The 122,242-nt window shown below is 44.4% G+C and overlaps 1 protein-coding gene across 1 annotated transcript; it reads right to left on the reverse strand.

Annotated features, from left to right (window-relative positions):
• Positions 1–47,963: 47,963 nt before the first annotated feature.
• Positions 47,964–118,734, reverse strand: MIER2 (MIER family member 2). The gene is made up of 12 exons (XM_069964441.1): positions 118,652–118,734; positions 96,897–96,982; positions 96,699–96,824; positions 96,525–96,609; positions 93,223–93,263; positions 80,955–81,018; positions 51,771–51,919; positions 51,513–51,594; positions 51,069–51,163; positions 50,842–50,966; positions 50,666–50,742; positions 47,964–49,603 (listed from the first exon to the last, which is right to left on the reverse strand). Coding segments are annotated over exons 1-12 (1,215 nt in total). The 5' UTR covers positions 118,653–118,734; the 3' UTR covers positions 47,964–49,319.
• Positions 118,735–122,242: the final 3,508 nt, after the last annotated feature.

Consider the following 122,242-nt stretch of genomic DNA (forward strand, 5'->3'; position numbering starts at 1 on the left):
TATTCACATGCATTAATGTAAAGCTTCGCAATACATTTATTTTAGATTTATATTCTACTGTAGTACAGTCATACCATTTGGTAAAATATCTTTGAATGCACATTTACTATTGATGTCTAGTCCACACAGGACAGGTATCAAGCAAAATAGCCATGCCTATTTTTTCACACTAAAAAAAAATGAAGAAACAGTACCCTCTAGTGGTCATTGCTAGAATGTAGATTGGGATAAAGGATATCTAGCAAAGACAAACACAAGCATGTTTAAATTCAATTGTTCGGCATTTGAATACCATTGAATACCACTGTATCAGTCAGTGATTTGCTGATTCCTCTTTCACTAACGAGACGAGCTTGTCTCACAAGTAACAGCGGCTACAGACAGCGGGTTACACCGGCAACAACGCAACAGGACTCGGGGAGTGCGAAGAGGTAAGCATAAAATGTATGTTATGTTTTCTTCTATGGTAGCAACATGTCAAAAATGTGCTATCGCCAGATAGCCCCTTTAAGAGTACAGAATGTGCCCTTTACTGGTTATCTTGTCTGTTTGTTTCCTAGGGGTGCATTTACAGGTCAGGTTCTTCAATAATCCTTATTTTAAGACCACTGAAATGTGTTGCCTTCTAATTATTGTATTTACACGGATTTAATTTTTTTTAAAACAGATGCAGGAATTGCATATGGAAAATGTAATTGCCTAGTATGTCAGATGCAATATATTTTGGATATCCTGGAGGGGGAATAGGGAACTACTATTGATTATCTTGCCCCTCCCCTCGGTAGAGTAAATTAGCCCTTGGAAGACTGATCAGAGAAGATGTTACCTATAAGTTACTGGATGTAATTGCAATTACTTTTATGGCACGCAAATCATGTGTACAGCTGTTATGTATTATTATATGGGCACTATATGGAGGAATACTTGTCAGTTTACAGTGGTTTTAAGTAACAGTCTGGTGCATTAGTTACTGTGATGGAAACGTGTACGTATATTTCTGGTGTGACAGTATTATTATTATTATTATTGGTGATATTTCCAGTCACTGTGTGGTGGTAAGGGTACTGGTTATGTTGTAGGTATTGGAATTTGGTCCTTGTATGCTGCTTGGTAATTGGTAATATTGGTCTCGGTAAACTAGTTAGACAGTAACATTTTGATGGTAATAGGTATTACTATTATATAGTAGCTATATATAGTTATATAGCTACTGTGCTTCTCTGAAAATAAGACTGGGGGAGAGCACATACGTGCAGGACTCATGTCAGACGTGCACCACTGAGCTCCGTACTGCGCCGTCTGCCTGCAGCTATTTTAAGCGAGCACAAGGTCCTCACCCCGGTCCCAATAGTTGGTGGAAGGTGCCCTGGTACTAAATCGGGCAGCAAAGGTGACGTTTAGACCCGATGATGTCACAGAGGAGGACAGAGCAGAAGCGGGGACAGACAGCCACCGCCATCTCCAACCGTAATAGTCGTGTGACACAGCTCAGCTCCCCACAGCTACAAGGATCCAGCAGGTCTGCAGACATGACAACTCCTCACCCTAGAACACCCAGTCCACACTCTGACATGTTTGGGGAACATTCGCAGGCCTCCACAATAGACAAAGTCATGGCAGAATTGCCATTCAGCCAATCCAGTCCTGAAGTGCAGGAGGTTGATGATAAGGGGACCCTACAGAGTCTACTATTTATTCTGGAGATAAAGTTCTTATTGCCCATTTTTCTGTGCTATTAGAAACAGAGCTGAAAAAAACGTGTGCTAAAATTACATCTGAGGATTCCCTCAGCTGCTAAGTATTGTTTTCTCTTGACTGACAGTTGCATCTGCCTGTAAGGGTTTGTCTTGTCCCAAATAGACAGGCAGCGGATCAGACTAGACGAGTGATAGACTCAATTTCTCTTGTCCAATCACATTAGGCCTCGTCTTCTTTTAAACAAGCTTTGTGTTTGTCCTTGGACTTACATAGAGACTTTGACTTTTTCAATTGGCAACACCTCTTTTATATTCTTGAGCGCTGGGGGTTTGCTCCTAGGTTCACTGCAATTTGTGTGGACTTTATTCTTCTCCTTTTGCTCATTTTAACCCCTAGACGACCCTGGGCATACCCGTACGTCCTGGGTCGACTAGGGGACTTTAGAGCGGGGCCGTACGACACAGTCCGATTGGTCCAAAGTTGACAGCTGCATCTGACAGCTGCATCTGAATACTTCTTGCAGCCTGTCCCCTGGTGTCTAGTGGGGGGATCGCCCCCCCCCCCCGCAACGTTGTCGTGGAGGAGCGATCCCCGTGTCCTCACCCAGCCGAAAGCAATCGAGTGCCTATCTCATTGATCTATGCAGTATAACTATACTTCATAGATCTCAATGAGAGATCAGTGTATTCATGCTAAAAGTCCCCCCAGCTTCTAGTATAAGTGTAAAAAAAAAAAAAAAAAGTGTTGTTATTAATAAAAAGCCCCCTCCCCTAATAAAAGTTTGAATCACCCCCCTTTCCCCATGTTATAAATAAAAATAAATAAACATTTTTGGTATTGCCGTGTGCGTAATCGCCCAAAATATAAATTTATCACATTCTTGATCTTGCACGGTAAATGGCGTAGGTGCAAAAAAATCTCAAAGTGCATTTTTGCGCATTTTTGCTCGCATCAAATCCAGAAAAACTGTAATAAAAAGCGATAAAAAAAGTTGCATATGCGCAATCAAGGTACCGATGAAAAGTACACATTATGGCGCAAAAAATGACACCTGACACAGCCCCATAGACCAAAGGATGAAAGCGTTATAAGCCTGGCAATAGAGCGATTTTAAGGAACATATATTTGTTAACAATGGTTTGAATTTTTTAAAAGCCATCAAATAAAATAAAAGTTATACATGTTATATATTGTTGTAATTGTAACGACTTCAGGAACATATATAACAAGTCAGTTTTAGCCCAGGGCGAATGGCATAAAAAACGATCGAACCCCTGGCTCACCTAATCAGGTCTCATGGTAGCTTTAAAGGGATTGAGGTCCATGGGGTCCAACACAAATGTGCATTATAAGCGGATGATATTTTGCTGATGCTTACCTCCCCTTTGACCTCTCCCTAATGTCTACGATGTCCTAGATAAGTTCTCTCAAGTTTCTGGCCTTAGGGTTAATCACGGTAAATCAGAAATTCTAAATTGTAATATTCCGATAGAAGCTGCTAAATTAATTAAATTAAACTTTGATGTCCAATGGAGAGAGGATAAACAAATATCTAGGGATAATTTAAATCCCATGTCTGCCCTCCTTTTTTCTTGCTAATTTTGTGATGATACGACAGAAATTAAAAAATGAGCTATTGTCATGGCCAGCCTTGTCTTGGTTTGGCTGTATAGCCGCTATAAAAATGACTTTGTTACCAAAAATCTTATACCTGTTTAGAACGGTACAGATTCATGTTCCCTCCACATTTCTACACTCCTTCCAAAAGGAGATTCTGACCTTCGTATGGGGACCCAGTCATTGCCGGGTCGCGAGTAGGACTTTATATACTAGCAGGATGAATGGAGGGTTGGGACTGCCTAATGTAACAAAATATTACTACGCTGCCCACCTTGCATCAATTGTTGTATTGCATCGGAGATCTTCCCATCCACTGTGGGTTGATATTGAACAGCAAGCATGTCCGTAGGTACCTATTGATATATTACCATGGATGTCTATGCACAAAAGACCTCCTATTCTATGGATAATCACAGAAGTGCTAGTATGTATGCGGGCACTCCAGTCACTGAATCTGCAGGCACGGGCTAAGCACACAGGACCGGCTGTCCGTCACACTATCGGGGGTGCTCTGCTTATAGGCATAATTCATAAATCTTCCAAAGAAAGTCAGTAGTGGCACTCACCCATAGGTTCAAGACGCTTTATTTCGAAGCCAGGTAACAGACAAACTAGTGCAATCCACAGGAAAAGCTACTAATCGTTTCACGCTATACGCGAATCAACGTGCTCATACTCCCTTACGTCACAGGCGCAGCTTAAATACGTCAGCATGCGCTGATAATATACAATATAACATCTAATAATGTGCACAAAACAACAACACATATAAACATAACAAAGTTATAATTGTTAAAATCAAACGCACAAGAGAAATCTCCAAAAAACAGATATTTCATTCCTGTCATTTAGTCCCAGTGCGCCCATGGCTCCCGTCCGGCTGATCCATGACGCTTCTCTTTTTCCTAGGATTTTTCTACGGTCCCCTCCATCTGGATTATTATGGATATATATAATTGTTTATTTGTATAGCGCACACAGATTCCGCAGCACTTCACCTATCTTATGGATAAGTTCTAGACCTAAGAATTCAAGCACAGTAGGGTCACTATTATGTTTTTCCCTAACGTGTGCAATCAGTCTAGCTGCACCAACTCCTGTGGTGACTGATCTCATGTGTTCTCTAAAACGCACTTGCAGGCTATGTTCACACTACATAAAACAACGGCCGTAGTTTTCACCGCAAAACAACGGCCGTTGTTTTGAGGTTGATACGATATAGCAATTCGTACGAACTATGGTCGTACGATGCACACAGCGTATAAGACTACGGCCGTAGTTCGTACGGACCCGCGAAAAATGAACATGTCAAATGAACATGTGAATATTTGCAGCCGGTAATGTTACAACTACGGCCGTGGATTTCAATGCGGCCGCACACGTAAAATTTATTTCGGCCAAATTAAACTTGATTTTAATGTACAAAATTTACTGAGTGGTTTATTGGGCTAGTCGCAGTATTTCAATTAAATGACATGTTTCAGCCCGACTAAAAACATGCTAGGAGGCAATATTAAGCAACAGCCGCTGTTTCACGACCAGCCCGTATGCTCATAATTCTACGGCGGTTGTTTTGACCGCAAAATTCCAGCCGGTGAAAACAACGGCCGTTGTTTTACGTAGTGTAAACATAGCCGCAAACTGTGGATTGTTCTCCCTATGTAAAACATACCACAGGGACATACTATTGCATATATAACATAACCCGACCAACAGGTAATGAAATGCCTCACTTCCCAGCTCACTCCACCTAGACAGATGAATTTTGATTCCGCATTAAACTTGCAATGGGGACAATGACCACACTTAAAGTTACCCAAGGGTAAGCCTCTCTCTAGCCATGTGTGTTTTTTACTTTTTTCTGTGTGTATGGGTCTGGACAGCTGATCCCCAATTGTACGTGTTCTCCTATAGGCAAACAAGGGTTGTCTGTGTGCCACTTCACCTAACTTACTATCATGCTCGACTATGTGCCAATGTCTCCTGATTGTGGATTGTATCACTCTGTCCATAGATGTATGTGTAAATGTAAAAACAAAACGTTTCTCTTTTTTACTTTTATTTTTTATCATTCCTTCTCTTTTCTGTGTTCTTGCTCTCGCAAATGCTTCCAGCACAATGTTTGCAGGGTACCCCCTTTATCTAAGTCTATCCAATAACTCTTGAGACTGTTTAAGGAAGTTCTCTTCGGTGGAATTGAGACGTCTTAAATGGAGGAATTGACTATAAGGAATGGATCTCCTGACGTGAGGGGGGTGGTAACTGTTAAAATGCAACAAAGAATTGGTAGCTGTCTCCTTACGGAAACCTGACGTAACCAGTTTACTATCAGCAATTTCTACCCTCACGTCAAGGAAATCCAATTGTTTGTCCCCTAACACAGATGTAAATTTCATATTCATTTTCGACCTCTCATTAAGGTACTCCACAAATGATTCAAATTCATCTCTAGTCCCTGACCATACTATAAAAATATCGTCCATGAATCTTAAAAATGTGACGATATAACGCATGAACCAATTCTCCAGTGTGAAAATGTATTTTTTCTTAAAGATCACTAGAAAAAGATTAGCTAATGAGAAAGCTACAGGGGTCCCCATAGCTACTCTTGACACTTGTTGGAACCACTGTTCCCCAAATTTAAATGCATTATGTGATGAAACAAATGATAAGGCTTCACCCACGAACTGTATAAATTACTCTGGTTTGTCCGTAATGGAGGGATGTGGGTGTACAAGCTCTCCACATCCACAGAGGGAAAATCCAGGGAAAATCCATCCTGCCACACGATATCCTGGATAGCTTCTAAGAACTCACCGGTATCTTTCAGGTAAGTGGGGATGGTACACAATAGGGGACGCAATAACCAGTCCAGGTACTTAGAAAGGCATTCATTCACTGAGCCAATCCCCGCCACAATAGGGAGAAAGTAGGGAGAAAGTACCAAGATGGCTTCCTAGGGGTGGAGTGGGAGCAGTTTTTCCGCTGTCTTTTTAGATATGGTTCCCTGTTCAACATGCCGGAGTAACAAGGACTGGAGTTGGTTACTGAATTTGTTAGTGGGATCTTGTTTTAGACGCAGATAGACCTCAGTGTCACCAAGGAGCCTGTCAGCCTCCTCTAAATAGTATTTTCTTGACATCACAACAATATTACCACCCTTGTCCGCTTTTTTGCAAACAATTTGTGGGTGTCGACTTAACCATTTTAAGGCTGCAAGCTCTGTTGGAGACAAATTAGGTCTGTCTTTGGGGTAGATTAGGGCTTAAACTTCTTTTGTGACTAGTTTAGAAAACACATCTAATGCACCACCGCTTGGATAGGGGGACAGAAAGTGGATTTTACCCACCCTACAAACTCACTATCTCCCGCAGATGTAACACTCTGTACCTAAGTTTTATGCATTAGGCTGGACAGTAATAGAGCCCCTTCTATGACATCACTCAGGACATCCATCATTGCACTAAAACCGAGCAGACTAATGACCGCAGGAACCTCTCCTGAATGGTCAGGATAAGACTCACTCAACTTTTTTGTAAAGAACTTACGTAGGCTCATTTTCCGGATAGATTTAAATAGATCTGCTTCAAATTTAACCATTTCAAAATGTTCTACTAGGCAATAATTTAGTCCTTTAGACAATGCAGACAGACAATCAGGAGTTAGTATTATATCAGTTAGGTTAATAACATTGCACACAGATAATTTACCCTGGTTGTCTATTGTCTCCACGACACCTGCTTTCTCTTTCGGCCATATTGACCTCTCTGATTCTTTTTTCCGTCTCCCCCTTCTGGTCTTCCTAAAGGGGTTTGTGCCCGAGAGGCAGGTTCGGGATGCTGTTTAGAATTATTACCCATTTTATAAGTCTCATCAGAGCCACTGGAGTCTGACTCTGTAGTCCAGTAGTCCTGACTCCTTCCTTTTGGCTTCCCTCTTTTAAAGGATCAATTTGACTTACTACACTGGAAAACGCGATCAAGATCATAGTCTGAATTTGTCCCTTAAAAATTTGTCTTTATTATTTGGCTTTAACCTCTGACTGTAGGGTAATCAATCTTTTATCCACTTTTTCAAAGAAAGTAGAGGCTTGTTCATCTGTCAGTCTTGTCTTTAATTCCTTTTTGGCTTTACACAATTCCACAACAATTCTCTCAATTCTATTTCATTTCTTTTTAATACAATCCGCACTAGGTTTAAGGAATGTTCCAAATGTGCTTCTTTCCAGATTTGTAGGAACTCGTTATCATCTATGAGTTCTCTTGGAAAACGTTTGCACTCTGTGTAAGAACGTAGCGAGTTAATTGTCCAAAATGTATGGACTTCCTTTTCAGCCAAGTTCTGGACTCGCTGTTCCAATACTTTAGTGCTTAGTAATTGTGATTCCTCTTTCAAGTTACAGGACATAAAGAAGGCACATGCGTCTGTTCTGCCAGTGTCCAATGTGACAGTAGTCCCAGGTTCGGATGTTCCCATCTCCATTGTGCTATATTACGCCCTCTGTCCGATGCTTGCTAGACCAGGTGCTCCCGCTTAGAACAATCACAGGATAATCACAGAAGCGCTAGTATGTATGCTAAATCTGCAGGCACGGGCTAAGCACACAGGACTAAATGACAGGAATAAATGTCCGCTTTTTTGTAGATTCCTCTTGTGTGTTTGATTTTAACAATTATAACTTTGGTATGTTTATATGTGTTGTTGTTTTGTGCACATTATTAGATATTATATTGTATATTATCAGCACATGCTGACTTAATTAAGCTGCGCCTGTGACGTAAGGGAGTATAAGCCAGTTGATGCGCATATAGTGTAAAGCGATTCGTAGCTCTTCCTGTGGATTGCACTACTGTTTGTTACCTGCCTTCGAAATAAACTGTCTTGAACCTGTCTTGAATCTAGTGCCGCTACTGACTTTCTTTGGAAGATTTATGACCTCCTATTGTATGCCCACTCCCAATATGACGTCCAGGGACGTAATGAAAAGCAGTGCCAGAACGCATCATGACGTACCTGGACGTCATGCTTTTCCTGCCTCCCCCCACTGTCCCTAGATGAGATCGGGCAGCAGGAGGAGGCTATGTCGCACAGCCTCCTCCTGCTGCCACTGCCCAGAGGGGAGCCCCAGGCAGTGAACCCCATAAATGCCGAGGTCGATGCGACCAGACCCCAGATCAGCCCCCGCTAGTAGGGAATTACTAACCCTCCCCTCCCCTACTATATACCGCTGATCGCTTGTGCCATGTGATAATCAGCATTTTTATCCCCTGTCACCATAAATCATAGGTGACAGGGGATAAAAAGTGAAGTCGCCCCCCGCCCCCTCAGTCATCCCCCTTCTCCCAGTCACCCCCCCCCCCCCTACCCCATATACTCACCTGATCCAGGGAGGTCCTTCCTACTCAGGGGCGGGCTGGGCCGGGGGGCAGGGTGGCATCTGCCCCCCGGGCCGGTCTTCCCCTGTACATTAGAGGGCTGCGCTGAGGCTGCTTACCGCCCCAGCGCTCTCCTCTCTGACTCATAAAGAAGCTGCAGGGCCGGCCTGGGATGCGGGCTGAAGCTGCTCCCCCCCCAGCCGTTAAGCCCCGCCCCCTGTGGACGTGTACCATGTTCCTCCTGGCCCTGGACTTCCTGCCTCTTCCTGAAGGAGTAGAGGACAGCAGTGGCGGCAGGGCAGGGCAGCACAGCCTATTATTCACATCCAGTCACACTCACTGACTGTTGGCTGTGAGGGGACCATAGGTGCCCTCGCTCCAGCTGCCACCAGCAGGTCCTGTATGTGTCCTCAGCAGCTGCCTGTACTACTCCCTGTATGATACAGTGTGGTGAGGAGGAGGCTGGCTGCTAACCTCCAGCTACACAGCCTCCTCCAGCTACACAGCCTCCTCCAACTACACAGCCTCCTCCAGCTACACAGCCTCCTCCAGCTACACAGCCTCCTCCAGCTATAGGCTCCTGCTTCCTGTCAGGTACTGGGCTGTAGATAGGAGGGAGGTCGGGACAGAGAGAAGGGGGAGTCTGCAGAGCTGAGAGAAGCACACACAGTCTTCTAGCATTGTAGCCACTGCCCTGTTCCCCCCAATAGCTGCACCCTCTCCCCCAGGCTGCTTTGCCTCTCTCCACCTGTACCTGTCATGTACAGTGTGCTGCAGTGTGCCCCCCCCCCCCCAGACTGCTGTCTTCTCCCCCTCAGGGTGCTGGGCCCCCACACACTTCTGGCTGTTAGCATTAGCATTCGGATTCCTAATTGTACCAGAAGACGTCCAGTTATACTGCACAAAAGTAAGTGTGACTGTATGTACAGTATGACTGAACTATGTATGTATACGTGTCTGTAACATGTATGTGTATGTATGGCCAGGTTCACACTATGTATTTTTTGCACAACTACGGTCATTGTTATAAAATATGGCTGTTGTCTTTACATAGAGTGAACCTGGCCTATGTGAGTAATATCCACACACACATACACACTTGTGGTTTCTGCTCCTGATCACTAAAGGAGAAGAATGGAAAAAAAATGCAGATGCTGCAAAAATGCTCCAGATAGAATGATACGCACCCATACAGAACAATATACACCCATACAGAACAATATACACCCATACAGAACAATATACACCCATACAGAACAATATACACCCATACAGAACAATATACACCCATACAGAACCACACAGTACCATATACACCCATACAGAACCATACAGTACAATATACACCCATACAGTACAATATACACCCATACAGAACCATACAGTACAATATACACCCATACAGTACAATATACACCCATACAGAACCATACAGAACAATAAGCACCCATACAGAACAAAATACACCCATACAGAACCATACAGTACAATATACACCCATACAGTACAATATACACCCATACAGAACCATACAGTACAATATACACCCATACAGTACAATATACACCCATACAGTACAATATACACCCATACAGAACCATACAGTACAATATACACCCATACAGTACAATATACACCCATACAGAACCATACAGAACAAAATACACCCATACAGAACCATACAGTACAATATACACCCATACAGTACAATATACACCTATACAGTACAATATACACCCATACAGAACCATACAGTACAATATACACCCATACAGAACTATACTGTACAATATACACCCATACAGAACCATACAGTACAATATACACCCATACAGAACCATACAGAACAATAAGCACCCATACAGTACAATATACACCCATACAGTACAATATACACCCATACAGAACCATACAGAACAAAATACACCCATACAGAACCATACAGTACAATATACACCCATACAGTACAATATACACCTATACAGTACAATATACACCCATACAGAACCATACAGTACAATATACACCCATACAGAACCATACAGTACAATATACACCCATACAGTACAATATACAGTACACCCATACAGTACAATATACACCCATACAGTACAATATACAGTACACCCATACAGTACAATATACACCCATACAGTACAATATACACCCATACGGAACAATATACACTCATACAGAACCATACAGTGCAATATGCATCCATACAGAACAATATACACCCATACAGAGCCATTCAGTACAATATACACCCATACCGAACAATATACACTCATACAGAACCATACAGTACAATATACACCCATACAGAACCATACAGTACAATATACACCCATACAGTACAATATACACCCATACAGAACCATACAGTACAATATACACCCATACAGTACAATATACACCCATACAGAACCATACAGTACAATATACACCCATACAGAACAATATACACCCATACAGAGCCATTCAGTACAATATACACCCATACCGAACAATATACACTCATACAGAACCATACAGTACAATATACACCCATACAGAACCATACAGTACAATATACACCCATACAGAACCATACAGTACAATATACACCCATACAGTACAATATACACCCATACAGAACCATACAGTACAATATACACCCATACAGTACAATATACACCCATACAGAACCATACAGTACAATATACACCCATACAGAGCAATATACACCCATACAGAACCATACTGTACAATATACACTCATACAGAACCATACAGTACAATATACACCCATACAGTACAATATACACCCATACAGTACAATATACACCCATACGGAACAATATACACTCATACAGAACCATACAGTGCAATATGCATCCATACAGAACAATATACACCCATACAGAGCCATTCAGTACAATATACACCCATACCAAACAATATACACTCATACAGAACCATACAGTACAATATACACCCATACAGAACCATACAGTACAATATACACCCATACAGAACCATACAGTACAATATACACCCATACAGTACAATATACACCCATACAGAACCATACAGTACAATATACACCCATACAGTACAATATACACCCATACAGAACAATATACACCCATACAGAGCCATTCAGTACAATATACACCCATACCGAACAATATACACTCATACAGAACCATACAGTACAATATACACCCATACAGAACAATATACACCCATACAGTACCATACAGTACAATATACACCCATACAGAACCATACAGTACAATATACACCCATACAGAACCATACAGTACAATATACACCCATACAGTACAATATACACCCATACAGAACCATACAGTACAATATACACCCATACAGTACAATATACACCCATACAGAACCATACAGTACAATATACACCCATACAGAGCAATATACACCCATACAGAACCATACTGTACAATATACACTCATACAGAACCATACAGTACAATATACACCCATACAGAGCAATATACACCCATACAGAACCATACAGTACAATATACAATCATACAGAACCATACTGTACAATATACACCCATACAGAACCATACAGTACCATATACACCCATACAGAACGATACTGTACAATATACACCCATACAGAGCAATATACACCCATACAGAACCATACTGTACAATATACACCCATACAGAACCATACAGTACAATATACAACCATACAGTACAATATACACCCATACAGTACAATATACACCCATACAGAACCATACAGTACAATATACACCCATACAGCACAATATACACCTATACAGTACAATATACACCCATACAGAACCATACAGTACAATATACACCCATACAGAACCATACAGTACAATATACACCCATACAGAACAATATGCACCCATACAGAACCATACTGTACAATATACACTCATACAGAACCATACAGTACAATATACACCCATACAGAACCATATGCACCCATACAGAACCATACAGAACAATACGCACCCTTACAGAACTATATGGGCCCCATTGATATTAATAAGGCACATCTGGGTTCTGGCATGGTGTCATTTGAACAAATAGGAAACAAAAGGACAGAGGGGGCCTCCTGGTGCAATAACGTGGTGGGCTAGTGTGTCTATTCCAGTGGGAAATGGAGGCACTCACCTTGTGGAGTTGTGCAAATGATAGGCACAACTCTACTGTAGGTATATGATGTCAATCAGACAGGGACAGCGCTATCCCACAGGTTGCAGCCACCGAAGGTGGGTAGAAACATGCAGAGTTGTATCTCAGAAAAGATCACAGGAACCAAAGGAGAACCCGTAGGAGGGTCAGCACAGGTCGACGTCCAAGAGACCAGTGAAATCGCATTAGGAGCATCACACAAAGATGGGACTCAATTGTTCTGTTTAATAGCGCAAGGTGTTTCGGTCTGTCTATCACAGACCTTTGTCAAGGTCTAAGATACAACTCTGCACATTTGAACAAATAACAATAGTACTGCAGGCTGCACTATTTTGTTGGGTATTTTGGACATGAACTGCCAGAGCCTCACTCCCCTCCCTGTCCCCAAAGACTTCCATTATGTGACCATTACAGTCATGTGACACAGAGCTGAGGGAACTTACAGAGCATGGACTTCTCTCAGTTTGTTCTGATTAATTGCTGTCTAAACATTCACACTCTGACCAATAAAAAATATTTATATGTTTTTATGACATATGAAACATTTTTTTCTGGTGACATTGCCCAGGAAAACTCCAGTGATAATATAATTTTAGACTTCTAGCAAAAGTGATAAAAACTATAGTGAAAATACAGAAACCCCAGTTTCCCAGCATATTGTATTGTAGTCAGTATGATGTGGTCATCCAGCTTTCCCACTATCTTATATTTAGTATGATGAAGGTCACCCAGCTTTCCCAGCATCTTGTGCTCAGAATGATGGAGGTCACCCAGCTTTCCCAGCATCTTGTGCTCAGTAAGATGGAGGTCACCCAGCTTTCCCACCATCTTATACTCAGAATGATGGAGGTTACCCAGCTTTCCCACCATCTTATACTCAGTATAATATGGTCACCCAGCTTTCCCACCATCTTATACTCAGAATGATGGAGGTTACCCAGCTTTCCCAGCAACTTATACTCAGTATAATATGGTCACCCAGCTTTCCCACCATCTTATACTCAGTATAATGGAGGTCACCCAGTTTTACCAGGATCTTATACTCAGTATAATATGGTCACCCAGCTTTCCCACCATCTTATACTCAGTGGCTGGTAGCCTCAGGGAGCTGAACAGTAGCTCTATACTGTGCAGCTGAAAACCATATCAGCACAATTGTGCAAATTGGTTCCCTTTAAGGAGCACTCCAGCCCTTATTACCCTCCTCACATCACTGCAGGGAGGGTGGATGGCACCCCAGGCCTGTACTGCCCTGCTGGTCATTTGTGACCAGCAAGTTCCTACTGCTCTGTGTGAAGGGGCCAAAAGTCACTTTGTCAATGTAAGTCTATGGGACTATGGTTCCGTGTCAGTGCTGAGCTGTCCCATATACTTATACAGGAAAGTGACTTCTGACCTCTTCACAGCGAGCAGTAGGAAATCCCTGTTTACAAATGAATGGAAGGGTCGAATGTGTTATCCGAACTGTCAGAACAATTCCGCTGGAGGAAGTATTGGAGTGGCTGCCATCTACCTTCCTCGCACTGATGTGGGGAGCGTAATAATAAGTGAGGGCCAGAGTGGTCCTTCAGTGATGGGCCGCTAGCTGGCTTCTCATGGGCCACTGCTGTGTGCTTGCCCCCCAGGCTAAAATTTGCCAGCCAGCCCCTGTTCCTACTCGACGTCCAGACTGCTTCTAAAGTGCGCATGCGCTTCAGAAGCAGTCATCTCTGAAAATGTAAAGTGACAGGGACCAATTTGGTCCCTGTCACTGAACTATGATTACGGTGATAGAAAATTTTGCCTGTAATCACGCCTGATTACTTGTAACTACCGCACGTTGCCCATAACCACCGCACGTTGCCCGTAACCACCGCACGTTGACCGTAACCACCTCAAATTGCCAGTGACCCCATCACCCCAGATTGCCTGTAACTATGCCAAATTCCATATACAGTACCCACACCAGATTACTTATAAGCACTTCAGTTTATCCGTAACAATCTCAGATCTGAGACCCCCAGTCTGAGACCCCCAGGTTGCCCGTAACCACTGCAGGTTGCGCATAACCACCCCAGGTTGCCCGTAACCACCGCAGGTTGCGCATAACCACCCCAGGTTGCCCGTAATCAAGCCAGATTACATGTAACCCCCAAGATTGCACGTAACCACCGCGCGTTGCCTCTGACCACCGCGCGTTGCCTCTGACCACCGCAAGTTGCCTGTAACTACCCCAAATTGCCAATCACCCTCCAGATTGCCCGTAACCACGCCAGATTGCCGTAACCACCCCCAAATTACAGGTACCCACCCCAGATTACCTATAAGCACTTCAGTTTATCCGTAACCACCCCAGATTGTCCGTAACCACCCCATGTTGCCAGTAACCTCCCCAGGTTGCCTGTAACCACCCCACTATGCCTGTAACCACCCCAGGTTGCCCGTAATCACGCCAGATTACACCCCCAGATTGCACATAACCAACACACGTTGCCTCTAACCACCGCACATTGCCCATAACCACTTCAAATTGCCAGTGACCCTCTACAGATTGCCGTAACCACCCCAAGTTACATGTACCCATCCCAGATTACCTATAAACACTTCAGTTTATCCGTAACCACCCCAGATTGTCCATAACCACCCCAGATTGCCCATAACCACACCACGTTGCCTGTAACCAACCCACATTGCCTGTAACCACAGAAGGTTGCCTGTAACCACCCCAGATTGTCTGTAACCACAACAGGTCGTCCGTATCCATGCCAGGTTGCCCATAACCACCCCACATTGCCTGTAACCACTCCACGTTGCCCGGAACCACCCCACATTGCCCGTAACCACAGCAGTTTGCCCGTGACCACCCCAGATTGTCCATACCCACCCAATGTTGTCCGTAACCACCCCAGATTGCCCGTAACCACCTCCAGATTACCCGCAACCACCGCAGGTTGCCCCGTAACCACCCCACATTAGCTGTAATCTAATTTTTTTTATTTTATCTTAGTAACTGCGCTATTCTAATAACTATTACTAGCTGCGGTTTTGCTCCAGCAAATTGCCGCTCCCTTCCTTCTGAGCCCTGCTGTGTGCCCATACAGTGGTTTATGCCCACATATGGGGTACCGTTCTACTCAGAAGAACCTGCATTACAGATTTTGGGGTACATTTTTTCTCCTATTCCTCGTGAAATTTAGAAATTTCAAACTAAATGAACATATTATTGGAAAAAATTTGAGTTTTTCATTCTTACTGTCTAATTTTGAATACTTTCCTCTAATACCTGTGGGGTCAAAATGCTCACCTCACCACAAAATAAATTCTTTTAGGGGTGTACTTTCTAAAATGGGGTGACATATGAGTTTTTTTTTTTACTCCACTGACACTACAGGGGCACTGCAAACACACCTGGCGCTCAGAAACTTCTTCAGCAAAATCTGCACCGCAAATGCTAATTGGCGCTCCTTCCCTTCTGAGCCTTGCTGTGGGCCCATACAGTGGTTTATGCCCACATATGGGGTACCGTTGTACTCAATAGAACCTCCGTTACAAATTTTGGGGTACGTTTTCTCTCCTGGTTCTCTTGAAATTGAGAACTTTCAAACTAAACAAACATATTATTGGAAAAATGCGAGTTTTTAATTTTTACTGTCTAATTTTAAATACTTTCCTCTAATACCTGTGGGGTCAAAATGCTCACCACACCACAAGATGAATTCTTTGAGGGGTTTACTTTCTAAAATGGGGTGACTTATGGGGAGGTTCTATTCTGCTGACACTACAGGGGCACTGCAAACACACCTGGCGCTCAGAAACTTCTTCAGCAAAATCTGCACTGAAAATGCTAATTGGCGCTCCTTCCCTTCTGAGGCCTGCTGTGGGCCCATACAGTGGTTTATGCTCACATATGGGGTACGGTTGTATTCAGAAGAACCTGCGTTACAAATTTTGGGGTACTATTTTTCTCCTGTTCCTCGTGAAATTGAGAAATTTCAAACTAAACGAACATATTATTGGAAATTTTGGGTTTTTCATTTTTACTGTCTAATTTTGAATACTTTTCTCTAATACCTGTGGGGTCAAAATGCTCATTCTACCCCAAGATGAATTCTTTAAAGGGGCGTACTTTCGAAAATGGGGTGACTTTACTCCGCTATCACTATAGGGGCACTGCAAATGCACCTGGCGATCAGAAAATTCTTCAGCAAAATCTGCATTAACCCCTAAGGTCAAAGCCAATTTTCGTTTTTGCACTTTTGCTTTTTTCCCTTTATGTTTAAAAGGCCATAGCACTTGCATTTTTTTACCGAGAGACCCATATGAGCACTTATTTTTTGCGAAACCAATTGTACTTTGCAATGAAAGGCATTATTTTTCCATAAAATATGCTGCGAAACCGGAAAAAAATCATTTGCGGAGTCAAATTGAAAAAAAAACAACGGAATTTGGATTTCGGGGAGTTTTGCATTTACGCCGTTCGCCCTGGGGTAAAACTGACTTGTTATGCATGTTCATCAAGTCATTATAATTACAACGATATGTAACATGTATAACTTTTATTTTATCTGATGGCTTTTAAAAAATTCAAACCATTGTTAACAAATATATGTTCCTTAAAATCGCTGTATTCAGAGGCTTATAGCGCTTTTATCATTTGGTCTATGGGGCTTTGTGAGGTGTCATTTTTTGCGCCATGATGTTTACTTTCTATCGGTACCTTGATTGCGCATATGTGACTTTTTGATTACTTTTTATTACATTTTTTCTGGATTTGATGCGACCAAAAATGCGCAATTTTGCACTTTGGAATTGGGTCGCTAAGGGGTTAAAAAAGCTAATTGGCGCTCCTTCCCTTCTGAGCCCTGCTGTGTGCCCATACAGTGGTTTACGCTCACATATGGGGTACCATTGTACTCAGGAGAACCTGCGTTACTTACTTTGGGGTGCTTTTTTTCTCATGTTCCTTTTGAAAATGAGAAAATTAAATATAAACGTATATATTATTGGAAAATTTCAATTTTCCATTTTTTTACGGCTCAAAATGGTGAATACTTTCCTCAAGCCCCTGTAGGGTGAAAATGCTCATTATACCCCAAGATTAATTCTGTATGTAGTTTCCAAAATGGGGTCAATTATGGGGGTTTCCAGTATACAAGCCTCCTAAATCCATTTAAAAAAAGAACTGGTCCCTAAAAAAATCAGTTTTGGAACTTTTCACGAAAATGTGATAATTTGCTAATAAATTTCTAAGCCCCATAACACCCGTATGTTCGCGGTTCGCCCGCATGTTCGCAATCCGGCCGCATGTCTATTTTTCCCACGGCCGTAGTTTCAGCCGCACATGTCCGGCCGTGTACGAACTACGGCCGGACATATACGTAGTGTGAACATAGCCTACAAAAGTAAAATATGTTTACCAAATTATGCCAGAATAAAGAAGACACATTGGTAATGTGACTTAGTAACTAATTTATGTGATACGACTTCTTTTTTTTAGAAGCAGAGAATTTTCCAAGTTCATAAAATGTAAATTTTTCAAAATTTTCATGATATTTTGATAATTTTCACAAAAAACACACAAAGTAGTGACCAAATTTTGCCACTAACATAAAGTGCCATATGTTACGAAAAAACAGTCTCAGTATTACTAGCATACGTTAAAGCATCACTGAGCTATAAGCGCATAAAGTGAGACAGGTCAGATTTTGAAAAATTATCATTGTCATTAAGGCCAAAACAGGCTTTAGAGGCAAGGGGATAAACTGCCAATGGGAGAATATTTTAGATTTAACCAAATTTTACTTTTTCTTACTTCTGTGAAAGACAAAGCTCTGGATGTAACGGTCTCTAGGGCCTTTGAAAATTTATGTATAAAATACTCTACAGATGGTCATTTGTCCACTCCTTATAGCTACACCGGGAAAATTGAGTTATATGGTCCAATGGGAACGAGATCTATCCACTTCATATTCTACGTGGGAATGGCAGGATACGGCTCTTAATACGGCTTAAATTTCTATTAATGCTGCTTTTGTAGAAGCTAACTACAAAGTTCTCCTAAGATGATACTTGGTACCTGTACGCATATCTAAAATGGTACCAGAATATTCACCTAATTGTTTTAGGAACTGTGGCTCAAAAGGGACAATGTATCATACATTGTGGTCGTGTGTGAAGGTCAAAAGGTTCTGGTGGAGGATGGGGGGCACTCCTGGACCTAATCTTAACCAATAGGCCAGACAGAATATCAAAAATAGAGGTGGGGGGGTCACCTAGGTAATAGTGACATAGTAAGTTTTCAATTATCCTTCAATAAAATGATTAGTAGAGGGGCTACAAAAACATAAAATTTCAGGAAAGCTAATTTCCAAAAACTAAGAGAGGACCTTGGGAACTAGGACAAAGCCTTCAGAAATAAAAGTACACAAGAAAAATGGGACATATTTAAGAGCATCCTGGGTAAATTGTGTGAACAACACATACCATATGGGAATAAACGTAGTAGAAATAAGAGAAATCCAATGTGGTTAACTTCAGCTGTAAGGGGTGCAATAAATGATAAGAAACAAGCATTCAGAAGACTAAGGCTGCATTCCCACGTTCCATGATCCTGACGGATCACTGACGTGGTATGCATGTGCTGGAGCCCCCCCGCGCCCGGACAGCATCTGTAATTACATGCTGGGAGCGAGGGAGACTGTATTCATTAACGCTGCGCTGTAATGAATCAGCCGCGCGGTGCTGTTACTACAGCGCGGTGCTTATGAATACAGTCTCCCCCGCTCCCAGCATCTAATTACAGATGCTGTCCGGGCGCGGGGGGGCTCCAGTACATGCATTCCACGTCCGTGATCCGTCAGGATCACGGAACGTGGGAATGCAGCCTAAAACAAGAAGGTAGTGGGGAAGCATTGAGCAACTATAGACATAAAAATAGAATGTGTAAAAAGCAAATAAAAGAAGCAAAAATAGCAACAGAAAGAAGGATAGCCACAGAAAGTAAAACAAATCCCAAAATGTTCTTCACCTATATAAACAACAAAAGACTTAAAACCGAAAATGTTGGTCCCCTCAAAAATAATCTGGGTGTAATGGTGGAGGGGGAAGAGGAAAAGGCCAATCTACTAAATACATTCTTCTCTTTTGTATTCACAGAGGAGAATCCCATAACAGAGGACATGACTAGGGATAATATAAATCCTCCCATAAATCTCACCTGCCTAACACAACAAGAAGTGGGGAGACGCCTTAAAAACATTAAAATCCATAAGTCACTGGGCCCAGAAGGTATCCATCCTAGAGTTTTGCAAGAATTAAATACTGTGTTAGACAGACCGTTATTCCTAATATTTAAAGATTCTATTACGACAGGGATTGTTCCACAGGACTGGCGCATAGTACCAATATTCAAGAAGGGGTCAAAGAGTGATCCTGGAAACTACAGGCCCGTAAGACTAACATCTATAGTAGGTAAAGTATTTGAGGGGATTGTAAGAGATGCTATACTGGTGTATCTTAATGAAAATAATCTTATGACGCAGCACCAGCATGGATTTATGAGGGATCGGTCCTGTCAGACTAATCTGATCGGCTTCTATGAAGAGGTAAGTTATAGACTGGACCTGGGGGAGGCTGTGGATGTTGTGTATCTGGACTTTTCAAAGGCATTTGATACTGTGCCGCATGAAAGGTTGGTCTATAAAATGATGATTCTGGGACTCGGGGAAAACTTATGCAAATGGGTAAGTAACTGGTTGTGTGATAGATACGACGGTCACTAACGGGCCGGTGCCGCCGCTGCATTTCAGCTCCCCCCACCATGAATCCACGGTGGGGGGAGATGAAATAAGTAAACCACAGTTGCGCTTAAAGAGAGGGTATCAAGGGTTAAAGTTTTTCCTAAAGGGAAATCACTGTCAAAAGGTCACTCTTTTCAAGCACTATGGGGGAGATTTATCAAACTGGTGTAAAGTAGAATTGTTTTAGTTTCCCCTAGCAACCAATCAGATTCCACCTTTCAATTTTCAAAGACTCTGTGAGGAATAAAAAGTGGAATCTGATTGGTTGCTAGGGGCAACTAAGACAACTACTTTACACCAGTTTGATAAATCTCCCCCTATGTATTTTTTCCTGGAAATGCACATCTAGTTATATTTGTGCCTTTTTTTCCTCTCATCTCCACGCACATATATTGATTGAGCATCTTTTGTCTTTGAACTTGAGCCCCACAATAAGGACTTTATCAGATATCATGTCACATGGGATATACTGGGATTGCAGTGCATATACTGGGATTTGCAGTGCCGAATCTGATCCTCTGTGCTGTTAGGAACATCATTTAATTGCAATAATGCCTCATTTCTGTAAAGATGCTTCAGTGCTGTAATGAAACTCCATAATGTGTGAACATAGCCCTAATTTCACTGCAGACTTTTACAAAATTAGTGAAGTTGCCACACTTGCTTCTATCACTCCTTGCCTGCTCAGGTGTGTGCTAGAGGGGCTGGTCAGAGATGGTGAATTGGTGAATCACTCAGGGGGTGAAAGAGCCAGCCAAGCCTCTTGTGTCATCAGAAGATAATGCATTGTCATGGGAGAGAGAAGCTGGTGGTCAAAGCAAGTTTTGTAGACCTTGCATTTTCCATTTCCTGTCAGTGGTGAAGATAAGATAATCCGTTAATAGTCCCACCCTTGTGACATTAAGGGTCCTATTCCACGGAGCAATAATCGATTATTGCTCCTTAAAATAGAGACAATGATCAGCCGATGATAGTGCCATCGGCTGATCGTTTTAGGTTCAAACCATCGGGCACTGACTGTGCATCGCTGCATGAAATAGCGATGCGTGGGGGGCGACCAACGATTTCACAAGCACCATACTTTACCTAAACATGTTGCAGGTGTTCTCCTGCGCTCCTTTTTCCTCCCGGTTCCGCCACGGCCAGTGATTGGCTGAGCCGTCTGTCAGCGTGGGACCGGGAGGAAGAAGGAGCGCAGGAGAACACCTGCAACATGTTTAGGTAAAGTATGGTGCTTGTGAAATCGTTGGTCGTCCACCGCACATCGCTATTTCACGCAGCGATGCACGGACCCTGTCCCTGCAGCACTCGCTAAATGATTATTGGGCAGTGTAATAGGCAAATCTAGCAGATCGTCCCTCTTTTACATTATTGATCGGGCCCCCATCGGCCCGTGGAATAGGACCCTAAGTGTGTTACAGCAGCATAGACATTATAAATAAAAAAAGCTCCAAGGTAAAGTAAAGCCATTACAGTTACAGTAGACACTGTAACTGTAAAAAAAAAAAGTAAAAAGAAAAAAAGGTAGGAAGGATATCACAAGCTTAAAATATTTCACTTCTCTGTATGGAATGATCTCCGCTTAGGTCAGTGATGATTGTACAGCCTAACCGTAGCAGGGAGGACAGGAGTTAAAGAAGCTCCTAAGAAGTGCCCCCCTGGACTCCAAAGGCTCTCAACCTCCTGAGCCGGTAGAGCCCTCTGTGGCCCTTACTGTACAGTTCGTCCATGTTATCAGCCCAGTCCAGTTTATTATTAAGGAGCACACCCAGATATAGGTGTATATTTATAGGTGTTCACTGTCTTAATGTCCAACCCTTGCAGTAGAGGCAAATAGAGGCACAAATAGCGATATTTTACTGCAAATTGTGTAATTCTCCAATGTTTTTGATAAAGTGTGTACAGGCACCCAACTACTGTATGGGACATAGCAAAGCCTAACTGCTATATGGATGCACAAAGGGGGGCCTATGTACTACGCTGAAGGTTTTGGGTTTGTTAGTCATAGCTCTTGCAAGTGATCCAAAAAGGAGATGTTCAAGAGGGATGGTTTGCATCCATCACATATAGGTACACAAGTACTTGGTGGGGAATTCACATTGTTTTTGGACATACATTTAAACTAGATGAAGGGTACAGGAATATAATCGATAAGGAGGATTTCTGTCCAAGACCAGTAAAGACAAATTGTATTAGGATTTGCGAAAGCACAGTGGTTGGTGCAGTTGAGGCAGTGGTTGGTCCTGCAGATGCAACGGTTGGTGTAGTTGCTGCGGTTATTGTTGGTAAGGTAGATTCTGTTGGGGCAGTAGATGAAATTGGGAATAAAGGTATTATCTTAGTAATCTTCGGGTAATGTGTACGAATGCTCGTAGCTTAGGAAACAAGATCTGTGAGCTGACAGCCATTATGTCTAGAGAGGATTTGGACTTAGTTGCTGTAACAGAGACTTGGTTCAAAGATTCTAATGATTGGGAAATAACTATACCGGGATATATTTTGTGCAGAAAAGACAGAGCAGAGAGAAGGGGAGGCGGGGTAGCCATTTATGTTAGGGATAGTCTTAAATCAACAGTCATCCAAGATACAAGAGCTGGAGACTCTCTGGGTTTACATGCAGTCCAAAGAGGGATCTGTTATTAGCATTGGTGTAAATCTAAAGGCATCCGAAGCAAAGTGAGAACTATGATAACATGTTAATGGATGGAATTACTAAAATGTCAGTAAAGGGGGACATTGTAGTTATGGGTGACTTCAACATGCCAGATGTGGATTGGAATATCCCTTGTGCACTGACATGTAAAGGCAAGAATGTAATAGAGACCCTTACAAGGACATCTCTAAAACAGCTTGTGAGAGAACATTCTAGATTTAGTATTTACTAATGGGGATCAGAGTGGAAGAAAATTTAAGTACCAGTGACCACCAGTGTTTATGGTTTTACATACAAACTGACTGCGTCCAATCCAATACTACAACAAGAGTATTGGATATTATGAAAACAGATTTTAAGAAAATGAGGGAGTATTTAGATAAAGAATTAAAAGGGTGGGATAAAACATCGGGAGCGAGCATTCAGTGGGCAGCATAAAAAAAAAGCCATATTAAAGGCAACTAGACTACATGTACGAGAAGTTAACAAAAGTAAAATGAAAAAGAATCCATTATGGTTTACTAGAGAGGTTAAGGCCATTTTAACCCTTTCAAGCAAAAGTCAGTAAATTTACTGACCTGCTTCAGATACTCACTGTTTAGACAAACAGTGACCGGAAGCTGCAACTAAACTTTCAGCTGATAGCTGACAGTCTAGTGTAACTGCAACTGGACCCCCAAAGGGGGTCCAGCATCGGCAATTGCTGGCTTTGGTGGATCAGTAACGGTAATTGGTTTTGTAAAAAACACATAGGATTACATTGGCATCTCTGGAAAGAAAATGCAAATTTTAACTTTTCACTCTTACTTTGCAGTTATTCCTGTGAAATGCAGAAAGGGTTAAATAACTGAATGAATGTAAATTTAAATACTTGAAAGAGTGAAGATTTCAAAATGGGTTGAATTGTGGGGGGTTTTAGTATACAGGCCTCTAAAATATACTCCAAAACTGAACTGGTGCCTAAAGAATTTCTCAGTTTGAAATTTTCACGAACATTTTGAAAATTGCTACTAAACATTTACGGCCTCTAACATCCCAAATAAGTAAAAGCATTTTCATCAAATGCTTTTAAAATAAAGTAGACATGTTATAGATATGAATTAATAAATAATGAATGTAGTATTACTATTTTCCTTATTAGCAGAGACTTTCAAATATAGAGAATGCGCTTTTTTTTACATTTTTAACAACATTTTGGAGTTATTCACAAAAAAATTCTAACGCTATCAACTCAAATTTACCACTAACATAAAGTAGAATATGTAACAAAAAAACAATCTTGGAATCAGAAGGATTGGTAAAAACATTCCCAAGTTATTGATGAATAAAGTGACACAGTACATATACATAAAATTTGCCTTGGTCCTGAAAGGGAAAACAGGTAGCCTATAGGAGGTATAAAGGGACTGGAAATGTAGCTGACAGAGAGACATATAAAATTATACAAAAGGAGGCAAAGCAGATTATAAATGCTGCTAAAGCTTTAAAAGAAGAAGAAATGGCAAAATCTGTTAAGGAGGGGAGTAAAACCTTCTTTAGATATATAAGTGACAGGAAAAAGAATAATAATAGTAATAATAAGAGCTGCAGCATTACTAAAATAATTAATGGGGAAAATACATTTATTGACTGAGACAAGGCGGACGCTGACAATTTGAATAGTTACTTCTGCTCAGTGTTTTCAGAAGGCGGCCTTCACAATCACAGGATGGCTGGACACAGCATTGCCTCCAGCTATATGGGTTCATCTTCAGTATTTTCAGAGGCTGGAGTTGCAGAGGAAATTGCTCGTTTAAAGTTGAAAAGGCAATGGGCCAGATGGTGTCCACTCCAGAGTTCTTTAAAAACCCAGATCTGTGATTGCTGCGCCCCTGACAGATCTGTATAACCAATCCCTGCTAACAGGAGATGTCCCTGATGATTGGAGAAAGGCCAATGTTATACCCATCCACAAGAAGGGGAGTAGAGAAGAGCCCAGTAAGAAACTCTTCTAAAAAAAAAAAAGGATAATGGATCACCCAAGAATCAACTATTCTAAGGATCCAAACCAGCATGGCTTTACTGCAGGCCAATCATGTCAAACTAATCTCATTGATTTCTTTGATTATGTCAAAAAAGTACTGGATGAAGGTAGTGCCGTGGATATCGCCTATCTGGACTGTACCATCAGGCCTGGGCTGAAGCACTGGAGGCGAGCTGACCCACCCACAGTGGGAGGAAACCTCCGCCCCTCTATGACACTGCTTAATTAGAATCAATGGAGCTGTATCATAGAGGAACGGGGGTTTCCTCCCATTTGGGGTGGGTCAGCCTGCCTCTAGTGCTTCAGCCCAGGCCTGATGGTACAGTCCCTTTAATCCCTGGTTAGTTCAGTGGTTGTGGTTTGCTGTAGGGTAGATATCAGAGGGTTGTTTTTAAAGAGGTTGTCCAACACTATTGCTTATTGGAAATGTGAATAATTTTTAATATGTCCCTTTCCAGCCAATGACTATATCCATGTTTTCCAGATAGCCTTAGGGTTTTATCCAACTTCAGCAGCCACCGCTAATCAAATGCCGAACGTTCGGGTTTGGATGGACTCGAGCATGCTCGAGGTTCGCTCATCTCTAATAGCAACCAATCAGATTGCTTCTTTCATATTTAAAAAGGCCTTAGAAAATGAAACCTAGAACCTGACTGGTTGCTATGGGCAACTGATTCCCTGTTCCTCTGCACAAGTTTTGATAAATCACCCCCATAGTTCCTTTATTTACTGTTTATAGCTCCAACCTATGCTGCAGTGCTGTACACAGATTGTAGGCTGTCATGCTGTCCTTACTGCTGAAGTTTCTTCTGGGCTCAGATGTCAGTTAGATGTTAGGGGTGTGGCTAAAGAAATGTGGATGAGTAGCCCCACCCACCTGATGACTCACTGTTCCCTCACTGGCAGGAACAGGAAACGGAACGTGACATCACAGGAAGTAAACAAAACACAGGCAGAGTGGTCATGTGACTGAGCCTGAGAATGCAGTAACACAGTATGTAGAATATGCAATACCCACAGAGGTCAATGCAATGCTAGTTTATTAAAATATCCCGGACAACCCCTTTAGGGTAGCTTCACACGTACCGACTTGGCTAGGTCCTGGCAGATCACTTTCACTACATACACGCAGCGGTCTGAACGACCGCTGCATGTATGTAATTCTGCCGGCCGCTTAACCCCTTCTGTTGCCGCCCGGCTCCTGCTCTGTATACATTACCTGTCCTCGCTGCACGGGGTCCCGGCGTACTGCTCTCCCGCCCGGCCAATCAGTGTGTTGCCCTGCCGCAGCCACTGATTGGCCGGGCGGGAGAGCAGTACGCCGGGACCCCGTGCAGCGAGGACAGGTAATGTATACAGAGCGGGAGCCGGGCGGCAGCTGAAGGGGTCAAGCGGCCGGCAGAATTACATACACACAGTGGTCGTTCAGACCGCTGCGTGTATGTAGTAAAAGTGATCTGCCAGGACCTAGCCAACTAGCAGCGTTATTAACGTTGCGAGTCGGTACATGTGAAGCTACCCTTAATGGTGTATATTTCGAGCAGAGACTGGTTACAAGTGGTGTGCCACGAGGGTCTGTTCTGAGTCCTATTCTTTTTAATATGTTTGTAAGTGACATAGGAGAAGGTTTGAAAGGGAAGGTTTGTGTGTTTGCCGATGACAAGAGATGAGCGAACCTCGAGCATGCTCGAGTCGATCCGAACCCGAACTTTCGGCATTTGATTAGCGGTGGCTGCTGAAGTGGGATAAAGCCCTAAGGCTATGTGGAAATCATGAATATAGTCATTGGCTGTATCCATGTCTTCCAGACAACCTTAGAGCTTTATTCAAGTTCAGCAGCCCCAGCTAATCAAATACCGAACGTTCGGATTCGGATCGACTCGAACCCGAACTGGTTCGCTCATCTCTACTGATGACACATAAGTGTGCAACAGGGTTGATATTCCTGGAGGTGTTAGTAAAATGGAAAATGATTTAGCTTTGCTAGATAAGTAGTCCAAACATTGAAAATTGAAGTTCAATGTTTCCAAATGTAAAATAATGCAGTTGGGGATGAGGAATCCTCTATCCGAGTATCACATTGGCAGGACCGTGTTGGAAAAGACTTCAGAAGAGAAGGATTTAGCGGTAGTGATTTCTGACAGCCTTAAAATGAGTCACCAGTGCAACCAGGCGGTGGGGAAAGCAAATTGTATGCTGGGCTGTATAACTAGAGGTATAACCATTAGGAAGAGGGGGATTGTGATCCCGCTGTATAGAGGTCTGGTAAGACCACATCTGGAATACTGTGTACTGTGTGGAGACCTCACCTAAAAAAGGACATTGATAAAATAGACAGGCTACAAAAATGGTGGAGGGTGTCAGGCATAAAACATATCAGGAAAGACTTAAAGGGGTAATCCCCTTATATTTATTATTGCATTAATACGTTGCCCACCTATAGCTTTACATCTTTCCAATATCAATTTACTATGGATTCTGCAGTTTTGCTGTTATCTAGATGCATTCACCCCCACTTAACACATAGAATCATCAAATCTAAGTCCACTCCGACACCACTCCCTGCTCCTGGCCCCCACCCTCTGTGTCGGGTACACATGTCCTCCGTCTCTTCTCTAACGCAGCCCGCTGAAGTGAGGGAGGACATTGACAGCTGCTGATGATCACTGTCTCCCTCCCCCACAGGTCACCAGCACTGTGTGCCCCCCCTCTGCCCCTGACAACACCTGCAGGCCCCCACACACTGTGTCCCCCCCAGCACTCATCCACGGGCCCTCGTGCTCACTTGCGGCTCATCTTCCCACCCCCCGAGGGTCATCTGCGCCCCCCCCTCTTACAGCCCCCCCTGAATAACCCCCTGCCTCAACTCACTAACTCAACTCTGCTGTCACTACCTCAGCTCTGTCACTGCCTCAGCTCTGCTATATCACTGCCTTTGCTCTGCTATGTCACTACCTCAGTTCTGCTACATCACTGTCTCAGCTCTTCTATGAGACTACCTCAGCTCTGCTATATCACTGCCTCAACTCTGTCACTACCTAAACTTAACTCTGCTGTCACTGCCTCAGCTCTGCTATGTCACTGCCCCAGCTCTGCTATGTCACTGACTCAACTCTGCTATGTCGCTAGCTCACCACAACTCTGCTATATCTTGTGGATATCAGGTCTGCTACATCATGGACCAATCAGGCATAAGTATTGCATGATGGGAGATGTAGTTTTCTGGCCAGCGCCATGTTGGATATAGATTGGCTTTTTAAATAACTTGTAATTATGGGGGGCGGAGCCTAGTTAAACATGTGAGCGGACGCGAGTTCTGAGAGCTCCGGCAGGTCCCGCTGAATCTCGGCAGCTAATTGTTCCTGCGGGCCACCATTCTGCACAGAAACCTTCCCAGGGGTGTGTGGATCCCAGGGGGACGTTCCGGTATCAGAGAGATGGCTGGGGGGACTTCCAAAAAGTCCAAATCGACGGCGGGAGCGGGCGGCCGAGAAATCCAAGATGGCGCCAACCCACCGCCTCACACCACGAGGCAGCTCACTGCAGGGACTGCTGCCAGGCTGGCGGAGTTTCAGAAGCCGCCGACCCCACGGATGAGCAATGGCTGTGTACGGTAAGATCTGGTGGAGGGGGTTGAAATAGAGGAGAGCCCCATAGAAAATGCACCCTCAGAGGCAGACAACATGGAGGGCTGCAGTGATAAGGAGAGAGAGGAGGAATACACAGACGCTGTGGCAGGGGACGCACAGCAGAGCACTGCCCCAACATCAGGCATAGAGACAGCTTGTGCTCAGGAACCCACACTCAGTCTCACAATGCAACTCTTCTATTACCAAATGTAATGCTGCTATATCCTCCCTTACACAACAAGTGGCCAGCCTGCAGGGAGAGGTTGGGTTCCTCCGCCAAGATTTATGTAAAGTCAGTGACAGAACCACCGAGGTGGAATACAGAGTGGGCGATTTAGAAGACAAAGTTGTACCAATTGCCACAACCTCCCGCAAGCATGATCAGCTTATCTCTCAACTACTACTAAAAAAGGACAACCTAGAGAATCGTCTGAGAAGGAATAATGTGAGACTTGTGGGTGTGCCGGAGAGAATGGAGGGTGCAATCCCCACAGAATATTTTGAGAACTGGCTGTCTGAAGTTTTCGGGAAAGATAATTTATCCCCTATGTACGCTGTTGAAAGGGCTCACAGAGTACCCACTCGGCTCCTCCCACCTGGATCCCCACTTTGAGCGGTCCTAGTGAAGTTGCTCCATTATCGGGATTGTGACATCATATTGAGGGCTGCACGGACTTTGCCAGAAGCCACTATTAATGGCAGTAAAATCTCCTTCTTCCCTGACCATTCTGCGGAAGTTCAAAAACAACGTGCAGTTCCTAGAGGTGAAGAGGAGGCTACGTAATCTCCAATTACCATATGCTATGCTATATCCTGCCAAGTTACGGGTCGTTGCAGCAGGGGATACCCACTTCTTCACCTCCCCAAGGGATGCGATGCGCTAGCTGGATCAGGAAGAACAACATCTTCGTGGGAGACGCAGCCCGCACAACCGAGACGCTCCAGCCTGAGACCAGGAACTGACTTATGCGGCTTAAGTTTTGGTGCCCCCGGTGTCCGGGTGTCGGATAAGTATTGATGCTATCTGAGCCAAGTTAACTTACACATTTTTACCCTACTCCATGGGGGGTTGTTTTTCTTTCCCCTTTTTTTTCCCTACTTTTATTTGCTGGCCCGCAGGAATATTTTTCTCCTGTTTTAAAGTGGGACCTGCCCCGCTCCATGTTTACAGCATTGTACCTGATTGACTGTTCACTGTTCTACGGTTATGGAGAACTGGTGCCCTAGTCTGCAGACTTTTTGGAAGCAGACCCTTTTGTTTCTGGGGATTGTGTTAAGTTTTAAATTGGGGGACTCCTTTTTCCTTCTGTCTCCCACATCTGGTTCCACATGGTGCCTTAACCTTTTCATTTTATATGATATGTTCCGAGTCCTGTACACCGCTGCCACCCAGTGGCCGTTCTTTTCTTTAATATGTGACTTTAAATTTTTACAGCTAACTATGTTTTCCATGCTTAATGATATGCCAAATGTGCAGCACTATCATTCTAAATATGACCCAAATGTTAAATATGGCTAGTAAGCTTACGGTGATCTCATGGAATGTGCGAGGTTTGGGAGATGCAGACAAGCTGTACGCACTATTTGATTCCCTACGACAGTATTATCCTGTGGTACTGTGCGTACAGGAAACACATTTGACCGCTGACACTACTCATTACTTGAGGCGTGCTTGGGTGGGATGGAGTTACCATTCTGTACATACCCAATACTCCAGAGGAGTGAGCATACTGGTGCACAAAGATATTCCCTTCACATGCATAGACAGTAAAATTGACCAAGATGGTAGATACATATGTAAATATTGTATTATTTATGGAATTAGATGTATTCTTAGTACAGTGTATATCCTACCCCCGTATAGCTGTACAGTTTTAAACAGAGTGGTGGAGTTTGGTTCTGCTCATCCGGATGTTCCTCTATTGATAGTAGGGGATTTCAACATGTGATTGATCCCTCAATGGATAAACATAGTATGGGCTCCGCCAGCCCAGTGGCCGGTATTACATCCTTGGGGAAAATGCTAACGGAGTTGTCCCTAACAGATGTTTGGCGACTGAGGCATCCGGGAGAGCGGTGCTATTCCTGTTATTCGTCCACTCACCACTCATTATCCAGAATAGATCTGGCCATATGCTCTACCCTTATGTTGAACCGCATAACATGTGTGGATTATCTCCCTAGGGCCCTCTCGGACCATTCACCCCTAAAACTTCAAATGGCACATCCTGGTTCTGGGATGGTCGGGGGGAGCCTGTGGAGACTGAACCCGCATTGGCTGACCGTTCTGGACCCGGCTACGGTGATACCAGTGGTGGATGAGTACTTTATTCTAAATGAGGGTTCTGTGTCTCTCCAGGTGGAATGGGATGCTATGAAAGCATACTTACGTGGCCATTTCATTCAACGTATTACGGGGGTGAAGAGAAGAAGGGGACAGTTGCGGCAGGACCTGCTGAAGGGCTTAAGAGAGGGGGAGGAGCAACATATTTTGCAACCGACTGCGGCTACTGCCCGGAGGCTTCAAGCAGCCCATAAGGCCCTTCGCATATTTGACATGGAATCTGCGGCACAGAAACGCACATTCGCTAAACATTCTTTCTTTGCGGAGGGGGAAAAGGCGGGACACATCCTGCCGGTGGTAGCCAACCCCCAAAGGGATCCCTCATATATAACGAGGATTCAAAATCAGGAGGGGGAAGTAGTGACGACACTGACCGACATATTGGAGGTATTTAGACGTTATTATCTAACTCTTTACTCCTCTCAATTAGCAGTAACATCTGCCCAACTGACGCAATTCCTTGATGACATATCCCTACCGACTCTTACGTTAGAACAGAGGGACATTCTAGACACGCCATTGTCCTTAGAAGAACTAGAGGAGGCAGCAGCTTCCCTACATAACTATAAAGCGCCTGGGTCAGATGGACTACCGGCCGAACTGCAAAACTAATCGGGAAACCCTTGCTCCCCAAATTGCTAGAGTTATGGAGGGCCTCATTGGAGTCGGGTGCCCTGCCAATGTCTATGCAGGAGGCAATAATAGTGGTCTTACCAAAACCTGGGAGAGATCCTCTGATTCCTGACTCCTATAGGCCCATTTCCCTACTTCCAGTTGACATCAAACTCATAGCTAAAGCTTTGGCCACTCGGCTTTCTGGAGTCATATCATCTCTGATACACCCTGATCAGACGGGGTTCATCCCTGCCAGATCTACAGCCATGAATATACGCAGATTACATCTCAACCTACAGATACCGGTGGATAATCCGGGTGGTTTGTTCATTGGACGCTGTCAAGGCATTTGACAGCCTCGAATGGCCATATTTGTGGGCTGTTATGGAGAAAATGGGGTTCGGCTCAGTATTTCTTTCATCCATACAATTATTATACTCAGCCCCGATGGCTTGTCTGCGAATAAATGGGGGATTATCCCCAACATTCCCACTTCGCCGGGGGACGCGGCAGGGATGCCCGATCCCCCCTAACTATTATTGGCACTGGCCATAGAACCCTTAGCTTCCCTGCTGTGGTCGCACCCTGGGGTGGTTGGCTTTAAAAGGGGCGGGAGGGAGGACAAACTGGCGTTATACGCCGATGATTTATTACTCTATCTTAGTGATGCCTCTTCCTCCCTTTCTGCCGCTATGACCACAATAAATGAATTTGGGGTCTATTCGGGCCTTACTATAAATTGGGATAAATCGGTCATAATGCCCATAGACACAGAGGGTAGCGTGCAATTGAACCCGGCCATCCAATTGAGGAGTGTTGGGACACCTTCAAGTATTTAGGGGTCCTTATCTCTAGAGATGTTAGAGCATATGAAAAGTTAAACATGGCAACCCTGATTTGTAAATTTCAACAGAAGCTGGCTGTTTGGCGCAAACTGCCGTTATCGGTGGTGGGCAGGGCGAACCTGGTGAAGATGATTTGGATGCCACAACTATTATATATCTTAGCAAGAAATGAAACTTGATTCCTCCAGCTCATATAAAATTCCACTTTATTAATTCCAAACGTCTAAAACATTAGCCGACGCGTTTCGAGCCTACTTGGCTCTTAGTCATGGCATCTATACAATTAGACAGACAGACTAAGTGTTAATATACAAAGTTACAAACATGGTTAAAAGCATATATACATATATAAGTACACACACATAGAAAAAACACAAACACAGGAGAACATTCCTATACATCATAGATGGACACCTGTTTTAATTCATAATGGGTGTTTATCTAAAGTCCAGTACAGTAGCCCATATTACATAATGAATGGTAGGCTCCAGTGACAGTCAGTCCAACTATAAACATGTGAATAATGCTAAGTCTGTCCAACTACAAATATGTGAATAATGCTAAGTAATACATATATAGTATGCTGAACTTAAGGTACAATACGTGAATATATGTAAGAAAAGACGGAATAAAAAGGGGGAAAAAAAAGAAAGAACATAGTACCTGAATCCGCAAAAATCTAAGGAAAATAACCATGGTCCATCCCAAAAGGGGTCACCAGGGGGCATCTGAGCTCTGAAATAATATATATATAATGGCCTGGCTAAGTAATGCTTACAACCAAATGCAAGAAAAATACAATGAGGAAAACATCAGAGAACACTCATAGGAACATTTGGCAGATCTGCCCTCTTACTGACCTCTGGGACCATAACTGCAGGAGAGATTAAACTGGCCGCCGCTCGCCTTGCCGGCGTCTAGACCAGCTGGCCATGTATCTCACCTTAAGTACGTTCATACCGGAAGTTGCATTCCGCATCATATCCGCCCGGTGGAACGCAGCATGCGTTCCACCGCCGGCAATGCAGGTTCCACTAAATGGGGATTCAGTAGCAAAGCGCTCCAGTGTGGAACGCATATGCCATGTGTCATATCCGCCCGGTGGAACGCAAAATGCGTTCCACCGCCGGCAAGATGCAGTCTCAGCTACCCAGGGATTGAGCAGCGGTGTGGAGTGTGTACTGTGCAAAGCGTATGCTATAGGAAGAAAACAGTGGAGAAACAACCACAAAAAACATATTCCAAAATAATAAACGGAAACAAGAACCTGATGAGTAAAAAACCCTACTTAAATCACAAATCACAATAGTCATATAATACACTGCTATGTAAACCACACAGTATGAAATTGGATAATCCGTCAGTATAGTAACATTAAATCGCTTCTGATGTTAAGTCCCTGTCAGTATAGTAACATTAAATCGCTTCTGATGTTAAGTCCCTGTGGTGTCCGTGTGCCTAGTTTAAAAATCCACTCAGCTTCTTTCCTAAGTAGTTTCCTTCTCCAGTCTCCACCCCTAATGGGTTCCTGTACTCTCTCTATAGCAAAACAGCTGAACGTATCAAGGCTTCCCCCATGAATCATGCAAAAATGCCTCGCTATGACCACAATAAATGAATTTGGGGTCTATTCGGGCCTTACTATAAATTGGGATAAATCGGTCATAATGCCCATAGACACAGAGGGTAGCGTGCAATTGAACCCAGCCATCCAATTGAGGAGTGTTGGGACACCTTCAAGTATTTAGGGGTCCTTATCTCTAGAGATGTTAGAGCATATGAAAAGTTAAACATGGCAACCCTGATTTGTAAATTTCAACAGAAGCTGGCTGTTTGGCGCAAACTGCCGTTATCGGTGGTGGGCAGGGCGAACCTGGTGAAGATGATTTGGATGCCACAACTATTATATATCTTACATAACTCTCCTGCATGGCTTCCCTCTTCCATAAGGTTCATTCTCTCTTCCGCGCATTGATGAGGGGCTCCCAGCATCCACGTATTAGATTAGAAACATTGCAAAGAGACAAGGATGATGGGGGTCTTGCAGTTCCTAATGCGGCCATGTATTTCCTAGCGGCCCAACTTCAGCACCTTTAGGGGATGGGATGTGAGTGATGGGGGAGACCAGAATAAGTCGCTGATTGGAACTCATTTGCAGTCAGTCTCTCTGTATGAAACTCTAGAGGCCAAAAGGATATTATTGCTTAAACCTCAGATACCGACACTACTACTTATCCACAAGATATGGTGAAAAATTTGAGTTATATGGTATTACGGGATATACGACATACACGTCCATATGGGATACTCCATGGTTGGGAGAATTGTATCTCTTGGAGGGGTTTTCCGCCTGGAGAGACGCAGGAATAAGGAAAGTAATGCAGCTGTATGACGGTAGGCAGCTGAAAAGTTTTGATCAAATACGAAGTCACTTTGCTCTGCCCTACACTCAATTCTATAGGTACTTACAATTACGTCATGCATGTGAAGCGGAAGGGGAAATACTTGTGTCGGGCGTACAATACTTACCACCAATGAATATTGTAGGGGAGTCCGAATCCACCAAGGGGCTTATCTCATGCCTATACCGACACATTATCTCCAAATATTTAGATAGATTTTCGCTTATGTTGAGGGAAAAACGGGAGGCGGACGTTGGCCCCATAGAAGAAGGGCAATGGAAGGAAATACTGGAAATGATGCCTAAACTATCTCTGGGGGAGCAGCACCGCCTTTCACACCTCTACTTGTTGCACCGTGTGTACCACAAACTGCAATCTCTTTTTCGCATAAATGTCCGAGACACGCCCATGTGCCCGCGATGTCATGTTCATAAAGGGGGTCTATTACACATGTTCTGGCGTTGCCCCAAGTTGTTCCGTTATTGGAGAGGGGTGGCGTCAGCCATACATAAAGTGTACTCAGTGGAACTGCAGCAATCTCCACTAGTCTATATATTGGGCTATGTGGATGACCTAGCATTAAATGTGGTGGAACAAATTGCAGTAGCCCGTATTCTGTTCATGGCTTGTAAACTTATTGCTCAACATTGGCTTGACGAGACCCCTCCCTCGGTATCGGAATTTGTGAGTAAGGTTAACTGGTTGATTGGTATAGAAAGTTACGCATATGAAAAACGTAAAGCTAGCAAGAAATTTGAGAAACTTTGGGGAAAATGGATGGCTATCCCTGAACTAGCGTCCCCGGGCTCCCGCACTTAAACTGGGATGTGTGGTGTGTGAGATGAAGGGATGGTTTGTGTCTCCCCTGATAATGTTCCATTTATTGCTTGTCGGCAGGTGGTGTACGGGGCTCGGCCTAGCCAGGCCCCTCTTCTATACAATGTTTACCTTGTTTTTTTCGGGACAGTTCGAGATTTGATAACACTAACGCGATGAAGTGATGTTAAGACTCTTGACATATTGCACTTTATATACGTTAACATAGATTGTGGAATTGGAAGGTTCGGGGGGAGGGAGGGATCGGGAAGAGGGGAGGGGGTTAGGGAGGGTGTGGGTTGGAGGGTATGCCCTCTGGGGATTTTTTGTTTGTACGTGGAGAAAACTTGTTTAGTACAAGAAAAAGTTTTTCAATAAAAATGATGTTGATTAAAAACAAAACAAAAAAACAACTTGTAATTATGGAACGGAAGCAGCTAGAAAGACGAGAGAAGCCTCAAAATACTCAGGGGGACTTGGTGAGCAAGACCAGCTAGGTTTGGGAGCATTTTATTTTATTTTTTAGCTTGGGGGGAATACCCCTTTAAGGATTTGAATCTGTATAGTCTGGAGGAAAGAAGGGAAATGGGGGACATGATTGAAACCTTTAAGTATGTTGAAGGACTAAATAAGGTTCAGGAGGAAATTGTTTTTTTTTTTTTTTAAACTGAACTCAAGAACAAGAGGAAACAGTGAGAGCTTAGTTGGGAGAAAGATCAGAAGCAAAGTAAGAAAATATTACTTTACTCAGAGTATTAGATACTTGGAACAAATTTCCAGCAGATGTGGCTGGTAAATCTACAATAGCAGAATTTAAACATGCCTGGGATAAACATATATCTATCCTAAGATAATAAGAATGGAAATGCTAAAAGGGCAGTGTAGATGGACCCAGTGGTCTTTTTCTGACGACAATCATCTATGTTTCTCTATGGGGGCATAGAGGGGCCAATATTATAGGTGAATAGGGAAGAAAGCAGAGTGGGCCTAATACTATATGGAGGTACAGAGTGGTATGAATACTATTTAAAGGCACCTACTGAGCATAACAGTTTATATGGGGGCAATGATATAGTGTGAAGCAATACACATGCAGAGTTTGTATAGAGATGAGGATGTTGGAGTGCAGCGCCTAAACTGTTTGTCTGGTAGATCCTGTGGAGATAAGTCATGGGCGGAGAAGTTTTCATGATGGCCGAGCCAGATGGAGGACGAAAGCAGGAGAGAAGAACTTTGATTAGCAAAAATGTCACTAGCAGAGAAGATGCCCCCTGTGAGTCACTAGATGGGACTAAAAAGTGTGCCGAATACAGTTGGATCTACCTTAATACAGTTGGATCTACGTTTATACTGTCACTACTGAGAGAGAATATTAGCCTTTATATAGTAAATTTTATGCAGTAACAATATGGTATGATGCAATGGCAGAGTGAGATGAAGTGGTTGGGGGGTATGCAGGTTTGAAGTGGCGTGGCATCACTTGATCAAAAGGGGACCCAAGTTGACCTCTTGCATCAGGGCCCATGATACCTTAATTGCGCCCCTGATCCTAATATACTAACCAGATACATGTTCATCTGGTCCTGCAACAGTTAAAGGAAAACAGACTATATGCCAAACTCCAGAAGTGTGTATTCATGAAGACATCTTGGCAAATTGTGGGTCTCTGAAGCAGAGCTCCTCGTGGACCCTGAGAAGCAATCTGCCCTCATGAACTGGCCATGTACCCAGATGTTCAGAGCAATACCAGGATTCCTTGAGTTTGCCAATTTCTATCAGCAATTTAATTTAAACTTCTTGTCCCTCACCACGCCTATCTTTGCCCTGCCCAAGAAGTGGATGGATACCAAGATCTGGACTTCTGACGCAGAGGCAACCTTCCTCTATGTGCCTTGCAGCAGCACCTTTCTTACATATCCAAATGTCCCGAGTTCGTCTTGGAGGTTGACAACTCATCTGTAGATGTGGGTCCAGTTCTAAAGAAGAATTCCAAGTGGAAGATAGTTACCTGCGGCTTCTTCTCTAAACTCTTTTCCCCAGCCGAGAAAATCTATTACATCAGTGATAAAAAACTGATGGCCATCAAGCTTGCACTGAAAAATAAAGCCATCTGTTGAAAGGAGAAGCTCATCTTATGTACTTGCAAAAAGCTTAATGCTTGCAACACCACCCAGCTGCATAGACTTTCTTCAATTTAAAGCTACATTTCACGTTAGCCGATAAAAAAATATCAGAGCTGAGAGGCACTCTTGTGTTCCTTTGTTGCTGCAGATCATAAGGAGAACCCACAGTATAATATTAAATGAATGAAAGGAGATAAATATCAGAGCACTCACCGATAAAAGGTTCTTGTATATCAACGGCTTTAATTCAGCTCGACATCACAGGGAGGGCTAGATGGATCAGGATGGATCAGGATATATATGTATCCGAAGTTCCGCTATTGTTCCATGTAGCTGTGTTTAGTGGTTACTACATAGTGTCAGTTAGTGCCGGCTACTATATCTCTGTCCTTGGCATAATATTAAATGAGTTGTCTAGTTACCATGGTTCCAGTCTCGATTACAGACATCCTGCATGGGAAGAGGTTTGTGCCATCCACCAAGCAAAGACGTCTCCTTGCCTTGGGTCATAGTTCCAAGTATGCTGATCATTCAGAGTGCACAAAACACTTAACTCGTTAATTGGGCAATTCTGGTGTCCTATTATTGCCAAGGATCTACATGACTGTACCAGCTGTGCCCATAACAAGGTCCTAGAAGCAAACCCACTGGGTTCTTGCAGCCATTGCCAATCCATTGAGTCTCCCTGTCAGCATATAGCCAAAGATTTAATTATAGACCTTCTGATGACTGTACCATGTACCAATTTTTCAAAATGGCTCATTTAATCTCTTGGGACTACCTTTCACCAGGTCCACTTTTTCGTGTTTTCATGAGCCCATGACAGTAAAAAAAATAAAGCCATCTGTTGGAAAGAGAAGCTCATCTTATGTACTTGCAAAAAGCTTAATGCTTGCAACACCGCCCAGCTGCATAGACTTTCTTCAATTTAAAGCTACATTTCACGTTAGCCGATAATAAAATATTGGAGCTGAGAGGAACTCTTGTGTTCCTTTGTTGCTGCAGATCATAAGGAGAACCCACAGTATAATATTAAATGAGTTGTCTAGTTACCATGGTTCCAGTCTCGATTACAGACATCCTGCATGGGAAGAGGTTTGTGCCATCCACCAAGCAAAGACGTCTCCTTGCCTTGGGTCATAGTTCCAAGTATGCTGGTCATTCAGAGTGCACAAGACACTTAACTCGTTAATTGGGCAATTCTGGTGTCCTATTATTGCCAAGGATCTACATGACTGTACCAGCTGTGCCCATAACAAGGTCCTAGAAGCAAATCCACTGGGTTTTTGCAGCCATTGCCAATCCATTGAGTCTCCCTGTCAGCATATAGCCAAAGATTTAATTATAGACCTTCTGATGACTGTACCATGTACCAATTTTTCAAAATGGCTCATTTAATCTCTTGGGACTACCTTTCACCAGGTCCACTTTTTCGTGTTTTCATGAGCCCATGACAGTACCCCTGGAGAGGACCTCCCATCGCCGGACAGGAAAACTGGGAACATATAAAAGAAAGACACACCACTGTATGCCTCAGTTTCAGCCCATATCTGAAAATAATACTAAGTACAATAATTATTAAACACCAACAAAAGGGACGGGTCTAAGTGAGGGGTGCGGTCATGGGCTCATGAAAACACAATTACCCGTGAATAATTCTGCTTTTACATTTCGCCCATGACAGCACCCCTGGAGAATTAAAATAGAAATAATTCTAGGGAGAGACAACAGGACTAATTGGACTATCCGTCTGTTTGGGTTTTCCCATTCCTTTTTGATTAAGTCCTTAATATTTTTATGAAGGGAAAAGGTGCGAGCTTTCCTGTCCCCTAGCCCTTCATAAAGGGAGTCTTCCACAGAATATGGTTCCTTTATATCCTCAATGTTCATGAAAGCCCTTATTGCTTTAATCAGCTGATTAGCTTAATCAGCTGGGAATAAAGATCTCCATTGGCTTCCCTGTGATTTTTCTCCAGAAAAATACAGGGTATCAATTTTCCCTTCCTCAAAGCTCCTGGTCTTTTGGGAGAAACCTTGGGATACTAGGTTGAGGTGGCGCTAGCACTTTAAGGGACTGCTGAACCTCATCCCTCACAATCTGTTTAATAGTACTTTGGTACTACGAGGCCAGTGGAAGCGTGCAAACGCGAAACGATCGTAGCCTTAGTGGGACGCACAAAGAATGTCTGCCTGTAACCTATCATGGTGATGAAACAATAAACCCAGCACTTGTATGGTGAGTGACCACCTTTTTGTTATTTTGTTGATTATATTTTATTTATATAGATGATGGAGTACACGGAGATAGAGATGACTTATCCTGCCATCTATATGTCTTCCTCCATATCGGTAAGTATGGAATAGCCGTATCAATGATCCTATCTATTGTTTGATGGATATAATTAAAAATAACGTATATTTCATCTGATAGTGTACCTCAACGGAGGTTTCACATATTAGAGAATGTCCTCATGTACTCATTGACCCATTAGATCTCGTTAGGCATATGTTACCAGAGGAGGATGTCACTATAGTAGTATGGGCAAGTATTATCGCTACTGTATTTAATTTACATATATACATATTTACATGAAATCAATAACCAACTGTATTAAGCACGCAGCATAGTGAATACCTACATTGCTATCAAATGAAGGGTGTGAAGGTAAAACCTTCATTTAGACCCTTCGGGTGTAAGCTGTCCAGTTTATAGATCCACTTGGCCTCCTCTTTTAAAAGGAGGTTACTCAGGTTACCCCCCCCGAGGACCCAAAACCATTTTACGTAGGCAAAAAAAGGAAACACATCTGGCATCATTTTTATGTTGTTCTTTAATGTGTCTGGCAACCGCAGTTTCAGTCCCTGTTCTTATATTACTCAAATGAGATCCGACTCTATTCTTGAATTCCTGAATGGTTTTACCCACGTAGACCTTAGGACTTGTGCAGATGGCTACGTAAATGAGCCCCTTTGTTTCACAGTTAACAGCGTCGAATAACTTGATCAGTTTACCGTTAGCTGGATTTATGAACTCTGTCCTTCTGGGTATGTATCTGCAATAGACACAGTGTCCACATGGCGTGGTGCCCTTGACTGTCAATGATCTTATTGGAGTTTGTGGTGTAGTGCTGAAGTGGCTATGTACAAGGATTTCCTTTAAGTTCCTCCCTCTTCTGTAGGTGATATTCGGGAAGTCATTCAGTACATCATCAAGATCTTTATCATTTTTTAGGACAGTCCAATATTTCCTAATGATCAGGTGCACAGTTGTCATAGGTCCCAATGCACCTTATGATTTTCTTGTTGTCAGATACATCAGTTGTTAAACGTGGGTTATCCATTAGATTAACTCTGGGGGTTGCCTTAGCTCTTTTATAGGCTTTATTTAAGACTGGTCTTGGGTAGCCTCTTGCCCTGAATCTAGATTTAAGGTTTAAACATTCACTTTCAAACCTGTTTTCATCGAAGCAATTTCTCCGTGCGCTCAGGTATTGACCAGTCGGGATCCCCGATTTAAGGGATTTGGGGTGACAACTTTGCCAGTGTAGTAAATTATTTGTCCCCGTCTCCTTCCTATAGATGTTTGTCTGGATGTTATTTTGTTCGTCTATATAGATTTCCAAATCCAAGAAATTAATTTTCCTGCCACCTATCTCGCAGGTAAATCTCATGCCAATCTGATTGTCATTGAGGCGGTCTACAAAGGCCTTCAGGAGGTTAAGGTTCCCTTCCCAGAAAATCAAAATATCGTCTATGTAACGCCCCCAAAATAAAATGTGTTCAGTGAAGGGGACGTTACTGTCTGAAAAAACGATTAATTCCTCCCACCACCCTAAAAATAAATTAGCAAACGAAGGTGCACAGGTGGTCCCCATAGCCGTCCCCCTTACCCGTCTGTAAATAGTGCCATTGAATGTGAAAAAGTTGTGTGTCAGAATGAATTTGATATTTGCTGAGGAAAAGAGTGAAAATATTGTGATCTTGATATTGTGTGCCTCTGGTATTTAGAAAGTGACTAGTGGATTCCAAGCCAAGGTCGTGATGGATATTACTGTATAAGGACTCTACGTCTAAGCTGACCAGAATAGTGTTATCTGTAACCAAGATATTGTGTAATTTTGAAATGGTGTCCTTGGTGTCACGTAAATAAGAAGGAAGGGTGATAACAAGTGGCCTCAAGATTTTGTCAACATAAACACTACATCCCTCTGTGAGGTTGTTGTTCCCAGAAACAATAGGGCGACCGGGTACGGGTTTGACCTTCTTGTGCACTTTTGGTAAGGTGTAGAAAGTGGCCATGGTGGGGTTATTATCAAAAAGAAACTTATATTCATCATTTGTTATCAAATTTTTCTTTTTGCTTCATTCAGTAACATTTTCAATTCACAGAAATGGGTAGCTGTAGGGTCTCTTCTAAGAACCTCATATGTTTGGCAGTCATCCAGAATTCTTAAGGTCATGTCCATATAGTCATTTCTATCCAATAGAACTATATTTCCTCCTTTATCTGAGTTTTTTTTATCACTAGTGCATTATTGTTTCTCCGTTCTTTTACTGCTTCCCATTCTGATTTGTTTAGGTTTTTCGGTATCTTTTGTTGTCTTGCTAAGGTTGGCTAGATCCAAGCTTACCATGTTGACGAAGGTCTCAATGTATACTGTGTACTATACTAATGTATACAGTGTATACTGACTTTTGGGTCTGAGATCTGTAAACGGTGCTGTGACTGGTGGAGGACCAATTCTGTTCTCCTGTTCCAGTAATTCAAGAGTTCTTATCTCTTCCTGTTCCCTTTTCTGTATAACCGAGGGATTTCTTGATCTTAATAAGATGGTATTTATGTAAAATTAGCTTTCTAGCAAAAAGGTTTACATCTTTTGCCCAATTGAATTCGTCAAAATCTGGTGTTAGGGCAAAGGACAGTCCTTTTTTCAGAACTTCAAGCTGGAATTCATTCAAGGCACATGAAGACAAATTTATGATCTGTAATTCATTGTCTAGTTGCCCCTTTTTAGGCCTAAAAAAAATCGGAGGGATATTGGGGATGGGAGTTATAGAGCTCATATTCCCTGTTTGTGTAGAGCTGGGAGATGGTCTGTCTACTTCACTGTCATGTTTATTTCCTGTGGGATTTGTATAGATAGAGATGAGGAAGATGATGTTTAAACAAAGGATTGTTGTGGGGAGACACATGGTTGAGTCCTTTGTCTCGGTTGGGCAGCTTTTGTAGCCGGTTGAAAATCTCTAGGGAAATTTTCCCCTTTATTAGAGGTTTCAGATTCCAAAATATCCGATTCAGAGTAATCAGTGTCCCTTTGTCTCGTCTTTAGTCTAGAGCAGCGTTTCCCAACCGGGGTACCGCGGCACACTGGTGTGTCGGGAGAACCCGTCAGGGGTGCCGCGGGATCCCGATGGGAAATGTGCCCTGTCACTTTAAGCATCCCGAGAAGCTGTGGCCGCGCAGCTTCTCGGGATGCACAGATCACTTTGATGTTCCGCCCGCACAGTGAGCGGGCGGAACATTAAAGTGAGCATAATGTAGGAGCAGGAAGTGTCAGCATCCTGCTTCTACATTCTCTCCCATAGGCTGCCGGCACTTCTTACCAGCAGCCTATGGGAGTCCGGGACGTGACCTCTCTGGCAGGCATGATGATGTGACGTCATCACGCCTGCAGCCACACAGCGCGGATTAGGTAAGTAGGATGTTTGTTTTTTTTAGGGGCAGAGCAGGGGGCATTATTAGTTCATGGGGGCACCTCTGGGGGCATTATTAGTTCATGGGGAGCACCTCTGGGGGCATTATTAGTTCATGGGGGGCAACTCTGGGTGCATTATTAGTTCATGGGGGGGCACCTCTGGGGGCATTATTAGTTCATGGGGGGCACCTCTGGGGGCATTAGTTCATGGGGGGCACCTCTGGGGGCATTATTAGTACATGGGGCACCTCTGGGGGCATTATTAGTTCATGGGGGGCACCTCTGGGGGCATTATTAGTATATGGGGGCACCTCTGGGGGCATTATTAGTATATGGGGGCACCTCTGGGGGCATTATTAGTTCATAGGGGGCACCTCTGGGGGCATTAGTATATGGGGGCACCTCTGGGGGCCTTATTAGTTCATGGGGGCACCTCTGGGGGCATTATTAGTTCATGGGGGGCACCTCTGGGGGCATTATTAGTATATGGGGGCACCTCTGGGGGCATTATTAGCTCATGGGGGCACCTCTGGGGGCATTATTAGTTCATGGGGGCACAGCAGGGGGCATTATTAGTATATGGGGGCACCTCTGGGGGCATTATTAGCTCATGGGGCACCTCTGGGGGCAGTATTAGCTCATGGTGGCACCTCTGGGGGCATTATTAGTTCATGGGGGCACAGTAGGGGGCATTATTAGTATATGGGGGCACCTCTGGGGGCATTAGTATATGGGGGTACCTCTGGGGGCATTATTAGCTCATGGGGGCACAGCAGGGGGCATTATTAGCTCATGGGGGCACAGGGGATCCTACATACAGGGGGCATCCCACATTCCTACTCGCTTTACTGAACATAACACCAAACAGCGCAGTTACTTTGGGAGCCGACAGGAGGGAGAAAGGAAAGGAAGTTGATAGAAATGTGCGGAGCCTAAATTGTTTGTCTCGCAGGTTCTGAGGGGATGAAACGTATCTGGAAGAAATCATCATGGAGGACTGGACTGGATGGAGAGGAAAAGGGAAAGTGATGCCTCAGATCAAAGAAGACGTCACCTGTGAGTCACTGTATGACCGTTTTCTTATTTTGTAGAACATTATTTAGTAGGGGTGCCCCGAGGAAATTTTTTTCCCAAGGGGTGCCCCGAGGTGGAAAAGGTTGGGAAGCACTGGTCTAGAGGGTCCCTTTTTCAAATTGTAAATATTTCCTGTTTCAAAGTCGGTACAATCCCTGATGAATTTCCTGTTTTCTCTCTTTTATTTCTTTCTTGAGTGATTCAATATTCTTTTGTAAGTTTTGTTCGAGTCTCTTGAAATCAGGATTATTTGAGAAACTCTGTATCTCCTGTATCTAATTTTTCATTTACTTTAGTAAAGAAATTGCGTTCATACGTCAGGAGATAGTTCATCAGACGAAGGGTACTATCAGTTAGTAGGTTATCCCAGCCTTTTTGAAAATCGGGATCCTCTGTATGTGAACTAGGGGCAATAGGAATCCTCAGGCCCCTATATACAATTCCCTTTTGAATATATGACTCAAGGCTGGCAATCTCCCACCAGGATCTAGTGTAGGATTTGTAGGTCTTCTCTAGCTGCTTTAATGCTGTTTTTATATCTGTTTGGCCGATCGGTATATCCTCCCTTGAAAAAACCTTTGTGGCCTCAAGGGTCAATGTTTCACTATTTGGTTTTTGTGCAAGGAAACCGGCCATTAAAACATAGGGTCCTTTCCTTTTCCTGTCTCAGGAGAGGGGCTGACAAATTGGTGCTTGTAGCACCTAAGTTACAGAACACAAGGATAGCCCCAGACCTTCATGCCATGTGTACTAGCGCAGAAACTAAAATTTCTCAACTATGAAGATCTATATTAAAACATAACTTTTATTATAATTATAATATTGATAATAGAATGTGCGATAAAGTGAAATTAAAAACAAGCGGTGTAACCAATGCCTTTCTACACTTTGTGATTATATATAGATGAAAAATGTGGCTCAATTTGGCAGCCTGCGATATCACTGCGATTATCAGATAATATCAGATAGAATAAACCGTATGAGTGTCCTGGGAGCAGATCGCTCCTGACTCTTAGCTTTATGGACACGGTATCGTATGTCTGCTAGTGATGGTTAGACAAATTCAGTATGATTCACTGTTATAGTGATAAATAGTAATCTTATCAGTGAGATTTACTTAGTGCCAGATGAAGGACGGGCTAAGTACGAGTATACCGGCATTGGGAAACACTTCCCTTGTAAGCCCCAGGTATCAGCTCAGCCGTTTCAGACACTAACAGTGACAAACGGCCGCTTGATCGGTGACTCGTTTGTCAGTGTTTCAATGTTATTGCTACAAGGTTGCAGTGAACTACTTGATATTGCAGTTTGTATCGCTGTTCTGTCTGAAGCCTTCAATAGTATATGGCAATCAGAGCGTGGTTCTGCTCTCGCCCGGCAGCGCAGCCGCCACTGCCGGAATACAGGACCAGAATCACCTCTAGTCTATTCGGCTAAGTTACACCATTATTTAAAACCTCTAAACATTAACCCTCCACCACCCCAACGTTTCACCACTATATCGTGGCTTTATCAATGGGAAAATCAGAACTATAGTGACGTCTCGGCCGCCCATCAGGGCATCGGGTATAAGCTGTCCAGTTTATAAGAGGCCTTTTGATTACACTGTTAATTGTCAAGCCCTTTAAAAAGCCCTGATGGGCGGCCGGCACGTCACTATAGTTCTGATTTTCCCCTTGATAAGCGATCTGCTCCCAGGACACTCATACGGTTTATTCTATCTGATAATTGCAGTGATATCGCAGGCTGCCAAATTGAGCCACATTTTTCATCTATATATATCACAAAAAGTGTAGAAAGGCATTGGTTACACCGCTTGTTTTTAATTTCACTTTATCGCACATTCTATTATCAATATTATAATTATAATAAAAGTTATGTTTTAATATAGATCTTCATAGTTGATAAGAAATTTCAGTTTCTGCGCTAGTACACAAAGGTCTGGGGCTATCCTTGTGTTCTAGGATCCTTAATGTCCACGGACGCACTCGGAACAGCGGACGCTGTCACTCTGGGCCCCCGGCTACTAAATACCAGGCGCCCAGAAATGATGCACCCTGCAAGCAGCCGCAGCCTGTGCGTAATATGTAGTAGCGCCCTCGCGGCTGCGAATGCATAGAGTCAGGAAGGGACGTCAAAGCCGTATTTCTATGCCTGCTACCCTAGTAATGCCCGCAGACCATGGGACCAGAGGTACAGGACCGGGGACCCCAGCAGACTACCGGATGCTCCCCCACAGGAAAACTTATACTTCCAGGGAGCCCAACAAGAAGTACTGCCAACGGGGGACCTGCAGCTGCAGAGAGGTTATCTATAACCCTCCCCCAAGAGGGAGACCCGATCCCAGACTCCTATCACAGGACAGGAAACCTGAAATGAGGCATGGAGAGGTGTGTCTTTCTTTTATATGTTCCCAGGTTTCCTGTCCGGCGGTGGGAGGTCCTCTCCAGGGGTGCTGTCATGGGCGTAAGGGTAAATGAAAGCAGATATCAGACGACAGTCTACTTCCTAGTTCCTTCCAGGTAAGAGTCTGCCTCTCCTTGCGGAATATAAGGATGAGAGTTCTTAGTTGTAAGTTTGCTCCTAGTTTCCTTGGTCCCTTTGTGGTCCTGAAGAGGATCAATGCGGTGTCCTACAAACTCATATTACCATCTTCTCTTCGAATTTCTGACACCTTCTATGTGTCTCTCCTCAACAGATACTCCAAGCTATCTCCATTCACATCCGTCACCACAGACATTAAATCAGATTGTCAGGTAAAGAAAACTCTGGATTGCTAGAGGGAAGAAATACTTCTCTGTGAAATGGAAGAATTGGAAGAACAGATAGCTAAGGAAAACCTAAAATATCTCAGTGGGTAAAAACACCCTTGGAAACGGGGCAACATGGCAATATTAAACTCACACAGGTCTTCTGCTTTACTCTTTGTTTTTAAAAATCATAGGTTAAGGGGATACATATAAAAGTAATCCCATCGTAAAAAATTCCTTGAAATACAGATTAGTCAACCATTAATAAAAGTGAATATTTGTTAGGGGGGTTTGCTGCATAAAAGAACAATCAAAGACCATATTGCTGTATTTACAAATGTTTATTTGTGTATGGACCCTGTATACATGGATGTAATGTACTGTCCTTTCTTTGTTTCCTTAATAAAAAATAATAACTGTTTTGAAACAAAGTGATAAACAAAATTTGCAAGTTTTCAAGTACATAACTGAAATCTGTGCACAAATCTGCACTGTGTTGCCTGGAAAATAGTTTCAGAAACAACATGAATACATTTTGGATGAAAGTAGTTTAAATAGACAAACAATATATGCATATATATCTTACAATTCGGGAAAAATGTCATGTAACTATATACAACATGTATACTTGTATTACTTTATTGATATTTGAAAAAAAAAACAACTAAAACGTAAAGGATGCAAAAAACTATTCAATCAATTGAGGTACATGGACCAGAGGTTTTATCAAAATGTACAGAGAGACATGGATAACAAGCAACACTGCTAATACGCCAAGAATGTTCTGCTCAGTTTACTGATTGTAACCAATGGCTTTATCTTTCAATGGCCATCAACCAATATGTCAGCAGGGTATGAGCCTAGACAGTGTAAATGTTGCAGTCCACGAAAGCAAATCTGCTTAGATGGCCGATACTGCAAAAATGGCAATAGCCATTAAACTAAAAAGGAAAAATAAAATGAGAGAAACCAATCCAGGCCCAATACTCTTATAACTGTGCTAAGCTAAGCCACAAATGTTACCCGGCCTAAAAACAAAAAGTATAAACATAGACCATGAAGGTATGGGGCAAATTTACTATTGAAAATGTGCTAGAATTCTGGCAAAATTGGCTTTAAAAAAATCTGCCCCAATGCGAGAGCTTTATTAAGCTGCCCTACGTTAAGATTCTTTTTGTTGCACAAAGCAACCAGAGCTCAGCTTTCATTTCATATATTGCTCTCATAAAATAAAAACTGAGCTGTGATAGATTCTCTTTGCCCATAGCAGCCTTTGTATATGAAAGCTTGATAAATCTCCCCCAATGTCCTTAAATTGTTAGAATAATGATCTACAGTGGAATGTGTAACAAAGGGCCTAGAACAGTAAATTGGCATATTGTGCAAGTAACATCTTATGTAGAATCAAAAGTGTTTAGTGTGCAATTTCAAAAGTCAATTGCAAACCCATACAAAAAATACAATTAAATAAAAACTCTACTTATCTAGTTCCTGCATATGTCACCAATTCAATACTTCAAATAGTAAATCCTCCAAATTGTCTGGTACTGTTAGGTATGTCTTCCTGAGATTCTAAAAATCAGCTCAAAGGAACACAAGTAAAAGGTGACACTGCAACAGTGGACACAACAAGCGGTCCAGAACAGCTTTGTCTTCATTTAAGTACAAAGGTGGAAAATCAGGGGGAGAGTGTATTGGTACAAAAAATAGAAGGTCTTGACATAAAGCCAGAAAGAGACAAGTCAGTCATATTAAATGTATCCAAAGGATGGTCTTGTTTTCTGACATCAGGCAATAGAGGCATTTCTGGAGGGCACAGATCCAGACTGATATTTTCATTGCTAATCGGAGGAGGCTCCTGATGATCCTCCTGGTTAGAAGAGTGGGAGTGCAGTCTACAGGTAAACTGACCTTTATTGCAGGAACAGGCAATGTTCTCAGAAGAATTCTGCTTAGAGTCATCTGTATTTATGAACAAAAACAAGCAAAGCAATTATAATGGCGAAGAAGAAAGATGAAGTAGAAAAGAATAAGACTGCAGCCTGGGAGAGGTAAGCAATTCACATGGGAAAGGGTGACATGTAGATATGGGGCAACAGACTGTAGCCGCCCTTTACATAGCAAGTGTCTGCATTGTTATGAACAGCACATGTCTTGCAGTTTGGCACTGTGTTCAGGAGTTGTGTAGTTAGTTGCTGGTTGTGGTAGCTGAATTAATTTTCATTCAGTAGCTGGCACTCTAGGATGGGGTGTGTGGTTGTGGAGTAACAATAAAAGGAAGACAAGGTCTAAGGATATGTTCACACAAGTTAATTTAGACAGATTCCACATGGATTCTACATTAAAATTTACACAGTATAATAGTAATTATTTTATTCATACACTGCAAAAAAAATTCACAGCGCTGTAGAGATTGTCATTACTCTGCGCCCTATTTATTTTCAATTAGAAATATTGACAAGGATTCTGTAATTATGCCCTTGCTCTTTCAAATTCTGCTCCAAAGCTATGTTGCCATGCAGTATTTTTGCTCAGTATTTTGCAACCAAAACCAGGAGTGGATTGAAAACAAAGAAAGACTGTGTTCTCACACTGTTGAAATTGAGAGGATGGATGCCATTTAATAGCAAATAACAGCTGTTTTTTCAAAACATTGCCCGTTGTTTTAAAATAATGGCAATTATTTGCCATTAAATGGTGGCCATCCACTCAATTTCAACAGTGTGTGAACAGAGCCTTTCTGTGTTACGTTCTTTACTGAGCAAAAATACTGTGTGGGAACATCCGCTTTGATGAGAAACTAAACAGATTTAAACAAGGATTTGTGAAGAGGATTTTAACAGGGATTTCCTCATCAACTTTTCAGAAATTTTACTTTTTTATTTAATCAGTGTGAACATACCTTAAGGCAAATCTCAAAAATTATGATTATAAAAATGAAAGGGCTTAAGTCAGGCATTAAAAAAATGCAAGACTCTATCTCATAATTTACAGACAGCTTCAATATAAACCAATTGATCTTACCAATACCATCTTTCCTGAATGCAGATCCCCGCAATCCAAATGGACACTCCAAATTTGGCACATCACATACATACTCTCTAGTAAGGGAAAAACATACTTCCCATTATTATTCTTATTAGTTGTGTACATGAGTTTTAAACTGTTACCAATAAAAACTACAAACATTAACAACTCACACTGATGTGGTGTTCAGCAACTGCTTCCTCCTCCCCAAGCGGCTCTGGGTAAAATGCTCATAGCGCTCAGACTTCTTCCAGGTATAGTAGTACTGTACACATTCCCCCACTGATCGTGTACGGACCTTAAAGGAAGAGTGAGAAAAGGACAATTTACACAATCTGTCATAAACATAAATCCTCTGATTTGTAAATATATACATCACATATTACAAAGAAACCCTAACCTTGTTGGCCTGGATAAGATGGAAGTTTTTACCATAGACGCGAAACCCTTGCTCAAAACTTCGACATTCATCCTCACTCCATGCACAGAGGTGACCTGAATAGGACATATAAAGAAATGGATAAATACAAAGCCCAGTCAGTTATTTGGCTATATACAGCTGGGGTGGGTGTTTACACAGAGCCTTTTGGGACAGTTTTTTCTTCAGTTCTGATCCAACGCCAGATAAGGTTCCAGCAGGAAGAAAAAGTCCTTGCTTTATATTTCTCTTTCTATTTTAATTAATTTCTGATGTTGGCTCAATAACTGAAGTTACATTTGCTACAAAAACTGCCATAAACCACTAAGTGTGTGAAATCCCTTACAGCCTATATTTGTGTATGGCTGTAAAAAAGACAACTGTTGTGCTGTTACCCCTTTAACTATGTAACTGCACATCCCTCACCTTGAACCACCTTGACATTAAAAGACAGCCTTCGTAGAGCCTCATCTGTGTTAAATCTACATTTCACCAATTCGTAGAGAGCCTAAAAAAAAGGTGGTGGAGAAAAGCTAAGCAGAATGCAAATAAGAGTGAAGCCAAACTGTTGCAAATTTAAAGCTACGGTATTGCACATGCAATGGTTGTAAAGGAGAGACCATAAGGTAGAGACAGAAAGCCTTTTCACACGAGGATACACATCGGCGATAGCTGCACATTCACCTGCTCATTATCCCGGACATTTCCTTCATCTTGGCTATATCTTCCCCCAGCACGGTGTTGATATTCTGCTGCCAGACTGAGGTAATTTTCCACTTCCCTTTCTGGTAGGACATTAGGGTCCCAAAGCAGCTGATCCTTTTCCTGAGAATCTGCCAAAGTAATGAAGATACAATTTGAATGCTACCAGTCTGATTCATCAATCTGTGTGAAACAAAAAGTGGTGTAATTTGCCCATTGCCCTTTACACACACACACACACACACACACAAATCAGCATCTCTACATGTATGAAAGCCATTCTACTTAACGTGCTTCTGATTAGGTGATCACCTGAACCAAGTCTTATTACTATTATTTATTTTATTAAAAATCGTGGTTATTCCACCAAATATTGATTTCTGAACTCTTCCTGAGTTAAAACATTAGTATTGTTGTTTCTAAATGAATGAATTTGTTTTCTCAGCATTATTTGAGGTCTGACAACGCTACTTCTTATTTATTATTCTGACAATTTCTCATTTGCTGCAAATAAATAGTGTTTTGGCTTTGAATTTTGGAGACATGTTGTCAGTAGTTTATATAATAAAAGAACAACGTACCAATGCACATTTTACTCAAAAATATATCAATAAAGAGAAAAATCAGAGAAACTGAAAAGAGAAAGAAGATGAACTGTGATTGGTTGATTTAGGCAAATGACACCAGTTTTTGTTTCACACAGATTGATTAAGTATTCCCCACTAAAGTCACCAAAATGTTTACACAGGTATTTTACAGTATGGGGGAAGTAAATGTAACTAAACATAAAACAAATCACCCCTGGAAGCATAAGGGTTCTAAATTCTGTCATTATATTGCAATTGAGGAGAAAGGGTCGAAGGGCGTCTTCTAGTGTAGTAAATAAAGTACTGAATGGAACAGCACCAATGCACATTCTATATAGAAATCACACTCACCTTGTGGAGTTGTGCTAAGATTAGGCACAACTCTACACACAGCATATATGAAGATACCGCAGCTCTCCTCGGGGTACCTCCTGAACTCGAAAGTTCCTGGGTAAAATCACAAGGCTCCAACCACCGCTAAGGACCAGCGGCAAAAAAATCCCCTTTTTTCACAATGGAAAGCGCAGGTATAATATCATGATCTCAGGAAAAACGCATGGGAACCGCATTCATGATAATGAATGGTTCAACCACACAACTCTTCTATGCGGTAAAAAAAAAACAATTTATTTACAAACAAGCAGCGACGCTTTTCGGCCAACAAATTAACAGGAAGGCCTTTATCAAGCTAGTTCACATCCAAAATGTTACCTCCTTATATAATCACACTGTCACCAGAGCTTTCCCCGATTACTTCCGGGTGTCGGGTCTCCCCAGAGACTAACCCCCGAGACTAACAGAAACAGATCATTTGGCAAAGTCATCCATATTCTTCTCTATCTTAAACAAGTTTAACATATTACTCACATTTCATAGCAGGACAGATTTCCTCATTCTCTCTCCGGTATCCACACTCTCCACGTCCGCTCACCCGGGTCAATGCCCGGGAGGCAGAACTGACGGAAGAGTAGGAACGCCACTTGCGGAAGGAAGAGGGTATTCACAAAAAGTTTACTACCAGATTACGAAACTTACGTAGCAGTTCCATTCATTACACAACACCACGTCCCAAACTTATCTTTGCTTTCTTTTACCTAGTAGTGGTCACCAATTGTACTGGGCGCTCACCTCTATGTTAAAAGTCATATATGTTCTATAGTTTCATTGAGCCCATTCGGTATTAAGCTCTTCATCCTGTATATCCAGAATGACTCCCGTCTATTCAAACGGGTATATCTATCGATCGTATCTGCAGGTATGTGCTCGATCGGAACAATGGAAATGTTTTTAAAATCACCACTATGTTCCAATGTTACATGTCGGGAAACGCTATGTTTCATAAAACTTCTTGTCACATTATATCTATGATTGTTCATTCGTATATGTAAGGCTTGCGTTGTGCGTCCAATATATTGCAGACCACATGTACAATTCAGTAAATAAATTACAAAGGAGGATGCACAGTTTAAAAATTGCTTAATTTTAAAAGTTTCCCCTAAAACATTCGATTTAAAATAATCCATGTTTTTCTATTGCATTTGTAAACCCCTACCTTTTTGTTCTCAGTATTATTTTCTTCCTTTCCTTTTTTAGTTACCTTTATTCTACTCGGGGCAACAATACTCCGAATTGTTTTTCCTCTCCTAAAGGTGAGTTTTGGTTTCTCTGGTATTAGTTTACCTAAAATTGGATCTTTTCTTAACAGAGGCCAGTGATTCTGTGAAATTCTTCTAATTTTCATATTACTATTATTAAAAGCAGTAATAAAATTGGTCCGCGCATTTTCAGCAAGAGAAGTTTTTTCTTTTTCATTCACCCTCCTACCTATTCGTGGGAAAATCAAGTCCTTCTGTTCTGTCCTCAAATTTTTCTTATAGGCTTCTGTCACTAGTTTTTTAGGATAGCCTTTTTCTAAAAAACATCTCTGTAAAATTTTTGCTTCATTTTTAAAAACTTCCTTCTCAGTACAAGTAATTAGGAAAAATTGTACGAGAAGGAAATTTTTAAAAATGAAGCAAAAATTTTACAGAGACTTTTTTTTAGAAAAAGGCTATCCTAAAAAACTAGTGACAGAAGCCTATAAGAAAAATTTGAGGACAGAACAGAAGGACTCTTCCTGAAAATGCGCGGACCAATTTTATTACTGCTTTTAATAATAGCAATATGAAAATTAGAAGAATTTTACAGAATCACTGGCCTCTCTTAAGAAAAGATCCAATTTTAGGTAAACTAATACCAGAGAAACCAAAACTCACCTTTAGGAGAGGAAAAACAATTCGGAGTTTTGTTGCCCCGAGTTGAATAAAGGAAACTAAAAAAGGAAAGGAAGAAAATAATACTGAGAACAAAAAGGTAGGGGTTTACAAATGCAATAGAAAAACATGCAAATGCTGCGAAAATATCTGCGGAATATTTTAAATCAGATGTTTCAGGGGAAACTTTTAAAATTAAGCAATTTTTAAACTGTGCATCCTCCTTTGTAATTTATTTACTGAATTGTACATGTGGTCTGCAATATATTGGGCGCACGACGCAAGCCTTACATATACGAATGAACAATCATAGATATAATGTGACAAGAAGTTTTATGAAACATAGCGTTTCCCGACATGTAACATTGGAACATAGTGGTGATTTTAAAAACATTTCCATTGTTCCGATCGAGCACATACCTGCAGATACGATCGATAAGATATACCCGTTTGAATAGACGGGAGTCATTCTGGATATACAGGATGAAGAGCTTAATACCGAATGGGCTCAATGAAACTATAGAACATATATGACTTTTAACATAGAGGTGAGCGCCCAGTACAATTGGTGACCACTACTAGGTAAAAGAATGCAAAGATAAGATCGGGACGTGGTGTTGTGTAATGAATGGAACTGCTACGTAAGTTTCGTAACCTGGTAGTAAACTTTTTGTGAATACCCTCTTCCTTCCGCAAGTGGCGTTCCTACTCTCCCGTCAGTTCCGCCTCCCGGGCATTGACCCGGGTGAGCGGACGGGGAGAGTGTGGATACCGGAGAGAGAATGAGGAAATCTGTCCTGCTATGAAATGTGAGTAATATGTAAACTTGTTAAACCCCTTGCCGCATTTGGACGTACCGACACGTCCAAATCTGCATGTAGTTCCTGCAGATGGACGTGCAGATACGTCCACGGGATGACAGGGGCGCAGGAGCTGCACTCCTGTCATCCCCGGCGGGGACCAGCTGTCAGTGATAGCCGGGCACCCGCCGCAACTGCCGAGATCCGGGCCGAGCTCGGATCCCGGCAGTTAACCCCTTAGTGACCGCCGATACGGCGGTCACTAATGGGCCAGCGCTGCTGTGCTTTTCATCTCCCCCACCGTGAATCCACGGTGGGGGAAGATGAAATAGGTAAATCAGACCCCAGATCAGCCCCCCCCCCTAGTAGCCAGTCACTAACCCCCCTCCCCCGGCGGCCATCGGATCCAAGATGGCCGCCGCCATCGCTGTGAACAGAGTATATCTGTTCACAGCGATGGAAATGTAAAAATGAATTAAAACCCCATGCTCTCCGCCACCGGAGGTAGCGGAGAGCATGGGGCAGTGATTGGGGACCCCCCTGTGGGGTCCCGGAACAGGCGATCGGCGGTATATACTATATACCGACGATCGCCTGTTCCCAGTGCAGGGATGCACTTTTTATCCCCTGTCACCATGAATGATTGGCGACAGGGGATAAAAAGTGTCAGTGTCCGTCCCCCAAGTCGCCCCCCACCCCCCCCAGTTATCCCCCGTCCCCCAGTCACCCCCCCCTACCTCTTATACGTTACCTGATCCTGGAGCTCCTTCCTCTTCGGTGTCCAGGCTGGTTATGATGTGCGCATGCGCTACATAACCAGCCAACTCTGAAAATTTAAAGTGACAGAGACCAATTTGGTCTCTGTCAGTGAACTATGATTACTGTGATAGAAAATATCACAGTAATTATAGAAATACAGTGAACATGACTGTGTAAAGTACAAAAAGTGACAAACACACAAAAAAATAAAACACACACTTTTTATTATAGTAATAATTGCAGTTACTCCCAAATTACTCCTAACCCCCCCAGATTACCCGTAACCACCGCAGGTTGCCTGTAACCCCCCCAGGTTGTCCGTAATCACGTCAGATTGCACGTAACCCCCCAGATTACACGTAACCACCGCACATTGCCTGTAACCACCGCACGTTGCCCGTAACCACCGCACGTTGCCTGTGACCCCCTTTAGATTGTCCGTAATCACCCCAAATTACATGTACCCACCCCAGATTACCTATAAGCACTTCAGTTTATCCGTAACAATGCCAGATTGTCTGTAACCCCCCCAGGTTGCCGTAATCATGGCAGATTACATGTAACCCCCCAGATTGCACGCAACCACCGCAGGTCGCCTCTGACCACCGCACATTACCTCTGACCACCGCACCATGCCACTGACCACCCCAAATTGCCAATGACCCCCTCCAGATTGCCCGTAACCACGCCAGATTACAGGTACCCACCTCAGATTACCTATGAGCACTTCAGTTTATCCGTAACCACCCCAGATTGTCCGTAACCACCCCACATTGCCTGTAACCACCTCATGTTTACCGTAACCACAGTAGGTTGCCTGTAACCACCCTAGATTGCCTGTAACCACCCCAGGTTGTCTGTAACCACAGCAGGTTGTCCGTATCCACGCCACGTTGCCTGTAACCACCCCAGGTTGCCTGTAACCACCCCAGGTTGCCCGTGACCACCCCATGTTAACCGTATCCACCCCACATTACCCGTAACCACCCCAGGTTGTCTGTAACCACAGCAGGTTGTCCGTATCCACCCCAGATTACCCGTAACCACCCCAGGTTGTCTGTAACCACAGCAGGTTGTCCGTATCCACCCCAGATTACCCGTAACCACCCCAGGTTGCCTGTGACCACCCCATGTTGACCATATCCACCCCAGATTGTCTGTAACCACCCCAGATTGTCTGTAACCACAGCAGGTTGTCTGTTACCACAGCAGGTTGTCTGTTACCACAGCAGGTTGTCCGTATGCACCCCACGTTGCCCGTAACCACCCCAGGTTGCCTGTGACCACCCCATGTTCACCGTAACCACCCCAGTTTGTCCGTATTCACTGCAGATTACCCGTAACCACCCCATGTTCACCGTAACCACCCAAGGTTGTCCATATCCACCCCAGATTACCCGGAACCACCCCAGGCTGTCCGTAACCACCCCACGTTACCTGTAATCTCATTTTCTTTATTGTATTTTAGTAACTGCGCTATTCTAATAACTATTACTAGCTGCGGTTTTGCTCCAGCAAATTGGCGCTCCTTCCCTTCTGAGCCCTGCTGTGTGCCCATACAGTGGTTTATGCCCACATATGGGGTACCGTTGTACTCAGAAGAACCTGCGTTACAGATTTTGGGGTACATTTTCTCTCCTGTTCCTCATGAAATTTTGAAATTTCAAACTAAATGAACATATTATTGGAAAAATTTGAGTTTTTCATTTTTACTGGCCAATTTTGAATACTTTCCTCCAATACCTGTTGGGTCAAAATGGTCACCACACACCAAGATGAATTCTTTGAGGGGTGCACTTTCCAAAATGGGGTGTCTTATGGGGGGGGGGTTCACTCCGCTGGCACTACAGGGGCTCTGCAAACGCACCTGGCTCTCAGAAACTTCTTCAGAAAAATCTGCACTGAAAATGCTAATTGGCGCTCCTTCCCTTCTGAGCCCTGCTGTGTGCCCATACAGTGGTTTATGCCCACATATGGGGTACTGTTCTACTCAGGAGAACCTGCGTTACAGATTTTGGGGTGAACTTTCTCTCCTGTTCCTCGTGAAATTGAGAAATTTCAAACTAAAGGAATATATTATTGGAAAAATTCGCGTTTTTTTATTTTTACTACTTTTGAATACTTTCCTCTAATACCTGTGGGGTCAAAATGGTCACCACACCCCAAAATGAATTCTCTGAGGGGTGCACTTTCCAAAATGGGGTGATTTATGGGGAGATTTTACTCCGCTGGCACTACAGGGGCACTGCAAACGCACCTGGCGCTCAGAAACTTCTGCAGCAAAATCTGCATTGAAAAAGCTAATTGGCGTTCCTTCCCTTCTGAGCCCTGCTGTGTGCCCATACAGTGGTTTATGCCCACATATGAGGTACCGTTCTACTCAGGAGAACCTGCGTTACAAATTTGGGGGTGCTTTTTCTCTCATGTTCCTTTTTAAAATGAGAAACTTTAATCTAAACATATATATTATTGGAAAATTTTCATTTTCAATTTTTTATACGGCCTAATGGTGAATACTTTGCTCCAGCCCCTGTAGGGTTAAAATGCTCATTATACCCCTAGATTTATTCTTTAAGGTGTCTAGTTTTCAAAATGGGGTCACTTATGGGGGTTTCCAGTATAAAAGCCTCCTAAATCAACTTAAAAAAAAGAACTGGTCCCTAAAAAAATCAGTTTTGGAAACTTTCACGAAAATGTGGTAATTTGCTGATAAATTTCTAAGCCCCGTAACACCCTAAAAAAGTAAAATATGTTTATGAAATGAAGCCAGAATAAAGAGGGCATAGTAGTAATGTGACTTAGTAACTAATTTATGTGATACGACTTTCTTTTTTTAGAAGCAGAGAATTTCAAAGTTCATAAAATGCTAAATTTTTTAATTTTTCATATTTTGATGTTTTTCACAAAAAACACACAAAGTAGTGACCAAATTTTGCCACTAATATAAAGTGCCATATGTGACGAAAAAACAATCTCAGAATCGCTAGCATACGTTAAAGCATCACTGAGCTATGAGTGCATAAAGTGAGACAGGTCAGATTTTGAAAAATGAGCCTGGTCATTAAGGCCCAAATAGGCTAAGTCTTGAAGGGGTTAAGATAGAGAAGAATATGCATGACTTTGCCAAATGATCTGTTTATGTTAGTCTCGGGGGAGACCCGACACCCGGAAGTAATCAGGGAAAGCTCTGGTGACAGTGTGATTATATAAGGAGGTAACATTTGGGATGTGAACTAGCTTGATAAAGGCCTTCCTGTTAATTTGTTGGCCGAAACGCGTCGCTGCTTGTTTGTAAATAAATTTTTTTTACCGCATAGAAGAGTTGTGTGGTTGAACTATTCATTATCATGAATGCGGTTCCCATGCGTTTTTCCTGAGATCACGATATTATACCTGCGCTTTCCATTGTGAAAAAAGGGGAATTTTTGGCCGCTGGTCCTTAGCGGTGGTTGGAGCCTTGTTATATTGTAATGGTATGTTTACACAGAGATTTATGTGGCAGATTTTTTAAGTTAAAGCCAGGAATGGACTATAAACAGAGAACAGGTAAAGACTGATACTTCTATTTTTCTCAAATCCATTTCTGGCTCTGGCTTCAAAAATCTGTCAGATAAATCTCTCTGTGTAAACACACCATTAGAAAGCTACCAAGGAAACAGCTCATAGAAGTGGCCATCTTGAGGCTGGCAGCTTTACACATAGGCCACGCCCCAAGATTCCAAGCTTGTATGCTGCAGGATTCCAAGTTTATGTGCACAGCAGCCTCAACCTCTTATTCAGCAGCAGGGTCAGTACTTTGGACTACAAGGTTTCTCCAGTGTATCTTAACCTGTAATTTATGATACTGTCTGCTGAAAAGGGTTATATAAACCTACAATATCTGAAGCTACAGGGCTAATATATTCAAGCATATAATATTTTATGGAGTTCCTCTGTGCCTTTGCAGCTTAATTCAAGAATATTAGCACTGCGCTGCTTGTGTATCTAATCCTATGATAATTCAGATAAGTCTTGGTTTGGACGTGTATCTAAACCTATGAAATTATATGATTTAGCATCTATGGCCATCATGTGTGATACTGTCTGCATGGCAGGTGTATTTAAGCTGTTCTTGTGTAATTCTTTCCATTAGGTGTGTCTAAGCCTGCCATGTATGACACAGTTATATTATACCAATGTATCTAATCTCATAATAGCTATAATTATTAGTGCTTATATCCATTATATCTAAGTCTATCAGAATTATCATGGGATTAAATACACATGCACAGCAGTGCACTATAACAGTCAGTTGTTACAAAACAAAAACACCTTTGGTCCTTTTCAACATGCAGATTTGTCATCTGTGGGGGGTGAAAACGAGCGCTGATCTCGGCAGCTTGTTTGCTTTGCCTTTACGCAGCACGAGAAATTGCACAGATGGGCTGTATGTATGATCCTTGTATTGCTGATCCGCGCATGAGGAAGGAGGAGCCTATCCTCCGAAACGTCCGCAGGACACCAGGTGGACGCTTGGGTGTGTGGATCAGCCGGTGAGCTGAAGTGTACCGAGTATACTGCTAAAAATAAAACAGCAAATTGGATTGCAGCACCAGTGTATGGACTACACGGGTATCCCGCTCAACTAGAGGATCACTATCCCATGATACTCAGGTACCTTCGTTATATTTATATATTCTCACTAATTTTTTCTGACATTGATCCTTGTATTGCTCATGCAGCCCTGGAAAGTGCCAGCACAGATATGTATATAGGACATGTATATACCTGTGCTGTTAGTTTCCAGATCACAAGCAGCAGTGTATACTTACTGGCTATGCTCTTTGTAATCCTGTATCTGGCTCTCCAGTCCTTATGGCAGCTGTATCAGGCTTCACCCCCCTCTGGCTTTCAATCATTCCAGAGAAGGCGGCCTGAATTTACAGTAGTGGTCGGAGAACAAGATTCCGGATTACAAGCAGCGTGGCTGGTATGTATAGACTGCTTCTTGTGATCTGGAAACTGACAGCATGGTTATATTATATATATATATATATATATATATATATATATATATATATCCCATATACATATCTGTGCTGTCAGTTTTTTATCTTTCTCGGCCACACTAACCCCTGTTTACACAGGGAGATAAGAAGCCGATAAAGATACATTTTAAAGCAGGCATTAAAAATGTGATCAGCTCATAATCTGGCGTTTGCTAAGTCTTTGGCTGATCGATGCCCCTTTACATGGATCAATTATCGGCTGCAGGAGCGTCTCTAGCAACGCTCGTGGACAATAATCGGCCTGTGTAAAAGGACCCTTAGATGCACCAGTTCAGCTGGCAGTGTGCCACATGACAGGCTTAGGCTGGGTTCATACTGCATTTTTGCTGTCCGTTCAATGGAAATAACAGGCAAAAAGGCCCGTTAGAGGCCACTTTGCCTGTCAATCACCCCAGCAGGGAGCCATGACTAGTTGCCGCTCAGACACCGCCCAGATTAATAGTTCACGGCTCTCAGGGTAAACAGCATTTAACCAGGGCATAAGCTACAGAGCCAGCAGTCCCCGACATAATAGGAGACCCTTCTGAGAGGTCTGTGCAACGTCCCTGGAAGCCTAATGAGCACAAATGTGCTCACTGGTTCCCTTTAACACTGAGGCCAGACAGTAACACCTTACCCCAACCCTTCATTTACTACCTTTTGTTTCTTTGTTTTTTCAAATACTGTAATCCTAATGATTAAATCAGATTTGGAGAACTAAGTAAAAGCCCTATTACACCAGTAGATTATCTGACAGATTTTTTGAGCCAAAGCCAGGAATGAACTATAAACAGAGAACAAGTAATAAAGGAAAGACTGAGATTTCCCGTCATTTTAAATCCATTCCTGGCTTTGGCTTACAAAAAACTGTCAGATAATCTGTTAGTGTAATAGGGCCCTAAGTGACCGTTGGATTTGTATTTTTGTAATAAAATGGTCAACGTGGGGTGTGGGGATGTTTTTTAAATAAAAAAAATATTTATAAAACATGTATTGTGTTTTTTTCTTTACTCTACAGGCTTAGTAGTGGTAGCCATATGATAGACAGCATCCATTACTAAGCCGGGGCTTAGTGTTAGTGGGTAAAACTGCTAACTACACGCACCCCCCCCCCCCGCCCCAGTTATTTACCCAGTACCCACAGCACCACGGAGAGAAGAGGTAGGTAGAGCTAGTCCTGGAGCGTCAAAATTGGCATTCCTGGACTAGACGGTAACAGGCTAGTATTAATAGGGTGGGGAAGGAAAAATATTTTTTTTTAATTTTTTTTTTTATAACTTGTCTGGTTAAGGAAAAGGGTGGGGAACCCTACACACATTTTAAAATTATTTATTAAAAAAAGAAAAAAAAAAACGCGTATAGGGTTTCCCGCATTTCCACAACCAGCCAGGTTGAAAAACTCAAAGAGGAGCAGCCTAGCAGTACCAAGGTGGGAAGGGCCATTTATTTTGGCCCTCCCCAGCCAAATAATACCAGCCTGCTAATTTTGACGCTCCGGGACTACTGACACCCAGCTCTTCCCACTACCCCTGGTGTGGTGGGTACTGGGGGAATAATGGGGAGGTTATTGTTAGCCATTTTACCCACTAACACTAAGCCCTGGCATAGTAATAGATGCCGTCTATCAGAAGGCTTCCCCTATTTAGCCTGTAAAGTAAAGAAAAAACAATACACAAAAAAATACCCCCATTGATCATTTTATTAAAAATTAAAAATCCGCTGGTCATCGGCATAGTTCACCTAATCTGACATAATCCTCAGGATATTGACATGTGAAAAACAAAAAGTAGAGACACAAAAAAAGGCAGGAGCAGAACACCCATCATTTTCACAGGTGTTCTGCTATTTACAGTATGCAGCATCTTTCCAGACAGCTGCCTACAGTTTGGCAAACAAGGGGTTAGGCAAAGATGGATTGCATCCCACCTCACCCTTTGGGTGCCAAACTGAACAATCTAGTCCCCAGGGGGTTAAAGGACAACTCCCGCGGGACCCCCCCCCCCCAAAAAAAAACAAAACAAAAAAAAAACAAAGACACACACAGACACCATACTCACCATCCCTTCGGTGACGATCCCCACTCGATTCGCCCGCCGTCCGCATCTCCGTTGCCGCCGTCCAGCGATGTCTCTGACTTCCGGGTCCAGGGGATGGAAAAGGCTGCCAGTGCGCTTGGGCAATCAGGGCTGAGCAAACTGGAAGCCATGTGATGCGCTCCAGCCAATGAAAAGGCTGCTGATGCGCATGTGCACCAGCAGCCTTATCCATCCCATTCACTTTCTATAAAGACGCCGAGGAGGAAGAAGACCCGGACCGCCCCCCCGGCTCTGATGTCGTCGTCACCAGATGCCGCCTGGGGGGGGGGGGAGGGGGGGGGGGCGACCGGGGGTCCGAAAGTGGGGAAAGGGGGCCGGACCGGGTATTTAACCACATTACTAAGTTTTATAACTTTGTAATGTGTGTTAACCCTTTAAGGACATGGCCCATTTTCGTTTTTACGTTTTCGGTTTTTCCTCCTTGTGTTTAAAAGGTCATAGCACTTGCATTTTTCCACCTAGAAACCCACATGACCCCTTATTTTTTGCGTCACTAATTGTACTTTGCAATTACAGGCTGAATTTTTGCATAAAGTACACTGCGAAACCAGAAAAAAATTCAAAGTGTGGTGAAATTGAAAAAAAAAAAACGCATTTCTTTTATTTGGGGGAAATGTGTTTTTACGCCATTCGCCCTGGGGTAAAACTGACTTGTTATGCATGATCCTCAAGTCGTTACGATTAAAACGATATATAACATGTATAACTTATATTGTATCTGATGGCCTGTAAAAAATTCAAACCGTTGTTAACCAATATACGTTCCTTAAAATCGCTCCATTCCCAGGCTTATAGCACTTTTATCCTTTGGTCTATGGGGCTGTGCGAGGTGTCATTTTTTGCGCCATGATGTGGTCTTTCTATCGGTACCTTGATTGAGCATATACGACTTTTTGATCGCTTTATATTACATTTTTTCTGGATTTGATGCGACCAAAAATGCGCAATTTTGCACTTTGGGATTTTTTTGCGCTGACGCCGTTTACCGTACGAGATCAGGAATGTGATTAATTAATAGTTCGGGCGATTACGCACGCGGCGATAGCAAACATGTTTATTTATTTATTTGTTTACTTTTATTTAAAACCTGGGAAAAGGGGGGTGATTCAGACTTATTAGGGGAGGGGGCTTTTTACTATTAACAACACTTTTTTTTTTTTTTTTTTTTTACACATATACTAGAAGCCCCCCTAGGGGACTTCTAGTATATACACTTGGATCTCTCATTGAGATCTCTGCAGCATAGATATGCTGCAGAGATCCATGAGATCGGCACTGTTTGCCTTCGGCTGCTGCAGCCGAAAACGAACGAGTGCCGAGCCGAGGACGGCGCCATCTTGGACGCGTCCCCGGCCGGCATCAGTAACGGAGATCGCGCCTCCGGGACAAGGTCCCGGAGGAGCGATCTCCCCCACTAGACCCCAGGGAAACGTTGCCTCCGGTAATCGGAGGCAGCTGTCAACTTTGACAGCTGCCTCCGATTAGCTAATTAGCGGGCACGGCGATCAGACCGTGCCCGCTAATAGCAGCGGTCCCGGGCTACTCGCGGCACCCGGGATCGCGGCACTTCAAAGCGGGGCCGCCGCGCGGTCCCGCTTTGAAGTGCAAGTGAGAACATATGACGTACGCATACGTCCTATGTCCTTAAGAGGTTAAGCTAAAAAAAAATTTAGTGGGAGTTGTCCTTTAAGTGAGATTGCATTGCATTTGGGGCCTAGTGAAGGACTATATCTCTGATCTTTGGCAGCTAAATATTCCTCTTAACCCACAACACCTTCTTTTCCAACAGATAAATCCACAAATTTTAGAAACTTGGGAGCCTTTGCTTGATCTCGAAACAATTATATGCAGTGTTTCTGGTGGCAAAGAGGGTTCCTTTTAGGGAGTCGCTGAAACCCCAGATATGCTGGAAATGCGACATTTCTTTGAGATAAGACAAATCAGAAGCGTAAAGGCAAAAAGAATCGAAAGCAAAAAAAATCTTTAGCAAGTGGAAGGTTTGTTTTAACACGTCACTATTCTCAAGACCAAATTACTCAAATAGTAAAACCCTTTGTCTCCACAACATGGTATTTAACCCCTGATCTCCAAGGTGCTTTGGGCCCACTTAGGCCTACCCTGCTGCCATAAAGTTCTATTTTTTGTTACGTAGTAAAATATGAGTCTATGAGATTTGCAAACCATTTTGTTGCTTTTTATTTACAATCTTTTATTTTTTTATTTTTATTTGTCTCCACCAGTGACAACAGACACAACAGAGCAGCAAAAAATCTCTACCAGCAACAGACAGACACTAGAAGTAAGTACTTCTTAGGCCTCATCCAAACATCCATGTGCAGCCAGTGATATATGTGGTACGCGTGCTGGCGAATGGGACTCTCTGCATTATAATTCAATATGAAGTGAGATACCGAATGAACACACCGCTGGAAACAGCTTTGTCAGTTCAGTAGCAGCACAGTGCACAGGGAAACATGGAAGTATGTTTTTTTTTATATTTACTGCTTCATTGACCATAGTAATAAAAAAAATACTGCCTGGATAATCCCATTAATCCCTTAGGAGTTTTAAAAGAAATAGAAGATTTAAGAACTACAGGGGGAATTTATCAAGAGTGCAGATATTACACAAAAGTCACAATATATTGTATAAGCTCTTGACTCTGTTGCCCCTCTCACACAAAAGAGAAAACGACACATCAACACCCAGCCCTGGCACATCGACCTAACTAAACAACTGAGACAAGTGTCCAGAGCTGCTGAGTGGCGCTGGAAGAAAACCCACTCCAAGGAAGACTTCCAAACATACAGGCAAGCACTCCTTGGGGGACATTTATGAAATGTCCGGCCGAGGCTTACGCCAGGGAGAAGGTGTAGATTCGCCCCTTCTCCCTGGCGTACACCCCGCTCGCCCGATGGGCATGCTGGGGGAGCGGGACAAGGCAGGGAGGAGGCACGGCCTCCTCCCGCGCCTCATTTATCATGATTTACGCCTGCTCGCAGGCGTAAATCATGGTCCAAATCTGCACATGCTGGAAGCAGGTGTAGATTAAGTACGGCGGGCGCAGGTTCGGTTGCCCGGCCGGATTCACCAAGAGGTGTGCACCTCTTAGTGAATCCTGCTGGGGGCCTAATATAAGTCATAAATCCCCCCCTTGACTTTAAATCTGTTCTTACCTCTGCTAAACAGGACTACTTTACTTCCCTCATATCTTCCTTATCTCATAACCCTTGGAAACTGTTTAACACCTTCAACTCCTTCCCCCAGTGCCACCCCCCACATCTCTTATCTCTGCTGAGGACTTTTGCCACATTCTTCAAGCAGAAAATTGAGGACATCAGAGTAGTTTAACTTTACAGTCCCCTACCTCTCCTCAGCACTTGGCCCAGCACTAACTCATCTTTTCAATCTATGCCTAACTACTGGCATCTTCCCATATTTATATAAACATGCAACCATCACACCCATCCTTAAAAAGCCATCCCTTGACCCTACCTCTTATCCAGCTACCGCCCCATCTCACTTCTCCCCTTTGCCTCAAAACTCCTGGAACAACATGTCTACCATGAACTATCGTCCTACTTTTCATCCAATTAGCTTTTTGACTCCCTGTAATCTGGCTTCTGCCCCCACCACTCCACAGAAACTGCCCTCAAAGTGGCCAACGACCTGCTAACTGCCAAAGCCTCACGCCAATAGGTCCTTCTCCTTGACCTATCTTCTGCCTTCAAAACTGTGTTTTTTTTTTTTTAATCAAGAGGATCTTTATTAAGGTTTTTTCAGTTTTAGACAGACAACAACAACAGGGGTGGAGAACAGACACAGAGTCCACCCCTGGAAGAGACCACATACACAAATAAACAAATAAAACAAGAACAAAGAACCGTTTGGCAATGTCCTATACAGTGCATCATAAAGTCCATCCTTTAAAAAAGGAGCATCACGAGGAAAGAACGTGGTCGTAATTGGCCTCCATAATTGTGGATGCAGATTAGACTAATGCTCAGCCATCTAACAATCAACAGACAGGTCACCTGCCCAATGTTACTCCATCCGGATGAGAGGGCGAAGGGGGGGGCCCTGCCCCTAGTAAGCGATGCGGGCGCTATTCCTGGCGTATCAAGCCACCGTGCCCAGATCTTATCAAATTTCTTCAGAGCTTCCCTTTTTTCATAAGCATATTTCTCATTGGCTATGAGCCAATTTACCTTAGCTATAAATGAGGATAGAGTTGGGGGAGTCTGGTCTAGCCAGGACTGGGCTATCAACTTCCTGGCCATATAGAGCATACGGGCTACGGCTAGTTTCTCAGAAGCTGTAAGGACAATGTCTTCGACATAGCCCAAGATACAAACCAGGGGGGATTGCTCTATCTGAATAGTGAACACCTTCTGAATGGTAGAGGCGACCTCTCGCCAGTATCTAGTCAATTTAGGACATCGCCAAAACATATGCAGGAGCCCCCCCCCACCCCCCCCCCCCCCCCCCCGACACCTAGGACACAGCGTATCCGGTCGGATCCCCACCCCATACACACGGTGCAATAAATATAACTGCGATAAGCGATGCTGCTCACCCACAGACAACTGGGGTGTCATACTCAAAACCTCCTTCCAGAGATCATCCTCTAACGGGCCCAAATCAGCCTCCCATTTTTCTTTTATAGTTAGAGGATGTTGTTCTAAGAATTTTTCATGGATATGAAGGTAAAAAATAGATATGAGACCTGAAGCTGACGTAGCGCTGCCAACAATATGTAGGGGCGGAACAGGAACCCGTTCCCGTGTGAGAACTTCCCCCTCCCCCTCACAAGCGTGGCGCAACTGCAAGTATTTGTAGAACTGAGTTCTTGGTATAGGGTATTCCTCTCACAATTGCTGAAAACTCTTCAACTGCCCGTTGTTATACAGCTGTCCCACTCTCCGGAGGCCCAAGATTTCCACTGGGAGAAACCCACCAGGAAGAAAAGCTCTCCCAGCCAAGGTGTATCCCAAATAGATGTATAAGGCGAGCAGCCCGTCAGCCCATACATATCCCGGATCTTCCACCAAACCCTGTGATATAGATGTAGAGTGGAGTGGCCCGCCGCGGTGGTAGAAAATATCTTTGCCTCTAAGACCTCAAATAGCCGAGGGGATCTAAAGTGTAGCTGTAGCAATATTGCCGTAGGGTCTGAAATGGTATCAGTTTCCCATCCTCTAAGATGTTGAAGCTGAGAGGCCAAGAAATATATCATCGCGTTGGGTACCGCTAAGCCTCCCGCTGTTTTTGCCCTCTGTAGAGTCTCCAGTTTAATACGGGGGTGCTGGGAGCCCCATATCAGATCCTGGAACAAACTATGTACCTTATGAAAAAAATCACAGGGGAACCCATTGGAGGGGAGTTGTGAAGCACATATAGTAGCTGAGGCATCCATACCATTTTAAGTAAATTTGTACGTCCTACCACCGACAGCGGCAGCCTCCGCCACACACCCAATTAAGATTGGAATTTAGAGAGAATAGGGGCAAGGCTAAGCCTCTCATATGCTCTAATATCTTTGTGCACCGTAATCCCAAGGTACCTGAAGTCTTCTACAACCTTCAAGGGGATAGAGGGGTCCGACAATCAGATAGAAACCTCATCAATTGGCATTAGCACAGATTTGTCCCAGCCAATGGATAAGCCAGAGTATCGACCGTAGTTATTTATAAGAGAAATAGCTGTAGATAAAGATTTATCCGTATCATTTAGGTATAGTAACACATCATCCGCATACAATGCGATTTTTTCCTCATGTGAACCCCTTCTAAACCAGTGAACGTCCAGATGATGCCTTATTAAGGCCTCAAGTGGTTCTATTACCAGGGCGAACAGGAGCGGGGAGAGCGGGCAGCCCTGCCTGGTTCCCCTGTACAAAGGAAATTTGGAAGATAACCCCCCATTAATTTTTAGTCTAGCACAAGGGGAGGAGTACAACAGTTTAACCCAAGTGACAAACCGGGGCCGGAAACCCATCCTCTCCAACACTGCCCGAAGGAATGGCCACTCAACTCAAAGCTTTTGACAGCGTCGAGCGAACAGACCGCCCGCGTACCCGACCCCTCCGAGGGCAACTGTAGATTGATAAATAATCGGCAAATAGACCGAGTGGGAATAAATCCCGTCTGGTTATGGTGCACCAGGGAGGACATATACAAGGACAGCCTAGTGGCAATAGCTTTAGCCAAGATTTTAATGTCTGCGGTCAATAAGGAAATAGGTCTATACGACCCAGGCAAGGATGGATCCCTGCCGGGCTTGGGCAGGACTATAATTACCGCCTCCTGCATAGTGTCTGGCAGGAAACCCGTTTCCAATGAAGTCTGCCAGACCTCCAGCAGCCGGGGCAACAGCACATCCCCAACTTTTTTGTATAGTTCCCCAGGCAGCCCGTCCATCCCAGGGGCCTTATCATTGGCCATAGACGTGGCTGCCAATTCCAACTCCTCCAATGTCAACGAGGAGTCCAGGGAGTCTCTAGCGTCATCAGTAAGGGTGGGGAGAGAAATGGATGATAGAAATTCTGAAATTTGAGGGAGGGTGACCTCCAATTTGGAGCTATAGAGATCTTCATAGCTGGAGAGGAATACCCCAAGGATAGCCGGGGTAGAGGTAACCAATACAATGCGGACATTATTGCGCCGGAGCCTGTTCTCCAAGTCATCAGCCTTAAGGAGAAGTGCAGATAGTTGTTGGTCATGTCTGCGTGTATCTCTGACAACAGGGGCCATCTTGTCTTCCAGGTCACTGATTCTGCCCTCAGCAGCCACTATTTTCTCACTCACTTTTTGCACATTCTGCCTCATAAAGGATAACTCCTCCTGTATTGTGCCCACTTGTTGTTGCAGAGCAGCTTTAGCAAGATTCCCCTTAGTGACAGCTTGGAATACCTCCCGCAGGGTAGGTTCAGGCAGCTCATTTTCTACCTCCTCCTCCTCTCTGTGTACCTGCGCCATTGCTGGAAGGGGGCTCTGGGCCTGATAAGTGACAGAGTCCTGAGGCTGGGATCGTGGGCTGTAGGAATGGGGTGTTGCAGGGCTGTGCTCCTTACCCTCTGAGTGCGGTCTGGCAAACGCCGCCAATATAGAGGCAGCGCCTCCTGGGGTAATCTGTGCTGCCCGCCTTGGAGTGGCTACGGAGCCGCCGGCACCATTTTGGGTACCTCGGGACCCGCGCCCTGCCGGGTCTTTGGCGTCTCGGGTGTTCTTGTGGGTGGTGCCGCCCACCATATCTGCCTCTCCGCAACTGCTGGAAGGTTCTGGCACAGGAAGGGAGAGTGTGCACCGATCGGGGAGCCCGCAGAAGCTCAGGAGGACTGCCGGTATGCAGGAGCTGTAACGAGGTGCGTCCGGTTACATGCTCAGTCAGGCGCCGCCCCACCAAAACAGCTGAACATTCTCTCCCCCTACAAATTCTTTCATTCTTTGGTGTCACTTGCTCAGCCCTCTCCTGGATCTCCTCTTACCTCTCCAACTGCACTTTTAGGGGGAGATTTATCAAAGGGTGTAAAATTTAGATTGGTGCAAACTGGCCACAGCAACCAAGCACAGCTCCTCTTTCCTTTCATCAGTTTGCACCAGTCTAAATTTTACACCCTTTGATAAATCTCCCCCTTAAGGCCCTATTCCACGGAACGATTATCGTCCGTATTCGGCCGATATCGGCTGCTACGGACGATAATCGTGCCGTGGAATAGAGTCCAATGATCAGCCGACATTGTTCATGTCGGCTGATCGTTGCAGTCGCTTGTTTTTCAACATGTTGAAAAACAAGCGACTGATACAGTGATCTGCTGCCGTCGCTCCGTTCAATAGGAGCATCGGTAGCAGACGCTGCTATATCCTATGGGCTGCCAGGATGATCAGCGATCACCCGGGCAGCCCCCCGCCCCTTCCGCACTCACCTGCTCGCTGCTGCCGCATAGAATAGCGGCGTCAGCGAGCGGGGAACGAGGAGCAAACGAGCGCTGAGAGCGCTCGTTTGCTCCTCTAAACGACCCGTGAAATAGGGGCTTTAGTGTCTCATGCTACCACACCGCCTCCTGTCCTCATCCCCTCACTGTTGGTGTCCCCTAAGGCTCTGTACTTGAGCCTCTTCTCTAGCTATACCTCTGGCCTGGGACACATCATAGAATCCCATGGCTTCAGGTACCACCTCTACACCGATGACACTCTGTTCTACCTCTCCGATCCGGATGTCACCTCTTTGCTATCCAGGATTCCAGAGTGTCTATCGGCTATATCTTCCCTTCTTCTCCTCCCATTTTCTAAAGCTCAACATTGACAAAACAGAACTAATCATTTTTCCTCTATCTCACTCCACCCCGCCGTCTAACCTGTATATCACTATCAATGGCGGCTGCACTCTGTCCCCTGTCCCCCAAGTCCACTGCCTTGGGGTTACCTTTGACTCTGCCCTGTCCTTTAAACCACACATTCAGACCCTGACCACCTCCTGCTGCCTTAACCTCAAAAACATTTCCAGAATCCGCTCTTTTCTCACCCGACTCTACAAAATTGCTGGTGCATGCTTTTATTATCTCCGGCTTGGACTGCTGTAACATCCTCCTCTCTGGCCTTCCACCAAACACCTTTCTCCCCTCCAGTCTATCCTTAAAGGACAACTCCGGCGGGACCCCCCCCCCAAAAAAAAAAAAACACAGACACACACAGACACCATACTCACCATCCCTCCGGTGACGATCGCCACTCCATTCGGCCGCCGTCCGCCTCACCGTCACCTGCGTCCGCCGTCCAGCGATGTCTCCTTCTTCCGGGTCCATGAGAGAGAAAAGGCTGCCAGCGCGCTTGCGCACCGGCAGCCTTTTCATTGGCTGGAGCGCATCACATGGCTTCCAGCAAGCTCAGCCAATCAGGGCTGAGCAAGCTGGAAGCCATGTGATGCGCTCCAGCCAATAAAAAGGCTGCTGGTGCGCATGTGCACCAGCAGCCTTTTCTCTCCCATTCACTCTCAATGAAGACGCCGAGGAGGAAGAAGACCCGGACCGCCCCCAGCTCTGACATCACCCGACACCAGAGAAGAGGACCGTGACGACTGTAATAGGTAATGTATATATTCTTTAACTTCCGGGGTGGGGGGGTCGGGGGTCGGAAAGTGGGGGAAGGGGGCCAGACCGGGTATTTAACCACATTACAAAGTTATATAACTTTGTAATGTGTGTTAAATAAGCCAAAAAATTTTTTCGCCGGAGTTGTCCTTTAACTCTGCTGCCCGACTAATCCATCTTTCCCCTCGCTTTGCATCTCCTCTCTGCCAATCCCTTCACTGGTTCCCCATTGCCCAACGTATTCATTTTAAATTGTTGACCATGACGTACAAGGCCATACACAGCCTGTCCCCTCCGTACATCTCTGACCTGATATCCCACTACCGTCCCTCACACAACCTACAATCATCCAGTGACCTCCTTATGTGCTCTCCCCTTGTTCGTACCTCACACAACCGCCTCCAAGACTTTGCCTGAGCCTCCCCCATACTCTGGAACGCGCTTCCCCGACACATCCGGCTCTCATCCACCATCAAGTCCTTCAAAAGTAACCTCAAAACCCATCTCTTCAAACTAGGCTACAACCTATAACAATTCTGCATCACACTTGACCGGCTGCACTTTAACTCCCGTTTCTCTCACCGCACCTTATAGATTGTAAGCCCTTGCGGGCAGAGTCCTCTTCCCCCATGTACCAGTCTGCCATTTGCCTTGATGTAATGTGTTTTTGATCTTGTAATGTTCCTGTTTGTTACTCCTGACGCTTGTATAGCGCTCTGGAATTAAGGGCGCTTTATAAAAAAAATAAAAATAATGATAAGCTAAGCTGTTGTGCAATATTTTGCAACTTTTTGTCAGGTCTACTCACCACTTGTCGATGCGTGAAGGGGGCACAGATTGGCACTTGAGATGCCTATACCATGAAAAACCACCAGAACTGACCAAATTTTGAAAAATACACACCTCAAGACATTATTCTAAGAGTGAATGGGGGATTTTGACCTCATGGGTGTTTTTTTTTTCCAGAAATGAGTGGATTTTGTAGTTGCTAATAACACATGAATGTTGTGGCTGCTTTCTAACCCTCTGTGTGCTGCAGAGGGTGACACAGTATTTAAAGGAGAAGTTCGGTCAAAAGTATTTTTTAATATGTTATTACTTCTGGAAAGTTAGACAAATTTCTATTGTACATTAATTATGGGAAATGCACATATACTGCTATTTCCCTTAATTTAGTAGATCATGACAGAGTTCTGTCCAGAACCGTGACGTCACGAATCACTTATAATTCCTATGGAGTGTCCAGCAGGGGGCGCACTATATATAGAAGTCAATAAGTACCATTGACTTCTATATATAGTGCGCCCCCTGCTGGAAACTTTATGGATTCAATTGATGTGTATGTAAAAATGTAATGTACAGTAGGTTTTTGATTGAATACATTTATGGAATACTTTGGGGAGCAAGTGTCCTTGCTCCCCAAAGTATTCCATAAATGTATTCAATCATGACATTTGGAGGGCACCGAGCAGGCAGGGAGAGAGGTGCCTATGCATCTAATTACCTTCCCCCTCCCTCCCTGCTCGGTGCTGGACACATATACACAGTACTACTCCTCCCATCATCTGCTCATAGTATGAGCAGATGATGGGAGGAGTAGTACCAGGGCCATCACCAAATGCCTTGCTCCCTGCGGGGTGGGGGAGGGCTGATGCGGCCGGCATGTGAGCAGAGAGCGGCGGCTGGGCGATGAGTCAGCGGCGGGATGGTTTGAAGTTTGAAGCTGGGAGGAGGAGGAGGGGGCATGATGAAGCCCTTGTGTGAGGAGCGGCGCGGCCGGGGGCAATGTGATGGGGATAGCGCAGGTACTACTCCCCCATCCAGGGCTATGGAGTCGGTAAGCCGCAGCTCCGATTCCAACTCCGACTTCTGAATTTTTTCAGGACCTACTCAGACTCCTGAATTTTATCAGGACCGACTCCGACATAAATGGCCAGTCATATACCAGGGGAGTTATATATCACACTGGCTCAGCAGCATCTCCCTAATGCCCTACACGATCCTGGGGCGACTTCTGAGTGAATAAAGGAATACTGTATATAAAGCAGCTTCTCCTGTGCGTGCAGTGGATGCAGCCAGTCACCAGCCTCCATGTACTGAACTACTCACAAGTAGACTAGAAGGAGCAGGTGGTCTTTTCCTGCTGACAATCTTCTATGTTTCAAACTAAATATTGACCATACTTGAAGAAACACTGCTAACAATGCCAGATACTTGTAATATAGAGGTCAGCCATAGTGATATAGAGAGGGGTCACATATAGTGATATACAGGGGGTCACACATAGTGATATAGAGAGGAGTCACACATAGTGATATAGAGAGGGGTCACACATAGTGATATATAGAGAGGGGTCACACAGTGATATATAGAGAGGGGTCACACAGTGATATAGAGGGGTCACACATAGTGATATAGAGGGCTCAAACATAGTGATATAGAGGGGTCACACAGTGATATAGAGAGGGGTCACACAGTGATATAGAGAGGGGTCACACAGTGATATAGAGAGGGGTCACACGTAGTGATATAGAGAGGGGTCACACGTAGTGATATAGAGAGGGGTCACACATACTGATATAGAGAGAGGTCACACATAGGGATATAGAGAGGGGTCACACATAGGGATATAGAGAGGGGTCACACATAGTGATATAGAGAGGGGTCACACATAATGATAACACCACATTGAGGAGAGAGGTTACAGCTACACTACTTGTGTCTTCTCCTTCTCTATATTACACAGGATATCTTCATATTACACTGCTGCTCATAAACAGTCATCCAGCATCCAGTAAGACGGCGGCACAGATCTCCCCCCACACAATGGACTCTTCCAGCTCAGAAACAGACTGCCAAATAGTGACTGACAACTTTTCTATGACCCCCCTAATGTAATAGGGCCAGTGTCCTATTAGAATGTTGCTCATAATATATATTCATGAGCAAAACTTGTAAAATTCATATCAAAATTCATATCAAAATTCAATTCTACATTTTTTAAAGATTTTTTTAAAGCTGGAGTCGGTACATTTTTTTCCCGACTCCAACTCCGACTCCAGACAAAACTAGCTCCGACTCGACTCCCACCAAACTAGCTCCGACTCAGACTCCCCAGCTCTGCCCCCATCATTTGCTCATACTATGAGCAGATGATGGGAGTAGTAATACAGTGCATATATGGCGGCGGCGGGGAGGTGGCGGTGGGCGGACTGGTGATGGCCCTGGTACTACTCCTCCCATCACCTGCTCATACTATGAGCAGATAATAGGAGGAGTAGTACTGTGTACATGTGTCCATCTCCAAGCATGGAGGGAGGGGGAGGTAGTTAGATGCACATGCACCTCTCTCCCTCCCTGCTCTGTGCCCTCCAAATGTATTGATTGAATACATTTATGGAATACTTTGGTGAGCAAGGACACTTGCTCTCCAAAGTATTCCATAAATGTATTCAATCAAAAACCTACTGTACATTACATTTTTACATACACATCAATGGAATCCAAAGTGTGTCCAGCAGGGGATGCACTATACATAGAAGTCAATGGTACTCATTGACTTCTATATATAGTGCGCCCCCTGCTGGACACTCCATAGGAATTACAAGTGCTTCGTGACGTCATGGTTCTGGACAGAATTTTAACACTCCATGATCTACAAAATTAAGAGAAATAGCAGTATATGTGCATTTCCCATAATTAATGTACATTAGAAATGTGTCTAACTTTCCATAAGTAATAACATTAAAAAATACTTTTGCCCGGAATTGTCTTTTAAGCTCTGCATCACTTATATGCTGCAGGACTGCAAAAGTTAAAGACTTTTAACTGATAACCTTCGAACTCCGTTCTGCGGCTGTTAGCAAGCAGGGACTCCGGTTTTTAAGTGCAGTGCAGCAGCATGTAAGTGTCTCACCTACACGCTGCAGGACTGAAAAAGTTATAGACCAAGACACCTGAAAACCGAGTGGTCAAGTGTCAACTTGCGCCCTCCACCGCAGGTGCTGCATCTATGCAAGAGCGCTCACAGGGCTTGGAGGATAGGAGGGCGCCGAGGAACTGTGCTAGATCCGGGTGAGTATTTGTTATTGTTATTTTAATTTAATTAGAGGAGAGATTGCCTACAGAGGGGATATCCTGTCGGGGGCAGGTGGCTTACTAACAGGGGAATTGCCTAAAAAGTGGGGGTTATACACAGGGGGGGAATTACCTATAGAAGATGGGGATTTACCTAGAGGGGGATTGATTATTGAGAGGGTTAATTGCCAACAGAAAGGAGATTACCTACAGGCAATGGTGTTTACTACAGGAGGTAATTGGGCATAGGGGGGCTTACCTACAGAGGGGTTGACTATAGAGTGGGTTATCTACAGGGGGTGCTTACTACTAGATGGGTTACCTACGTGAGGGATAGCTACATAGGGGATACTATTTACTGGGGTGAGGCTACCTACATGGAAGCACAGAGAGGACCCAACTTTTATATTCATCCTCATCCAGTGACGTGTCTGGGGGTAGTGTAGCGTACGCTGCCCCACAGACACGTCTTTTCCGCTAGTACCGTCCCAATAAGAGATCACGGTATGGCGTGAAATTCTACAAACTCTGTGAGAGTACCTCAGGGTACACTTACAGATTTAGGGTACGTGCACATTGCGGAATGACGAAGGATAACCCTTTGTGCATTCCGCAGCTGGCACCCACCGGCGGACTGATGCGGGCGCGCGTCTCCGTCCGTGTCATAGACTCCATTCTATGCATGGGCGGATTCCGTTGTCCGTCCAAAGAATGAACACGTTCATTCTTTGGACAGAGGGCAGAATCCGCTCGTGCATAGAATGGAGTGTGACACGAGCGGAGACGCGCGCCCGCATCTGTCCGCCGGTGGGTGCCAGCTGCGGAATGCACAAAGGGTTATCCTCCACCATTCCGCAGTGTGCACGTACCATTACAGTGTATGAAGGAAGGGACACCCAAATCCACCCCCAGATGAACCCCCCCCCATCCTCGGAGTTAGTGGGGAGATCATTCAGGAACTGATCTTCCCACTGCTGGATAGAGGTTACCACCTGTACGGGGATAACTTTTATACCAGCACCCCCTCTTCTGGTCCATGGAGCGGACCCAGCGCTTCTGGATATGAAGGACCCCGTATCGCACCAGGACAACATTTTCCAGGTGACGTCCCCCACACTGGAAAACAGGAGACCCCAGAAGTGCAGAGTGTGGCGTAACAGGGGGATCAGGAAGGACACCATTTTCCAGTGTGACACCTGTCTTGATCACCCCGGCCTCTGCATACTGGATCGCTTCAAGGCGTACCACACGTCATCGGAGTTCTACATTATCTAAATTCTGTTACTTATTCCTATTTCAGGGGTCACGTTGATCCGGGGATTATTCTGATTGCCATTATGGAGTCGGGAAGGAATTTTTCCCCTGTGATAAAGCTACTGTCGTCTGCCTCACGAGGGTTTTTTTGCCTTCCTCTGGATCAACACAGGTTGAATTTGATGGACACCTGTCATTTTCAACCTTATAAACTAATAATTGGCCTAATACCCCCAAATAAATTAGAATTGTCCCTTTTCCCCAGCTAAATAGGTATGGCCGCCATTCCCATTAGAGGATACCATGATGCAATTACAAAGCCTCTGTGCTGCCAGGGCAGTAGAAACCCCCACAAGTGACCCTATTCTGGAAACTACACCCCATAAGGAATCTAACGAGGGAAGCAGTGGGGATATGGCCCCCTGGTGACGGCCACATTTGGGCCGTGAAAATGAAAATATTGTATTGTTTATTTTCACGGCACATGTTCCACATATGTGCCCGTCACCAGTGTGGTCCATATCCTCACTGCACCCCTTGTTAGATTCCTTATGCGGTGTAGTTTCCAGAATGGGGTCACTTGTGGGGGGTTTCTACTGCCCTGGCAGCACAGGAGCTTTTTAATTGCGACATGGTCTCCATCCTCCATTCCAGCCTCTAAATGCCGCTCTGTCCCTTTGGTGGTTTGCCCTGTGCCCATATGGCACATTATATCCACATGTGGGGCATTTTCTTACTCAGTGGAAATTACCCTACACGTTTTGTGTTCACTTTCTTGTTTAACCCCTTGTGGAAAAGGAAAAAATCAAGGCTAGACCAACATTTAGTGTAAAAAATGTTAAATTTTTACACTAAATCATTGATCTTGTCTTAATTTTTTCATTTTCACAAGGGGTTAAAAGATAAAAAAAAAACACTAAATGTGTAGAGCAATTTCCCCTGAGTATGGAAATACCCGACATGTGGACATAAAGCGCCATGCGGATGCAGGGTAAGCCTCCAAAGGGAAGGAGCTCCATTTGGTTTTTGGAGGCTGGATTTGGCTGGAATGGATTTCGAGGGGCCATGTTGCATTTAAAAGGCCCCTGTGTTGCCAAGACAGTTGAGCCCCCCCACAAGTGACCCCATTATGGAAACTACACCCCTCAGGGAATGTAACAAGGGGTGTAGTGAGCATATGGACCCCACTGGTGACGGGCACAAATGTGGAACAATATGGCGTGAAAATGAAATATTACATTTTTTAGACTATAATGTTGGTTTAGCCTTACATTTTTCATTTTGACAAGGGGTTAAAAGAGGGGGGAAAAAACACACAAAAAATGTAGAGCAAGGGGTTAAAAGATAAAACAAAACACAAAATGTGTAGAGCAATTTCCCCCGAGTCCGTAAATACCCCACATGTGGACATAAAGCGCCATGTGGGCGCAGGGCAAGCCTCCAAAGGGAAGGAGCGCCATTTGGATTTTGGAGGCTGGATGTGGCCAGAATGGATGATGAACGCCATGTCGCATTTACAGAGCCCTCGTGCTGCCAAAACACTGGACACCCCCCACAAGTGACCCCATTCTGGAAACTACACCCCTCAAGGAATCTAACAAGGGGTGCAGTGAGGATATGGACCCCTTGATGACGGCCACATTTGTGCCGTGAAAGTGAAAAAATGAAAATTTTCCCTTTCACGTCACATTGTTCCACATTTGTGCCAGTCACCAGTGGGGTCCATATGCTCACTGCACCCCTTGTTAGATTCCTTGAGGGGTGTAGTTTCCAGAATGGGGTCACTTGTGGGGGGTTTCCAGTGTTTTGGCAACACGAGGGCTTTGTAAATGCAACATGACCCTTGAAATCCATTCCAGTAAAATCCAGCTTCCAAAAGCCAATTGGCGCTCCTTCCCTTTGGACGCTCGTGTTGCGCCCGCTTGGCACTTTATGTCCACATGTGGGGTATTTCTGTACTCGGGAGAAACTGCGCTACACGCTTTGTGTTTTTTTTTCCTTTTATCCCATCGTGAAAATGAAAAATTGAAGGCTAGAACAACGTTATAGTGTAAAAAATACATTTTTCTTTTTTCACGCCACATTGTTTTGAAAATCTGTGAAGCACCTGTGGGGTCCAGATGCTCACTGCACCCCTTGTTACATTTCTTGAAGGGTCTAGTTTTCTAAATGGTGTCCCTTTAGGGGTGTTTTTTAGGTTTTGGCACCCCAGAGCCTCTGCCAACCTGAAGTGGTACAGTCAGAAATGACCAAATATAACGGAGCCATTGAAATGCACTAGGCGCTCCTTTATATCTGAGGCTTGTGGTTCCGTCAAACAGCGCAATAGGGCCACATATGGGGTATTTCTATAAACTGCAGAAACGGGGCAATCAATATTGGGGTGAATTTCTCTAGTAATAAGTTTATAAATATGAAAAATATTCGATTACAATAAAATCTCTGCACAGAAAATTAAAATTTTCAAATTTCTTACACACTTCGCTTTTATTTCTATGACTCCCCTAAAGGGTTAAAACACTTTCTGGATGTGCTTTTGCACAGTTTGGGGGGTGCAGTTTCTGAAATGGGGTGCTTTGTGGAGCTTTCTAACATACAGGCCCCTCAAATACACTTTAAACCTGAACAGGTCCCTAAAAATATCTGATTTTGAAATTTTACTGAAAATTTGGAAATTTGCTGCTTATGTTTTAAGCTTTCTATTGTCTAAAAAAAATATGAAAGATCGTTTAATAAATGCCGCCAACATAAAGTAGACATGTTGCTAATGCTATTTAATATATAATTTATGTGGTATAACCACTTTCTGTATAAGTAAAAAAGTTTCAAAGTTGGAAAAATGCATTTTTTCACAATTTTTCACGTTATTTGGGGTTTTTTCATAAATATTCGTTATAAATATCGACTCCAATTTACCAGAAATGTAAAGTACAATATGTCATGAGAAAACAATCTCAGAATCAGCCGGATAGGTAAAAGCATGCCGAAGTTATTAATGACTAAAGTGACACAGGTCATATTCATAAAATTTGTCTCTGTCATTAAGGCCATTTCAGGCTCTGTCCTTAAGGGGTTAAGTAAACAGGTAAAAAAAATTGTGTCAGTGTCCAAATATATATATGGACTTAACTGTATTATAGTATACATTATATCCCATTCCCCACGCCAGGGTAAATACACATAAAAGCCCTAAAGTATAACAGTTGAATAATAATACATCGCTTACCTCTCCCACCTGTTGGAGTGTATCTTAGATATGGTAGCTGAGGCTCAGATCCAAACATAGCCTCCTGAAAGAACAACATTTAAATCGATACAAGTTAACAGTGTAAAAAGAATATTAATTTATATTATTATATATTATGGAAAAAAGAAAATAAATTACGCTACAGTGATATGTCATGAAAGTAGGGCATTTAAGTAGAAGCATGCAATGGGGATCTCAAACAATTTATATAAAAAAAAAGAAAAAACACAACAACAACAACAACAACAACAACAACAACAACAGTGGTTGGTGTACCCAAACAAAAAATTTAACTTGTCATGTGCCCAGTTTTGTGCTAACTAGACACATGCACCAACTAGTCTGATTAAAAATCAGTGACTTTTTGCCAACGTACCAGCCGCGGCTTCAACAGTAGCTTTAGTAAGGAAAAAAAAGGGAGGGAGAGGGACAGCAACAAGTCATCTGGGCAGAGAGTGGTGACTAGTGATGGGCTGCTCTCTGCCAAACTGACTACTGCTACTACAGCAGTAGCTCTATAGTACTATGATTCTGGGAACCATATCAGCACAATTGTGCAGACAGTTCCCTTGAGGCTGGGTTCACACTACGTATATTTCAGTCAGTATTATGGTCCTCATAGCAACCAAAACTAGAAGTGGATTAAAAACACAGAAAGGATCTGTTCACACAATGGTGAAATTGAGTGGATGGCCGCCATATAACTGTAAATAACTGCCATTATTTCAATATAACAGCCGTTGTTTTAAAACAACAGCAAATATTTGCCATTAAATGGCGGCCATCCACTCAATTTCAACATTGTGTGAACAGATCCTTTCTGTGTTTTTAATCCACTCCTGGTTTTGGTTGCAATATGAGGACCACAAACTACGTATATTTCAGTCAGTATTGTGGTCCTCACATTGCAACCAAAACCAGGAGTGGATTAAAAACACAGAAAGGATGTGTTCACACAATGTTGAAATTGAGTGGATGGCCGCCATTTAATGGCAAATATTTGCTGTTATTTTAAAACAACGGCTGTTATATTGAAATAATGGCAGTTATTTACTGTTATCTGGCAGCCATCCACTCAATTTTACCATTGTATGAACAGAGCCTTTCTGTGTTTTTAATCCACTCCTGGTTTTGAATGCAATATGAGGACCACAATACTGACTGAAATATACATAGTGTGAACCCAGCCTTAAAGTGTAACTATCATTTCGAACAACTTTGCAGAAATCAAGTGATTATAAGAGATTATAAAAAAAACCTCTATATTAGATCTTATTTGACGAAAGAGCTTCCCTTTGTGTTCACAAGGCTGATTTCCTCCTTCCCTTTCTCACTTCTTATCATCACTAATAGCTGCATGATGTTCCCGGTTTACTGGCAACATTGTGTGGCTACAAGAAATGTACATGTGGAAATGTGTGCAAAGGTGGAAAGGCAGCTAAGGGAAAGCTATCAACAGTAAAGCAAAGCACAAAGCGGGCAGACTAAGGGCCCTATTCCACAGTAACGATAATCGGCTGAATCGGCCCCATTTGGCCCGATTCGGCCGATTATCGTTCGGTGACATAGAGAGAACGATCAGCCGATGATCGTGTCATCGGCTGATCGTTCATTTAGGGCCAGACCTAAAATCATCGTTCCCCCACCGCGCATCGCTACAGTTGAATAGCGGTGCACGGCGGGCGACCAACGATTTGACAGCAGCAGCAGCATACATTACCTGTCCCGCGCTCTCTATCTTCTGAATGGCCGGTCAGCTGAAGGAGCGCTCAGCCAATCACAGGCCGGGACCGCCGCGGCCTGTGATTGGCTGAGTGTGGCCTGTCAGCTGACCGGCCATTCAGAAGATAGAGCGCGCAGGACCCTGGGATGAAGACAGCGCGGAGAAGACCTGCAGGTAATTACTGCTGCTGCAAGGACATCGGCCCGTGGAATAGGACCCTTACACTGCTCATACAAGTCTATGGAGGGACTGAGTAGGAAGTTCTGAGACACATACAGAGAGGATGCAGGCTTTCTGCCCAGAGAAAACATTGGATTTACAGGCTAGGCTGGGTTCACACTACATTTTTCCTATATGTTTAACAGATCCGGTTTTTTGTTTTTTTATGGAAAACCTATACTTTTTTTGAGGGGAAAAAAAAGTTACGAAAAACACATGTATTTTCATTCTGGCATTCAAAAAAAGAATCTTTTAGACAGACAGGAAAACAGTGTGAACTCAGCCTTAGACTGTTCAGTACTGGTCCGGGAACATCTAAAGGTTTGTTACAGTGAATTAAGACTTTTTAGTAACTCCTTAAGGCTAGGTTCACACTGCGTTTTCAGCATCCGTTTAACGGATCCGTTTTTTTTAACGTCCAGAAAAATAGGGTCAGCAACGTTTTTTGGTCCGTTTTGGTCCGCCAAAAAAAACGGATCCGTTTTTTTTTTATAATGGAAGTCAATGGAAAAACGGATGTACACAAATGAATCCGTTTTTTGCAATCCGTTTTTTATGCGTTTTTTGCAAAAAAAACGGATGCGTTAAACGGATGCTGAAAACGCAGTGTGAACCTAGCCTTAAGAATTATTATTATTAATATTTATACTATAAACATATACTGTATGTATTTATTTTATAAGAAACATAGAAGATTGTTGGCAGAAAAGGACCACTGGGTCCATGTGGTTTGCCCTTTTAGTATTTCCCTTTTTTCTTAGGATAGATATATATGTCTATCCCCAGGCAGGTTTAAATTCTGTTTTTGTAGATTTACCAACCACATCTCCTGGAAGTTTGTTCCAAGCATCTATTACTCTTTCATCAGAGTAGCTTCACACACAACGTATCTGCAGCGGATTTGCTGCTCCCGCTTGCTTTGGGGCCTCCCAGCGGTCAGCCAATCAGTGCACTGCCCTGTCGACAGTGACACTTTAAAGTAATATTTTCTTACGTTGCTTCTGATCTTTCCCCCAGCTAACCTCTCACTGTGTCCTTTCATTCTTGAGTTCAATTTTTTGCTAAAAACACTTCCCTCCTGAATCTAATTTAGTCCTTTAACATACTAAAAGGTTTCGATCATGTCCCCCTTTTAAAATGAAAGGTGGAATCAGATTGGTTGCTAGAAGCAACTGGGCCATTTCTACTTCACACCAGTTTGATAAATCTCCCCTGGGGTTTTTAAATATATCCAAATTGATTATGGGTATTTGCTACAGAATTATTCTAATAATTTTTGCCGGAAAGCGGAGATTGCGGTTACATAGTAACATAGTTAAAGGAGAAGTCCGGTGAAAATTTTTATTAAAGTATTGTATTGCCCCCCAAAATTTATACAAATCACCAACATACACGTATTATGGGAAATGCTCATAAAGTGCTTTTTTTCCCTGCACTTACTACTGCATCAAGGCTTCACTTCCTGGATAACATGATGATGTCACGACCCGACTCCCAGAGCTGTGTGGGCTGTGGCTGCTGGAGAGGATGATGGCAGTGGGACACTGAGGCACACAGGGCACTGCAGGGACACTGAGCATCCCTCTGCCATCATCCTCTCCAGCAGCCAGAGCCCGCACAGCTCTGGGAGTCGGGTCGTGACATCATCATGTTATCCAGGAAGTGAAGCCTTGATGCAGTAGTAAGTGCAGGGAAAAAAAGCACTTTATAAGCATTTCCCGTAATAAGTGTATATTGGTGATTTGTATAACTTTTAGGGGGCAATACAATACTTAAAGAAAAAATTTCGGCAGACTTCTCCTTTAACCTCTTAAGGACATATGACGTACCGGTACGTCATATGTCCGCACTTGCACTTTAAAGCGGGGCCGCGCGGCGGCCCCACTTTGAAGTGCCGCGATCCCGGGTGCCGCGAGTAGCCCAGGACCGCTGCTATTAGCGGGCACAGTCTGATCGCCGTGCCCGCTAATTAGCTAATCGGAGGCAGCTGTCAAAGTTGACAGCTGCCTCCGATTACCGGAGGCAACGTTTCCCTGGTGTCTAGTGGGGGAGATCGCTCCTCCGGGACCTTGTCCCGGAGGAGCGATCTCCGTTACTGATGCCGGCCGGGGACGCGTCCAAGATGGTGCCGTCCTCGGCTCGGCACTCGTTCGTTTTCGGCTGCAGCAGCCGAAAGCAAACGAGTGCCGATCTCATGGATCTCTGCAGCATATCTATGCTGCAGAGATCTCAATGAGAGATCCAAGTGTATATACTAGAAGTCCCCCAGGGGGGCTTCTAGTATATGTGTAAAAAAAAAAAAAAAAAGTGTTGTTTATAGTAAAAAGCCCCCTCCCCTAATAAAAGTCTGAATCACCCCCCTTTTCCCAGGTTTTAAATAAAAGTAAACAAATAAATAAATAAACATGTTTGCTATCGCCGCATGCGTAATCGCCCAAACTATTAATCACATTCCTGATCTCGTACGGTAAACGGCGTCAGCGCAAAAAAATCCCAAAGTGCAAAATTGCGCATTTTTGGTCGCATTAAATCCAGAAAAAATGTAATAAAAAGCGATCAAAAAGACGTATATGGGCAATCAAGGTACCGATAGAAAGATCACATCATGGCGCAAAAAATTACACCTCGCACAGCCCCATAGACCAAAGGATAAAAGCGCTATAAGCCTGGGAATGGAGCGATTTTAAGGAACGTATATTGGTTAACAACGGTTTGAATTTTTTACAGGCCATCAGATACAATATAAGTTATACATGTTATATATCGTTTTAATCGTAACAACTTGAGGAACATGCATAACAAGTCAGTTTTACCCCAGGGCGAATGGCGTAAAAACACATTTCCCCCAAATAAAAGAAATGCGTTTTTTTTTTTCAATTTCACCACACTTTGAATTTTTTTCTGGTTTCGCAGTGTACTTTATGCAAAAATTCAGCCTGTAATTGCAAAGTACAATTAGTGACGCAAAAAATAAGGGGTCATGTGGGTTTCTAGGTGGAAAAATGCAAGTGCTATGACCTTTTAAACACAAGGAGGAAAAACCGAAAACGTAAAATCGAAAATGGGCCATGTCCTTAAAGGGTTAATATGGTTATAAGATGATAAGAATCCATCAAGGTCAACCTAGAGCAACCCTGTGTTGATCCAGAGGAAGGCAAAACCCCTATGAGGCAGATGACAGTATCTCCATCACAGGGAGAAAATTCCTTTCCGACTTCAATTGCAATCAGAATAATCCCTGGATCAACGTATAATCAGAGATCTAATGCCCATAACCTATTAACTTATAACTTAATATTATATTTTTTTTTAAGAAAAGCATCCAGGCCTTCTCTGTGGCAGAGTTCCCCAGTCTCACTGCTCTTACAGTAAAGAATCCGCATCTGTGCTGATGGTGAAATCTTCTTTCCTCTAGTCTAGACATAGAGGATGCCCCCTTGTCATTGTTACAGACCTAGGAGTAAAACAGTCATCAGAAAGATCTCTGTACTGTCCGTTCACTTATCTGTGATCAGAGGTCTTCTCCCAGTTTCCTAGGATTGGATCCAGCTTATCCCGAGCACCCGGGGTGAAGTAACAGGGAGCAGAGCAGCGCTAAAAGGCGGACGGCTTAATGAGCGGAGCGCAGATCAAACAAAGTGCTTTGTTTAGATGAGCGATTCGCTCATCTCTAATCTATTGTTGAAAGCAAATGTACCACTAGGTACTTTTTTCTTTTTTTTAACAAGAACAGACAGGCGGTTCTTGCACACGGTGCCTGTCTGTTGCTGAGCACTGGCCGAGCATGAAGAACTGGTGGCGGGCCCGCTGGTCCCCAGTGTGATAATTTCCCCTCTTTAACATGGCTCCATTAGAATCAATTCTTCTTCCCATGTTGTGCCACTTCAGTTACCTTGCCTCCCTACATCTGTCTCTGTGAATCTGACACCATTTAAAGATCTCCGCTTCTCCAAAGTCTGGACCCAGTGTGGTTCGTAATTCATTTGAAGCCAGAAGTTCGAGTATCGATAGAGACTATCGATGTGCGACACTCATTTTGATCCAACTGGGGTCGCGCACATTAACAACCAGGCATGGTCCTCCCTATGGATACCTGTAATGGCCCAGAAAGGTATTTACTGTCAGGCCTCTGGAGATGTATTGTTGCTATTGGCAACCTTAGACAGTCTGTATTGGGACCTATGTATTTGCTGCTTTTTCCTAACTCTCTTATGGAGATAGTGTTTTCTGTCATATATTTATTCAATATGTTGTTATGTATTAGGGTATAAACACACACACACCGTATACGCAGCGTATTTACTGCTGCGATACGCAGCAAATACGCAACAGATTAGATCTAAATAACTGAACACAGCATCAAATCTGCACCATCAAATCTGCTGCGTATATGGTGTGTGTGTTTGTACCCTTAATCGCTAATAATACAAGTGTTGAGCTTGATCAGTGCTCCTCCCCTGCAACCTATCACACTCTAGTGATTGACCAGGGGAAAGCTAGCTCCGCCCACCTCCTACCCAGAAGGGCTGTGCGGTCTCCTCAGTGACAGTTGGTAGTCTGGTATTGCCAGAGTCACATCTAACCTCCCTGCATCACCTTACTAATCCTGTCAGACTCCATCTTCACCCCCCTAACCTGTTTCCAGTCAGCCATAAAGGACTAATACTTGTCTCCAAAGTCTCCGCAGGACATCCTCTGTATTTATTAGTGCCTGCTGTCGGATTGGTGAAGTGATAGAGGGTCTCCCATTCACCGTCCACATCTTCCTGACTTCCAAGTCAGTGTGTCCATGCGTCTTCCTCGTACATGACAGCGAGCGTTGACAGCGTCAAGTCTCTTCAGTAACTTCAAGTACCTATTCACAAGTACCTTATAAAGGCTGGAAAACCGCAAAGTCCCTGGAACAGATCTGTCTTCTTGAAACCCTATTTATCCATCAAGTCTAAGCTATAGTAAACAAGGTAACTCTCCCCCTGAAGCTAAGGACTAAGCTAAGGACTTCTAAGTTGTCCTTCAAGTAAAGTCTTAATATACTTTCACTGCTATTGGGTGAAGACTTTTATTAAAAATTATATGTCCCTGCGTGTATGCTGAAGAAGACAAGGGCCCCAACACCCTCGGACCCCACCGTGACAGGAAGGTTTCAGAAGGTTAACCCTAAGGTTGCACTACACCACCCAGCACATATCACCGCACAACACCAAAGGAACATTATATACCCATACTTGCGGTTGCAAGTAGATGGTATGCTGATCTGCGTCCAGACTTCGTAACAGGTACACTTGTACAACAATGCTATCTTCTTGCTCTAAAGTATGATGCTGCACAGGAAGACTGGGACCTAGGATACTTGAAGCACCTTTGGTAGTAATTATAGCCCAGTCTTCTTGGGTAGGATGCCACAAGTTTTTTCTGCCATTCTTCTCTGCCAATCCTCTCAAACTGCTAGTCATTTTTAAGTTTGGAAATCAGGTCTCTGGCTGGGCCAATCAAGGACATATAGAGAGTTGTTCCAAAGCCACTCGCCTGAACTTTACTCTACTCAGCTTCCTTTCAACCCTGACCATCCTCCCTGTTTCAAGCGCTGGAAAACATCCCTTCAGCATGATGCTGCCACCACCATGATTGATTGGAATGTTAATGAATAGAGGAGAAGAAGTTTCCTCCAGACATGACTCTTAGCATTAAGGCCATAAAGAGTTCCATCCTAATTTCATCAGACCAGATAATCCTGCTCCTTAGTCTTTTTTTTTTTTTTTTGCAAATTTGAATAAATTATCAAAAAGTTGAATTTACGTAAGCAATGTACAAATAAAAAGTACAGATTATGGTGAAAAAAATTGCGCCATAAATAGCCCCATAGACCTATAAGGTTCAGAATAGAGCAATTTTAGTGTCACTTTCATCATAACTTTCTAAATCTAAATCAACAGTAGATGTGATATAAAGCAAGTCTGCAATTTACATTCTTTTTTTTTTTTTTGTTATCATGGAAAATACAGGAAGTCCTGTGTTTCCCAGGTCTTCTGAGCACTCACAGAGAAGGCAGTCACGTGACCAACACATTGAGCCGTGACACTCTGTACTGGCTGGACTTCATGTGTTTTTGGTGCTGCTGGTGGTAACGGGGTGGGGGCAATGGTGGGGAAGCTGGTACTACTAGGGGGGTGAGGGTGAGGAGGCTGGTGCTGCTAGTGGTAAAGGGGTGGGACAGCTGGTGTTGTAAACACTTAGTCTATTTTTCGAATAAGCATAACAGCTTTAGTGCAATTAAAGGGTACCTATCATTTGGAGCGGGCGGCAGAATACGCCACAAAAATACTGTTGGTGGGCTGTCTGTTCGGGCATCTGCCGGGGACAGAGTTCTTCCGGCTCGGCCTCTGATTGCATTGTGCCCGGCCACTGGCAGGGTTTTTGTGGTGCATCCTGCTGCCCACTTCACATGATAGGTACCCTTGAAACAAGAAAAAAAAATCAGCAGTTTGGCCTGCCCAAATAGGTGAGGCTTTCAAAAGGGGTTCGGCTAATAAATGGGGCATTTCATAATTATTGTTCAATTATTATCAGGGTTATGTGTTCAATTAACCTTAACATGGATTTAGGGCAATATTGCCCAGACATACCTCATAATTAAAGAGGATGTACCACCAGGTACGTCCTCTTTAACCTGACACAGGGATAGAACGGCGCCGTGACGGGGAAGCCGGTGCCGCAGTCCGTCTTTCGAACCACGGTCCAGTTCCCCCGTACGGCGCCATTCTTTCCACAGTTGCCGGCCGATTCTCAAGCAGTGGAGGTAGGCCGGTCCGCCCCCAGTGGGAGGGAATTCCCTCCCCTCTATGACGTGGCTCCGTTAGAATCAAAGGAGCCGCGTCATAGAGGGTAGGGAATTCCCTCCCACTGGGGGTGGGCCGGCCTACCTCCAGTGCTTGAGCACCAGCCGGTAACCGTGGAAAGAATGGCGCCATACGGGGGAACCGGGGCGCGGTTCGAAAAACAGACCGCGGCACCGACTTCCCCGTCACGTCGCCGTTCTATCCCTGTGTCAGGTTTAAGAGAACGTACCTGGTGGTACATCCTCTTTAATTAGTCAAAGGGGGAATTTACATGTTCTGTGAATATGGTCCATGCAAGGAAAAATGTGATACAGACCATAATTTAACAATACTGTTCCTGCATATTTCCATCTACACCAATACGGTGCCAACAAAAGCTACAGATCATGGCACAAAAAAAGAGCAGCCAAACACCCCTGTAGGTGGAAAAATAAATAAGCCATAATTTGGGGGGGGGGGGGGGGAGAGAAGGGAGGAAATTGTTTTACTGTTTTCTGACCAAACACTATTTTTTACACAGACACCCGAGCAATGGAAATATTAAAGTTCCTGTATAAATGCTTGTGTCACAGCCCAGCTGCACTCCAGTGCCGCCATTTTGTGTTGTGAGGTCAGCTTGCAGCGGGCTTCTTTTCTGTATGGATGTGCCACACTCTGCTTTTGAGTCAACGCTTGTACTCTTGTGACAAGTGGGCATAAAACGGACGGAGCAGCGCAATTGGCCCTGTGACGTCCACAGTTAGGTCACATGATATTCTTGGATTCATTCAACCAGGAATATCATGTGACCTAACTGTGGATGTCACAGGGGAGATGGGGCCAATGGCTCCATTCTGCCGGCTGTACTCTCGCTTGTCACAAGAGTATGGTATACAAGCGCAGTCTCAGAAGAGGAGGGTGGCACATCCATGCAGAAGAGGCGCCCAATGCAAGCTGACATCACAAAATGGTGGCGCTGAAATGCAGCCGGGTTGTGACTCAAACATTTATAGAACTCAAATACTTCCATCGCTCTTAGCGGCACAAAAAGTGAGATGACAAGACATAGAATGTAATTCAATGCTATTGGAAAGTTGTATAGGTTTGGGTTCTATGTGTCTGTGTAAAACAGGGTTGCTCAACCTGCGGTACACGTACCACAAGGGGTACACGGAAGCAGATGCAGACGGCAATGAAGGAGAAGGAGCTAAAGACACAATTGTTGGCACCTGCATTGTGTGTGCCCTCACTGTGCACACTGTGCTGCTGCAGTGTGGGGCTGGTGGTGGTCGGGAAGGAGAAGAAGGCCTGTGTGCTGCGGTTCCCAGGTTGTAGCTGCTTCCTGTGGGACCCGATTACCGTGCAGTACAAGTTCTGATGGCCCTGTCTGCGGGGGGGCCCAGGAGACACTGCCAGGTTCAAAGGCATCCGGCAAACAAGTGTCTCCCAGGGCAAAGTTTGTGGAGGCTGGGGAGAACCGATGGATGATGGAGGTTACCGAGCTTTCCCAGCATCCTGTACTCAGTATGATGTGGTCACTGAGCATTCCCAGCATCCTGTACTCAGTATGATGGCGGTGACCCAGCTTTCCCATCTTGTACCCAGTATGATAGTGGATACAGAGAGATAGATCATGATATTAACATATGAGGTAGATTGATAGATTCAATAGGAAACAGATATCTAGAAGCTCATGACGTATCTTGTATCACACACACGTACCATCCCAGCATGAGAACACAACCAGCTATCACTTTGTAATGTCTAAAAGCTTATTACCTTCACCACAATTATGTCTAGGCAAAGATAGTCTGATTAAAGGAGTTCTCCAGGATTAAAAAATACATAGTTGCTTTCTTTCAAAATCAGCACAATATCTGCAGGATTGTGTGTGGTATTACAATTTGGCTCTATTCTCTTTAGTGGAATGAGCTGCAACACCACACCCAAACTGAGGACAGGGGACCCACTCAGACTCACTCGCCCCGCCTAGGCTCAATCCCTAGCTATGCCCCTGGATGTAGGTAATGCCCCGACATGGTAATGCTACCCGGAGCGAGACAACTCCCAGCATGCCCAGACAGTTGTAATCTTTTCACCATTTTTGTTGCATTTTGTCTGGATTCTAATTGGGAGACATGGGAATTCCTCAAGCAAGACAAAACACATGTTAAAATACAAAAAAAAATACAGCTTCTGTTTACTTGATCTAGGAAAGCTGTTCGACCAGTAGTAGCTGCTTCTCACCAGGCTTTCCAAGGCTCCTGCATGGCTATCCTATTTGATAAGTACGGTACCCTGGGTGTAGTGACAGGAGGGGTGACTGTATTCTGGGCACAGTGACAGGAGGGGTGACTGTATCCTGAGCACAGTGACAGGAGGGGTGACTGTACCTTGGGCGCAGTGACAGATGGGGTGACTGTACCCTGGGCGCAGTGACAGGTTAGGTGACTGTACCCTGGACGCAGTGACAGGAGGAGCCATCCCAGCTTAAGTGCAATTAACCAAGAAAACACCAGTTACTTATTTAGATCGGGGAAAAAATGCCCATATGCCCACTTTGACGCCAGCTTTTACACACAGAACCACTTTGGGCCAGGCTGGACTCTTTCGGGTGTGATGCCTATACCTCTGTGTAATATCAGTGTGACACCAATTGCCAAAAATCGTTTTTTGTTTTTTTTAATCACAATTTTGTGTTTTTTTTCTTTGATGCTGATTTTATGCCAACCACCAGGTAGTTTGGGCCATTTTCAACTGCATTCTCTTAAGGGGAATTCACTTATGGGTAAATTATGATTAATATAAAATCTCTGCAGAAAAATGGCTGAAAAATCCTGTGAATAAGTAACCAACTTCGGCAAAGTACAGTAAATTGAAATCTGTTGTAAATGCGGTACACATGAATGCAGCTTTAAAGAGTCACTGTCGTATTTTTTTTTTTTTGCAGAAATCAATAGTCCAGGCGATTTTAAGAAACTTTGTAATTGGGTTTATTAGCCAAATCTGCCATTATCTGCATGTAAAAAGCCTCTTTTTCATCCACTCTGAAAAATCTGAAAATTGTGACTTGTTGCAGGAGACGTCCCCTGTCTGTTCTAGGGAGAGGGGAGGGGGGAGGAGGAAGGAGGGAGTTAGCCGGCAGCAGAAAGCAGATAACAGAGGATTACAGGCACGGAGCTGGGTGACAGCTGTAATCGGAGCTCAGACAGGTCACTGGTGATGGTCAGTAGAGATATCCCGTGAGGGATTTGTAGATTAACTCTTTGTTGTCCTGTTTTGGTCTTTTCTTTAGCTCTCTCCATAGGAGAACAATGAAGACAGGGGGGAGAGCTTCAAACTGCTTTTTCATGATAAAAATGCATTTTTCGGATAATAAACCCAATTACAAAGTTTCTTAAAATCGCCTGGACTATTGATTTCTGCAAAAAAAAATTTCACGACAGTGACACTTTAAGGGGTTAAAAATAGTCATCCAAACAACATTTACCTCAGCTCTCATTTCAGACTCCACTGTCCAGTCATCTGGAGCTGTTAAAAGAAAAACATACATATGGTATGTGCAGGAATAAACATAAATGACTCAAGATACTGCAAATGGTGTGCCCTAGCAAATGAGTCTATGCAGCCAAGCTAATACTAAAGTAATGTGTACAAAGTGCTGCTCCTTAAAATTTCTTAGGTGCTGTTTACATCTTTTTTTGCTCTTACAAATACAAAAGACGCATTAAAAATCTATTTAAAAAAATGTAATGAAAAGCACTGCGAACAGTCATAGCGATATTCGTTGATGTGACTACTAACATTATAACACGTTACACAAGAACATGATTTTCACCAAGTAAAGTGTCAGTTCCTGAGTTGGGGGGGTGGGGGGCACTATTAAAAAAAAAAAAAAAAAAAGACCTTTACATTAAAACAGCTTAAAACGAGACTTTAAAGAGCCTGGCTTCAGGTCTACTTCAGGTCTACGAGGTAGAACATTGTCACGGAGAACCAGCAACATACCCTTCATAATGCTCTGTGTGTATGTAAGCGCTCACTTGGTTGTTGCCGAATCTTGCCTTAGGTACAGTATAATAGAAATTGATGATACAACTGCGGCCAGCTTTTTCTCTGGAATGAGCACCCCATATTCAAACTGATAACTACATATAAACCTAAATAGATTGCCAGCATTCACATTTTCTTTGTTCAGGCATATACGACAGAGCAGAATGTATTTCAGCTTTTTCCAACAGAACAATTAACAGTGAACTTGTTAAGTGATTCATGCCACCCTATCTGACAGAGGGAAACAAAGTGACCTTGGGAATATGCATATTTACATGATTTGGGAAAGGATATGTAAGTAAAGAGTAAACCTTGGCTGGACTCATAGGAGAGACAGCGAGATTCTTGCTTACCCCAAGATTGTGGTGCTAAGCATAGGGTATTCTCGGTCCTGTTACTCACGCTTTTTCTTTCAGTGATATATTACTTATAACCCTTTTGATGTTGCACTTTATATGATTGCACTTTATTATATATGTGTTGCCCCTTATCATAGAATTGGAAGCAGGACTAGACTGGACCACAGGGGAATATACCAGTGTGCCTCTGAGCTAGAGAGAGCCCCCTCTCACCAGGGATACAGTAAAAGGCTGCGTTTCTGTGGCTGGCAGGTCACAATCATCTTGCCACTTGTGTCCTGTGTCAGCATTGCAGCAGACCCATCTTCTCCCTCCCTGGGCCCAACTGGTTACATTTGGTCCCACAAAAAACAAGCCCCTATACGGCCCTGTCACCAGAAAAATAAAAGCATGATGGCTCTTAGAAGGTAAACAATAAAATTTGCTGCAACATTAAAGAACAACTCCAGAAAGACCCTTTTTTGCAATATGGCCAGGGAGGGGGTTGGTGAAAACAAAAACATTCCACTGATGAGCCCTCGACACCTTCAACATTGATTTAATGTATTACTACTGTAAAGGATTTATATTATGCATGAGTAGAAGTTTATATTAGGCTGGGTTTACATATATAAGTTGGCATCAGTTGCGTTTTTTGTCTCAAAACTGACCACAACTGATGCCAAAAATGCATCAGTTGCCATCAGTTTTTCTATCCTTCTTTTCATTAAAAACCATCAGTTTCCATCAGTTGTCATCAGTTCCCATCAGTTGTCACAAGTTGCTCTCATCAGTTGACATTTTTTTTTTCCCAAGTATGTTTTCCTGTCATTTTCAATGGGATTTGCGGGGGAGTGCACGGGGGCTATATACTACGGGAGCTCACAGGGGGCTATATACTACAAGGGCAGAGCGCACAGGGGGGCTATATGGGAGGGGGAGAGCACACAGGGGGGCTAATTGGGAGGGGGAGAGCGCACATGGGGGGCTATATACTATTGGGGGAGAGCGCACAGGGAGGCTGTATACTAATTGGGGGAGCTCACAGGGGGCCTATATGGGAGGGGGAGAGCGCACAGGGGGGCTAATTGGGAGGGGGAGAGCGCACAGGGGGGCTAATTGGGAGGGGGAGAGTGCACATGGGGGGTTATATACTATTGGGGAGAGCGCACAGGGAGGCTGTATACTATTGGGGGAGAGCGCACAGGGAGGCTGTATTTTAATTGGGGGAGCTCACAGGGGGCCTATATGGGAGGGGGAGAGCGCACAGGGGGGGCTAATTGGGAGGGGGAGAGCGCACATGGGGGGCTATATACTACTGGGGAAGAGCACACAGGGAAGCTAAATATTACTGGGGGGGGCAACAGGGGCGCTATATACTACTGGAGGAGAAACAGGGGGGACGATATACTACTGGGGGACCAGGGGGGGACTATAGGGGAGGGGGAGAGCACACGGGGGGAGAGATATGTTTATTTTGTGCTACTATTTGCCTGAACGCCGGATGCCAGAGCCGAACGGCATGCGTCTTGCCCAGAGAGGCATCCGGCTCTCTATTCAATTGAATTGGTGCGGCGCCGCATTGAAAACAATGGGATCAGTTCAATGATGCGTTTCCCTCCGGATGGAAACGCCGCCGCACCGCCGGACATATGTAAACCCGGCCTTAAAAGGGGTACTCCAGAGGAACAAAAATGTTTTTAAATCAACTGGTGCCAGAAAGATAAACAGATTTGTAAATTACTTCTATTTAAAAATCTCCAGTCTTCTAGCTTTTGTATGTCCTGCAGGAAGTGGTGTATTCTGCCCAATCTGACAAGGTGCCCTCTGCTGCCACCTCTTTCCATGACAGGAACTGTCTAAAGCAGAAGAGGATTTGAGGATTTGCTACTGCTCTGGACAGTTCCAAGGCTTGAGATTTTTAAACAGAGGTAATTTACAAATCTGTATTACTTTCTGATACCAGCTGACTTTTTTTCCTCAGGAGTACCCCCTTTGTTTAGGACTTTATATACCTTGTGTGTTTTTAAATTATTTGTAGGAAGGCCTGTTGTTTTTCGATTAATTGTAAAAAAGGTATTTTGGTTACCAGTTCATTGTCATAACTATGAGGGTGCGTTCACACTATGAAATCTGCGTAGATAAATTCCTGCGGACCCCGCACGCTCCTAAATTAATCTCCACCCGCCTGCTCAGGAGGAATTGACATGTCTCTGTTTCTGTTTTGTACATGTTTTTATTTTATTGGAACCAATAAAAGTTAGGTTTTAAGGTGTTTTTTTTTTTTTTTTTTTTTTGTGGTTACACATTTACTCCCTGAATCCGTGTCTATATTGGCTTGTGACAGTCGGTATCTATATATACAATTTAGAAAAATTGTCTGCAAAAGTCTCAGACTTACAGTCAGCAAAACGTGGGGAGAGTTCAGTGGACCCTCCTGAAGTCAAGGAGGGAGACATCTGTGCAGGTTCAGTGGACCCTTCCTCCTGAAAAATATATAAATAATCTTAGCTCAATATCTTCTATGTTACAATATTTGTTATAAAAATGTATTCCCTTTGCTGCAGTGTCTTACCGGCTGTAGAAAACCAATAGGTTGTGTGGTTTCAGGTTGAGTATTATCTACTTCACTGTCTGATAAACAATCTGAATTGTCATAGCCATAAAATGCCAATAAGTCATGAAATTCAGCCTCCGTTTCCTAAAAAACAAACAAGAATATGTTTAGTAAAATGATACCCCATAATAAAACTAGCTTCTATTCCCTTCTTACCTGTGTGTCCCCAGTGGCCCACAATGGTTCCTGCTCCTCCTGCGCCAGGATCTCAGCTATTCTTAACCCTTTTTGAAAGGAGACCACTGAAGGATAAGGAAGTTACAAAGGTTACAGACTTGAATGAAATACAAGTACTTAGTACATGAAGCTAAATGGTGGCCCGACAACACACATCAGTCACAGCATTTCCATTTGAACCTCAAAGGTAACCAGTCAGTTGAAGCAAATCTGTTCCGGCATGTACCCACCCCGAAACCACCAATACTGTTTTGTACACTTCTTTACGCCATGTCTGATCCTGGGGTTGGCCTTTCTTCCGGGGCCATTATCCTGGTAGAAAAACACTTTATTCACACAATGCAGGGAATCAATGAGGCCGTTCTCTCACAGATGCTCTAGGCTTCTCCTCATCGACTCCCTGCCCAAATAAAACTTGTTTTTTGACAAAATACCGGCCCCAGGACATGGTGTGATAAAGTGTACAAAACCGTACTGGCAGTTTGAGGGTAGGTTCCTGGCGTTATAGATGAGCGAATCGCTGATCTAAACTAAGCAAATCGCTTCGTTTGATCAGCACTCTGCACATCAAGCCGCCAGCCTTTCAGCACTGCTCTGCTTCCTGCCACTCCACCCAGGATCTTGGATAAAGTATGGATCCAATCCTAGGAAACGTCTCCCAGTTTCCCAGGATTGGATCCAGCTTTTCCTTGGCACCCGGGGTGGAGCAGCAGGGAGCAAAGCAGCGCTGAAAGGCCGGCTGCATGATGAGTGGAGCGCTGAACAAAGTGATTTACTTTGTTTAGATCAGTGATTCATCATCTCTACCCAGCATTAGATTTGCTTTTGGTTATGCCTTGAGAACTGCCCCCTAAAAGCAGATAGCCTGCGACTGCAAAAGAATCACCACTGCTGTTGCCATGCGCACATGACTGATTTTTCTCTCTCACTGAATAGAAAAACATTGTTAATCATTGGGAGTGGGTGAGACAGTGACAACTTTTTCCAGGCTACGCTGCCTACTTCAGGTCTAGGTTCCCTATCTCTGCACTACATGCAGCATAAATGAGAGATTACAGTCCCTATGTTTTCCTCAAGCAGCAATTCCCGCAGAACATAACATCAATAGAGGAAGGTAAAAGAGGACTGCAGCAGGGACCAAAAGACTGGACAGTAGTGAGAAAGTGGGAGAGGTGAGTATACAGGTTTTTTTTTTCTAGAATGCACAGGTAGGGATATACAATAATAATATTTAACCCCATTCAATTGACAGATTCCTTTTAAATGCTTAGCTAAATCTTCATTTACATGGAATTTTTAAAAACAGCAAAAAAACACAGGAATTAAAGGGGTAGTCTCCTCAGGTAAAATACACGCTGAATCATTCCCCTTTCTGGAAACTAACAATTTATTTCATACTTGCTATTATTTTTTCAGTCTCCTTCTCCCAGTCCCGAGGCTGCTGCTTTTTGCTGAAGACACAGAAAACTGTGTGAGCTGTTGTCTCCGTCTCTCCCCCTCCCTTCCGAGATGGCTCAGGTAAACAGCAGCACCCTGGCACTCTGCACTCGTTAATGCAGAGAGGATTAATCACAGTGAAGTCATCAGCAACTTGACCTCAGATTAAGCCTTCCAGCATCACAGAGTGCAGAATCAGCTGGACAGAGCCACTGTTTACATGAGCAGTCTTGGAAGGGAGGGGAGAAGAAGGGTAGACTGAGAGATGGAAGTCGATGGAAAAAACGATTGCACACAACTTCATCCATTTTTTTTCAAAAAACATATGCGTTAAATGGACTGCAAAAACACAGTGTAAGGTCATCCCTAGGGGGCAAGCTAGAGCTCAGACATAAGATCCACCCAAGCCTTCTGTGACATCAGACGAGGTTGCACTCAGGAAAGAGAGAGGAGCTGGAGACAATACACATTTTGTAGTTCTTTTATTTTCCATTTCCTGTCAGTGGTGAAACACGGAAAAGCTGGCTAAAGCCAGTACAATGTGTGATAACACTGTATTAGTAAGTTATATGCATTGGGGTGATAGCTTTGTTTAAAAACCTTTTTTAATACCAGAACATCCCTTCAATTTCTGAGACTGAATGGCAGGCAAGCAAAAAAAACGTGCTATCATATATGTTTATGGGGACCATTAGATCCATCTACAGGTATGGGAGGATCTAGGGTGTCTCAAGGAAATAGTCCCCATATTACTATGCAACCTCCTTGTACCCTAACAGTTGGGAGCAACATCTGGATTAATCTAACCAGGAAATGTATTTCCACTGCTTGGTTATCCACTGTTTGCATTTTTTGCACACTGGGGTCTTGCCTATCTGTTTCCTTGAGGGTGAGTTCACACTATGGAATTAGCGCGGATAAGTTTCAGCAGATTCCGTCGCTCGTACCTGTTCGCATCGGCGTTTATTTCCGCCCGTGCCATAGACACCATTCTATGGCCGGGCCAATTCCGGGTTTAGCCAAAAGAATCGACATGTCAGTTCTTTTGGCAGCATGCGGAATCTGCCCGGCCATAGAATGATGTCTATGGCACGGCCGAAGACGCACAGCCGTGAACAGGTACAAGCGACAGAATCCGCCAGAACTTATCCGTGGGGATTCCGTAGTGTGAACCCACCCTTAGACAGCAATAGTGCTTAAATTGGTTGCTTGCTGCTATAGCCCACTGGTGCTAAGGAATGATAAGTTGTACATTCAGACATTTAATTGAAGCACCAGCATTTCATTTTGCTGTAATTTCTTTGACTTTGCACCACCTGTTCCTCAGAACGTTTCTTGACATCCTCCTCTGACCCCCTTTCATTAACCCCTTGGCGCAAAATGATGTTCCTGGAACGTCATGTAAAGCAGGTAGTTCCCGCAACATGACGTTCCAGGAACGTCATGGCTTCCCTGCCTCCCCCCTCTGTCCCTAGGTGAGATCGGGCAGCAGGAGGAGGCTGTGTCACACAGCATCCCCCTGCTGCCTCTGCCCGGAGGGGAGCCCCCGGGCAGTTAACCCAATAAACGCCGCGGTCATTGCGACAACAGCGTCTATGGGGAGATTTGTAAAATGCCGGCGATCGGGCGGCGGGGGGAGGCTGCAGCACGTTGCCTCCCCCCACCGCCACAACTAGTATGTCCCCCGGCCCCCCGGCCCCCCTCCCCTCGTCCTCCGATACCGGAGATCACCGCTATTACCGTTATAGCGGTGATCTCCGGTACCGGGAATTACCGGCGCCGCCGAGAGCTTTCATCTCCCCCCACCGTAAATCCACGGTGGGGGGAGATGAAAAATGTCCCCTCAGACCCCAGATCAGCCCCCCGATCAGACCCCAGTTCACCGTACCCGGGCGGCCATCAGGTCCAAGATGGCTGCCCCCATCCCTGCGAACAAACGATGTTTGTTCGCAGGGATGGTAATAAAATAATGACCAATTTGGTCTCTGTCACTGAACTATGATTACTGTGATAGAAAATATCACAATAATCATAGTAATACAGTGAAACAAATGTGTAAAAGTACAAAAAGTGACAAACACACAAAAAAATAAAACACACACTTTTTTTTATTATAGTAATAACTGCAGTTTACTCCCAGATTACCCCTAACCCCCCAGATTACCCGTAACCGCCCCAGGTTGCCTGTAACCGCCCCAGGTTGTCCGTAATCACGCCAGATTGCCCGTAACCGCCCCAGATTGCACGCAACCACCGCACGTTGCCCGTAACCACCACACGTTGACCGTAACCACCGCACGCCGCCTCTGACCACCGCACGCCGCCTCTGACCACCGCACGCCGCCTCTGACCACCGCACGCCGCCTCTGACCACCGCACGCCGCCTCTGACCACCGCACGCCGCCTCTGACCACCGCACGCCGCCTCTGACCACCCCACGTTGCCCCTGACCACCCCACGTTGCCCCTGACCACCCCACGTTGCCCCTGACCACCGCACGTTGCCTCTAACCACCCCAAATTGCCAATAACCCCCTCCAGATTGCCGTAACCAACCCAAATTACATATAAGCACTTTAGTTTATCCGTAACCAACCCAGATTGTCCGTAACCACCTCACGTTGGCCGTAATCACTTCAAGATTACCCGTAACCACAGCAGGTTGCCCATCACCACCCCAGGTTGCCCGTAAACCACCCCGCATTACCTGTAATCTAATTTTTTTATTGTATTTTAGTAACTGCGCTGTTCTAATAACCATTACTAGCTGCAGTTTTGCTCCAGCAAATTGTCGCTCCCTTCCTTCTGAGCGCTGCTGTGTGCCCATACAGTGATTTATGCCCACATATGGGGTACTGTTCTACTCAGGAGAACCTGCGTTACAGATTTTGGGGTGAATTTTTTTTCTCATTCCTCGTGAAATTTAGAAATTTTAAACTAAACCAACATATTATTGCAAAAGTTCGAGTTTTTCATTTTTAATGTCCAATTTTGAATACTTTCCTCTAATACCTGTGGGGTCAAAATGCTCACCACACCCCAAGATGAATTCTCTGAAGGGTGCACTTTCTAAAATGGGGGGACTTATGGGTTTTTTTTACTCCGCTTGCGCTACAGGGACACTGCAAACGCACCTGGCGCTCAGAAACTTCTTCAGCAAAATCTGCACTGAAAATGCTAATTGGCGCTCCCTTCCTTCTGAGCCCCGCTGTGTGCCCATAAAGTGGATTATGCCCACATATGGGGTACCGTTCTACTCAGGAGAACCTGCTTTACAGATTTTGGGGTGAATTTTCTCCCCTGTTCCTCGTGAAATTGAGAAATTTCAAACTAAAGGAACATATTATTGGAAAAATTCCAGTTTTTCATTTTTACTGTCTACTTTTGAATACTTTCCTCTAATACCTGTGGGGTCAAAATGCTCACCACACCCCAAGATGAATTCTCTGAGGGGTGCACCTTCCAAAATGGGGTGACTTATGGAGAGGTTTTACTCCGCTGGCACTACAGGGGCTCTGCAAATGCACCTGGCGCTCAGAAACTTCTTCAGCAAAATCTGCACTGAAAATGCTAATTGGCGCTCCCTTCCTTCTGAGCCTGGCTGTGTGCCCATACAATGGTTTATGCTCACATATGGGGTACCGTTCTACTCAGGAGAACCTGCGTTACAGATTGTGGGGTGAATGTTCTCTCCTGTTCCTCGTGAAATTTAGAAATTTCTAACTAAGCAAACATATTATTGGAAAAATTCGAGTTTTTCATTTTTACTCTCTACTTTTGAATACTTTCCTCTAATACCTGTGAGGTCAAAATGCTCACCACACCGCAAAATGAATTCTTTGAGGGGTGTACTTTCGAAAATGGGGTGACTTATGTGGGGGTTTCTCTCTGCTGACACTACAGGGGCACTGCAAACACACCTGGCGCTCGGAAACTTCTTTAGCAAAATCTGTATTAAAAAAAGCTAATTGGCGCTCCCTTCCTTCTGAGCCCCGCTGTGTGCCCATACGGTGGTTTACACCCACATATGGGGTACTGTTGTACTCAAGAGAACCTGCGTTACAAATTTTGGGGTGCTTTTTTTCTCATGTTCCTTTTGAAAATTAGAAACTTTAATCTAAACGTATATATTATTGGAAAATTTAAATTTTCCATTTTTTTACGGCCTAATGGTGAACACTTCCCTCCAGCCCCTGTAGGGTTAAAATGCTCATTTTACCCCTAGATTAATTCTTTAAGGTGTCTAGTTTCCAAAATGGGGTCACTTCTGGGGGTTTCCAGTATACAAGCCTCCTAAATCCATTTAAAAAAAGAACTGGTCCCTAAAAAAAATCCATTTTGGAAATTTCATGAAAATTTGATATATTGCTAATAAATTTCTAAGCCCCGTAACACCTTAAAAAAGTAAAATATGTTTACCAAATTATGCCAGAATAAAGAGGACATATTGATAATGTGATTTAGTAACTAATTTATGTGCTATGACTTCCTTTTTTAAGAAGCAGAGAATTTCAAAGTTCATAAAATGCTAATTTTTAAAATTTTTCATGATATTTTGATGTTTTTCCCAAAAAAAAACACAAAGTAGTGACCAAATTTTGCCACTAACATAAAGTGCCATATGTGACGAAAAAACTATCTCAGAATCGCTAGCATACGTTAAAGCATCACTGAGCTATAAGCACATAAAGTGAGACAGGTCAGATTTTAAAAAATTAGCTTGGTCATTAAGGCCAAAACAGGCTTTAGAGGCAAGGGGTTAATGAGTTGCTTACAGCCACAGGATCACTTTCTCTGGAGGTTTTTTTTCATCAATCCGACCAATTCTTTGTATTCTCCCCACACTATTGCACTGGAAAAGCTGGTTTGCCAAATAATAGCCCTTTAAGCTAGGTTCACACTGGCGTTATTCTCTCCGCCACAGTTCCGTTTTTTAAAGTACATAAACGAAATCTGACCAACACCCTATTCATTTCTATCCATTTTTATTGTGCTTCTTTTACATGCATTCCGTCAGTGTTTCGTTTTTTTTTTTAAGGGGAAAAAAAAATCCTGCATGGACCTTTTTTTTTCCTCCATTCAAAAAAAACAGAACACAAATGGAAATTGCACATCCGTCTTTTTTTTGTTTTCTTTTACATTATAGTCAATTGGGACGGATCTAAACAGAAGGTATAATTGTTAACATTCGTTTAGAAGTTATCAGTTTTCATTAGTTTTTTCACTGAGCCTGCGCAGAAGAGAGAAACCAAAGAAAAAAAATACACTGATATGCACTGATGTACAAAAGTCGTTCTTTTTAAAGCCAAAATGCAAACAGACCATTAAAAAGAAATTAACATTTTACAGTCAGTTTGAATTAGTCTGCTCATTAGTTTATGCTTTTCCATTCAATAAATATAGACGGATCTGTTAGCAAATAGCAAAACCGCTTGTGTGAACACAGCTTTAAGCTATGTTCACAATACGTAACATTGCCTATTTCTCTGTGGGATTCCGGCCGGAGCGTATACACATCGTATACGCTTCTGCCAGGATCTTATGTCAGTTTTCTGTGGCCCCAATTCAGTATATTGCGGTCGTTGAAAGACCTGTTAGTTCACAAAATGAAGCGAACGGCTTCGGCCGCTTGCTTCATTCTGTCCAGTGGCAAGTTCTGATGCGGGTGCGTGCTAATGCGCCTGCATCAGAACACTACAGCCATAAAGATCATCCGTCCGGTACTGCAGTACCGGACGGGATGATCTGTGCAGAGACTGGTCGTTCCGTGACCCGGCCAGGGTCACGGAACGGCCGGTCTCACACGTTGTGTGAACATACAGAAAACTTGCTCAATATATTTTATGCTGCATTGAAGTGTCACATCTCTATTTTCCCATACAGGGAAACTAATCCTGCAAGGACATGTACCTTTCCCCACTGCATACTCCCTCCAGATGAATTGTTTTATCCCAATATATATATATATATCTTTCACTGTTTGTATAATGCATGTACAGACCCTATCCCACTATGAAATCACCAGAAGACAAAGTGGATTAGAGGGAGGGCTGCTTACAACATATCCTGGTTGGCAATGAACTACAAGTAAGGGCCCTATTACATGGAAAGATTATCACGCAAAAAAAAAAATTGTTATATCGAATTTAAACCATAATCTATCCTGTGTATGTAGGCAACACTCAAACGCCTAATGAAAATTTGTTCTTATGCTATTAGTCGCATTTTTTCAGCGGGCCATACAATCACTGGCAAACCTTTCTGTGTACGTACACATTGTTCGTTCGTAATAACAATTGTAGAGACTAATGCTGGGTTTACACGGAGCGATAATTCGCCCGATCGCACGATTAACGATTTTGAAGTAACAATTTTTTTTTTTTTATAACGATCAGCGTTTAGACTGTACGATATATCGTACAGAAAATTTGTTTTGCGGTCGCTTAAGCCTATCTCACACATAGGGAAAATCAGTGAACGACTGTTTACACGGAACGATTGGCGAATTTTTTGCGAACGACGAACGACGATTTAAGAACCTGTTAAAAGATCAAAATTAACAATTTTTCGATCATTCGCCGCATTTACACGTACGATTATCGTTCGAATTCGATCGTTATCGCGAAAATTCGCCCGATAATCGCTCCGTGTAAACCCAGCATAAGAGACTGTTGTCTCTAAACGCGCCAGCGTTTTTAAATTTATTTTGTATGACCACTTTAACTATATGAAATAAAGATTCCAAACCATTTTATCATATGAAGCTGTTTTTTCGTTTGCAAAAGCGCTTGTGCACAAAATGGCACAGAGAAGGTTATACATTAAAGGACACATCTATCTAATTTTTTATGTATTTCAATAGTTATTCATTTTCCACATCCGGGGTATCCCTTTAACGAAACCTATTAAAATGACCACCAGGCTCAGGCTGAAGCACTGGAGGCAGGCCGACCCACCCTTAGTGGGAGGAAACCCCAGCCCCTCTATGATAGGGTTCCATTGATTCTAATGGAGTCACAACATGGAGGGGCTGGGGTTTCTTCCCACTGGGGGTGGGTCAGCCCGCCTCCAGTGCTTCAGCCTGGGCCTGGTGGTACAGTCACTTTAAAGGGGTTGTCCGGCGAAAAAAAATTATTCACAGAATAACACACATTACAAAGTTATACAACTTTGTAATGTATGTTATGTCTGTGAATGGCCCCCTTCCCCGTGTCCCACCACCCCCACCCGTGTACCCGGAAGTGTGGTGCGCTATACATTACCTGTCGCGTGCCGACCACGGTCTCCGATCGTCAGCAGTGACGTCTTCTTCGGGAGCTTGGCGGATCTTCCCGAGTGCCGGCCGCCCTCTGCAGCGTCATCCGAAGCTCAGCCGCGATTGGCTGAGCATAACTGTGCTCAGCCAATCGCGGCTGAGCAGCTGATGACGTGGCCGCGTCATCAGCCGCTCAGCCGCGATTGGCTGAGCACAGTTATGCTCAGCCAATCGCGGCTGAGCTTCGGATGACGCTGCAGAGGGTGGCCGGCACTAGGGAAGATCCGCCAAGCTCCCGAAGAAGACGTTACTGCTGACGATCGGAGACCGTGGACGACACGACATGCGGTGAGTATAATGCACCACACTTCCGGGTCTAGCGTGGGTGGGGGGAAACACGGGGAAGGGGGCCATTCACAGACATAACATACATTACAAAGTTGTATAACTTTGTAATGTGTGTTATTCTGTGAATAATTTTTTTTCGCCGGACAACCCCTTTAAAATGTGCATGTACCCTCTCTATCGCACGCGTGATGTACAGTCTATAGCATGATATGTAAGAGGCTCATGTAATAATACATATAGATCTCGCACGGTAACATGGAGCATTGGTCTGTGAATGACTCCACCGTGTAGTGCTAGCTGATACACAGCACCATAATACACAGCGCTATATTCTTCATTATACACCGTGTAGGGCTAGCTGATACACAGCACCATAATACACAGCGCTATATTCTTCATTATACACCCTTGTAGGGCTGGCTGATACACAGCACCATAATACACATTGCTATATTCTTCATTATACACCCTTGTAGGGCTGGCTGATACACAGCACCATAATACACAGCACTATATTCTTCATTATACACAGTGTAGGGCTGGCTGATACACAGCACCATAATACACAGCGCTATATTCTTCATTATACACCGTGTAGGGCTGGCTGATACACAGCACCATAATACACAGCGCTATATTCTTCATTATACACCGTGTAGGGCTGGCTGATACACAGCACCATAATACACAGCGCTATATTCTTCATTATACACAGTGTAGGGCTGGCTGATACACAGCACCATAATACACAGCGCTATATGCTTCATTATACACAGTGTAGGGCTGGCTGATACACAGCACCATAATACACAGCGCTATATGCTTCATTATACACCCGTGTAGGGCTGGCTGATACACAGCACCATAATACACAGCGCTATATGCTTCATTATACACCATGTGGGGCTGGCTGATACACAGCACCATAATACACAGCGCTATATTCTTCATTATACACCGTGTAGGGCTGGTTGATACACAGCACCATAATACACAGCGCTATATTCTTCATTATACACCGTGTAGGGCTGGCTGATACACAGCACCATAATACACAGCGCTATATGCTTCATTATACACAGTGTAGGGCTGGCTGATACACAGCACCATAATACACAGCGCTATATGCTTCATTATACACAGTGTAGGGCTGGCTGATACACAGCACCATAATACACAGCGCTATATGCTTCATTATACACCGTGTAGGGCTGGCTGATACACAGCACCATAATACACAGCGCTATATTCTTCATTATACACCGTGTAGGGCTAGCTGATACACAACACCATAATACACAGCGCTATATTCTTCATTATACACCCGTGTAGGGCTGGCTGATACACAGCACCATAATACACAGCGCTATATTCTTCATTATACACCGTGTAGGCCTGGCTGATACACAGTAATCACCGGCGTACAACGACCACTTAGGACTGACTAATACTTAACTTTTAATAATGTATTAAAAATATACAAAACAGATCCACAAGAAATCAAAAAACATCCACTAGTGTGCTCTATATACAGTGAAGTAACCTAAAGGACGAATATGCACATCAGGGAGATAATCCCAAGTCCCCCAAAAAGGACGCTAATAGATAGATTGAGACTGTAGGCCCAGTATCAGAGTGCATCGGATATAATAAAAGAGTAAGGGAAAGAACAGGAAGGAGAGTGGTAGTGTACCCTGCTCTCAGCCCTAATGACCTCTTGCCCTGCCTTTTGGGGAACCCACCTCCTTAATAGGGTGGCCCCCAACCACGATGACAGTCCCTTCCTTATTGCACGTGCCCAGAAGGAAACAAGGAACACAGAAGACAGAAAAGAGTGAAAAAACAGTGTAAACCCAATAACACCTTAAAAACGGACAGCAAGAGATATAGTAATATATACACAGCACCTATATCCTAGGCTGTGCTCGTTTCTACACAGCACATGCGTTCATACGCTGTGCTCGTTCCGACGCGTTTCAGCCGTCCCAATTCTGGACGGATTCATCAGGGAACACATGTAGCACTCCAACGGATGTGCTCAAATCAATTCCTGCTGTGAGGTATATTCTCTCATCACAATAAATACTTATGGACCTCAAGGAAATGGAAAGCTATTATATAATGTTAAAGATGAATAACTGGTACTCGATATGGTGACAAAAAAACAGGAAAGTAACCCCATAACAATGAATAAATAAATAGGTACTTAGCTACATAGGTGGAATCAAGCACCGCAGCCTGCAAGGGTCCATGTTCACCCCACGATGAGAGGGTGACACTAAATTGAAAGCAGGCCAGGCTTATATACCGGCTTGTATAGTACTTCCGGGTTGTGGCTGGTGTGTTAATGCGATCACGTGACCTGAAAGCGGTCACGTGACCAAGCTCCGTTACTAGCTAGATACATTACGGATAACCTCTATAGCCACACCGGACCTACAGACCTCGCTTACCCAACTATACAGGTGACACGGGCACCACGAAACCAAAATAATGCCAATGATATCCCATAGAATGATGTTCCGCGGTCACTTCCGGTAGTTGGAACGCAGATGCGTTCCATGTGGCGGAAGTGCGTCATGCAACAGGTAAAAGGGCACTGAGTGGAGCGCAGATTGCGTTCCACCCGTATCTTTATTGATAAGGACATGGCAACAACCTACAAAGCGATATATCCCATAGTTATTTGGACAGGGAGGCCATAGCTAATGTAATTCATGAATCATCCATGTAAGTGAACACCTAATAGTGTATGGAGACTAGGGATGCACGATGCACCGAAATATCGATACTACTATCGATATTTCGGGCCAAAAAACGATTCGGTACCAGGATTTCCTGGTATCGATACTTTATATTAAGCTGCCTAATAACGCAGCTTAATATAAAGTATAGAGCAGTGAACATGGCCGGCGGCTAGCTAAGCGCCGGCCATGTTCTCTGTGTGCTGCCCTCTGCCCCCTGCCGTCACTTCCTCCTCCTCCGCCCGCCCCTTCCTCCGCTCACTGCAGGGAGAAGTTATAGCCGGCACACAGCGATCGCATGTGCCGGCTATATAACTGTGCAGATGCCGCTGTCACAACTGACAGCGGCCTCTGACCCATCCTGAGCCTCTCCAGAAGCAGTGGGGGTCGGCTACTATGTGTAACAGACCCCCGCTGCTAATGACCTGCAGCCCGTCACACCTCAGCCTCCTGTTCCCCTGTCATGCAGCCGTCCATCTGCAGAGCTGTTCCTATGCATATTCATGTGTGCACACTCTCGGTGGCTGCGCTTCCTGACCGGCCTGAGTGTGCACACATGAATATGCACGGAGGAACGGAGACCTGACAGCTGGGAGCTTCCCGGAGCTGAGGGGAGGGGGGATTTGTAAAGGGAGCTAATTTAAGGTGGAACAGACCGCCTGAATCTTGGCCAGCAGCAAAGGTTAATCTTCCTGCTGGCCGAGGTTCAGGTTGTCTGTTCCACCTTAAACTCCCTTTACAAATCCCCCCTCCCCTCTGCTTTGACAAGCCTCATGCTTTGAGTGGTACCGCAGTGAGTGAGAGCAGGGGATGTGTGCAGACATTGCAAACATCCCTGCCCTCTGGTGTGCCCCCCCCCCCCCCACATCCCTGCCCTCTGGTGTGCCCCCCCCCCCCACATCCCTGCCCTCTGGTGTGCCCCCCCCCCCACATCCCTGCCCTCTAGTGTGCCCCCCCCCCCACATCCCTGCCCTCTGGTGTGCCCCCCCCCCACATCCCTGCCCTCTAGTGTGCCCCCCCCCCACATCCCTGCCCTCTGGTGTGCCCCCCCCCCCCACATCCCTGCCCTCTGGTGTGCCCCCCCCCCACATCCCTGCCCTCTAGTGTGCCCCCCCCCCACATCCCTGCCCTCTAGTGTGCCCCCCCCCCACATCCCTGCCCTCTGGTGTGCCCCCCACCCACATCCCTGCCCTCTAGTGTGCCCCCCCCCCACATCCCTGCCCTCTAGTGTGCCCCCCCCCCACATCCCTGCCCTCTGGTGTGCCCCCCCCCCACATCCCTGCCCTCTAGTGTGCCCCCCCCCCCACATCCCTGCCCTCTAGTGTGCCCCCCCCCCACATCCCTGCCCTCTGGTGTGCCCCCCACCCACATCCCTGCCCTCTGGTGTGCCCCCCACCCACATCCCTGCCCTCTGGTGTGCCCCCCACCCACATCCCTGCCCTCTAGTGTGCCCCCCCCCACATCCCTGCCCTCTAGTGTGCCCCCCCCCCACATCCCTGCCCTCTAGTGTGCCCCCCCCCCACATCCCTGCCCTCTAGTGTGCCCCTAACATTCCTGCCCTTAAACCCCTGCCCTCTGACAGGAACTGACCTGCCAGGCAGAGTAACCCTCTCTTGTCTGTCCAGACCTGGCAGCCTTCACCAGCTCCCTGCAGTGTGGGGGTTGTAGTCTGTACTCAGTGGCGGATTAAATGTACCCTGGGCCCTGGACTGTTCACCCAACCTGGATCCCCCCCGTCAATCTGCCCACTACTGCCCCCCCCCCCCCATGCTGTCCCCAATAAACACAATGTTTGGTCCCTTGCTGCACAGAGGATGTCAGGAGAGGAGGGGGCTGATCTTATAGGGGAGGTCACAGCAGCACAGAGGATGTCAGGAGAGGAGGGGGCTGATCTTATAGGGGAGGTCACAGCGTCACAGCAGCACAGAGAATGTCAGGAGAGGAGGGGGCTGATCTTATAGGGGAGGTCACAGCGTCACAGCAGCACAGAGAATGTCAGGAGAGGAGGGGGCTGATCTTATAGGGAGGTCACAGCAGCACAGAGGATGTCAAGAGAGGAGGGGGCTGATCTTATAGGAGAGGTCACAGCAGCACAAAGAATGTCAGGAGATGAGGGTGCTGATCTTATAGGGGAGGTCACAGCAGCACAGAGGATGTCAGGAGAGGAGTGTGCTGATCGATAGGGGAGGTCACAGCAGCACAGAGGATGTCAGGAGAGGAGTGTGCTGATCGATAGAGGAGGTCACAGCAGCACAGAGGATGTCAGGAGAGGAGGGGTCTGATCTTATAGGGGAGGTCCCAGCAGCACAGAGGATGTCAGGAGAGGAGGGTGGTGATCTATAGGGGAGGTCACAGCAGCACAGAGGATGTCAGGAGAGGAAGGAGTGTGCTGATCTTATGAGAGGTCACAGCAGCACAGAGGATGTCAGGAAAGGAGTGTGCTGATCTATAGAGGAGGTCACAGCAGCACAGAGGATGTCAGGAGAGGAGTGTGCTGATCTATGGGGAGGTCACAGCAGCACAGAGGATGTCAGGAGAGGAGTGTGCTGATCTATGGGGAGGTCACAGCAGCACAGAGAATGTCAGGAGAGGAGGGTGCTGATCTATGGGGAGGTCACAGCAGCACAGAGGATGTCAGGAGAGGAGTGTGCTGATCTATGGGGAGGTCACAGCAGCACAGAGGATGTCAGGAGAGGAGGGTGGTGATCTATAGGGGAGGTCACAGCAGCACAGAGGATGTCAGGAGAGGAAGGAGTGTGCTGATCTTATGAGAGGTCACAGCAGCACAGAGGATGTCAGGAAAGGAGTGTGCTGATCTATAGAGGAGGTCACAGCAGCACAGAGGATGTCAGGAGAGGAGTGTGCTGATCTATGGGGAGGTCACAGCAGCACAGAGGATGTCAGGAGAGGAGTGTGCTGATCTATGGGGAGGTCACAGCAGCACAGAGGATGTCAGGAGAGGAGGGTGCTGATCTATGGGGAGGTCACAGCAGCACAGAGGATGTCAGGAGAGGAGTGTGCTGATCTATGGGGAGGTCACAGCAGCACAGAGGATGTCAGGAGAGGAGTGTGCTGATCTATAGGGGACGTCACAACAGCACAGAGGATGTCAGGAAAGGAGTGTGCTGATCTATAGAGGAGGTCACAGCAGCACAGAGGATGTCAGGAGAGGAGGGGGCTGATCTTATAGGGGAGGACACAGCAGCACAGAGGATGTCAGGAGAGGAGGGTGCTGATCTATAGGGGACGTCACAACAGCACAGAGGATGTCAGGAAAGGAGTGTGCTGATCGATAGAGGAGGTCACAGCAGCACAGAGGATGTCAGGAGAGGAGGGGTCTGATCTTATAGGGGAGGTCCCAGCGTCCCAGCAGCACAGAGGATGTCAGGAGAGGAGGGTGGTGATCTATAGGGGAGGTCACAGCAGCACAGAGGATGTCAGGAGAGGAAGGAGTGTGCTGATCTTATGAGAGGTCACAGCAGCACAGAGGATGTCAGGAAAGGAGTGTGCTGATCTATAGAGGAGGTCACAGCAGCACAGAGGATGTCAGGAGAGGAGTGTGCTGATCTATGGGGAGGTCACAGCAGCACAGAGGATGTCAGGAGAGGAGTGTGCTGATCTATAGGGGACGTCACAACAGCACAGAGGATGTCAGGAGAGGAGGGTGCTGATCTTATAAGGGGGGGGTTGTATTTTTTTTCGAGGTATCGAACTGGTATTGAGTATCGAACTAAAAAATCAAGTATTGGTATCGAACTCAAAATTCTGGTATCGTGACATCACTAATGGAGACAGAGCGTCATGATATAAGTCAATAGTAATCTCAAGCTGTTACTGGAATTAATGATGATCTTGAAAAAATAAATAACAATTAATGATAATAATTTATAAAGAAGTCTACATATAAAACTACGTTACTCCAACGAAACATGATAGTAAGATGGGCAGCAGAATCATCCAGTAGCAAAAGATTATATTTATTTACAGACTGCCCCCACCAAAACCTGATAGAATAGTGGGTAGCGAGATCACCAAGTATGGTTTACAATTGTGCAAGATGTTAATACTAGGCTCATAATGTCATTGATAATCCACAATTATAGGTAGTTACCCTGAGGGCGTCACCAAGAGTAAACAATAATACGGGCATTTTTAACCAATAAATGATGAAAACACAAGTGCTTCATTGAGGCCCCTTGGACTCACAGTTCCAAGTCTGTAGATCCACTGGGCCTCTTTTTGGAGGAGGCGTTTATCCAGGTCACCCCCCCTAGGTGAGGGTCGTAACACCTCAATCACCTGAAACTTAACCTTCCATGGATCGTCCGGGTGGACCGATCGCATGTGTTTGGCGAGAGGCTTATCTCGACTGTGTGAGATGTCTCCCACGTGTTCCAATATACGTCTGCGTAATTCCCGCTTCGTTTTGCCGACATACTGGAGGGGGCACGGGCAGCTTGCCAAGTATACAACCCCTGATGTCCTACAATTGGCAAACTCCCGATTAGTGTAATACTTGTCGTCAGCCCCACGAAAGGAACGTGCTGGTAGTATGTACTTGCAGGCTTTACAGGCCCCACACTTATATGTACCCTCTATTCGGGCCTGTCTCAGCCACATGTGTGTAGATGGAGGAGAGTAGTGACTATGCACAAGGCGATCGCCTATATTTCTACCCCGTCTATAAGTGATAGACGGTTTGTCATCTACTAATTGGGAGATCACAGGGTCAGATTTGAGGATTGGCCAAAAGCGATTGAGTATGTCCCTAATCTGGGTCGCCGACGAGTCGTAGGTCCCTATGATTCTCGTCTTAGACCGTCCATCTGCAGGTATATCCCTCGGTACCAATAGAGTCCGTCTATCTCGTTGTCTTGCTTCTTTATAGGCGGTTTTGAGTACATGGTCAGGATACCCTCGGTCGCGGAATCGCTTATACAGCGTTTCCGCCTCTTGTTTAAACGCATTTGGGGAGGAGCAGATACGCCGAGCTCTGAGGTATTGCCCCTTCGGGATACCTCGGCGGAGTGGTAGTGGGTGGTAACTGTCCCAACGTAACAGACAGTTACCAGCAGTCGGTTTTCGATAAATGGCCGTGTTTAGCCTGCCATCACTCCCTTTTTTCAGGGTGACGTCCAGGAAACACAATTCTTGTTCCTGGATTTCATAGGTAAACCTCATCCCGATGTGATTGGTATTGAGGTACTGCATGAAATCCACGAACTCACTGCGCGTGCCCGACCAAATTACTGCCACATCGTCAATATACCTAGCCCATAATTGGATGTGCTGCTGGTATTCTGACAGATGATCGCCAAAGACCATAGTTTCCTCCCACCAGCCCAGGAACAAGTTAGCATAAGTGGGCGCCACAGGGGCGCCCATTGCAGTGCCCCTGAGCTGGTGGAAGATCTGAGAAGCAAACAGGAAATAGTTCTTGGTTAGAACAAATTCCAAGAGTTGTAAAATAAATGCATTATGTGGTCTATCATGGGTGCTTCTGCTACCCAGAAAATGACCCACTGCTTTGAGCCCTAGTTCATGATGGATTGAACTATAAAGGGCCTCCACATCTATGGAGCAAAGCAAGTGGTTTTGTTCTAAGATGACATCTTGGGTGCGCAGCAGCAGGTCGGTGGTATCGCGCAGGTACGATGGCAAAGAGAGTACAAAAGGTCTAAGGATTTTATCCAGATAAATCCCTACATTCTGGGTTAGATTGTCAACACCCGAGACGATGGGGCGGCACTTAAGAGGTGTCAATCCCTTATGGACCTTTGGAAGTCCATAAAAGGTAGCCACCTGTGGGGAGACTGGGTACATGAAATTAAACTCATTTTGATCGATAAGTTTATTATTTTTAGCTTGATCCAGTATATTTTTAAGCTCCTTTTGAAATAATGGGGTGGGATCAGATCTTAACAGTGTATAATTAGACCTATCCTTGAGGACCTGTTGGCACATCGTGACATAATCAGTATGGTCCATGATCACCAAATTGCCCCCTTTGTACGAGGGCTTGATGACCAGGGACCTATCTCTTTCCAATGAAACCAGGGCCTTTGTCTCATCGGAGGACAGATTATGTCTGGTAGTGGGGGGACTCATGTCCAGTTGTTCAATGGCCTGGATGACGACTTGTAGAAATGCGTCAATGGCATCATGGTCCCCTACTGGTGGCATTCTAGTGCTCCTAGGTCTGAGATCAGTAAAGGGACCCGTCCCCGGGGCCCTATTTTGTTCACTAAGAAGGGAGGACAGCGCATCAATACTAGCTAGATCAACCATATCTAGTGTCGGATCCTGATGGATCCGTTGATTTCTCATTAGGAAGAATTTTTTCCACCTGAGTGACCTGCTAAATAGGTGAAGATCCTTTATCCAACCAAAAGTGTCCCTTTTATTAGTCGGGATAAAGGATAGTCCCCTCAGTAACAGGGAGGTTTCTGCTTCAGATAGGTTATCATGTGATAAGTTAATAATTTGATTGTCAGTCAACGTCCCTGTATGATTTACCCCTGTGTGGGTGGGAGTGGGCCCCTGTCCAAAAAAGGCACAGTTGAAGCAGAGGAGGAAGCACTGGAGAAGGATCGTGTGTTGTACCCCCTTCCTCGATTTATGTTTCCCCTCCATGTTCCGGACCCTCTATTTCTATTGTAATGTGTATACTTCTTATTCCCTCGATTTTCTCTCCTCGATTCAGAGTCTGAGGTGTCCGTATCCGAGGAGGTGTAGTCAGTGTCAGCCCCCCTTTTCTGTTTTGATTGTAACAGATGGGTGTAAGCCCTATTTTCTTTAAATTCAGTAATATCCTTGATGAAATGCCGGTGCTTTCTCTCCTTCAATGTGTATTTGAATTTCTCAATCTTATTTTGTAATTCAGTCTCCTTCTTAGAGAAGTCCTGTGTGTCTCTAAGACTAGTAGCTAAATTAATTGTTTCTTGCAATTTAGTGGTAGTGTTTCTAAGAATTTTTTTCTCCTGATCTAATAGGAGATTCATAAATCTCAGTGAACTAATAGTAGCCTCCTGCTCCCATTTGCGCATAAACTCAGGGGTCTGTGATCTCTCTGCTGGGATAATGCCAATCCTAAGGCCCTTAGGGACTATATTGTGCGAGATATAGCTCTCAAGTGATTTCACCTCCCACCACGACTTGATGTTATCCTTATAATTCTGTTCCAGATCTTTAAACACACTATGCAAGGTCGGTGTTGCCTGGTTAACCAGATTGATGTTTTTGTCTGAAAAAACTTCACGAGCCTCCTCCGTCCATGTGTCTGTGTCAAGACAACTGGACAGATAACTTGCCATGCCCAATGTAAATACTACACACTGTATAATCAGTGCAAAACAACATAAACACGAAAAATCCAAGTAACGGAAATACGGGTGCCGTTACACCATCATAACATGGGGTCCAATGGTCACAAGGAACTAAAGTAATCACCAGCGTACAACGACCACTTAGGACTGACTAATACTTAACTTTTAATAATGTATTAAAAATATACAAAACAGATCCACAAGAAATCAAAAAACATCCACTAGTGTGCTCTATATACAGTGAAGTAACCTAAAGGACGAATATGCACATCAGGGAGATAATCCCAAGTCCCCCAAAAAGGACGCTAATAGATAGATTGAGACTGTAGGCCCAGTATCAGAGTGCATCGGATATAATAAAAGAGTAAGGGAAAGAACAGGAAGGAGAGTGGTAGTGTACCCTGCTCTCAGCCCTAATGACCTCTTGCCCTGCCTTTTGGGGAACCCACCTCCTTAATAGGGTGGCCCCAACCACGATGACAGTCCCTTCCTTATTGCACGTGCCCAGAAGGAAACAAGGAACACAGAAGACAGAAAAGAGTGAAAAAACAGTGTAAACCCAATAACACCTTAAAAACGGACAGCAAGAGATATAGTAATATATACACAGCACCTATATCCTAGGCTGTGCTCGTTTCTACACAGCACATGCGTTCATACGCTGTGCTCGTTCCGACGCGTTTCAGCCGTCCCAATTCTGGACGGATTCATCAGGGAACACATGTAGCACTCCAACGGATGTGCTCAAATCAATTCCTGCTGTGAGGTATATTCTCTCATCACAATAAATACTTATGGACCTCAAGGAAATGGAAAGCTATTATATAATGTTAAAGATGAATAACTGGTACTCGATATGGTGACAAAAAAACAGGAAAGTAACCCCATAACAATGAATAAATAAATAGGTACTTAGCTACATAGGTGGAATCAAGCACCGCAGCCTGCAAGGGTCCATGTTCACCCCACGATGAGAGGGTGACACTAAATTGAAAGCAGGCCAGGCTTATATACCGGCTTGTATAGTACTTCCGGGTTGTGGCTGGTGTGTTAATGCGATCACGTGACCTGAAAGCGGTCACGTGACCAAGCTCCGTTACTAGCTAGATACATTACGGATAACCTCTATAGCCACACCGGACCTACAGACCTCGCTTACCCAACTATACAGGTGACACGGGCACCACGAAACCAAAATAATGCCAATGATATCCCATAGAATGATGTTCCGCGGTCACTTCCGGTAGTTGGAACGCAGATGCGTTCCATGTGGCGGAAGTGCGTCATGCAACAGGTAAAAGGGCACTGAGTGGAGCGCAGATTGCGCTGATACACAGCGCTATATTCTTCATTATACACCGTGTAGGGCTGGCTGATACACAGCACCATAATACACAGCGCTATATGCTTCATTATACACCGTGTAGGGCTGGCTGATACACAGCACCATAATACACAGCACTATATTCTTCATTATACACCTTGTAGGGCTGGCTGATACACAGCACCATAATACACAGCGCTATATTCTTCATTATACACCCGTGTAGTGCTAGCTGATACACAGCACCATAATACACAGCGCTATATGCTTCATTATACACCCGTGTAGGGCTGGCTGATACACAGCACCATAATACACAGCGCTATATTCTTCATTATACACCGTGTAGGGCTGGCTGATACACAGCACCATAATACACAGCGCTATATTCTTCATTATACACCGTGTAGGGCTGGCTGATACACAGCACCATAATACACAGCGCTATATGCTTCATTATACACCGTGTAGGGCTAGCTGATACACAGCACCATAATACACAGCGCTATATTCTTCATTATACACCGTGTAGGGCTGGCTGATACACAGCACCATAATACACAGCGCTATATTCTTCATTATACACCGTGTAGGGCTGGCTGATACACAGCACCATAATACACAGCACTATATTCTTCATTATACACCGTGTAGGGCTGGCTGATACACAGCACCATAATACACAGCGCTATATTCTTCATTATACACCGTGTAGGGCTGGCTGATACACAGCACCATAATACACAGCGCTATATTCTTCATTATACACCGTGTAGGGCTGGCTGATACACAGCGCTATATTCTTCATTATACACCGTGTAGGGCTGGCTGATACACAGCACCATAATACACAGCGCTATATGCTTCATTATACACAGTGTAGGGCTAGCTGATACACAGCACCATAATACACAGCGCTATATTCTTCATTATACGGCACAGCATCTGCAGGAAAGTTGGTAAAGTCTTGCAGTTTCAGAGCTGGATAGAGGCCATCCACCACACAGTGATCCGTGCCACAGAGGTCATTGCTGATGCCAGCAGCACAGGGGGCTAGTGAGAGCTGCCATACAGCTATGCCCACACTATGCGGCTCATACGTCCCCCGGGAGACGAGGGGCGTGCACAGGTTCACCACCCTGTGTGCCGAGCACTGGGCTCACTATCCTTCCATTCACTGCATGGCACAGACACGTGACTGGTCACAGCTGGCATGCCGATAGTTCTCTCATTCACAGCTCCCACGTCATCCTGGCACCAGCCTGCCTCACACTCTCCTCCGTGCAACTATACTATATTTACTCAGGCAAAACTTCCGCCAAGCCCCGGCATTTAATGACTGCCCCCTCCCAGTGGGGTCCCCCCGGGCGGAGCCAACCCCGGTGGTGCCACACCCTGGTCCCGGTTACCTCCAGCCGCCGAGCACCGGAGCAGGAGGAGCAGCGTGGCCCGGATGTAAGCGACCAACACGATTGGCAACTGGGCGGAAGGAGGGGCGTGGCCCAGGTAGAGCGTCACGTGACGCGCATAGGCTGAGACCCCTGAGTAGTAATTAGTAGGTATGGAGGAAGAGTGTGAGAGTTACATCACTGGATAGCGTGAGCGGCGATAGGATGCCGGCCGACATAACGGGAAGTCTCCGCTCCCAGCCCGGTCTTATCACTAAGCCGTCTGCCTATTTAAAGGGGAAGGTGGCGGTGAAAATGGAAGTAGCTTCTTGCAGTCAGAGCGCTTTTAGCTGCTCTGGAGACTGGGGGCTGATGGCAACCAATCACGTAACGTCCTTTATTTTCCAAGCTGAAATGTGAAATAAATGCTAGAATCCCATTGGTTGCTATGGGAAGAACTGCTGAGTGTCAGCTAGAGAAGATGTCCAATGTGCTTATATGGCAGCATAGTTGTGGGAGCAGTGAGCGTAGCCATACCTTCACCGTAAGTGTAGCCATACCTTCACCGTAAGCGTAGCCATACCTTCACCGTAAGCGTAGCCATACCTTCACCGTAAGCGTAGCCATACCTTCACCGTAAGCGTAGCCATACCTTCACCGTAAGCGTAGCCATACCTTCACCGTAAGCGTAGCCATACCTTCACCGTAAGCGTAGCCATACCTTCACCGTAAGCGTAGCCATACCTTCACCGTAAGGATAGCCATACCTTCACCGTAAGGGTAGCCATACCTTCTCCGTAAGGGTAGCCATACCTTCTCCGTAAGGGTAGCCATACCTTCACTGTAAGCGTAGCCATACCTTCACTGTAAGCGTAGCCATACCTTCACTGTAAGCGTAGCCATACCTTCACTGTAAGCGTAGCCATACCTTCACTGTAAGCGTAGCCATACCTTCACTGTAAGGGTAGCCATACCTTCACTGTAAGGGTAGCCATACCTTCTCCGTAAGGGTAGCCATACCTTCACCGTAAGGGTAGCCATACCTTCACCGTAAGGGTAGCCATACCTTCACCGTAAGGGTAGCCATACCTTCACCGTAAGGGTAGCCATACCTTCACCGTAAGGGTAGCCATACCTTCACCGTAAGGGTAGCCATACCTTCACCGTAAGGGTAGCCATACCTTCACCGTAAGGGTAGCCATACCTTCACCGTAAGGTTAGCCATACCTTCACCGTAAGGGTAGCCATACCTTCACCGTAAGGGTAGCCATACCTTCACCGTAAGGGTAGCCATACCTTCACCGTAAGGGTAGCCATACCTTCACCGTAAGGGTAGCCATACCTTCACCGTAAGGGTAGCCATACCTTCACCGTAAGGGTAGCCATACGTTCACCGTAAGGGTAGCCATACCTTCACCGTAAGGGTAGCCATACCTTCACCGTAAGGGTAGCCATACCTTCACCGTACGCGTAGCCATACCTTCACCGTACGCGTAGCCATACCTTCACCGTAAGGATAGCCATACCTTCACCGTAAGGATAGCCATACCTTCACCGTAAGGATAGCCATACCTTCACCGTAAGGATAGCCATACCTTCACCGTAAGGGTAGCCATACCTTCACCGTAAGGGTAGCCATACCTTCACCGTAAGGGTAGCCATACCTTCACCGTAAGGGTAGCCATACCTTCACCGTAAGGGTAGCCATACCTTCACCGTAAGGGTAGCCATACCTTCACCGTACGCGTAGCCATACCTTTACCGTAAGGGTAGCCATACCTTCACCGTAAGGGTAGCCATACCTTCACCGTAAGGGTAGCCATACCTTCACCGTAAGGGTAGCCATACCTTCACCGTAAGGGTAGCCATACCTTCACCGTAAGGGTAGCCATACCTTCACCGTACGCGTAGCCATACCTTCACTGTACGCGTACCCATACCTTCACCGTAAGGATAGCCATACCTTCACCGTAAGGATAGCCATACCTTCACCGTAAGGATAGCCATACCTTCACCGTAAGGATAGCCATACCTTCACCGTAAGGATAGCCATACCTTCACTGTACTTCTCTGAGGCTGCAACCACCTGAAAGCCTGCTTTATATTACAGCCCTGGGGTGTCATAGACGAGTGGTCAGGATGCCGAGAACTTTACAGCCAATACAAGAAATATACTTTTGGGGGGGTGATTGTAGCTGTATAAGCAGATTGAGACATCTTTTCTATGGGCTATGTTGGGTTCACTCTATCCTTTTTTTTTTTTTTTTTTAATCCATTAAAAAAACCTGATGCATTTGTGTGCATCCGTTTTGATCCGTTTTTCTTTTGACTTCCATTAGAAAAAAATAAATGGATCAAAATGCATCCGTTTTTTTTAAACATACACAAATATTGTCGACTTCAGATGTGTTTGGGTTGTGGGGGGATTGTAGCGGGAGTGTGGCTGTGATTGGGTGGGCTCTGGTTCTGAGCCAGTCAGTAGCGGCTGTGGCATTTACAGGGTAAGGAGACTACTCCTGTGGCCCATCAGCAAATGCACTATGCAATTGTAACGTCAGTAGTTGCCATGGAAGTCAGAGGTCTAATCATGACTTCCAGGCTTGCCATGTACACGTATCAGGGGAATACTGACAATTAGGCCGTATTCACACGGCCATAGTTCTGTCAGCCACTGCAAACAGAACATAGGAAAAATAGATTTGAATGGCCCCATTCACGCATGTGTATGGGGTTGTGATCCTGATCACAGTAGCGGTCCCAGAATTGTGGAACGCTACTGATGCACATTCGTAGTGCGGCCTGCAATTATGGGCTACACCACGCACATGTAAATAAGGAGGCCATAAGCGGGGTTCCGCCTCGGCCACTGGCTGAGCGAGGCTTACATATCACGACCCAGATCTCCATTCAGAACAGGAAGTGGCTGGGAGACCAGAAACCAGAGCGGGGGACAGCGGACCACTGGAGTTCTAAGTATAACTTTACAGTATAAGCTTAGATGGGAATGCCGTGGCAGGGCAGAAGGAGCTTCCTGCTTGCCTCCACAGTAAAATATTGTTTTCCCAAGTCTAATCCTTCCCTGAATAATCTGAAATTGTGTCCAGTTTACTATGAAAGCATGTCCCTTTTTCTGCACTATATTCAGGTTCTGTGTTTTTGTTTATGATGTTGTTTCTGTAAAAATTAAAGTGTCACTGTCGTGTGTAAAAACTTTTGACATATAGAGACATGTCAAAAGTTTTGACCGGTTCGGGACTGAGTGTTTAGACCCGTACTGATCAGGAGAAGGAGCTGGGAGAGGACATGCTGCAGCACGGTCCACTTCCGCTCTGTGTTAGAAAAAAAGTCAGGCTCATAATGTACAGTAAAGGCCCTATTCCACCAACAGATCTGACGACAGATTATCTGCCAAAGATTTAAAGCCAAACCCAGTAGTGGATTTGAAAAGAGGAGAAATCCAGTCTTTCCTTTATGACCTGTTCTCTGTTTATTGTCTGTTCCTGGG

Source organism: Dendropsophus ebraccatus, chromosome 3 (genome assembly GCF_027789765.1).
Source record: "Dendropsophus ebraccatus isolate aDenEbr1 chromosome 3, aDenEbr1.pat, whole genome shotgun sequence".
NCBI classification, from domain to species: domain Eukaryota; kingdom Metazoa; phylum Chordata; class Amphibia; order Anura; family Hylidae; genus Dendropsophus; species Dendropsophus ebraccatus.

Excerpts from the sequence above, each read along its gene's own strand:
- MIER2 (XM_069964441.1), bottom strand. Across the intron at positions 81,019-93,222 it reads AGTCTGAAATGAGAGCTGAG|GAGGCTATGTTTGGATCTGA; the intron begins GTAAATGTTGTT and ends TTGTTCTTTCAG. Across the intron at positions 50,967-51,068 it reads ATCTTATCCAGGCCAACAAG|GTCCGTACACGATCAGTGGG; the intron begins GTTAGGGTTTCT and ends TCTTCCTTTAAG.